General features: G+C 41.5%; 4 protein-coding genes across 4 annotated transcripts; 1 reads left to right on the forward strand and 3 right to left on the reverse strand.

The window, feature by feature from the left end:
- Nucleotides 1-43,586: 43,586 nt before the first annotated feature.
- On the forward strand, nt 43,587-71,609 carry LOC124273186. The gene is made up of 6 exons (XM_046708403.1): nt 43,587-44,398; nt 65,579-65,666; nt 66,172-66,365; nt 66,882-66,961; nt 68,142-68,352; nt 70,828-71,609. Exons 1-6 carry the CDS (start codon nt 43,997-43,999, stop codon nt 70,951-70,953), a joined length of 1,101 nt encoding a protein of 366 aa, XP_046564359.1. The 5' UTR covers nt 43,587-43,996; the 3' UTR covers nt 70,954-71,609.
- A 596-nt stretch (nt 71,610-72,205) lies between these two features.
- Nucleotides 72,206-76,187, reverse strand: LOC124273183. Its single transcript, XM_046708400.1, has 3 exons — nt 76,169-76,187; nt 75,429-75,752; nt 72,206-72,773 (listed from the first exon to the last, which is right to left on the reverse strand). Exons 1-3 carry the CDS (start codon nt 76,185-76,187, stop codon nt 72,328-72,330), a joined length of 789 nt encoding a protein of 262 aa, XP_046564356.1. The 3' UTR covers nt 72,206-72,327.
- Nucleotides 76,188-87,373: 11,186 nt separating this feature from the next.
- On the reverse strand, nt 87,374-97,895 carry LOC124273184 (anti-sigma-I factor RsgI6-like). The gene is made up of 13 exons (XM_046708401.1): nt 97,704-97,895; nt 96,496-96,641; nt 96,150-96,242; nt 95,723-95,879; nt 95,031-95,073; nt 93,592-93,747; nt 93,074-93,129; nt 92,133-92,270; nt 91,425-91,599; nt 91,137-91,241; nt 90,271-90,486; nt 88,134-88,347; nt 87,374-87,577 (listed from the first exon to the last, which is right to left on the reverse strand). Exons 1-13 carry the CDS (start codon nt 97,883-97,885, stop codon nt 87,540-87,542), a joined length of 1,719 nt encoding a protein of 572 aa, XP_046564357.1. The 5' UTR covers nt 97,886-97,895; the 3' UTR covers nt 87,374-87,539.
- A 2,923-nt stretch (nt 97,896-100,818) lies between these two features.
- LOC124273185 (anti-sigma-I factor RsgI6-like) lies at nt 100,819-105,245 on the reverse strand. The gene is made up of 7 exons (XM_046708402.1): nt 105,185-105,245; nt 104,279-104,450; nt 103,468-103,571; nt 103,049-103,170; nt 101,866-101,959; nt 101,071-101,284; nt 100,819-100,930 (listed from the first exon to the last, which is right to left on the reverse strand). The coding sequence occupies exons 3-7, from the start codon at nt 103,498-103,500 to the stop codon at nt 100,893-100,895; spliced, it is 501 nt and encodes a 166-aa protein (XP_046564358.1). The 5' UTR covers nt 103,501-103,571; nt 104,279-104,450; nt 105,185-105,245; the 3' UTR covers nt 100,819-100,892.
- Nucleotides 105,246-113,138: the final 7,893 nt, after the last annotated feature.

Consider the following 113,138-nt stretch of genomic DNA (forward strand, 5'->3'; position numbering starts at 1 on the left):
CAATATTTACACGCACGGATAATATACATGAAGAAGGGAAAATAATCAACTTTAGGTTACATTGTGTTCTGAGATATATTCTGTCCTAAACAATATGGCATAGTAAACAAACATGGACAAGTTTTGAAGTATAGTATGGGTTTTGTTATTCAACAATGCTGAGAATTTATAAAGGTTTGGATGGGCACAATAATATTTTGTCATAGTAAACTCTAGAAGCTTTAGTCTAGAGCTCTAGTAAGATTGAAAGCTGTGAATTTATAGTAATTTCACTTCCAACAGACACTTTCTACTTTCCTTACTTCAGGGGCAGTTGGTTAGCCTAGTGGTTAAAGTGTTTGCTCATTGCACCAAGATGCCCAGTTTGAATCTCCATATAGGTACCATGTATGGGCCAGTTTCTGGTGTCAACTGCTACGATGTTGGAGGAATGTTGTTGAAAGTGGCATAAAACCACACTCACTAACTCACCCACTCACTCTTAGAGCAGTTAAAAAAAGCCCCCATAGTTTGAATTCCCATGTGGGGGAAGTTTCTGATGTCAGCTGCCATTATATGCAGGAATATTGTTGAAAGTGGTATAAAACCCCACTCACTCACTCACTCCCTCTTAGAGCAGTCAAATTCTTCCAACTGACACTTTCTACTTTCCTGACTCTAGGGGCAGTGGGTTAGCCTAGTGGTTGAAGAGTTGCTATTTACACCAAGATCCTAGTTCAGATCCCCATATGGGAACTTGGTGTTAAGCCGGTTTTTTGGTGTCCACTGCTATGATATTGCAGGAATGTGTTTTTGTTGTTGTTGTTGTTTTTCATCCTTTTATTGATGCCTTACCACATACATGTACAAACAGAGAATATGAATATAGTACATATTAATATATTGGTTATAGTTGTACATATTCAAATAGCCATAATACTAAGGTGTCTCAAGTATGTGCACTAAAACATCCATTTTCTGTTAAGGCAGAAAACTATTAAAGGTCTGGCATTTACATGCACAGAGAGTGTATGCTACTTGCTCATTACACGAAGATGCCCAGTTCAAATCCCCATATTGGTACTATGTGAGGTACCAGTTTCTGGTGTCAACTGCCATAATATCCAGGAATGTTGATGAAAACGGCCTTTTACTCCCTCACTCACTCCCTCTTAGAGCAGTCAACTTCTTCCAACAGACACTTTCTACGTTCCTCACTCTAGGGGCAGTTTGTTAGCCTAGTGGTTGAAGTGTTTGCTCATTGCACCAAGACTCCCATTTGGATCCCCACATGGGTACTTGGTGTTAAGCCGGTTTTTGGTGTCCATTGCTATGATATTGAAGGCATGTTGATGAAAACTGCATATAACCTCACTCACTCACTCACTCACTCACTCACTGACTCACTCACTCACTCACTCACTCACTCACTCACTCTTGGAGCAGTAAAATGCTTCCAGCTGACACTTTCAACACTTCAGGGGCAGTGGGTTAGGCTGGTGGTTAGAGTGTTTGCTGATTGCACCAAGACCCCCTGTTTGAATCTCCATATGGGTACTATGTCTTGGGTCTGGTACTTGGGTCTGGTGTCCACTGCTGTGATATTGCAGGCGTGTTGCTGCAAATGGCATAAAACCACACTCACTCACTCACTCACTCACTCACTCTTGGAGCAGTAAAATGCTTCCAGCTGACACTTTCCACACTTCAGGGGCAGTGGGTTAGGCTGGTGGTTAGAGTGTTTGCTGGTCACACCAAGACCCCCAGATCAGATACCCACATGGGTACTATGTGTCAAGCCAGTGTTTGGTGTCCAGTGCTATGGTATTGGAGGAATGTTGATGAAAACAGCATATTACCTCTCTCCTTTCCTCACTCACTCACTCCATGCCTCCCTTCCTCCCTAACTCACTCACTCTTAGACCATTGACAAAAGCCCCCCAGTTTGAATCCCCATTTGGATACCATATGTGGTGCCAGTTTCTGATGTCAACTGCCATTATATGCAGGAATATTGTTCAAAGTGGTATAAAACCTCACTCACTCACTCACTCACTCACTCACTCACTCACTCACTCACTCACTCACTCACTCACTCACTCACTCACTCACTCACTCACTCACTCACTCACTCACTCACTCACTCACTCACTCACTCACTCACTCACTCACTCACTCACTCACTCACTCTTAGAACAGTCAAATGCTTGAAACATAGCTGTATGTATTTAGTACATAGGTTTTGTTAATGTCACTTGCAAATGTCACTTTGTACTTTCCTGACTTCAGGTGCAGTGGGTTAGGCTGGTGGTTAGAGTGTTTGCTCATTGCACCGAGACCCCAGTTCGGATCCCCATATGAGTACTATGTGTTGGGTGTGGTACTATGTCTGGAGTCCACTGCTAATACTAAGGTGTGACAAGTATGTGCACTAAAACATCCATTTTCTGTAGAAGCAGTTGAAGGTCTGGCATATACATGTACAAACAATTAATTTAGAATACATGAATACATTGGTAATAGTTGTACATATTCAGATAGCAATAATACCAAGATGTGCCAAGCACAGGGGTTCGAATCACTGTTTGGACAGTATTTTGCATGCAATGAGTGTAGATATGAATTTTCTAAAATGTTCATTTCTTCACCGATTTTGTTCAAAATTGAAACATATGTTAATCATAACATATATAAACAATATATGATTGTAAAAGTCTAGATTTGTATTTTTTAAAATTATTGTCCAAACAGTGATTTGAACCCTTTTGTGAGATTTTGTGTTCTTGGAAGGCCAAATAATATGGTTTGCTTTGTCAGTGAAATGCCTCTGAGTACAAGTCTTATTATCCACAAGGGTCATTCGAAGCAACTCATGCTTTGTGTACATAATTCTGTGAATAAATCTATACTGGAAATGCACAAGCTTTGTATCTTTTGTACTTTTTTGTAAAGTTAGTAGAAACCAATTTCCAGTCACTCACTCACTCTGGAGTATTTACCATTCACTCACTCACTCTGGAGTATTTTACAGTCACTCACTCACTCTGGAGTATTTTCCAGTCACTCACTCACTCTGGAGCATTTTCCAGTCACTCACTCACTCTGGAGCATTTTCCAGTCACTCACTCTGGAACATTTTCCAGCCACTCACTCACTCTGGAGCGTTTTTTAGTCACTCACTCACTCTGGGGTGTTTTCCAGTCAGTCACTCACTCACTCTGGACATTTTCCAGTCACTCACTCACTCTGGAGCGTTTTCCAGTCACTCACTAGCTCTGGAGCGTTTTCCAGTCACTCACTCACTCTGGAGCATTTTTCCAGTCAATATCAGAAGGTAATGTGCTCTGCCATTTTAAACAAAGTGGCAAATTGTTTTTCTGTAGTAATTGGTATGTCAAAGTAACTCTAGAACCTTTAGTCTAGAGCACTAGTAAGATTGAAAGCTGTGAAAGCTTCATAGTAATTTCACTTCCCACTGACACTTTCTACTTTCCTTACTTCAGGGGCAGTGGGTTAGTCTAGTGGTTAAAGTGTTTGGTCATTGCACAGAGACCCCAAGTTTGAATCCCCATATCGGTACTATGTAAGGTGCCAGTTTGTGGTGTCAACTGCCATAATATGCCGGAATGTTGTTGAAAGTGGCATAAAATCACTCACTCACTCATTCACTCTTAGAGTAGTCAAATACTTCCAACTGCCATTTTCTATTTTCTTCACTCTGGGGGCAGTGGGTTAGCCTAGTGGATACAGTATTTGCTCATTACACCAAGTACCCCAGGTTCAATCCCTACATGGGTAGTTGATGTTAAGCCAGTTTTTGTTGTCTACTGCTATGAGTTTCCAGGAATGTTGATGAAATATATACATATACATATAACCTCACTCACTCATTCACTCTTGGAGCAGTCATATACTTCAAACGTAGCTGAATGTATTCAGTACATAGGTTATGTTAATGTCACTTGCAAATGGCACTTTTTACTTTCTTCACTTCAGGTGCAGTGGGTTAGGCTGCTGGTTAGAAGGTTTGCTCATTGCCAAAATGCCCCTAGTTTGAATCCCCATGTGGGTACTATGTCTTGGGTGTGGTACTATGTCTGGTGTCCAATGCTATTATATTGCAAGAATGTTACTGTGAGTGGCATAAAACTCACTCACTCACTCACTCACTCACTCATTCACTCTTAGAGCAATGAAGCGCTTCAAACGTTCAAAAGTTCAAAATGTACAGAGAGTGATTATGGTATATGTTCATTACACGAAGACCCCTAGTTCAAGCAGCCAAATACTTCCAACTGACACTTTCTACTTTGCTTACTTCATGAACAATTGGTTAGCCTAGTGGTTGAAGTGTTTGCTCATTACACCAAGTCCCCCAGTTCGGATCCCCACATTGGTACTTGGTGTTAAGCCCTGTATCACATCCTACTTTCCTCACTCTAGGGGCAGTGGGTTAGCCTAGTGGTTGAAGTGTTTGCTCATTACACCAAGTCCCCCAGTTCGGATCCCGACATTGGTACTTGGTGTTAAGCCCTGTATCACATCCTACTTTCCTCACTCTAGGGGCAGTGGGTTAGCCTAGTGGTTGAAGTGTTTGCTCATTACACCAAGTCCCCCAGTTCAGATCCCTACATTGGTACTTGGTGTTAAGCCGTGTATTTTAATGTCCACTGCTATGATATTTTAGGAATGTTGATGAAAACGTCATATAGACTCACTCACTCACTCACTCACTCACTCACTCACTCACTCACTCACTCACTCACTCACTCACTCACTCACTCACTCACTCACTCACTCACTCACTCACTCACTCTTGGAGCAGTAAAATGCTTCCAGCTGACACTTTCCACACTTCAGGGGCAGTGGGTTAGGCTGGTGGTTACAGTGTTTGCTGGTCACACAAAGACCCCCAGATCAGATACCCACATTGGTACTATGTGTCAAGCCAGTGTTTGGTGTCCAGTGCTATGGTATTGGAGGAATGTTGATGAAAACAGCATATTACCTCTCTCCCTTCCTCACTCACTCACTCACTCACTCCATGCCTCCCTTCCTCCATAACTCACTCACTCTTAGAGCATTGACAAAAGCCCCCCAGTTTGAATCCCCATTTGGATACCATATGTGGTGCCAGTTTCTGATGTCAACTGCCATTATATGCAGGAATATTGTTCAAAGTGGTATAAAACCTCACTCACTCACTATCTCGGTCACTCACTCACTCACTCACTCACTCACTCACTCACCCACCCACCCACCCACCCACTCCACCCACCCACTCCTCACTCACTCACTCACTCACTCACTCACTCACTCACTCACTCACTCACTCAACTCACTCACTCACTCACTCTTAGAACAGTCAAATGCTTGAAACATAGCTGTATGTATTTAGTACATAGGTTTTGTTAATGTCACTTGCAAATGTCACTTTGTACTTTCCTGACTTCAGGTGCAGTGGGTTAGGCTGGTGGTTAGAGTGTTTGCTCATTGCACCGAGACCCCAGTTCGGATCCCCATATGAGTACTATGTGTTGGGTGTGGTACTATGTCTGGAGTCCACTGCTAATACTAAGGTGTGACAAGTATGTGCACTAAAGGCATCCATTTTCTGTAGAAGCAGTTGAAGGTCTGGCATATACATGTACAAACAATTAATTTAGAATACATGAATACATTGGTAATAGTTGTACATATTCAGATAGCAATAATACCAAGATGTGCCAAGCACAGGGGTTCGAATCACTGTTTGGACAGTATTTTGCATGCAATGAGTGTAGATATGAATTTTCTAAAATGTTCATTTCTTCACCGATTTTGTTCAAAATTGAAACATATGTTAATCATAACATATATAAACAATATATGATTGTAAAAGTCTAGATTTGTATTTTTTAAAATTATTGTCCAAACAGTGATTTGAACCCTTGTCTGAGAATGTGTGTTCTTGGAAGGCCAAATAATATGGTTTGCTTTGTCAGTGAAATGCCTCTGAGTACAAGTCTTATTATCCACAAGGGTCATTCGAAGCAACTCATGCTTTGTGTACATAATTCTGTGGATAAATCTATACTGGAAATGCACAAGCTTTGTATCTTTTGTACTTTTTTGTAAAGTTAGTAGAAACCAATTTCCAGTCACTCACTCACTCTGGAGTATTTACCATTCACTCACTCACTCTGGAGTATTTTACAGTCACTCACTCACTCTGGAGTATTTTCCAGTCACTCACTCACTCTGGAGCATTTTCCAGTCACTCACTCACTCTGGAGCATTTTCCAGTCACTCACTCACTCTGGAACATTTTCCAGCCACTCACTCACTCTGGAGCGTTTTTCAGTCACTCACTCACTCTTGGCTGTTTTCCAGTCAGTCACTCACTCACTCTGGACATTTTCCAGTCACCCACTCACTCTGGAGCGTTTTCCAGTCACTCACTAACTCTGGAGCGTTTTCCAGTCACTCACTCACTCTGGAGCATTTTTCCAGTCAATATCAGAAGGTAATGTGCTCTGCCATTTTAAACAAAGTGGCAAATTGTTTTTCTGTAGTAATTGGTATGTCAAAGTAACTCTAGAACCTTTAGTCTAGAGCACTAGTAAGATTGAAAGCTGTGAAAGCTTCATAGTAATTTCACTTCCCACTGACACTTTCTACTTTCCTTACTTCAGGGGCAGTGGGTTAGTCTAGTGGTTAAAGTGTTTGGTCATTGCACAGAGACCCCAAGTTTGAATCCCCATATCGGTACTATGTAAGGTGCCAGTTTGTGGTGACAACTGCCATAATATGCCAGAATGTTGTTGAAAGTGGCATAAAATCACTCACTCACTCATTCACTCACTCACTCACTCACTCACTCACTCACTCACTCACTCACTCACTCACTCACTCACTCACTCACTCACTCACTCACTCACTCACTCACTCACTCTTAGAGTAGTCAAATACTTCCAACTGACATTTTCTATTTTCTTCACTCTGGGGGCAGTGGGTTAGCCTAGTGGATACAGTATTTGCTCATTACACCAAGTACCCCAGGTTCAATCCCCACATGGGTACTTGATGTTAAGCCAGTTTTTGTTGTCTACTGCTATGAGTTTCCAGGAATGTTGATGAAATATATACATATACATATAACCTCACTCACTCATTCACTCTTGGAGCAGTCAAATACTTCAAACGTAGCTGTATGTATTCAGTACATAGGTTATGTTAATGTCACTTGCAAACGGCACTTTTTACTTTCTTCACTTCAGGTGCAGTGGGTTAGGCTGCTGGTTAGAGTGTTTACTTATTGCCAAAATGCCGCTAGTTTGAATCCCCATGTGGGTACTATGTCTTGGGTGTGTTACTATGTCTGGTGTCCAATGCTATTATATTGCAAGAATGTTACTGTGAGTGTCATAAAACTCACTCACTCACTCACTCACTCATTCACTCTTAGAGCAATGAAGCGTTTCAAACGTTCAAAAGTTCAAAATGTACAGAGAGTGATTATGGTATATGGTCATTACACGAAGACCCCTAATTCAAGCAGTCAAATACTTCCAACTGACACTTTCTACTTTGCTTACTTCATGAACAGTTGGTTAGCCTAGTGGTTGAAGTGTTTGCTTGTTACACCAAGTCCCCCAGTTCGGATCCCACATTGGTACTTGGTGTTAAGCCGTGTATTTTTATGTCCACTGCTATGATATTTTAGGAATGTTGATGAAAACGTCATATAGCCTCACTCACTCACTCACTCACTCACTCACTCACTCACTCACTCACTCACTCACTCACTCACTCACCACTCACTCACTCACTCACTCACTCACTCACTCACTCACTCACTCAATGTTGAGTTCAGTGACAGGATCTTCCAATGGATGTTGAGTTCAGTGAGAGGATCTTCCAATGGATGTTGAGTTCAGTTAGAGGATCTTCATGTATATTCTTCATTGTGATATGTTTCCAAATCCATCTGTATGACAGATTAGCACAACTTTGACCACACTTGTTCAAGTGCTTGTAAATCCTGGTGAGGACTGAAAGTCAGACTTGAATTTGTCTGAGACTAGATTCCAAAAATTAATGGGACATTCATGGTATACTGTGATCATTCATAATAACAATGCTTGCACAAGACAACTAAATTTGCATGTAAATTTTAATTGTAGTATCTTGACAGATAAGTAACAGTAATGTATGTATGTTGAAAATTTGGTACTAAATCAAACCAGGTGATGCTGAACAAATTTGTCAGTTTGTAGCATGTATATGTTGTATTCAACTGACTATGTTGGGAATTTAACCAGATAGCAATTAATAGCAACACATCGAGGAGTGAGTTTATTTAACATCACTTTTAGCAATATTCCAGCAATATTCACCACATATTGGGACACCAGAAATGGGCTTCACACATTGTACCCATGTAGGGGAATCGAACCTGGGTTTTCAGCATGACGAGTAAACGCTTAGAACACTAGGCTACCCCACCATACCATCAATTACAGGAAGTAATGTATGAAACACAATCAGAATCTCCTTCCTCACATGTTGCACAGTACCTGCAGCAAAAGTGCAGTAAATGTTCAAATACACAATATCACTGATATTAATTTTATAACACATTCAGCAATTGGATGGAACATTGCATGAAACATTTGTTCTAACCACCTTGTTTATGAGTTCATTGTTTAACAGTTTATTGTCTAGATGGGTGAGCTAATTTTAAATATGAAATGTTAAACATGTTATTTTTATTCTCATATGGCGAATATATCTATTGTATTGATTCCCTACTACAAACTCAGTATTATTATCCAAGTGAAATAATTGAAAGGGAAAACTGTCCGTTATTGATGTATTTATTTATTGTTCAATGTGATCATGCGTTAAATGTTGTTCAGTTGTCTCCCTTTTACACACTAGAACTGCCAATGAATCTGTGATACGGCTGTGATACAAAATATACTGTGATTTATATTTATAATGAAATGTTTACAGGGTATTTTTCTTCTGCTAATCCGCTCGATTCACACACACCCAGCAGGTCGTGTTTTTCTGGGCGTGAGCTGTTACAGACGGACGGATGGATGGATGGATGGACACATTCTTTATAAAAACCACACCTGTTAGGAGACTGGATCTGTTGACAATGACATTTTTTTACCATTGATGACATACATACTTAACCTATTGTTTTTATGAAAACTAAAATAACACTTATATTTTTTGGTCCTTCAGAGCTGCCACAGCTTATGACATGTATGCTGGGGTAGTGTTAGTAACTGCACCGATAGGTCACTCATGTTGATAATAAACAAGCTGTATAACCATAGAACTCTCCCCGCTGTTCACCAACCTTACTGCAATGCCAAAGCCCTAAATGTAGCAAGTCTAGATCTCCCGTCTCACTGGGGCTTCTTTTCATGTTAAAGAGGATTATTTGTTTCAATCAAAATTCAGAGCCTAAATGTCAATATAAAGCAAGCAACGCGTACGAGAAACGTCTCGAAACTGAAATCTGGTCAGACTGTAGCTATTTATATCCATGAAATATATGTGTTCCGCTTGGCGATGTTGTTTGTGCTAAGACCATATGATGACATATTTAGTCAGATAAACTACAGTGAGAACATCAAGCCAGCATGGTGACGTTCAGGGAGTTTATATTAATGACATTGTATTTTTTTGTGACGTTTATCCTGCATGTTGATAAAGGTCAGAAACCATACAGAATCCAAGGAGCTATGAAGCCTGTAGAATATGCTAAGTGAGTTTAGAGATACATTTTTTCTGAAATATGGGTTCAAATTTGCACCAGAACAGCCAGCCCTATGCATCTGCAAATGGTGTAATAATGGAAAGTTTGTTACATTCTTATCACCTGCTTTTGACCCTTAAAATAAACTTCTTCTTTTAACTGGAAATCTCTACAGTTCTATCGTGCATATTGTTATCTGTACAATTAACTTAAATACATGAATATATCTGCACACAAGGGAGTTATTTTAAAAGCTACCCGGCCGTTTATGTTTCTTTTGATATTAAACAAATTCCGAACAGGTCATATGCGCATACACCCGCATACACCCGCATACACATCTCATTTGTGGTAAATCATGTGTCCGCTTATTCCTCGTGAAACAGAGATGAATTTTTTACACCAGAACAGCCAGCCGTATGCATCTGCAAATGGAGCGAAAATGGAAATTTTGTGAACAATAATTAATTTGACTCTTAAATTAAACTTCTGCTCATTAAAAGCCTATTTAGTTGATGTGTTTGAAGACCTCCTCGGCGGTTGATGTTATTACACCCTTAACAACAGACGTGTAAAGCAATCTCTTAACATGTCATGTGTCATAAACACTTAATTGAGAAATTGTTCCAAGATTTTGTTGATAAGTGTATTTTTTTTTAGAAAGTAAGGTTACAAGTTGTATATTGATGTGATACCGATACCGCATGAAATTTGAAATTTGTTTAAAGATAAAAGCCATATTTGTTCAATAAAGGAAATGTTTTTCTCTTGCTTACTTCCTTTGGGGTAAAATTCATTTGATGATACAATTGAAAATGTAAAATATACGGAAATACAAGAATCCGTGGTATATAGAACTAAAACACACCTGCCAGCCACTTTGGAATATAGACACAAGGAATGACTAATTGATTTGGTAAGGTCTCAATTTAAATTGATGTACGGATTAACTTCGAGTTGCCATGAAAAGGCATGGTGAAGGTCACCTGACCTCATAGATATATTATTTATCTTTGTATTTTAACTTAACGAGATCTGTACTCAGCAGATCGCCATACAGTTGTTCTGTGTAATCATAATATGAACATTGCAGTTATAGCACTGCTCATGGAAGCATATTTCATAAACATAGTCTCTTGAATTCTACAACCCCCATACCTGAACCTAGATGACGTTTGTAAACATGTCACTTTGGTGCTGTCAACAACAACTGGGTGCACCTACAGAGGTCACACTTGAGTACAGAAATATGACGTCAGCAACGCCTGATATGACGTCACGCCTCCAAGACAGCCTTTCTTCAGCTTAGGCTCGTTTGTTCCAGTTTGTTCCCATTTAGATGGCCGAGCTTCACCAGCGCAATTACAACGAGGGGAGACGGTCTATAGATCCGGGAACCAGTCTAAAGAGACCTTCAAGGGGAGGGGCGTGACATGTGTTTATGGGCTTGATGTTTTCTTGTCTCTTTTCCAGGGGACCTTTTATTACATAAGTTTCAAACCTTACACCTGTTTTGTATAGAATGACAGGAGAGTTTAGATTTAGTGACATTCGTCTACACGTGAGATAGTGAGTGAGTGAGTGAGTTAATGTCAAACTTCAGTTTACAATATTTCAGCCATATCAGTACGAGAAGGAATAAGTTCAATCTAATTAGCCACAAACCATTTGTGTTTTTTATATTCATTCCTTGTTTTACATCTGATGAGTGATTCTTGCTGACACTGATAGCATTAATCAACTCGTTTATTGTCAGCGTCTTGTAATATAAACAATAACAACAACAACAAGAACACAGTTCAAGAAAAATACTATTTTACTATTTATCCAGAATCCAGACATCAGGGCAGTAAGGGAAAAGGTTCACACATTGTTGTTTCGCCACCTGAGTGTGCGGCAAGTGGCACTGATCCAGGGAGCCCAGAGAACGACTTGTTGTTTGTACTTTGGTAGAAGCGAGGGTTTTCCCTCAAAGGATGTGAACAGTCTGAATATTTCACCTAATAGAAGGAGCTACCTGGTGACCCAATAATCTCTCTATAAAGCATGCATGCCATCAAATCATCGTTGTCATGGTTTCGACTTTGCAAAACCAGAACATTAGGAATGAAGATCTTATATAGCTAATTCTGCATGTACCATTAACCAAACTGTTGTATTTTATTTTGCTTGTAAATAGTAATCAAAACCAAGTCAACTCTCTCGCATGCAGGCAAATGCGTTCGCGAGTTCGTGGGTTCGTTACTATGTTACTTTACTGTTTGCACAACTTCACTCAGGAATATGACGTTTATATAACATGATTAGGACCAGACAATCCAGTGACTGATATTACTAACAACGTACCACAGGGATAAAATGATACCATACTCAAGGTACAGAGTCCCTATCTTTCTCATCAGTATCATCGTACCACAGGCATGTATTACGTACTGTGGACCTCTTGGAATCCCCACACTGCGACAAAACATGAATGAGTTAGTCCAGGACATCAGGTTTTGGAAGATGACAATGGTGTGTTCTCATAAGTCTGCCCGAAGCCAGGTGATACACTGACCGGTATTTACCTCCTCCCTCTTCCGGATCAACATATAGTTCTTAGTTACAAGAAAATCAGTAAATACCCGGTGTGACCACATTTTTTATCCATCACCTCATTGTAAGGTTTGTATACATGTTCCTAGGCTGTCATACAGACCCTGTAGAAACTATATCAAATGCAGCTCATACAAATCTCTAGCTGTCATCAATGTTTAGTACCAGCACGAGTTCCCCAACCCCCAGGTTCATGGCTGACCCAAGACTTAATGTCCCCTGCGCTAGCACTAGAACTCAGGCAACTTGTGTGAAATATTTGACGTATTGTTGTTTTGTTTTTTTGTTTTTTTAGAATACACTCGTTTTATTTAAAACACTTGTCTCAAAATAGGTTGAATTACAGTGATAAATGTTATCTGGTGGTGCGCATTGACACAATTTTGTCAGTCCACACAGAACACGGTTGAACGGGTAGACTAACAACTAGTCTCTGAAATGAACATATTTGTACAGAATAACTGACTGACTGAGTTTAGTTTTACGCCGCTTTTAGCAATATTCCAGCAATATCACGGCGGGGGACACCAGAAATGGGCTTAACACATTGTGCCCATGTGGGGAATCGAACCCGGGTCTTCGGCGTGACGAGCCAACGCTTTAACCACTAGGCTACCCCACCGCCCCTGTACAGAATAAAAAGGTTTATAATAAAAATGATAAAATGAAAAGGAGCCCAGGGACTTTCTTCATTTTCAGAAACCGAAACTGTGGAAATCTAGACTTGCCACATATTCTAGACTTACATGGGCTTTTTGGATATATTTGTTTCAGGGTCTGTATAACAGACTACTGAACAGATTATTCAACCCCTAATATTTGTCATTGCTGTGATTGGATAATGTATATTTTACGTACGTTTCATAAGCTCCCGAAAAGTCGTTTGTTTTCCCGTTCCTTACACAGCCGTAACTAGCGACAGTTTTCGATAGTAATGATCTGATGAAAGTTCATGGTTTTAACTACAGGACCCCAGACTAACACTTGGTCTTTGAATATATATATATATTTGATAGGTTATAGGTATATATATCACTTTGATGGAAACAAACAATTTATGAATTCATAAATGGAGCCCCAGATGATGAAATCTACACTTGCTTCATTTAGAGCTTTCCTATTGCAGAAAGGGTTGGGCAATAGGGGAAATAATGCAGCTCAGGAACTGTGAGACTGTAGGACCCCAACGTGGCCCAGCGTAGTTTTCAAATGTTATTGAAGGTAGTATAATAATCATTGCAAAAGGACATTATCAGCCATTGAAGCTTGACATGTTAACTAAAGTCCCTGAAACATCAAGGCCGTTGACATCACCTATACCATCGGTCAATGAAGAAGTTAGAAATAGCACATTATCCTGTGTAGTGCTGTGACTAATGCATGTCCCTTGATGTTAGCTCATGTGCATGACCTTGCTATGGTACCGAGGCAGTCCCTGATGCAACTTAGGACACACTTGGCACTGTACCTCAACAGGTTCTAGCTATCCATGTAAACTGTGCCGAGATAGAAAGAAAAGTGTTCAAATTGTTATTCTTCAGACACAAACAGGGCTGTGTTGTCAGCGTCGTAGCGTTCAACATACTATGTGTATATATCTACAAGTTTTACCATACGCTATACTATTGTAAAGGCACATACCTGCCAAGTTTGAAGGCTATGCATTAATATTTTCTCAACATGCGCTGGTCTACTTTTAGGCCATTTTGGCCTACTTGTCGCCATGTAGTTAAGTCTAATTAGAGCCTTTAAACCGTGCCCATGTTGTGGGCGTCGTAGCGTTCAACATACTATGTGTATTGATTTACAATTGTTACCATATGTTGAAGTATCGTATAAGCACGTACCTGCCAAGTTGGAAAGCTATGAGATAATATTATCGCGACATGCGCGGGATGTACTTTGAAGGCCATAGTTTGGCTATTTGTCGCTATATTGCGATTCCTCCTTGCAGCCCCAAACGGTACCTGTGTTGTGGGCGTCGTAGCGTTCAACATACGATGTGTATATATCTAGACCTTTCACCATATGCTGAACAATGGCATTGGTACATACCTGCCAAGTTTGAAGGCTATGCATTAATATTTTCTCAACATGCGCTCGGTCTACTTTGAGGCCATTTTGGCCTACTTGTCGCAATGTAGTTAAGTCTAATTGGAGCCTTTAAACCGTGCCCATGTTGTGGGCGTCGTAGCGTTCAACATACTATGTGTATTGATTTACAATTGTTACCATATGTTGAAGTATCGTATAAGCACGTACCTGCCAAGTTGGAAAGCTATGCGATAATATTATCGCGACATGCGCGGGATGTACTTGAAGGCCATAGTTTGGCTATTTGTTGCTATATTGCGATTCCTCCTTGCAGCCCCAAACGGTACCTGTGTTGTGGGCGTCGTAGCGTTCAACATACGATGTGTATATATCTAGACCTTTCACCATATGCTGAACAATGGCATTGGTACATACCTGCCAAGTTTGAAGGCTATGCATTAATATTTTCTCAACATGCGCTGGGTCTACTTTGAGGCCATTTTGGCCTACTTGTCGCCATGTAGTTAAGTCTAATTGGAGCCTTAAACCGTGCCCATGTTGTAGGCGTCGTAGCGTTCAACACACTATGTGTATTGATTTACAATTGTTACCATATGTTGAAGTATGTTATATGCACGTACCTGCCAAGTTGGAAAGCTATGCGATAATATTATCGCGACATGCGCGGGATGTACTTGAAGGCCATAGTTTGGCTATTTGTCGCTATATTGCGATTCCTCCTTGCAGCCCCAAACGGTACCTGTGTTGTGGGCGTCGTAGCGTTCAACATACTATGTGTATATATCTAGACCTTTCACCATATGCTTAACAATGGCACTGGTACATACCTGCCAAGTTTGAAGGCTTTGCATTAATATTTTCTCAACATGCGCTGGGTCTACTTTGAAGCAATTTTGGCCTACTTGTCGCCATGTAGTTAAGTCTAATTGGAGCCTTAAACCGTGCCTATGTTGTGGGCGTCGTAGCGTTCAACATACTATGTGTATTGATTTACAATTGTTACCATATTTTGAAGTATCGTATAAGCATGTACCTGCCAAGTTGGAAAGCTATGAGATAATATTATCGCGACATGCGCGGGATGTACTTGAAGGCCATAGTTTGGCTATTTGTCGCTATATTGCGATTCCTCCTTGCAGCCCCAAACGGTACCTGTGTTGTGGGCGTCGTAGCGTTCAACATACGATGTGTATATATCTAGACCTTTCACCATATGCTGAACAATGGCATTGGTACATACCTGCCAAGTTTGAAGGCTATGCATTAATATTTTCTCAACATGCGCTGGGTCTACTTTGAAGCCATTTTGGCCTACTTGTCGCAATGTAGTTAAGTCTAATTGGAGCCTTAAACCGTGCCCATGTTGTGGGCGTCGTAGCGTTCAACATACTATGTGTATTGATTTACAATTGTTACCATATGTTGAAGTATCGTATAAGCACGTACCTGCCAAGTTGGAAAGCTATGCGATAATATTTTCGCGACATGCGCGGGATGTACTTGAAGGCCATAGTTTGGCTATTTGTCGCTATATTGCGATTCCTCCTTGCAGCCCCAAACGGTACCTGTGTTGTGGGCGTCGTAGCGTTCAACATACGATGTGTATATATCTAGACCTTTCACCATATGCTGAACAATGGCATTGGTACATACCTGCCAAGTTTGAAGGCTATGCATTAATATTTTCTCAACATGCGCTGGGTCTACTTTGAGGCCATTTTGGCCTACTTGTCGCAATGTAGTTAAGTCTAATTGGAGCCTTAAACCGTGCCCATGTTGTGGGCGTCGTAGCGTTCAACACACTATGTGTATTGATTTACAATTGTTACCATATGTTGAAGTATGGTATATGCACGTACCTGCCAAGTTGGAAAGCTATGCGATAATATTATCGCGACATGCGCGGGATGTACTTGAAGGCCATAGTTTGGCTATTTGTCGCTATATTGCGATTCCTCCTTGCAGCCCCAAACGGTACCTGTGTTGTGGGCGTCGTAGCGTTCAACATACTATGTGTATATATCTAGACCTTTCACCATATGCTTAACAATGGCACTGGTACATACCTGCCAAGTTTGAAGGCTATGCATTAATATTTTCTCAACATGCGCTGGGTCTACTTTGAGGCCATTTTGGCCTACTTGTCGCCATGTAGTTAAGTCTAATTGGAGCCTTAAACCGTGCCTATGTTGTGGGCGTCGTAGCGTTCAACATACTATGTGTATTGATTTACAATTGTTACCATATGTTGAAGTATCGTATAAGCATGTACCTGCCAAGTTGGAAAGCTATGAGATAATATTATCGCGACATGCGCGGGATGTAATTTGAAGGCCATAGTTTGGCTATTTGTCGCTATATTGCGATTCCTCCTTGCAGCCCCAAACGGTACCTGTGTTGTGGGCGTCGTAGCGTTCAACATACGATGTGTATATATCTAGACCTTTCACCATATGCTGAACAATGGCATTGGTACATACCTGCCAAGTTTGAAGGCTATGCATTAATATTTTCTCAACATGCGCTGGGTCTACTTTGAAGCCATTTTGGCCTACTTGTCGCAATGTAGTTAAGTCTAATTGGAGCCTTAAACCGTGCCCATGTTGTGGGCGTCGTAGCGTTCAACATACTATGTGTATTGATTTACAATTGTTACCATATGTTGAAGTATCGTATAAGCACGTACCTGCCAAGTTGGAAAGCTATGCGATAATATTATCGCGACATGCGCGGGATGTACTTGAAGGCCATAGTTTGGCTATTTGTCGCTATATTGCGATTCCTCCTTGCAGCCCCAAACGGTACCTGTGTTGTGGGCGTCGTAGCGTTCAACATACTATGTGTATATATCTAGACCTTTCACCATATGCTGAACAATGGCATTGGTACATACCTGCCAAGTTTGAAGGCTATGCATTAATATTTTCTCAACATGCGCTGGGTCTACTTTGAGGCCATTTTGGCCTACTTGTCGCCATGTAGTTAAGTCTAATTGAGCCTTAAACCATGCCCATGTTGTGGGCGTCGTAGCGTTCAACACACTATGTGTATTGATTTACAATTGTTACCATATGTTGAAGTATGGTATATGCACGTACCTGCCAAGTTGGAAAGCTATGCGATAATATTTTCGCGACATGCGCGGGATGTACTTGAAGGCCATAGTTTGGCTATTTGTCGCTATATTGCGATTCCTCCTTGCAGCCCCAAACGGTACCTGTGTTGTGGGCGTCGTAGCGTTCAACATACTATGTGTATATATCTAGACCTTTCACCATATGCTTAACAATGGCACTGGTACATACCTGCCAAGTTTGAAGGCTATGCATTAATATTTTCTCAACATGCGCTGGGTCTACTTTGAGGCCATTTTGGCCTACTTGTCGCAATGTCGTTAAGTCTAATTGGAGCCTTAAACCGTGCCTATGTTGTGGGCGTCGTAGCGTTCAACATACTATGTGTATTGATTTACAATTGTTACCATATGTTGAAGTATCGTATAAGCACGTACCTGCCAAGTTGGAAAGCTATGCGATAATATTATCGCGACATGCGCGGGATGTACTTGAAGGCCATAGTTTGGCTATTTGTCGCTATATTGCGATTCCTCCTTGCAGCCCCAAACGGTACCTGTGTTGTGGGCGTCGTAGCGTTCAACATACGATGTGTATATATCTAGACCTTTCACCATATGCTGAACAATGGCATTGGTACATACCTGCCAAGTTTGAAGGCTATACATTAATATTTTCTCAACATGCGCTCGGTCTACTTTGAGGCCATTTTGGCCTACTTGTCGCCATGTAGTTAAGTCTAATTGGAGCCTTAAACCGTGCCCATGTTGTGGGCGTCGTAGCGTTCAACATACTATGTGTATTGATTTACAATTGTTACCATATGTTGAAGTATGTTATATGCACGTACCTGCCAAGTTGGAAAGCTATGCGATAATATTATCGCGACATGCGCGGGATGTACTTGAAGGCCATAGTTTGGCTATTTGTCGCTATATTGCGATTCCTCCTTGCAGCCCCAAACGGTACCTGTGTTGTGGGCGTCGTAGCGTTCAACATACTATGTGTATATATCTAGACCTTTCACCATATGCTGAACAATGGCATTGGTACATACCTGCCAAGTTTGAAGGCTATGCATTAATATTTTCTCAACATGCGCTGGGTCTACTTTGAGGCCATTTTGGCCTACTTGTCGCCATGTAGTTAAGTCTAATTGGAGCCTTAAACCGTGCCTATGTTGTGGGCGTCGTAGCGTTCAACATACTATGTGTATTGATTTACAATTGTTACCATATGTTGAAGTATGGTATAAGCACGTACCTGCCAAGTTGGAAAGCTATGAGATAATATTATCGCGACATGCGCGGGATGTACTTGAAGGCCATAGTTTGGCTATTTGTCGCTATATTGCGATTCCTCCTTGCAGCCCCAAACGGTACCTGTGTTGTGGGCGTCGTAGCGTTCAACATACTATGTGTATATATCTAGACCTTTCACCATATGCTGAACAATGGCATTGGTACATACCTGCCAAGTTTGAAGGCTATGCATTAATATTTTCTCAACATGCGCTCGGTCTACTTTGAGGCCATTTTGGCCTACTTGTCGCCATGTAGTTAAGTCTAATTGGAGCCTTAAACCGTGCCCATGTTGTGGGCGTCGTAGCGTTCAACACACTATGTGTATTGATTTACAATTGTTACCATATGTTGAAGTATGGTATATGCACGTACCTGCCAAGTTGGAAAGCTATGCGATAATATTATCGCGACATGCGCGGGATGTACTTGAAGGCCATAGTTTGGCTATTTGTCGCTATATTGCGATTCCTCCTTGCAGCCCCAAACGGTACCTGTGTTGTGGGCGTCGTAGCGTTCAACATACGATGTGTATATATCTAGACCTTTCACCATATGCTGAACAATGGCATTGGTACATACCTGCCAAGTTTGAAGGCTATGCATTAATATTTTCTCAACATGCGCTGGGTCTACTTTGAGGCCATTTTGGCCTACTTGTCGCCATGTAGTTAAGTCTAATTGAGCCTTAAACCGTGCCCATGTTGTGGGCGTCGTAGCGTTCAACATACTATGTGTATTGATTTACAATTGTTACCATATGTTGAAGTATGGTATATGCACGTACCTGCCAAGTTGGAAAGCTATGCGATAATATTATCGCGACATGCGCGGGATGTACTTGAAGGCCATAGTTTGGCTATTTGTCGCTATATTGCGATTCCTCCTTGCAGCCCCAAACGGTACCTGTGTTGTGGGCGTCGTAGCGTTCAACATACGATGTGTATATATCTAGACCTTTCACCATATGCTGAACAATGGCATTGGTACATACCTGCCAAGTTTGAAGGCTATGCATTAATATTTTCTCAACATGCGCTGGGTCTACTTTGAGGCCATTTTGGCCTACTTGTCGCCATGTAGTTAAGTCTAATTGGAGCCTTTAAACCGTGCCCATGTTGTGGGCGTCGTAGCGTTCAACATACTATGTGTATTGATTTACAATTGTTACCATATGTTGAAGTATGGTATAAGCATGTACCTGCCAAGTTGGAAAGCTATGCGATAATATTATCGCGACATGCGCGGGATGTACTTGAAGGCCATAGTTTGGCTATTTGTCGCTATATTGCGATTCCTCCTTGCAGCCCCAAACGGTACCTGTGTTGTGGGCGTCGTAGCGTTCAACATACTATGTGTATATATCTAGACCTTTCACCATATGCTGAACAATGGCATTGGTACATACCTGCCAAGTTTGAAGGCTATGCATTAATATTTTCTCAACATGCGCTGGGTCTACTTTGAGGCCATTTTGGCCTACTTGTCGCCATGTAGTTAAGTCTAATTGGAGCCTTAAACCGTGCCCATGTTGTGGGCGTCGTAGCGTTCAACACACTATGTGTATTGATTTACAATTGTTACCATATGTTGAAGTATGTTATATGCACGTACCTGCCAAGTTGGAAAGCTATGCGATAATATTATCGCGACATGCGCGGGATGTACTTGAAGGCCATAGTTTGGCTATTTGTCGCTATATTGCGATTCCTCCTTGCAGCCCCAAACGGTACCTGTGTTGTGGGCGTCGTAGCGTTCAACATACTATGTGTATATATCTAGACCTTTCACCATATGCTGAACAATGGCATTGGTACATACCTGCCAAGTTTGAAGGCTATGCATTAATATTTTCTCAACATGCGCTGGGTCTACTTTGAGGCCATTTTGGCCTACTTGTCGCCATGTAGTTAAGTCTAATTGGAGCTTTAAACCATGCCCATGTTGTGGGCGTCGTAGCGTTCAACATACTATGTGTATTGATTTACAATTGTTACCATATGTTGAAGTATGGTATATGCACGTACCTGCCAAGTTGGAAAGCTATGCGATAATATTATCGCGACATGCGCGGGATGTACTTGAAGGCCATAGTTTGGCTATTTGTCGGTAAATTGCGATTGCTCCTATTGCGGTTGGACACTGTGTGGAGTATGCTCGGCTGTTTCCTTGGACTGGTGCTCACACTATTGACTATATAAGAAGCATGAATACCAGATGTAGGACATTGTGTGGAGTATGCGTGGCTCTTGACCGGAAGAGGCACTCACACTATCGACCTCTGGTAGTAAGATAAGAAGCATGAATACCAGATGTAGGGCATTGTGTGGAATATGCTTGACTCTTTACCGGAAGAGGCGCTCTATCGACCTCTGGTAGTACGATAAGAAGCATGAATACCAGATGTAGGACACCTGCGGAATATGCTTGGCTCTTTACCCGAAGAGGCGCTCACACTATCGACCTCTGGTAGTACGATAAGAAGCATGAATACCAGATGTAGGGCATTGTGTGGAATATGCTTGGCTCTTTACCGGAAGAGGCGCTCACACTCTCGACCTCTGGTAGTACGATAAGAAGCATGAATACCAGATGTAGGGCATTGTGTGGAGTATGCTTGACTCTTTACCCGAAGAGGCGCTCACACTATCGACCTCTGGTAGTAAGAGAAGAAGCATGAATACCAGATGTAGGACATTGTGTGGAGTATGCTTGGCTCTTTACCGGAAGAGGCGCTGATCTGATGTCCTTGTTATAATACACTAAAATCAACTTCCTCTTCTCTAAATTATCCATACTGAGGATCACTGAAAATGTCGTCTGCTAGCAAGTAAACAAAGGGGCATAACTCTTCACAAACTAATGAAAAAGGATTAATGGATTTGTCTCTCTTGAATGAAACCAAGCACTTGATAGCTGGTCAAGGTTGTTTACATTCGTCACCACTCGCCCCTTTCCGTAACCTCCAAGAAGACTCGTCCCACACTCGATACTTGTTATGTGCGAAAATACGACAAACCAATAAGAACGCGCGTAAATGAGCTTTGGTAAAATAATCCCGAGTACTTAAATCGTTTATGGCATTTTGTCATTGTTTAAAGAATCATGAAAAATATATATCGCCATATTGAAAGTACAAAGAACATAGCTAAAAGGATTTTGCTGCCTATTATGAAGTTTTTAATAAGAATCATGCCATTGACGATGAGAGATTCAAATACACGCACGTGCGTTTGTTGACATCACTGCTATTATGGGTCCAACAGAGTGTATTTCTGACGATCTTGCGGGCTTGTTATGGAGATTGTACGTGCGCTTCGACCAATAATGTAATTATAATCGCTATGCGTTTCAAAACAATAATATCGTATTTGTATGTAACTAATCAACTTAATCTTTAACATTGGGCTTATATTTCATAGCTCTGGGGATATTTTAGTCTGAGTGTTTTTTGGTCATTCATATTGTTTTCAGCGAATTCATTTGAAATTCCACCAGGGGTGTGACAGCAAGGTTACACGAATATTCAGTTTGAGAAATATTTAAAGTCATTTTTTTGAGTATCTGCTTTGGGATTTAATGTAGCTGATTTTGATTTTGATTTTGTATATTCAATAAAACAATTCCCATTCGTGATAATTAAACCCTATTAAGAAAATTAACAAAATGGGAAATGAACGCCTGTATCAAAGAGATTTAATTATTTAAAATAAATAAGTAAAAAAACCCACCAAAACCAACAACCTAGCAATACAATGTACATGTGCTTCGGTGATATTAAGAAACTTGGAATCAAACAGTGATAGGGTTATCATTCTTTTTTAAAGTAGTTCTGATGTTCATGCGCCAATATGAAATCCTTCCAGAGGGGCACGAGTCGCTATTCGGCTTGTCCCGGAATAACACGAGTTGGTCACGAATGGGTTGTTTATACTAGAAATCCAATTAAACATATTCCTAAAATTCTTAATAATTTCTGGTCATACTATATATATAGCACAGCATGGTGTTGTGTGTATAGCACAGCATCGTGTTGTATATATAGCTGTAACATCTATATATTTTACTTAGTATTTTTATTTCTGCCTTCCCTGTTGGTGAAACACTCCAGGTACCACAGAGTCAGGAACTGCTTTTAAATCGAATACTTTAGATGACAGATAAAATAAAAGCTGAAAACAAGGAACAAACTTGCAGACTTCTGAACAAAACGATTTAGTAACAGGAAATACAGATTTCTATGCCACAAAACAAACTCATATTCACCATTCACACATATATTATGACAAGATATTTAAAGCACTGAAGACGGAGACAGATAAACAGTTAATAACTTATACATTTGAAACCAACATTAAGAATCTTATTCTCATCAAACAGAGGGTGATACATCTTCTACTTGGTATTACACTTATTCATGGAAGGGGTAGTATCCTATAGTGGTTACCGCGTTCGTTCGTGACGCCGAGGACCTGGGTTCGATTCCCAACATGGACACAATGTGTGAAGCCCATCTCTGGTGTTCCCCGTAAAACTAAACTCAATCACTCACTCACTATTCATGGAATTGCTACTATGATGAATAGTATTTTCAATACAACTAATCGTTCAATAAACTAATAAAACATAACTGAGAGTCAGAAACCTTACATCTGTATCTTAAGCTGTACGTATTATTTTCTGTTTCCCATTCCACCGCCCGTCATGAATTTTCATTCCAACGTGAAATAACAAAATGTTTCCAATCTCTGCAGTCCCGGGAATGCATACCCTGGTGCAATACAAAACACTCTACCCTTACACACTCATTAAAATCCAAGATAACTGGATATTTCATTATTTATGTTTAAAAATTGTTTCACCAAGTGATTTAAAGTAAATAATATCACTTAATAAGTTATACAATTGGTTTTTTATTTATTTTTTAATATTTATGTTTAATATCACACCAGAAATGGGCGTCACAAATTGTACCCATGCAGGGGATCGAACAGGGTCTTCCCCGTGTGGAGCAAAATAGAATCTACCAGCACACTTACTTGATTCATAGTTTGCCACGTGGCGTTCTTGTCTGGATAAGACTTTATTATTTACATCTGGAACAGCTGGAGGTATTAAGGTATTAAGAAACCCAAACACTTACACTGTCACCAACAACTGAATACAAGTAGGTGCATACAAACTGTGTGCTGTATACTTAATACCACATCTTTGGTAAGCTGGTTTCAAACTGATATCCTTCCTGACACGTTTATTATGCTACAATGAAGTGGTGGTATGTGACCTTGAGCACAGGCTGGTCAACATTACCTCCGTTCACCCAGCAGTGGATGGGTACCCGGTGGGATAAGACTAAGTCATGTGACTGCAAACCTTCTAGCGCCTTACAGGCAGCTTGGGTAACCAGGGTAATAATGCCTTCTTAGTTCTTTGGGCATACACAAGTGCGTGGATACATTTATAAATGTCCATCATTATTATCATGTTGTTTTTGTATTAAGCAAAACAATTCATACTCTAAAAACAAGGAAGTGTTTCATTTTAAATTAGACAGTAAACTTACAAAGATCACAATTGTAAGTTTCATTTTAAATTAGTGATTGAAATTCTTTGAATAATGCTATTTAAATCATCCTAACTTAGCATCCTGTGTACTAGAAAACGTTTTGGAGAATACTGGAGTCCAGCCAGTCTCTTGTAAGAAACTGTTTCTGCCTCTTCAGAAAACGTTGGAGGCCTAACTGTATGAATTAAGTACATACTTATAGACATTTAAACTAAAACTTATATTTTCCAGCTGGAGACCTGTCATCACACACTCAATGTTCTGTGTATGCAAAGTTAGATGATTCAAATACCCTTTGAGAGGCGGAATAATCCCTAAATAGTCCATAAAAAATAGATACAATTTATAAATATTGCTGAACTCAGCAATGATAAGACAGTATGCAGAAATATGAATTGTGTCATAAACTCACATTATCAACCATTGGTTTGTGTGCAATAAAGTGTGTTACACAACACCGCCAGTAGACACGACACTCACTCACTCACAATATCAACCACTACCTGGTGTACACCAGATTGTATTACACCAGATTGTATTATCAACCACTGATTTGTGTGCATTAAATTGTATTACACAGCATCGCCATTAGATACAACACTCACTCACAATATCAACCACTGGTTGGTGTGCAGGAGATTGTATTACACAGAACCTCCAGTAGAAACAACTCTCACTCATTCACTCACTCACTCACAATATCAACCACTGGTTGGTGTGCAGGAGATTGTATTACACAGCACCTCCAGTAGAAACAACTCTCACTCTTTCACTCACTCACTCACAATATCAACCACTGGTTGGTGTGCAGGAGATTGTATTACACAGCATCTCCAGTAGAAACAACTCTCACTCATTCACTCACTCACTCACAATATCAACCACTGGTTGGCGTACACGAGATTGTATTACACAGCAACTCCAGTAGAAACAACACTCACTCACTCACTCACTCACTCACAATATCAACCACTGGTTGGCGTACACGAGATTGTATTACACAGCACCGCTAGTAGTTACAACACTCACTCACTCACTCAGACTATCAACCACTGGTTTATGTGCATTAAATTGTATTACACAGCATCGCCATTAGATACAACACTCACTCACAATATCAACCACTGGTTGGTGTGCAGGAGTTTGTATTACACAGCATCTCCAGTACATACACCACTCACTCACTCACTCACAATATCAACCACTGGTTGGTGTGCAGGAGTTTGTATTACACAGCATCTCCAGTACATACACCACTCACTCACTCAATCACTCACAATATCAACCACTGGTTGGTGTGCACGAGTTTGTATTACTCAGCATCTCCAGTACATACCCCACTCACTCACTCAATCACTCACAATATCAACCACTGGTTGGTGTGCACGAGTTTGTATTACTCAGCATCTCCAGTACATACACCACTCACTCACTCAATCACTCACAATATCAACCACTGGTTGGTGTGCAGGAGTTTGTATTACACAGCATCTCCAGTACATACACCACTCACTCACTCAATCACTCACAATATCAACCACTGGTTGGTGTGCACGAGTTTGTATTACTCAGCATCTCCAGTACATACACCACTCACTCACTCAATCACTCACAATATCAACCACTGGTTGGTGTGCACGAGTTTGTATTACACAGCATCTCCAGTACATACCCCACTCACAATATCAACCACTGGTTGGTGTGCAGGAGTTTGTATTACACAGCATCTCCAGTACATACACCACTCACAATATCAACCACTGGTTGGTGTGCACGAGTTTGTATTACACAGCATCTCCAGTACATACATCACTCACTCATTCACTCACTCACTCACAATATCAACTACTGGTTGACGTGCACGAGATTTTATTACACAGCATCTCCAGTACATACACCACTCACTCACTCAATCACTCACACTATCAACCACTGGTTAGTGTGCACGAGATTGTATTACACAGCATCTCCAGTACATACACCACTCACTCACTCACTCAATCACAATATCAACTACTGGTTGGTGTCCACGAGATTTTATTACACAGCATCTCCAGTACATACACCACTCACTCACTCACTCACTCACTCACACTATCAACCACTGGTTGGTGTGCACGAGATTGTATTACACAGCATCTCCAGTACATACACCACTCACTCACTCACTCACTCACTCACACTATCAACCACTGGTTGGTGTGCACGAGATTGTATTACACAGCATCTCCAGTACATACACCACTCACTCACTCACTCACTCACTCACACTATCAACCACTGGTTGGTGTGCACGAGATTTTATTACACAGCATCTCCAGTACATACACCACTCACTCACTCACTCACTCACTCACACTATCAACCACTGGTTGGTGTGCACGAGATTTTATTACACAGCATCTCCAGTACATACACCACTCACTCACTCACTCACTCACACTATCAACCACTGGTTGGTGTGCACGAGATTGTATTACACAGCATCTCCAGTACATACACCACTCACTCACTCACTCACTCACTCACACTATCAACCACTGGTTGGTGTGCAGGAGATTATTACACAGCATCTCCAGTACATACACCACTCACTCATTCACTCACTCACTCACACTATCAACCACTGGTTGGTGTGCACGAGATTTTATTACACAGCATCTCCAGTACATACACATCACTCACTCACTCACTCACTCACTCACTCACACTATCAACCACTGGTTGGTGTGCACGAGATTGTATTACACAGCATCTCCAGTACATACACCACTCACTCAATCACTCACACTATCAACCACTGGTTGGTGTGCAGGAGATTGTATTACACAGCATCTCCAGTACATACACCACTCACTCACTCACTCACTCACTCACACTATCAACCACTGGTTGGTGTGCACGAGATTTTATTACACAGCATCTCCAGTATATACACCACTCACTCACTCACTCACTCACTCACTCACACTATCAACCACTGGTTGGTGTGCAGGAGATTGTATTACACAGCATCTCCAGTACATACACCACTCACTCAATCACTCACACTATCAACCACTGGTTGGTGTGCAGGAGATTGTATTACACAGCATCTCCAGTACATACACCACTCACTCACTCACTCACTCACTCACACTATCAACCACTGGTTGGTGTGCACGAGATTTTATTACACAGCATCTCCAGTACATACACCACTCACTCACTCACTCACTCACTCACACTATCAACCACTGGTTGGTGTGCACGAGATTTTATTACACAGCATCTCCAGTACATACACCACTCACTCACTCAATCACTCACAATATCAACTACTGGTTGGCGTACACGAAATTTTATTACACAGCATCTCCAGTACATACACCACTCACTCACTCAATCACTCACAATATCAACTACTGGTTGGCGTACACGAGATTTTATTACACAGCATCTCCAGTACATACACCACTCATTACACAGCATCTCCACTCACCACTCACTCACAATATCAATCTACTGGTTGGCGTACACGAGATTTTATTACACAGCATCTCCAGTACATACACCACTCACACTCATTCAATCACTCACTCACAATATCAACTACTGGTTATGTACACGAGATTTTATTACACAGCATCTCCAGTACATACACCACTCACTCATTCACTCACTCACTCACAATATCAACTACTGGTTATGTACACGAGATTTCATTACACAGCATCTCCAGTACATACACCACTCACTCACTCACTCCAATCACTCACAATATCAACTACTGGTTGGCGTACACGAGATTTTATTACACAGCATCTCCAGTACATACACCACTCACTCACTCACTCACTCACAATATCAACTACTGGTTAGTGTGCACGAGATTTTATTACACCGCATCTCCAGTACATACACCACTCACTCACTCACTCACTCACTCACAATATCAACTACTGGTTATGTACACGAGATTTTATTACACAGCATCTCCAGTACATACACCACTCACTCACTCAATCACTCACAATATCAACTACTGGTTTGTGTGCACCAGATTGTATTACACAGCATCTCCAGTACATACACCACACACTCATTCACTCACTCACTCACAATATCAACTACTGGTTGGCGTACACGAGATTTTATTACACAGCATCTCCAGTACATACACCACTCACTCAATCACTCACTCACAATGTCAACTACTGGTTTGTGTGCACCAGATTGGATTACACAGCATCTCCAGTACATACACCACTCACTCATTCACTCACTCACTCACAATATCAACTACTAGTTGGCGTACACGAGATTTTATTACACAGCATCTCCAGTACATACACCACTCACTCACTCACTCACTCACCATATCAACTACTGGTTGGTGTGCAGGAGTTTGTATTACACAGCATCTCCAGTACATACACCACTCACTCACTCAATCACTCACAATATCAACTACTGGTTGGCGTACACGAAATTTTATTACACAGCATCTCCAGTACATACACCACTCACTCACTCAATCACTCACAATATCAACTACTGGTTGACGTACACGAGATTTTATTACAAAGCATCTCCAGTACATACACCACTCACTCATTCACTCACTCACTCACAATATCAACTACTGGTTGGCGTACACGAGATTTTATTACACAGCATCTCCAGTACATACACCACTCACTCACTCAATCACTCACTCACAATATCAACTACTGGTTGGCGTACACGAGATTTTATTACACAGCATCTCCAGTACATACACCACTCACTCATTCACTCACTCACTCACAATATCAACTACTGGTTGGCGTACACGAGATTTTATTACACAGCATCTCCAGTACATACACCACTCACTCACTCAATCACTCACTCACAATATCAACTACTGGTTGGCGTACACGATATTTCATTACACCGCATCTCCAGTACATACACCACTCACTCACTCAATCACTCACAATATCAACTACTGGTTGGCGTACACGAGATTTTATTACACAGCATCTCCAGTACATACACCACTCACTCACTCACTCAATCACAATATCAACTACTGGTTAGTGTGCACGAGATTTTATTACACCGCATCTCCAGTACATACACCACTCACTCACTCAATCACTCACTCACAATATCAACTACTGGTTGGCGTACACGAGATTTTATTACACAGCATCTCCAGTACATACACCACTCACTCACTCAATCACTCACAATATCAACTACTGGTTTGTGTGCACCAGATTGTATTACACAGCATCTCCAGTACATACACCACACACTCATTCACTCACTCACTCACAATATCAACTACTAGTTGGCGTACACGAGGTTTTATTACACAGCATCTCCAGTACATACACCACTCACTCAATCACTCACTCACAATGTCAACTACTGGTTTGTGTGCACCAGATTGGATTACACAGCATCTCCAGTACATACACCACTCACTCATTCACTCAATCACTCACAATATCAACTACTGGTTGGCGTACACGAGATTTTATTACACATCATCTCCAGTACATACACCACTCACTCACTCACTCACTCACTCACAATATCAACTACTGGTTGGCGTACACGAGATTTTATTACACAGCATCTCCAGTATATACACCACTCACTCACTCAATCTCAATATCAACCAGTGGTTGGCGTACACAAGATTTTATTACACAGCATCTCCAGTACATACACCACTCACTCACTCAATCACTCACTCACAATATCAACTACTGGTTGGCGTACACGAGATTTTATTACACAGCATCTCCAGTATATACACCACTCACTGACTCAATCTCAATATCAACCACTGGTTGGTGTGCACCAGATTGTATTACACAGCATCTCCAGTACATACACCACTCACTCACTCAATCACTCACTCACACTATCAACTACTGGTTGGTGTGCACGAGATTTATTACACAGCATCTCCAGTACATACACCACTCACTCATTCACTCACTCACTCACAATATCAACTACTGGTTGGCGTACACGAGATTTTATTACACAGCATCTCCAGTACATACACCACTCACTCACTCAATCACTCACTCACAATATCAACTACTGGTTGGCGTACACGATATTTCATTACACCGCATCTCCAGTACATACACCACTCACTCACTCAATCACTCACAATATCAATTACTGGTTGGCGTACACGAGATTTTATTACACAGCATCTCCAGTACATACACCACTCACTCACTCACTCAATCACAATATCAACTACTGGTTAGTGTGCACGAGATTTTATTACACCGCATCTCCAGTACATACACCACTCACTCACTCAATCACTCACTCACAATATCAACTACTGGTTGGCGTACACGAGATTTTATTACACAGCATCTCCAGTACATACACCACTCACTCACTCAATCACTCACAATATCAACTACTGGTTTGTGTGCACCAGATTGTATTACACAGCATCTCCAGTACATACACCACTCACTCATTCACTCACTCACTCACAATATCAACTACTGGTTGGCGTACACGAGATTTTATTACACAGCATCTCCAGTACATACATCACTCACTCACTCACTCACTCACACTATCAACCACTGGTTGGTGTGCACCAGATTGTATTACACAGCATCTCCAGTACATACACCACTCACTCAATCACTCACACTATCAACTACTGGTTGGTGTGCAGGAGTTTGTATTACACAGCATCTCCAGTACATACACCACTCACTCACTCAATCACTCACACTATCAACCACTGGCTGGTGTGGACCTGACTGTGTTGCACAGCACGCAAGTAGATGCAACACTCTCTCACTCACAATATCAACCACTACCTGGTGTACACCAGATTGCATTACACAGGACCTCCAGTAGATACAACACTCACTCACTCACAATATCAACCACTGGTTTCTGTGCATAAAATTGTATTACACAGCATCGCCAGTACATACGAGGGACAGTCAAAAAGTAGTGAGCCTGACCTAGTAAATGATACAAATGCAGCTGTTTTTATGTTCTATTTTTCTACATGTTATCTGTCAACCTCAAGCAAATTGGTTTTGCTACGTTCCAGCCTTACGATCCCCATTTTGTTTGAAATATTATCTTGGTACCCCCCAAAAGCGCAAAATCTGCAATAAATGCACCACAAACTTCAGGTTACAAAATATGCAAGAAACATTTTGTGTGTTTGAGATAGGTAGACGTCCGCTAGAAGCAAACTTAGATATTGAAGTGGATAAAAAAGCAATTTGAAAGTACAATCGCTTGTTAAAGTGATTCCCCTTTCATGTTTACTGAAACAGCTTGTTTGGGAGGCACTACCCACCCCCGTTCAGTCGACGAATTCATAAGGACATAACATATTCTAATGTTTTCACTTTTTCACACATGATGCTAACGGTTCAAAGTACATACTGAATGGTAACACAAGTGTCAACTCTCAGTATATTGTAAACAGGGCCAGCTTGAATATCTGGACACAATGTTTTTGAAAGACTAAAATGGGTGTGTCCTTAAAAAAACCCATCCCTGTCTAAACATAAATCAAGCAATCCAAATCTTTGAATGTTGATTATGACAGGAAGTAATCCAATACTATACTAACATATTTTATATGACATTATCTGAGGGCATACCATTATCCAAGAGGTACTAAATGACGGATCGTTTTTCATTTTCTGCATTTTTTCTCAAATATTATACCCCAATGTGTTGTGATGACTAATATCTCGTTTATCACATTACCCACATATGTGAACTGTTTTATACGACTTTGCTAATGATTCCTACAAACTAAAATGGAAGCTTTTCAAACATTGGACATCGAGAATATAGTTAGGATCACTACTTTTTGACAGAGGCTCGTACACCACTCACTCACACAATCACTCACACTATCAACCACTGGTTAGTGTGCACGAGATTGCATTACACAGCACCTCCAGTAGATACAACACTCACTCACTCACAATATCAACCACTGATTCGTGTGTACGAGATTGTATTACACAGCACGGCCAGTAGTTACAACACTCATTCACTCACTCACTCACTCACTCACTCACTCACTCAGACTATCAACCACTGGTTTCTGTGCATAAAATTTTATTACACAGCATTGCCACTACATACACCACTCACTCACACAATCACTCACACTATCAACCACTGGTTGGTGTACACGAGATTGTATTACACAGCACGGCCAGTAGTTACAACACTCACTCACTCACTCAGACTATCAACCACTGGTTGGTGTGCATAAAATTGTATTACACAGCACCGCCAGTAGATACAACGCTCACTCATTCACTCACTCACTCACAATATCAACCACTTGTTGGCGTGCACCAGATTGTGTTACACAGCACCCCCGGTAGATACAACGCTCACTCATTCACTCACTCACTCACAATATCAACCAGACCTTGAAACAAATATACCCTTTAGAGCCCATGCAAGTCTAGATTATATGGCGAGTACATTACCACAGGTTCAGGTATACAGACCTTGAAACAAATATACCCTTTAGAGCCCATGCAAGTCTAGATTATATGGCGAGTACATTACCACAGGTTCAGGCATATAGACCTTCAAACAAATATACCCTTTAGAGCCCATGCAAGTCTAGACTATATGGCGAGTACATTACCACAGGTTCAGGCATATAGACCTTGAAACAAATATACCCTTTAGAGCCCATGCAAGTCTAGATTATATGGCGAGTACATTACCACAGGTTGAAGCATACAGACCTTGAAACTAATATACCCTTTAGAGCTCATGCAAGTCTAGACTATATGGCGAGTACATTACCACAGGTTCAGGCATATAGACCTTGAAACAAATATACCCTTTAGAGCCCATGCAAGTCTAGATTATATGGCGAGTACATTACCACAGGTTGAAGCATATAGACCTTCTAACAAATATACCCTTTAGAGCCCATGCAAGTCTAGACTATATGGCGAGTACATTACCACAGGTTCAGGCATATAGACCTTCAAACAAATATACCCTTTAGAGCCCATGCAAGTCTAGATTATATGGCGAGTACATTACCACAGGTTGAAGCATACAGACCTTGAAACTAATATACCCTTTAGAGCCACTGCAAGTCTAGACTATATGGCGAGTACATTACCACAGGTTCAGGCATATAGACCTTGAAACAAATATACCCTTTAGAGCCCATGCAAGTCTAGATTATATGGCGAGTACATTACCACAGGTTCAGGCATACAGACCTTGAAACAAATATACCCTTTAGAGCACATGCAAGTCTAGACTATATGGCGAGTACATTACCACAGGTTCAGGCATACAGACCTTGAAACAAATATACCCTTTAGAGCACATGCAAGTCTAGATTATATGGCGAGTACATTACCACAGGTTCAGGCATACAGACCTTGAAACAAATATACCCTTTAGAGCCCATGCAAGTCTAGATCTATATGGCGAGTACATTACCACAGGTTCAGGCATACAGACCTTCAAACAAATATACCATTAAGAGCCCATGCAAGTCTAGACTATATGGCGAGTACATTACCACAGGTTCAGGCATATAGACCTTGAAACAAATATACCCTTTAGAGCCCATGCAAGTCTAGACTATATGGCAAGAAGTCGACGACCCAATCAAAAACACGTTTTTTCGGGTTATGGGGGTATAGTTTCAAACTGGCGACTCTATTCCGGACTCAGTTTTGAAAAGCGTTCTGAGATACATCTGAATTCAACATTTCAGCCCTGTACAAAAGAATATCCTTGATTGTTTAAGAGAAGATCGACATGGTATGGCAGTACGTTCCGCTGGTTATGACTCGTGAAGATCCGGGTTAGGATTGATCTTCAACAATCCATGCTTGTCTACCCGTGAAGATCCCGGTTCGAACTGGTCTTCAGAAACCCATGCTTGTCGTAAGAGGCAACTAACGAGATCAGGTTTACACATGTCATCGTATTCCAATTGCGTGAATCGATGCTCATGCTGTTGATCACTGGATTGTCTGGTCTAAACTCGATTATTTACAGACATCTGTCATTTAGCTGGTGAGTGCGGCGTTAAACAACGACCAGACCAACTCACTAACCCACTGGTTATGCAGTGTATCTTCAGAGTTTTGTCCCATGTGTTATAGGGACTAATTCAGGACAGCCATCGTCCAAATATTTAAAAAAGTAAAAACTATGTACTCATGACATGTGAGACTTTATTGTAATCATTTACATGGTGCTAATCTGTATTCTATGCAATCCTTATCACTTCTGCAGTGAAACATTGACTTGTCAGGCAATTAATTACTGTATATGACATTTATAACCTAAATTGGTCATCCCCCTTGGCCGTGTCTGCCATCACATGAACTGGTCAAGGAAGTGCTATTGTTTTTCTATCTGTCCATTGTTGAGTCGTCACCTGTTCATTGTTGTCAAAAAACTGTACAATATATATGCTCACATATACATTGTCAAAGAAAACACAGAGTACGAGTCCGGTACTCCGACAGCCTGTGTAGGACGACCACGAGCAGGATAATGCCGTTCGTAGGAAACGCTCGCCTCATTTATGTCTTGTGTATTTGTTTGTCATGTAACTAAAGAAGTTTGAACTCAACGGATTCCTTCGTCTTGTCAACGTATTGTACGTACACTTCATCTTAAACATGAGCTAATTCCCCAGTCGACGGATATCCACGCGTTGACTCATGGAAGCGACAGATGGCGATCATTTTGACGTATTTGACCGTGCATCCGGTCGTCCTGAATAACCCGTGTGGTGCCATGATGAGGAAACACATTCGCGCTCCTGGCCTGATGAATGACGCTCTGATTGGTCAGATACAAGGTCAGTCTGACGTGACTCGCTATGGGATCTCCTGAGATCTTAATATGAGTACAGTGAAGCCTCGTTAATCCGGACGGTTGCGTTTCTCGGCAAATTCGTCCGGATTGCGAATAGTCCGGACTACTGAATCAAGACCCAAGTTGCTTCCCTTACTATTAAAAAAACGACACGAAACTGGATAAAACAAATAAGCATTTAATGTAAAGCTTATTGAATTCATCACATCAATAATTTTACCGAGTGACATCCGCATGTTGATCCGACATGTCTGATCACGTCCTTCCTCAGCACAGGTGAGGTAATGTCTAACAAGCGATCTATTGTAGTATGCCATGAATGTCCCAATTATTCCTGCATCCATCGGTTGAATATGAGACGTGGTATTTGGTCACATTTCGCAAAGTTAGCGAAGCACACTTGTGACTTGCAGCGTTGTCGTAAAGCAAAATCACTTCAAGTCCACGTGACCGCATCTGTCTGTCAAAGTACATTAACCAATCACAAAACAGCTCACTTGTCATCCACGCCTTTGTATTGTGGTGAACACGACTTACAGCGTCCGGACTGTGAAGCAGTTTACTGTTTATTTTACTGATTGGTGACAGCTCCATGACAGTCGTTAGTAGTGTCTACCCTATGTCAGCTAATTCAGTCTCCAGATATTAGTAAAATATTTAACACGTTTCTTTATGTATTTGTTCCTAAACGAGTCTGTAAATAGAGCAGGACTATTGCCACAGCTCTCCATCCCCTTATTGGTTTAGTAATTACTTGAGTATTTATGATACACAGTAATGTAACCAAGGTTGGACACGGTCCACTGCCATGCTCAGATCGTTATATGTACTCCCGCTGGACGACATTGTTTCCTCGTTTCGAGAAGACATGCCTGATTCCACATCTTCAACGATCAAACGCATAGCAAATACTTCCCGTTTCTAAGTACCCTAGGACGTTTCCCGTTGATTTAGGCATTAATGTATGTGCAATTATCTCAAGGAAAGACTAGAACACCAGGATTAGTAAATACCGACATTAGGGAAAGACTAGAACACCAGTATTAGTGAATACCGACATTAGGGAAAGACTGGAACACCAGTATTAGTGAATACCGACATTAGGGAAAGACTGGAACACAAGGATTAGTGAATACCAACCTTAAGGAAAGACTGGAACACAAGGATAAGTGAATACCGACCTTAGGAAAAGACTGGAACACCAGGATTAGTGAATACCGACCTTACGGAAAGACTGGAACACCAGGATTAGTGAATACCGACCTTAGGGAAAGACTAGAACACAAGGATTAGTGAATGGCGACATTAGGGAAAGACTGGAACACCACGATTTGTGAATACCGACATTAGGGAAAGACTAGAACACCAGGATTAGTGAATACCGACCTTAGGGAAAGACTAGGACACCACGATTAGTGAATACCGACATTAGGGAAAACTGTAACACCACGATTAGTGAATACCGACCTTAGGGAAAGACTAGAACACAAGGATTAGTGAATACCGATTTTAGGGAAAGACTGGAACACCAGGATTAGTGAATACCGACCTTAGGGAAAGACTGGAACACAAGGATTAGTGAATACCGACCTCAGGGAAAGACTGGAACACAAGGATTAGTGAATACCGACATTAGGGAAAGACTGGAACACCAGGATTAGTGAATACTGACATTAGGGAAAGACTGGAACACCAGGATTAGTGAATACCGACATTAGGGAAAGACTAGAACACCAGGATTAGTGAATACCGACATCAGGGAAAGACTAGAACACCAGGATTAGTGAATACCGACATTAGGGAAAACTGTAACACCACGATTAGTGAATACCGACATTAGGGAAAGACTGGAACACAAGGATTAGTGAATACCGATTTTAGGGAAAGACTGGAACACCAGGATTAGTGAATACCGACCTTAGGGAAAGACTGGAACACAAGGATTAGTGAATACCGACCCGACACAACGAAAGAGGACTCTCAACCGCAGAGTGTATTTCAGTTACAATGAAATCACAATAACCGTTGGCATCAGACAACCATTTTGGAGATAACCTCGTCAAAGAGATATGACCTCACTCTGCAAGGTTTTAAAGAGGTGTACACCAAGGCCTAACATAATGTTGCGCGGGGGCTGGTAGACGGACATTCATAGTCAGGGAGAGGTATGTGGATCCTGGTGTCAAGAAGGGAAACTACTCTACATAATGTGCTACAGCGCCTTATGCCACTCCTCCCATGCAGCCGATACGGAGACTACTAAAATGTTCTTCAATAATGGCGATAGTGGAGAAACATAATTCATCAATTCGTTTCGAACAACCAAACAATGATCTGTATAGGATCATTCTTTCACAGCCAGGCACGGTCAGCTTATAAACAAACTTCCTTGATGAGTGAGGTACTTCATTAATTACAATATTCAAAACATTAGTCCGACATAATTACAATTTTCAGGTGAACATTTGACTGTCACCTTGAGCATTCGTTGACGCCTTCCAACATCAGTCATACTGGCACACTAGGGAAACATAATGTCTCACTGTATTTCCAATACTAAATATACTGGCACACTGGGAAAACGCGATATATTTCACTGTATGTACAATATTAATCATACTGGCACACTAGGGAAACACGATATGTTTCACTGTATTTACAATATTAATCATACTGTCACTCTAGGGAAACACGATATGTTTCGCTGTATTTACAATATTAATCATACTGGCACACTAGGGAAACACGATATGTTTCACTGTATTTACAATATTAATCATACTGGTTCTAGGGAAACAATATGTTTCACTGTATTTACAATATTAATCATACTGTCACTCTAGGGAAACACGATATGTTTCGCTGTATTTACAATATTAATCATACTGGCACACTAGGGAAACACAATATATTTCACTGTATTTACAATATTAATCATACTGTCACTCTAGGGAAACACGATATGTTTCGCTGTATTTACAATATTAATCATACTGGCACACTAGGGAAACATATTTCCTGTATTTACAATATTAATCGCTGATATGTTTCGCTTTACAATATTAATCATACTGGCACACAAGGGAAACACAATATATTTCACTGTATTTACAATATTAATCATACTGGCACGCTAGGGAAACACAATATGTTTCGCTGTATTTACAATATTAATCATACTGGCACACTAGGGAAACACAATATATTTCACTGTATTTACAATATTAATCATACTGGCACACTAGGGAAACACAATATATTTCACTGTAATTACAATATTAATCATACTGGCACACAAGGGAAACACAATATATTTCACTGTATTTACAATATTAATCATACTGGCACACTAGGGAAACACAATATGTTTCGCTGTATTTACAATATTAATCATACTGGCACACTAGGGAAACACAATATATTTCACTGTATTTACAATATTAATCATACTGGCACACTAGGGAAACACAATACATTTCACTGTATTTACAATATTAATCATACTGGCACACAAGGGAAACACAATACATTTCACTGTATTTACAATACTAATCATACTGGCACACTAGGGAAACACAATATGTTTCGCTGTATTTACAATATTAATCATACTGGCACACTAGGGAAACACAATATATTTCACTGTATTTACAATATTAATCATACTGGCACACTAGGGAAACAGAATATATTTCACTGTATTTACAATATTAATCATACTGGCACACTAGGGAAACACAATATATTTCACTGTATTTACAATATTAATCATACTGGCACACAAGGGAAACACAATATATTTCACTGTATTTACAATATTAATCATACTGGCACACTAGGGAAACACAATATGTTTCGCTGTATTTACAATATTAATCATACTGGCACACTAGGGAAACACAATATATTTCACTGTATTTACAATATTAATCATACTGTCACTCTAGGGAAAAACAATATATTTCACTGTATTTACAATATCAATCATACTGGCACACAAGGGAAACACAATATATTTCACTGTATTTACAATATTAATCATACTGTCACTCTAGGGAAACACAATATATTTCACTGTATTTACAATATTAATCATACTGGCACACAAGGGAAACACAATATATTTCACTGTATTTACAATATTAATCATACTGTCACTCTAGGGAAACACAATATATTTCACTGTATTTACAATATTAATCATACTGTCACTCTAGGGAAACACAATATATTTCACTGTATTTACAATATTAATCATACTGTCACTCTAGGGAAACACAATATATTTCACTGTATTTACAATATTAATCATACTGGCACACACGGGAAACACGATATGTTTCACTGTATTTACAATATTAATCATACTGTCACACAAGGGAAACACGATATATTTCACTGTATTTACAATATTAATCATACTGTCACTCTAGGGAAACACAATATATTTCACTGTATTTACAATATTAATCATACTGTCACTCTAGGGAAACACAATATATTTCACTGTATTTACAATATCAATCATACTGGCACACAAGGGAAACACAATATATTTCACTGTATTTACAATATTAATCACACTGTCACTCTAGGGAAACACAATATATTTCACTGTATTTACAATATTAATCATACTGGCACACAAGGGAAACACAATATATTTCACTGTATTTACAATATTAATCATACTGTCACTCTAGGGAAACACAATATATTTCACTGTATTTACAATATTAATCATACTGGCACACACGGGAAACACAATATATTTCACTGTATTTACAATATTAATCATACTGTCACTCTAGGGAAACACAATATATTTCACTGTATTTACAATATTAATCATACTGGCACACACGGGAAACACGATATGTTTCACTGTATTTACAATATTAATCATACTGGCACGCTAGGGAAGCACAATATATTATCTTGCCTCACACATAAATGTTGTTTTCTGATTGGCTGTGTGTTCTTCTATTATTTTCAATGTACCTGCTTACAAGCTTAAGCGAGTAACATTTTCTATGTACCCCTTTGGGAATACCGAACTCATTTCGTACTTCGTAGTAGTAATTCTTTCTCTCGAATAACAATAAATCACGCATGATGTACAGAAATTACCGATGTTATGCGAATGCAAATTGATGGAAGGGAGATAACTCTAAGTTTGTTTTTCTTGTCGTCTTGTCGTCTGGTACTCCATACTATGATCCAATACCCGTTCTTCAAACAGTTCAAAATTACCAAAAATTGAGGTGTTCGGTAAGATAAATACGTTGTTCACTGGTCCCTCGGGGCCCATGGGTTGATGTACCCTTGATGTTTGTTCATGTTCCTTGAGCCCGAATGCACATCGAGGGTACCTCATCCCATGGGCCCCGAGGGACCAGTGAACAACTTACATTGCTCTGTATTTACAATATTAATCATACTGGCACACAAGGGAAACACAATATATTTCACTGTATTTACAATATTAATCATACTGGCACACAAGGGAAACACAATATATTTCACCGTATTTACAATATTAATCATACTGGCACACAAGGGAAACACAATATATTTCACTGTATTTACAATATTAATGATGCTGGCGCACAAGGGAAACACAATATGTTTCACTGTATATACAATATAAATCATACTGGCACACAAGGGAAACACAATATATTTCACTGTATATACAATATAAATCATACTGGCACACAAGGGAAACATAATATATTTCACTGCATATACAATATTAATCATACTGGCACACAAGGGAAACACAATATATTTCACTGTATTTACAATATTAATGATGCTGGCACACAAGGGAAACACAATATATTTCACTGTATATACAATATAAATCATACTGGCACACAAGGGAAACACAATATATTTCACTGTATATATATAAATCATACTGGCACACAAGGAAACATAATATATTTCACTGCATATACAATATTAATCATACTGGCACACAAAGGAATATTTCACTGTATTTACAATATTAATGATGCTGGCACACAAGGGAAACACAATATATTTACACTGTATTTACAATATCAATCATACTGGCACACAAGGGAAACACAATATATTTCACTGTATTTACAATATCAATCATACTGGCACAATAAGGCAATATCAATCATATTTTCACTGTATTTACAATATCAATCATACTGGCACACAAGGGAAACACAATATATTTCACTGTATTTACAATATCAATCATACTGGCACACAAGGGAAACATAATATATTTCACTGTATTTACAATATTAATCATACTGGCACACAAGGGAAACAGAATGTATTTCACTGTATGTACAATATTAATGATACTGGCACACAAGGGAAACACAATATATTTCACTGTATTTACAATATTAATCATACTGGCACACAAGGAAAACACAATATATTTCATCATATTCTGACACTAAAGAAACACAACATATTTAACAGTACAAGTAAGAATTATATTGGCAAGAAAAGGAATATAAATATTCACAGATAATTGATTATAGTGGCACAATGAGGAAAGACGAATTACAATATGAACAGAACAAAAGCGCTGTCATCTCTCTTGGTGATCCATTCATATATACTGAGTCAAAAAAGAAACTTCATTCTTTCCTCAGGGCACTATAAAGTAACAAGATATGGTAAGATGGTTAAATTGGTATTATTTCATTGCTGAGATCTGTGTGATGTACACGATACACTGACAGTGCCATAATCAGTTCCATTAGGCTACACCGCCGTTCCAAAACATGGGTATACAGAATGTCAAGTCACAATATGGACGTCGAGAATGGAGATTGGAAGCCTGCAACCGATTTCGAATGGTCTGTGAGGACAGTCGACCTCTAAACATCTCAGCCCTGGTTCGTGTAGCCGGCAGAAATCTGTCACATAGGTGACGTAGGACGATTTGACGGTCTTCTGCTCGTAACGTCACACGTGGACGACCCGACCTTGGGCGATCAGAAGTGGTGCCAGTTTGTTGTAGGCGACCTCGCAAGTCATACCTAGTACGACGGCTGCATCCCATTGCTCTTGCGACGTCAATAACTGATCTTCCCGCTTGCAACATGCCAACGGCACGTTCACGTTGCACATTTGACAATCGTGGCATTTCAAGTACCGTTAGAACTGTGGTTTAAAAGTGTTGTTTCAATTGATGAGGCCAATGCAAACACGTGCATATGAAGAAAACTTCGATGCGAAGATCACGTGATCGACTGCACGTGCAAAACCTAGCTGATTTGGCACTAACGTCATTTGCACGACGAATGGATGGGTTTGAGTGGGTTTTGCTAACGTTTTTCTAGAGTCGAAGATAGGGATCCCGTTTCGGATACATAGATGTATCATCAGAGAAAAATTATTCATTATTTTTCAAATTACATTTTGTGAAGTTTCTTTTTTGGCTCAGTATATGTGACGATGATAAATACATAAGAATACACAGTTATACCGGTAATGATATATATATTTAGAGTGTACATTCCACAATAGGACTCAACACATAGGAAACAACAAATGATTGCTGGGATTTAGAGCCAATATATGGACAATCGTTATCATAATTACAATATGTAAGGAAGATGGTCAAAAGACAATAGTTTAAATATCTATCTGGGTGTGGAACTGAGTGCAGTCTAAACTCTTTCACTTCTTGAATCGCGTCAGACACCGATTTACAAGTTCTGCCATTGGGGGACAGGGTCTCTTTGCAATTGTTGACGACATACGCCTGGGATCGTCATCGGCCATTGGTGTTTTCCTTTTCAGGCCTCCAGTCTGCTCATTTTGTCTTTGCTGGAAGGCCAGCATCTGTAGGTCCCATCTGTATGAGTAGATCTTCTCGACTTTAGCAGTCATTGGTCTCCAGCGCTGGGTTCTTTTACTGAACACACCAGAGTATCTACAATGTAATAATAATAAACGTAAGGTAATATGTTAGCAACATTGGTCAATGTATAATACATTTCATGGCAAAAACCTGGTACCCTCTATTTCTGTAACAGGGAGAAAAGAAATTCCCCTGCCATATACATGTATGAATATATAAGTTTGTTTGATAAGTAGTCTCTCTTAGTAGCATATACTTACACTGTTTCACCGTCACTGGTTCTCTGGTTCTGGTCGATGGTGGTTATGATCAATTGCAACGAATGGATGGGTTTGAGTGCGTTTTGCTAACGTTTTTCTAGAGCCGAAAGATAGGGATCGATCCCATTTCGGATACATAGATGTATCATCAGAGAAAAATTCTTCATTATTTTTCAAATTACATTTTGTGAAGTTTCTTTTTTGACTCCGTACATTTTCAGTGCTATGTTGCGTTTGTCATCGGGGAATATGTTCCCTGGATCCGACTGGAAGCTCACAGTCACTCCTCCCCCCGTGAGTCTGGTGTGTCACGAGTACCGCAGTAGCAATACAGACAGGCACTGGTACCACAGCCTAACTGGTCGCTCTTTGAAATCGGTATAAAAAGAGCACGCTCGATTGTATCTCAAAAGTTGTGACATGTAAACACAAAAGGCTGGATCTGTTGGAATATTGCTTGACATGAAGGGAAAGATGACCATTGGAAAGTTGAAATCATCCCTTTTGTTTTACAGCCTTGTAGAGAGTTTTGTGTGACTCTGAATCTATTTGCATCAATTTGAATATGAAACCGTTGAGGCTGTCTCACTTGTCTCCTTAGAGTTAGGTGGGTACGACAAGCCTGACCCGTCATTCAAAGGTCGGTTGTCCCTACAGCATGAATAGCTCATGCACGTCATTACAACACAGTAATCGATGCAAATGTTTCAAATACCATCTCTCTGAGAGTGTGCCGTCAGCCAGTTGCAGGAAAATGGATCTATTGGTGGTCGCCTGTGTGCTGTTGTCTCCTGTACTGCGCGTGTACCCTGTTTGTCTCAATATACCCGCCCTTGTTCAGAACCACACCAGTTTACGTAACCATGGATACCGGCGTCTACAACCCTCGAACCTTCTTCAATGTGCCTCAGAGTGTTTGCGGTCAACCCATTGTAAATCCTTCAACTTTCACTCGGAGAATTTTGAATGTTTCCTCAACACAGAGGACGGCACCGGTGCTCCCAACGACGTCATCGCCATCGACAACATCGTGTATGCTGATAAGTCCGACTGGCCACTGGTAAGTGGATATTCAAAACTTGGGTTGGCCTGTGACTGTTCACTGCCTTTAGTTTTACAGTTTATTTCATTAGCCATACCTGGATCCGCTGATTCCCAAGTTCGAGCATTCGTTTCTTCAGAACTATGAGCGAGCTGATCTGTTCCGGCAACGCGGTTCCCGCTCCAAGCACTTACGTATCATAATATTGCCAAATTGCGATCCAACACCCAACACGGTCTCTGTAATTGTCTCATTAATTACAGCGGTTTGTCCAAACTTCCTGTCATGAAACCGGAATGATAAAATTAGTTGCTGTCCATCCTTTAGATCATTTCGTACTTAAACTACATGGTGACGTACTTGGTGGTAAAATATAATATTATCAATTTAATTAAAGTTACGATATATTTAGTTGACAGGGAACGTTTCTAAATGAGAAATAGAGGTTGAATAGAAGCTACAGTAGATTTGGTCTAATGGTAGGTAGAAGCGGCAAAACCCTTTCCACATTAAGAAGTCTGTGCTAAAAGCCGATTCGATTGTACAATTGTGACCATATCATGAGCAGGTATTTGTTTCAGCAGTATTACAGCTGTATGATGTTGTTTGTAAACAAATCGAGTCTGGACCCGACAATCCAGTGATTGTCACCATGCGATACGATGCCAGAGCATGTGTTCATGAATCGCTATGAAGTAGTCATGAAACCAGGTGTTCTCGAAATAATGACAATCCTAAAATATCAGTTTTGTATGTCTTACACATTTCAATTCAGTAGTTCAATGTATTGTTTATTTTGCAGTACATTTCATCTTTTTGTTTTGCAGTATATTTATTTTGCATTTTATTCTGTAGTTTATTCTGTTGTTTATTCAGCAGTTTATGCTGTATTTTATTATTTTGTGTATTTACCACCATATCCAGTAGTTTATCCTGTTGTTAATGGTGTTGTTTATTAAGCAGCTTGTTCAGCGGTTTATCCTGTAGTTTATATTGTTGTTTATTTAACAACTTATTCAGCAGTCTATTTAGCAGTATATTCCAAATGTATTTTGTTTCGCACGATTTTTATTTTGTATTTCATTAGCGGTTCTATACTTTATTCAGCAGTTTGAAATTTGGTTTATAATGTTGTGTATTTAGCAGTTTATCCTGTTGTTTGTTTAGCAGTTTATCCAGTAGTTTATTCTTTTGTATTTTCTAGCTCTTTATTCAGCAGTTTATTCTGTATTTTATTATGTTGTGTATTTAGCAGCTTATTCAGCGGATTATTCTTATGTGTATTTAGCAGTATATTTTACCTGTAATTTGTATTGCAGTATATGCAGCATAGATTATTCTGTTGTGTAGTCAGCACTTTATACTGTAGATTATTCTGTTGTGTAGTCAGCACTGTATGCAGTATAGATTATTCTGTTGTGTAGTCAGCACTTTATACTGTAGATTATTCTGTTGTGTAGTCAGCACTTTATACTGTAGATTATTCTGTTGTGTAGTCAGCACTTTATACTGTAGATTATTCTGTTGTGTAGTCAGCACTTTATACTGTAGATTATTCTGTTGTGTAGTCAGCACTTTATACTGTAGATTATTCTGTTGTGTATTGAGCAGCGTATTTGGTGGGTTTTTCTAGTCAATGAATGCAATAAATTATTGCTTCTCAGCTGAAATCCGGGTTTAATTCCACACATGATGTTCCTAGAGTGACATCGTTGGAGCAGTGCTGAAAGCGCTGTGACAACATTCAAGGCTAAACTTATCTGTGGACAGAAGCAACACAACATTATGTTTGTTTTACTCGAAACAGTGAACATCAACCTTATTAGTGAACGATTAATGTGTAAAAGACGTAATATGGATTAGATCAGAGTTACAAACATAAAACTCTCAGTAAACCTATTAGCAGACATCTGGAGGCTATTTGAGAGGCATTCTAGAAGTTGCATATAATTGGAAAGACAAGTCTTCATGGATGATCAACTTCTTTGGAGTTGATGGTGCGGATTCCCACGTTTGGTGATATGTAATCTATAATCCTATGGAATAATCACCGGGAGAGCTATACGATATTTGTTAAATATTTATCACTGAATTAATCATAGAATTTTGTAAAGAAACCAATACAAAGCATGTTATACTTAGATTGTGGCTAGTACCCATGCGGTCCCGTTCCACTATTCCCTATAATACTATAGTTCATTAGCAGCGCAACAACTGCATTAATCCTCCAGACAGCGGATTAGGCAAGACAACATTTATCATATTGATTTAGAACGCTTTGTTGTCATTGGAAACTGTCAGTCTGGTCCAATACGCCGGTTTATCACGCATAACTCGTTGTACGTCTAGATTGCCCAAGTGCATCATTAAAGAACCATGAAGATGCTGCGGTGAATATTTTCGTATTCGTTCGTACCATATAGTTTGCCCATTGTAAGAATTAGTTCCATCACCGAACTGTGGTTAGTATACAGTGATCAAAGATACGTATGTCACTGAACACACGCTGTTCACAGCTGATATTTTCTTATCTCCGTTGGATTCGGAAGCCCATTTCTGGTGTCAGGAGCAGTGATGTTGCTGGAATATTGCTAAAAGCGGCGTGAAACCATACACTCACTCACTTTATTGGAATAATGTGTGAATATACATACTGAGGTAGTTCAATAACAAATAAATCATACGTCACATGGAATAATGTAGTTGTTTCGGTTTATGAACAAACTGTCACTTGTTCGGCAGACAGCTTTAAGGCTTAAGAAAACCTTGCTTACAGTCAGGATCAATTACAGTTAATGAAGTTGTGTATCCATGTTTTTTACTTTGCTTGATTATCCAACTTCGAAATCAATATGAAAAATGTTGTCTTGCCTAATCCGCTGTCTGGAGGATTAATGCAGTTGTTGCGCTGCTAATGAACTATAGTATTATAGGGAATAGTGGAACGGGACCGCATGGGTACACCATGCCTTGGAGCTCCATACTAGCCAAATCGGTTTCCACAGCCACAAACAAATTAGTGTTTTTCACAAAACTATATCGGACCACTTTTCGTGCACTTGAACTAGAGATATGCAGGTGTATGGATATAGAAAAAAAAATATGCCAGGAACCAAGCTATCGAGCGAAGCTTATGCAAAGATCCGATCAGATCGTTTGTCCCTTCAGGAAGCGAAAAAAAGTACCACATATCGCAAGCCAGATATACACGAATCTGAGGTGATATAGACTACGGGCCACAGACAACAACTTCCGATATGGCAGAAGTCTTCCAGACCCTGCTGGAGAAGTGTCCCCACGTGTTGCTTTCCGACCAAGAGAAGCAAATCCTGGAGAAATCGGGACACACCTTCTACGAGCAATACCAGATCCCTCGCTAGTTTCTCGAACTATATTTGCTGTGCGTTCGTCAATTCGTAGAAGACGGCAAAATAGTCAATTTCGTCTACATCTACCCACCCAACCAATTTCGACCCGCAACAGGCAAACTCCCGAATCGTTTTCGCTGATGGCTACTGCCCAGAACCCAAGGACAGACACAACCGATGCACTGACTGCCTCGCCACTACATCGGAACTCCCCACTCTCTTCGGACCAGACAACTCTACATGCGAGTGTGACGCCATCGACCACTGCGTCGGCATCAAGTATGCATTCTCTGGAAAAACAAAGCGATAGTGTACACACTGCAGGAGCGACTCCCACTCGAGGTTCTTGAAGAAATTGTGATCCCCTTCTGTCTCTCGAATATAGAGAACCTGTACGACAACAACTGCCTCTTCTGGTGCCTGCGATACCAACACCTCGGCAAATTGGCAGACAATTGTCCATGCGAGAAAGATTCCTGTATCTTGCGGCAGCTATAGGGAAAAGCAGAGTCGCCAAGGGGACGGACCAATATTTGGCATACCCCCCTTGGCCAACTACGGAGGATCCAAGGATTTGGAAGTGGCAGCCCCTCCGTGCAACGAACACCGGAAAGCCGCAGAGGTTCCAGAAGGAATGTGTACGTGCAAAAAGTTTGCCGTAGCGAAATACGAAGGGAAGAACCGACTGTTGCTGCTACTCAATTCGCCCACTGGAGAAACGATTCGGGTCTACGGCTACAAGATATGAGAAAAGGTTCGAGATGCCGGCGGAATAAAAAAATCTACGGTTGGTGGGTGGACCGTTTCTGTGCAGGCTTGGCAAAATCTGCCACTCGCCCATATCGAACAGGAAAGACGATCCAGAAGTCGAGTTGATGCTCCCAGAGACTGAGCGGGTACCTTCTTAATATCCAAATGGGTCTCTTTTTGTTCCTCCTTGACGCTTTCTATTTCCTACTGGTGTTCTTCGTCATCGTCCTTGTCCAGCCTAGACAAATGTCGACCAACAAATTCGTTGTTTGCTCCACACGAGCAGACAACATTGTCGCGGTTTGCTCCACACGAGCCGACAACATAGTCGTATTTTGCTCAACACGAGCCTCAATCTTCCTCAGATGATCGTAGAAGTCCTAGACTGTCGGATTTGGATCTGCCTCGCTAGTGGGCAAGATGATCGACGGTTCTGCAGCAGGCAATACGGCTGTGCTTGAGGGCGACGTCAGATTTGGAGCTATCACGCCGGCAGGCAATAAGGTCGAAGATTCTGCAGCAGGTTCTAGCCATAGCTCGTACAACCTTGTAGACCCAATACCGAAGCTCTTTTTCACCTCGGTTTGCTGGGAACACACCACGAAGGGAGCGTATTTCTTTGATGTGGTCCAAAGACAAATCTTCTTAGTGGCAAAAATGGGAGAGGATTGGGAGAGGATGGGATTTCCCAGGAAAAAATGGGAGAGGATTTAGGATAGGATTGGGCTTTCCATATAGACATATGGGAAGTATGGGATATATATACCCAGGAAAAAACAACCATGCCATCAAGAAGAGATTTGTCTTCGGACAATAGCTTGGTTCCTGGCAAAAAAAAAAATTTCTATATCCATACACCCGCATATCTCTAATTCGAGTGCACTTGTGAAGGGAGACGAAAAGCGGTCCGATATAGTTTTGTGAAAAGCACTCATTTGTTTTGGTGGCTGTGGGAGCGGAATTGGCTAGTATGAAGCTCCTAGGCACTGTGTCCCTATGCGGTCCCATTCCACTATCCCCTATACTACCACTACTGAAAGTTCCGTTGTAATGTTGTTGTCTCGTGCCTTATGCCAGACTTCATTCATCACAAGTCAATGGTCACGAATCCAATCCGACCCTAAATGGAATACTGGGCTCATGATACAATACAATATTCTACAATGTGCACCCATCGCATAAGAATGGGCTGTAGCTGTCTGTAAGGAGATCAAAGCTATTGGCATCTAAATAGCCAATAAGTCCCGAATTATCTATGTCCCGTATGTAGCTGTGTCTGGTGTATATGTGCTGTGTTATCTATGTCCCGTATGTAGCTATGGCTGGTGTATATAGCCTGTGTTATCTATGTCCCGTATGTAGCTATGTCTGCTGTATATGTCCCGTGTTATCTATGTCCCGTATGTATCTATGTCTAGTGTATTTGTCCTGTGTTATCTATGTCCCGTATGTATCTATGTCTGGCGTATTTGTCCTGTCTTATCTATGTCCCGTAACTACCTGTGTCTGGTGTATTTGTCCTGTGTTATTTATGTCCCGTATGTAGCTGTGTCTGGTGTATATGTCCTCTGTTATCTTTGTCCCGTATGTAGCTGTGTCTGGTGTATATGTCCTGTGTTATCCATGTCCCGTATGTAGCTATTTCTGGTGTATATGTCCTGTGTTATCTATGTCCCGTAACTACCTGTGTCTGCTGTATTTGTCCTGTGTTACCTATGTCCCGTATGTAGCTATGTCTGGTGTATATGGCCTGTCTTATCTATGTCCCGTATGTAGCTATGTCTGGTGTATTTGTCCTGTGTTATCTTTGTCACGTATGGAGCTATGTCTGGTGTATTTGTCCTGTGTTATCTATGTCCCGTATGTAGCTATGTCTGGTGTATATGTGTTGTGTTATCTATGTCCCGTATGCCGCTATATCTGGTGTATTTGTCCTGTGTTATCTATGTCCCGTATGGAGCTGTGTCTGATGGATATGTCCTGTGTTATCTATGTCCCGTATGTAGCTATGTCTGGTGTATTTGTCCTGTGTTATCTATGTCACGTATGTAGCTGAGTCTGGTTTAATTGTCCTTGTTACCTATGTCCCGTGTATAGCTATGTCTGATGTATATGGCCTGTGTTATCTATGTCCCGTATGTAGCTATGTCTGGTGTATATGTCCTGTGTTATCTATGTCCCGTATGGAGCTATGTCTGGTGTATATGTCCTGTGTTATCTATGTCCCGTGTGTAGCTATGCCTGATGTATATGTCCTCTGTTATCTTCGTCCCGAATGTAACTATGTCTGGTGTATATGTTCTATGTTATCTGTGTCCCCTATAAAAGTATCTCTGGTGTTATTGTCCTTGTTATCTATGTCCCGTGTATAGATATGTCTGATGTATATGTCCTGTGTTATCTATGTCCCGTATGTAGCTATGTCTGGTGTATTTGTCCTGTGTTATCTATGTCCCGTATGTAACTGTGTCTGGTGTATATGTCCTCTGTTATCTATGTCCCGTGTGTAGCTATGCCTGATGTATATGTCCTCTGTTATCTTCGTCCCGAATGTAACTATGTCTGGTGTATTTGTCCTGTGTTATCTATGTCCCGTATGTAACTGTGTCTGGTGTATATGTCCTCTGTTATCTATGTCCCGTGTGTAGCTATGCCTGATGTATATGTCCTCTGTTATCTTCGTCCCGAATGTAACTATGTCTGGTGTATATGTCCTATGTTATCTGTGTCCCCTATAAAAGTATCTCTGGTGTTATTGTCCTTGTTATCTATGTCCCGTGTATAGATATGTCTGGTGTATATGTCCTGTGTTATCTATGTCCTGTATGGAGCTATGTCTGGTGTATATGTCCTGTGTTATCTATGTCCTGTATGGAGCTATGTCTGGTGTATATGTCCTGTGTTATCTATGTCCCGTATGGAGCTATGTCTGGTGTATATGTCCTGTGTTATCTATGTCCCGTATGTAGCTATGTCTGGTGTATTTGTCCTGTGTTATCTATGTCCCGTATGGAGCTGTGTCTGATGTTTAGGTCCTGTGTTATCTATGTCCCGTATGTAGCTATGTCTGGTGTATATGTCCTGTGTTATGTATGTCCCGTATGTAGCTATGTCTGATGTATTTGTCCTGTGTTATCTATGTCACGTATGTAGCTATGTCTGGTGTATATGTCCTGTGTTATCTATGTCCCGTATGTAGCTATCTCTGGTGTATATGTCCTGTGTTATCTATGTCACGTATGTAGCTATGTCTGGTGTATATGTCCTGTGTTATCTATGTACTGTATGTGTGCTATGTCTGTGCTGTATTTGTCCTGTGTTATCTATGTCCCGTATGTAGCTGTGTCTGGTGTATATGTCCTGTGTTATCTATGTCCCGTATGGAGCTATGTCTGGTGTATATGTCCTGTGTTATCTATGTCCCGTGTGTAGCTATGCCTGATGTATATGTCCTGTGTTATCTTTGTCCCGTATGTAGCTATGTCTGGTGTATATGTTCTATGTTATCTGTGTCCCCTATAAAAGTATCTCTGGTGTTATTGTCCTGTGTTATCTATGTCCCGTGTATAGATATGTCTGGTGTATATGTCCTGTGTTATCTATGTCCCGTATGTAGCTATGTTTGGTGTATTTGTCCTGTGTTATCTATGTCCCATATGTAGCTATGTCTGGTGTATTTGTCCTGTGTTATCTACGTCCCGTATGTAGCTATGTCTGGTGTATATGTGCTGTGTTATCTATGTCCCGTATGCAGCTATGTCTGGTGTATTTGTCCTGTGTTATCTATGTCCCGTATGTAGCTGTGTCTGGTGTATATGTCCTGTGTTATCTATGTCCCGTATGGAGCTATGTCTGGTGTATATGTCGTGTGTTATCTATGTCCCGTGTATAGCTATGTCTGGTGTTTATGTCCTGTGTTATCTATGTCCCGTATGGAGCTATGTCTGATGTATATGTCCTGTGTTATCTTTGTCCCGTATGTAGCTATGTCTGGTGTATATGTCCTGTGTAATCTATGTCCCGTATGTAGCTATGTCTGGTGTATATGTCCTGTGTTATCTATGTCCCGTATGTAGTATGTCTGGTGTTGTCCTGTGTTATCTATGTGTGCAGCTGTCTGGTGTATTTGTCCTGTGTTATCTATGTCCCGTATGGAGCTGCTATGTCTGGTGTATATGTCCTGTGTTATCTATGTCCCGTATGGAGTATGTCTGATGTATATGTCGTGTGTTATCTATGTCCCGTGTATAGCGCTATGTCTGGTGTTTATGTCCTGTGTTATCTATGTCCCGTATGGAGCTATGTCTGATGTATATGTCCTGTGTTATCTTTGTCCCGTATGTAGCTATGTCTGGTGTATATGTCCTGTGTAATCTATGTCCCGTGTGTAGCTATGTCTGGTGTATATGTCCTGTGTTATCTATGTCCCGTATGTAGCTATGTCTTGTTTATATGTCCTGTGTTATCTTTTTCCCGTATGTATCTATGTCTGGTTTATATGTCCTGTTTTATCTATGTCCCGTATGGAGGTATGTCTGATGTATATGTCCTGTGTTATCTTTGTCCCGTATGTAGCTATATGTCTGGTGTATATGTCCTGTGTTATCTATGTCCCGTATGTAGCTATGTCTGATGTATATGTCCTGTGTTATCTATGTCCCCGTGTAGCTATGTCTGATGTATATGTCCTGTGTTATCTATGTAGCTATGTATGGTGTATAGCTATGTCTGGTGTATATGTCCTGTGTTATCTATGTCCCGTATGTAGCTATGTCTGGTGTATATGTCCTGTGTTATCTATGTCCCGTATGTAGCTATGTCTGGTGTATATGTCCTGTGTTATCTTTGTCCCGTATGTAGCTATGTCTGGTGTATATGTCCTATGTTATCTATGTCCCGTATAAAAGTATCTCTGGTGTTATTGTCCTTGTTATCTATGTCCCGTGTATAGATATGTCTGATGTATATGTCCTGTGTTATCTATGTCCCGTATGTAGCTATGTCTGCTGTATATGTCCCGTGTTATCTATGTCCCGTATGTATCTATGTCTAGTGTATTTGTCCTGTGTTATCTATGTCCCGTATGTATCTATGTCTGGCGTATTTGTCCTGTCTTATCTATGTCCCGTAACTACCTGTGTCTGGTGTATTTGTCCTGGGTTATTTATGTCCCGTATGTAGCTGTGTCTGGTGTATATGTCCTCTGTTATCTTTGTCCCGTATGTAGCTATGTCTGGTGTATATGTCCTGTGTTATCCATGTCCCGTATGTAGCTATTTCTGGTGTATATGTCCTGTGTTATCTATGTCCCGTAACTACCTGTGTCTGCTGTATTTGTCCTGTGTTATCTATGTCCCGTATGTAGCTATGTCTGGTGTATATGTCCTGTCTTATCTATGTCCCGTATGTAGCTATGTCTGGTGTATTTGTCCTGTGTTATCTATGTCACGTATGTAGCTATGTCTGATGTATTTGTCCTGTGTTATCTATGTCCCGTATGTAGCTATGTCTGGTGTATATGTGCTGTGTTACCTATGTCCGTATGTAGCTATGTCTGGTGTATAAGTCCTGTGTTACCTATGTCCCGTATGTAGCTGTGTCTGGTGTATATGTCCTGTGTTACCTATGTCCCGTATGTAGCTATGTCTGGTGTATATGGCCTGTGTTATCTATGTCCCGTATGTAGCTATGTCTGGTGTATTTGTCCTGTGTTATCTTTGTCACGTATGGAGCTATGTCTGGTGTATTTGTCCTGTGTTATCTATGTCCCGTATGTAGCTATGTCTGGTGTATATGTCCTGTGTTATCTATGTCCAGTATGTAGCTATGTCTGGTGTATTTGTCCTGTGTTATCTATGTCACGTATGTAGCTGTGTCTGGTTTAATTGTCCTTGTTACCTATGTCCCGTGTATAGCTATGTCTGATGTATATGGCCTGTGTTATCTATGTCCCGTATGTAGCTATGTCTGGTGTATATGTCCTGTGTTATCTATGTCCCGTATGGAGCTATGTCTGGTGTATATGTCCTCTGTTATCTATGTCCCGTGTGTAGCTATGCCTGATGTATATGTCCTCTGTTATCTTCGTCCCGAATGTAACTATGTCTGGTGTATATGTCCTATGTTATCTGTGTCCCCTATAAAAGTATCTCTCGTGTTATTGTCCTTGTTATCTATGTCCCGTGTATAGATATGTCTGGTGTATATGTCCTGTGTTATCTATGTCCTGTATGGAGCTATGTCTGATGTATATGTCCTGTGTTATCTTTGTTCCGTATGTAGCTATGTCTGATGTATATGTCCTGTGTTATCTATGTCCCGTATGTAGCTATGTCCTGATGTATATGTCCTCTGTTATCTCCTGTCCCGAATGTATCTATGTCTGATGTATATGTCCTATGTTATCTGTGTCCCTATAAAAGTATCTCTCGTGTTATTGTCCTTGTTATCTATGTCCCGTGTATAGATATGTCTGGTGTATATGTCCTGTGTTATGTTCCGTATGTAGCTATGTCTGATGTATATGTCCTGTGTTATCTATGTCCCGTATGTAGCTATGTCTGATGTATATATGTCCTGTGTTATATGTCCTGTGTTAGCTATGTCCTGGTGTATATGTATATGTCCTGTGTTATCTATGTCCCGTATGTAGCTATGTCTGGTGTATTTGTCCTGTGTTATCTATGTCCCGTATGTAGCTATACCTGGTGTATATGTGCTGTGTTATCTTTGTCCCGTATGTAGCTATGTCTGATGTATATGTCCTGTGTTATCTTTGTCCAGTAGGTAGCTATGTCTGGTGTATATGTCCTGTGTTATCTATGTCCCGTATGTAACTGTGTCTGGTGTATATGTCCTCTGTTATCTATGTCCCGTGTGTAGCTATGCCTGATGTATATGTCCTCTGTTATCTTCGTCCCGAATGTAACTATGTCTGGTGTATATGTCCTATGTTATCTGTGTCCCTATAAAAGTATCTCTGGTGTTATTGTCCTTGTTATCTATGTCCCGTGTATAGATATGTCTGGTGTATATGTCCTGTGTTATCTATGTCCTGTATGGAGCTATGTCTGGTGTATATGTCCTGTGTTATCTATGTCCTGTATGGAGCCTATGTCTGGTGTATATGTCCTGTGTTATCTATGTCCCGTATGGAGCTATGTCTGGTGTATATGTCCTGTGTTATCTATGTCCCGTATGTAGCTATGTCTGGTGTATATGTCCTGTGTTATCTATGTCCCGTATCTGGGGAGCTGTGTCTGATGTATATGTCCTGTGTTATCTATGTCCCGTATGTAGCTATGTCTGTCTGTATATGTCCTGTGTTATGTATGTCCTGTATGTCCCGTATGTAGCTATGTCTGATGTATTTGTCCTGTGTTATCTATGTCACGTATGTAGCTATGTCTGGTGTATATGTCCTGTGTTATCTATGTCCCGTATGTAGCTATCTCTGGTGTATATGTCCTGTGTTATCTATGTCACGTATGTAGCTATGTCTGGTGTATATGTCCTGTGTTATCTATGTCCTGTATGTAGCTATGTCTGGTGTATTTGTCCTGTGTTATCTATGTCCCGTATGTAGCTGTGTCTGGTGTATATGTCCTGTGTTATCTATGTCCCGTAAGGAGCTATGTCTGGTGTATATGTCCTGTGTTATCTATGTCCCGTGTGTAGCTATGCCTGATGTATATGTCCTGTGTTATCTTTGTCCCGTATGTAGCTATGTCTGGTGTATATGTTCTATGTTATCTGTGTCCCCTATAAAAGTATCTCTGGTGTTATTGTCCTGTGTTATCTATGTCCCGTGTATAGATATGTCTGGTGTATATGTCCTGTGTTATCTATGTCCCGTATGTAGCTATGTTTGGTGTATTTGTCCTGTGTTATCTATGTCCCGTATGTAGCTATGTCTGGTGTATTTGTCCTGTGTTATCTACGTCCCGTATGTAGCTATGTCTGGTGTATATGTGCTGTGTTATCTATGTCCCGTATGCAGCTATGTCTGGTGTATTTGTCCTGTGTTATCTATGTCCCGTATGGAGCTGTGTCTGGTGTATATGTCCTGTGTTATCTATGTCCCGTATGGAGCTATGTCTGATGTATATGTCGTGTGTTATCTATGTCCCGTGTATAGCTATGTCTGGTGTTTATGTCCTGTGTTATCTATGTCCCGTATGGAGCTATGTCTGATGTATATGTCCTGTGTTATCTTTGTCCCGTATGTAGCTATGTCTGGTGTATATGTCCTGTGTAATCTATGTCCCGTGTGTAGCTATGTCTGGTGTATATGTCCTGTGTTATCTATGTCCCGTATGTAGCTATGTCTTGTTTATATGTCCTGTGTTATCTTTTTCCCGTATGTATCTATGTCTGGTTTATATGTCCTGTTTTATCTATGTCCCGTATGGAGGTATGTCTGATGTATATGTCCTGTGTTATCTTTGTCCCGTATGTAGCTATATCTGGTGTATATGTCCTGTGTTATCTATGTCCCGTATGTAGCTATGTCTGATGTATATGTCGTGTTTTATCTATGTCCCGTGTATAGCTATGTCTGGTGTATATGTCCTGTGTTATCTATGTCCCGTATGGAGCTATGTCTGGTTTATATGTCCTGTGTTATCTATGTCCCGTATGTAGCTATATCTGGTGTATTTGTCCTGTGTTATCTATGTCCCGTATGGAGCTAGGTCTGGTTTATATGTCCTGTGTTATCTTTGTCCCGTATGGAGCTATGTCTGGTTTATATGTCCTGTGTTATCTATGTCCCGTATGGAGCTATGTCTGATGTATATGTCCTGTGTTATCTTTGTCCCGTATGTAGCTATATCTGGTGTATATGTCCTGTGTTATCTATGTCCCGTATGTAGCTATATCTGGTGTATTTGTCCTGTGTTATCTATGTCCCGTATGGAGCTAGGTCTGGTTTATATGTCCTGTGTTATCTATGTCCAGTATGTAGCTATGTCTGGTGTATTTGTCCTGTGTTATCTATGTCACGTATGTAGCTGTGTCTGGTTTAATTGTCCTTGTTACCTATGTCCCGTGTATAGCTATGTCTGATGTATATGGCCTGTGTTATCTATGTCCCGTATGTAGCTATGTCTGGTGTATATGTCCTGTGTTATCTATGTCCCGTATGGAGCTATGTCTGGTGTATATGTCCTCTGTTATCTATGTCCCGTGTGTAGCTATGCCTGATGTATATGTCCTCTGTTATCTTCGTCCCGAATGTAACTATGTCTGGTGTATATGTCCTATGTTATCTGTGTCCCCTATAAAAGTATCTCTCGTGTTATTGTCCTTGTTATCTATGTCCCGTGTATAGATATGTCTGGTGTATATGTCCTGTGTTATCTATGTCCTGTATGGAGCTATGTCTGATGTATATGTCCTGTGTTATCTATGTTCCGTATGTAGCTATGTCTGATGTATATGTCCTGTGTTATCTATGTCCCGTATGTAGCTATGTCTGATGTATATCTCCTGTGTTATCCATGTCCCGTATGGAGCTATGTCTGATGTATATGTCCTGTGTTATCTTTGTCCCGTATGTAGCTATGTCTGGTGTATATGTCCTGTGTTATCTATGTCCCGTATGTAGCTATGTCTGGTGTATTTGTCCTGTGTTATCTATGTCCCGTATGTAGCTATACCTGGTGTATATGTGCTGTGTTATCTTTGTCCCGTATGTAGCTATGTCTGATGTATATGTCCTGTGTTATCTTTGTCCAGTAGGTAGCTATGTCTGGTGTATATGTCCTGTGTTATCTATGTCCCGTATGTAACTGTGTCTGGTGTATATGTCCTCTGTTATCTATGTCCCGTGTGTAGCTATGCCTGATGTATATGTCCTCTGTTATCTTCGTCCCGAATGTAACTATGTCTGGTGTATATGTCCTATGTTATCTGTGTCCCCTATAAAAGTATCTCTGGTGTTATTGTCCTTGTTATCTATGTCCCGTGTATAGATATGTCTGGTGTATATGTCCTGTGTTATCTATGTCCTGTATGGAGCTATGTCTGGTGTATATGTCCTGTGTTATCTATGTCCTGTATGGAGCTATGTCTGGTGTATATGTCCTGTGTTATCTATGTCCCGTATGGAGCTATGTCTGGTGTATATGTCCTGTGTTATCTATGTCCCGTATGTAGCTATGTCTGGTGTATTTGTCCTGTGTTATCTATGTCCCGTATGGAGCTGTGTCTGATGTTTAGGTCCTGTGTTATCTATGTCCCGTATGTAGCTATGTCTGGTGTATATGTCCTGTGTTATGTATGTCCCGTATGTAGCTATGTCTGATGTATTTGTCCTGTGTTATCTATGTCACGTATGTAGCTATGTCTGGTGTATATGTCCTGTGTTATCTATGTCCCGTATGTAGCTATCTCTGGTGTATATGTCCTGTGTTATCTATGTCACGTATGTAGCTATGTCTGGTGTATATGTCCTGTGTTATCTATGTCCCGTATGTAGCTATGTCTGGTGTATTTGTCCTGTGTTATCTATGTCCCGTATGTAGCTATGTCTGGTGTATATGTCCTGTGTTATCTATGTCCCGTATGGAGCTATGTCTGATGTATATGTCGTGTGTTATCTATGTCCCGTGTATAGCTATGTCTGGTGTTTATGTCCTGTGTTATCTATGTCCCGTATGGAGCTATGTCTGATGTATATGTCCTGTGTTATCTTTGTCCCGTATGTAGCTATGTCTGGTGTATATGTCCTGTGTAATCTATGTCCCGTGTGTATAGCTATGTCTGGTGTATATGTCCTGTGTTATCTATGTCCCGTATGTAGCTATGTCTTGTTTATATGTCCTGTGTTATCTTTTCCTGTATGTATCTATGTCTGGTTTATATGTCCTGTTTTATCTATGTCCCGTATGTAGGTATGTCTGATGTATATGTCCTGTGTTATCTTTGTCCCGTATGTAGCTATATCTGGTGTATATGTCCTGTGTTATCTATGTCCCGTATGTAGCTATGTCTGATGTATATGTCGTGTTTTATCTATGTCCCGTGTATAGCTATGTCTGGTGTATATGTCCTGTGTTATCTATGTCCCGTATGGAGCTATGTCTGGTTTATATGTCCTGTGTTATCTATGTCCCGTATGTAGCTATATCTGGTGTATTTGTCCTGTGTTATCTATGTCCCGTATGGAGCTAGGTCTGGTTTATATGTCCTGTGTTATCTTTGTCCCGTATGGAGCTATGTCTGGTTTATATGTCCTGTGTTATCTATGTCCCGTATGGAGCTATGTCTGATGTATATGTCCTGTGTTATCTTTGTCCCGTATGTAGCTATATCTGGTGTATATGTCCTGTGTTATCTATGTCCCGTATGTAGCTATATCTGGTGTATTTGTCCTGTGTTATCTATGTCCCGTATGGAGCTAGGTCTGGTTTATATGTCCTGTGTTATCTATGTCCCGTATGTGAGTGAGTGAGTGAGTTTAGTTTTACGCCGCACTCAGCAATATTCCAGCTATATGGCGGCGGTCTGTAAATAATCGAGTCTGGACCAGACAATCCAGTGATCAACAGCATGAGCATCGATCTGCGCAATTGGGAACCGATGACATTTGTCAACCAAGTCAGCGAAACTGACCACCCGATCCCGTTAGTCGCCTCTACGACACGACAAGATAGTCGCCTTGTTATGGCAAGCACATGGGTTGCTGAAGACCTATTCTACCCCGGATCTTCACGGGTCTGTCCCGTATGTAGCTATGTCTGGTGTATATGGCCTGTGTTATCTATGTCCCGTATGTAGCTATGTCTGGTGTATATGTCCTGTGTTATCTATGTCCCGTATGTAGCTATGTCTGGTGTATATGTCCTGTGTTATCTATGTCCCGTATGTAGCTATGTCTGGTGTATATGTCCTGTGTTATCTATGTCCCGTATGTAGCTATGTCTGGTGTATATGTCCTGTGTTATCTATGTCCCGTATGTAGCTATGTCTGGTGTATATGTCCTGTGTTATCTATGTCCCGTATGTAGCTATGTCTGGTGTATATGTCCTGTGTTATCTATGTCCCGTATGTAGCTATGTCTGGTGTATATGGCCTGTGTTATCTATGTCCAGTCGTATGTAGCTGTGTCTGGTCTATATGTCCTGTGTTATCTATGTGTCCTGTGTTATGTCCTGTGTTATCTGTCCCGTATGTAGCTATGTCTGGTGTATATGTCCTGTGTTATCTATGTCCCGTATGTAGCTATGTCTGGTGTATATGTCCCTATGTTATCTATGTCCATGTATGTAGCTATGTCTGGTGTATATATGTCCTGTGTTATCTATGTTATCTATGTAGCTGTGTCTGGTGTATATGTCCTGTGTTATCTATGTCCCGTATGTAGCTATGTCTGGTGTATATGTCCTGTGTTATCTATGTCCCGTATGTAGCTATGTCTGGTGTATATGTCCTGTGTTATCTATGTCCCGTATGTAGCTATGTCTGGTGTATGTTATGTCCTGCTGTTATCTATATGTCTGTGTGTGTTATCCGTATGTAGCTATGTCTGGTGTATATGTCCTGTGTTATCTATGTCCCGTATGTAGCTATGTCTGGTGTATATGTCCTGTGTTATCTATGTCCCGTATGGAGCTATGTCTGGTGTATATGTCCTGTGTTATCTATGTCCCGTATGGAGCTATGTCTGGTTTATATGTCCTGTGTTATCTATGTCCCGTATGGAGCTATGTCTGGTGTATATGTCCTGTGTTATCTATGTCCCGTATGGAGCTATGTCTGGTGTATATGTCCTGTGGAGCTTATGGTTTATATGTCCTGTGTTATCTATGCTATGTGGAGTGTATGGTGTCCTGTGTTATCTATGTCCCGTATGGAGCTATGTCTGGTTTATATGTCCTGTGTTATCTATGTCCCGTATGGAGCTATGTCTGGTTTATATGTCCTGTGTTATCTATGTCACGTATGGAGCTATGTCTGGTGTATATGTCCTGTGTTATCTATGTCCCGTATGGAGCTATGTCTGGTGTATATGTCCTGTGTTATCTATGTCCCGTATGTAGCTATGTCTGGTGTATATGTCCTGTGTTATCTATGTCCCGTATGTAGCTATGTCTGGTGTATATGTCCTGTGTTATCTATGTCCCGTATAGCTATGTCTGGTGTATATGTCCTGTGTTATCTATGTCCCGTATGTAGCTATGTCTGGTGTATATGTCCTGTGTTATCTATGTCCCGTATGCTAGCTGTATATGTCTGGTGTATATGTCCTGTGTTATCTATGTCCCGTATGTAGTCCCTATGTCTGGTGTATATGTCCTGTGTTATCTATGTCCCGTATGTAGCTATGTCTGGTGTATATGTCCTGTGTTATCTATGTCCCGTATGTAGCTATGTCTGGTGTATATGTCCTATGTCTGTGTCCCGTATGTATATGTCCTGTATATGTTATCTGTGTCCCCTATAAAGGTATCTCTGGTGTAATTGTCCTTGTTATCTTTGTCCCGTGTATAGCTGTGTCTGGTGTGTTTGTCCCACAATGACGTCGTAAGATTACGAACTCTGCATGGTCCCAAGAATGTACTTGTGGATCGAACAGACTCCTTTGAAGCTTCTCAGTGTACGTCCCGTTTATAATTTTAATAACACAAATTTCGATCTGTTGCCAATTCATTACCAGTTTCAAATGATAAATTGAATAATCCTTCTCACGCTTCTGTCATTATGAATTCCACTTTGTGTCTTTTCTTGCGTGTCTATGAAATGAGCGCACCATTTCAATCACATAACTTACACGCTTCATTGATTGATTGATTGGTGCAAGGAATGCAGCGCCCCGCTGATGGTGAAATGTGTATCGATAGTCGATGATCAGAATAAGAACTGATCAATGTTGATATTGTAACGCAATGTTCACGGATGGGTGATGGTGCCATTCTCCGAGACCTGGCAATGAGGGCTGGGGAGATCACTGAGCGATACCAGCAGAGGCAGTAATCACAATTCCATGTATAATTTATAAAAGGCAGGCCATGAAATCACTGTTCTGAACAGATGATGATGTCATCGACTAATTGTCACTGGGACTCGTATGAACAGCAAAGACACGTCTACCTAAGCATGCCTTATTTACACGCAAACCTTGGGAGTTGACAGTGCCTGGCGTGTTTGTTGTGGCTGACGGTGTGTTTGCGGTGAAAGCCCGTTGCTAGATGTCAGCCCAATACACGCACGCACACACGCACGCACACACGCACGCACGCATACACAAGCACTCTCTCACGTGATTGATATAGATGAATCTCATTTGAAAATAATTGTTCGTTTTCAAATAATACATTCCTCAATTAACCACGAACTAACTTCTTTGAGTGGCATTTCAGAAGCTGGGAAGTACAAAATAGACAACCTGTAAGGATATGTACTACTTTATTACGAGAGTGAGACGTTTCGATACAAACTCTTGTACCGTTGTCAAGCAGGAATGACAACTGTACAGGACAACTTACTTCACAACTGTACAATAATCTGTATCGTTACGTCGCACTCTCGTAATAAAGAAGTTGTTATCCATAATGTATGTCCATTCTAACGAAGGACCGTATTGAAATTCAAGCCCTAGCCATTAATATTTCAAAAATGTGATTACAAACGAAAATCGACATGAGTTCGCGAAGGTGGAACGCTATCTGGAAGCCAATGTTGTTTCTCACGTACCTTTGGGTGGGAAAGCTGTGGTCCTATGTGATTGGCGTTACTATGGGGATGACCTGAGGTCAGGTTATGACGCACTTCAGTCAAGTCTCGTATATTTTCATGACTGTAATTAAGTGAGTGAGTGAGTTTAGTTTTACGCCGCACTGAGCAATATTCCAGCTATATGGCGGCGCTCTGTAAATAATCATGTCTGGTCCAGACAATCCTGTGATCGACAGCATGAGCATCGATCTACGCAACTGGGAACCGATGACATGTGTCAACCAAGTCAGCGAGCCTGACCACCCGATCCCGTTTGTCGCCTCTTCCGACAAGCATGGGTTACTGAAGATCAATATTCTAACCCGGACCTTCAAGGGTCAGTAATTTAGTGACAAGCTAGTCCTGCTTCAATAGGACTAACTTCTATCTGTGTCGAAACTTTATGGTTTTCGAGTGTTAATATATGTCCTTAGGTCTATTGTAGTTTCCATCATCATTTTCGCCTTGATAATCCAGGGGTCTAACATCAAGGTCTAAGTTGAGGCCACACTGGGTGTTTGGAAGAAAGCAGTAGGCCGCATGTTGAGAAATATATACAATTAACATGCATGTACGTACACATGCGTTACTGCCATTCCAAAAGGAAAGGTATGTACAGAAACTGTCAATAGATACTATCGCAGTTTATGACGTGACTTACATTTTCATCATTTGTATCAACTCTTATGAGTACTGGGCTTGTATGATATCTCCGTTGACACTGGAATGCATTACATGTCTGTCACGATAGTGATACATCGATCTGTTCGCTTGCCCTGTCACTCACCTCTACTTTCTTGTTAGTTTTGGGGTGGTAGGGTAGCCAAGTGGTTAAATTAAAGCGTTCACTCGTCACGCCGAAGACCCGGGTTCGATTCCCCACATGGGTACAATTGCTGTGTCCCCCACCGTGATATTACTGGAACATTGCTAAAAGCGTCGTAAATCCATACTCACTCACTCTCTCTCTCTTGTTAGTTTTCCATATGAGCTGACATGTCACCTCAAATATCGTGTAAAATTAGTCGTACAGACGATAGGGGTTCGACACGCCTTGAACTATACCACCCGATTAGCATCTACGATGAGAAGACACAAGACTCTCGAGTAAGTTCTGATAAACGATGCAGCATAATGTGCAAAGGTAAATACAACCAAGATGTTTGAAAGTATGGGCCAGCCTGACCTTACTGTTGACGTAAGGTGACATTTGTTTGCCCATTTCGCGAAACTGTTGTTGAATGTTGAAAACGAGGAAAGTCTGTTGAGATGTTCTGTTGAAAGTTTCAGTACCAAAGAACCATACATTTGACATGTTCTGTTGAAAGTGTTTGCCGTCTGCTTTGATATATCCCAGAACATACAGTTTGTATTATGAACACTGTAGAGTTCTAGTTTTCTTTTTGAAAATCCAATTGAAAACAAATGTCAATTCCTCAAATTTTATTCCTCATGATAATATGTTGAATATTACGATATGGAAGTGTGAAGATGTTCAATTTTGAAGATTAACTGAAATAACAAAAATAAAGGATCATAAGTTTCAGTCCACAGTGAAAATGCAGAAAATGGCTGACATTCATTCACTGACAAAGTAACCTTCAAAAGCAAAATATAGACATTCAAAATTACCAAATTAACATAATGCTACCCAAATAAATACATATAAGAATAAGTTGGAGTACATACCATTTTGTTTGACCTTCTACATCATCAAATCTAATGTGTGAGACACTCTCACTGCACAGCTGTCTCTCACCCATGTGCCTCTCAGTCACCCATGTGCTTCTCAGGCCCCAACTAGAGTTACCCGACTTGCTTTAGCCTCAGGTAACTGAATCATCTCATAAATCTCTCTCTCTCTCTTTCTGATATTTTAACATTGTCATAACCAAAATTCTTTCTTACTTTTAAACTCATACATGCACATTTTTATACATACATTAACTCACACATTCACAATTTGATACAAAATACTCAAAACCTGACACTTTGCATACAAACTTAGTACACATATCTTTTGCACTTAATATTTATACACTCACTCTTGCTACTTAAATGCAAACACTCTATCCATTCATACCAATTTATATACAAACAAAAAATAACCTATTACCTGAACGCTACCTCGACTTATGGCATAAACTACTTTTTCTTTACAGAAGTTGAAATATATTTGAAGCATGTCTCCACTGGTTTTTACAACTTCTAAACTGTCACTTAAAGTGGCACACTGCCGTGAATACGAGCCTTTTAACCAATGTCATTGGACTATTTAGCCTGTTAGATGTGTGTATTAAACTCGGGTATTGGTTACATTAGATATGTGGATGGGTTAGTTATTGTGTGTTTACTCATCAGTCTCTGAGCGGCCCCTGCAGAAATGTGACTTTCCCTGCCATGGAAAGGTGTGACATCGACCGCTCCCAACTCGCCATCTGTGTGCAAGGTCAGTGAAAGAGGATATCTAGTCTGTCTCACAGTCACCCAACCGTGTCATTTTCCCTTCCGCCCAGCCCTTTCTGCAATGCTAGAGCCCCAAATCTAAATAGAGTTCTGAATCTCCCATCTTACTGGGACTCATTTTCAAATTAAAATGATGTATGTGTTTCTATCAAAATCATAAATATTCAGACACTAGGCGTTAGGCCAGAGAATATCTGAAAAGCTTAATTCCGACACCAGATGTCTTTTTTCAACTCCATGTTATATCTTCGTCAGTCTGCAATTACAAGACTATATTAATCTTTCGTCATATCATATCATGCATTTGTCATTCCTATGTAGAGAGGTGAGTTTGTCTTCTGCAGCCGCTCAAATCAATGATAATAGTTCCACTGCAAAGTCAGAATCATAGTTGACGAGGTGACAGGTCTCATGGAGATATTTTCTTCGACATTTGTCATATGTTTGTATGTAAACTTTCCCCTGCATCAAAATTTTCAACCTGACAGATGATGTAAGTTGCGGAGCGCCACCTACCGTCACGAATGCCACATTAGAGTACGACGGCCGCTACCCCGGAGCAATAGCCTCGTATTCGTGTCCTGTCAACTTCCGGTTGTGTGGGAGCAATGTCAGCACATGTTCTGCCGGAAGTTGGGTAGGGCACAGCACAGCCTGTAAGCAGTATCGATGGATAAACCCGGTATGTTGACTGGCTGTAATGTCCACTGAAATAATTATTGCCAAATTGAAGTGATAGATCCCATTTCTTATTTTTTGTTATATATTTTTGCGTTAGAAACACTTTTGAAGTGACTTTAACAAAATCACATAGCGAGGAACAATTGGTGAAATCAAGACAGGGATCTCAATTTCTCCTCTAATCACGGGTTCGTATCCCGCATTCGCCCTCATAATGACTATTTTACTATAGTTTCCTTCCCATTACCCCCCAAGTGGTACAGGATTTGGACCTGTTCCAGTAATTCATATGAGCTGACACAGATCCATTTTCACGGAAACCTAAATTCTTTGAAATTATTCATGAAGTAAAGAATATAGCCATCACATTAATACCACTATTGTTGCTTCCACAAAAATAGTACTAAATATGTTATTACTGTTACAATGGCACTCATCACAGAATGTATCCAGGAATACGTAAATACCTTAATCATACCGGCAACATTCCGGAAACCTGTCTCGTCTGTCATTCCAGAGTTCTGAAACTGACTATCCTGTTCCTTGCGAATTTAACATCGGATGGTCTGTCTTGCTGAGAGGAAACGTCATTCCGAGGTAACGTCCTACTGACACAACGTTCAACGCAGGTAACGTCCTACCCACACAACATCCCGCCCCGGTAACGTCCTACTGACACAACGTTCAACGCAGGTAACGTCCTACCCACACAACATTCCGCCCAGGTAACGTCCTACTGACACAACGTTCAACGCAGGTAACGTCCTACCCACACAACATCCCGCCCAGGTAACGTCCTACTGACACAATGTTCAACGCAGGTAACGTCCTACCCACACAACATTCCGCCCAGGTAACGTCCTACTGACACAACGTTCAACGCAGGTAACGTCCTACCCACACAACATCCCTCCCAGGTAACGTCCTACTGACACAACGTTCAGCGCAGGTAACGTCCTACCCACACAACATCCCGCCTAGGTAACGTCCTACTCACACAATGTTCAACGCAGGTAACGTCCTACCCAACACAACATCCCGCCCAGGTAACGTCCTACTGACACAACGTTCAACGCAGGTAACGTCCTACCCACACAACATCCCGCCCAGGTAACGTCCTACTGACACAACGTTCAACGCAGGTAACGTCCTACCCACACAACATCCCGCCTAGGTAACGTCCTACTGACACAACGTTCAACGCAGGTAACGTCCTACCCACACAACATCCCGCCCAAGTAACGTCCTACTCACACAACGTCCCACCCAGGTAATGTCATACTCACACAACGTCCCTCTCCGGTAACGTCCTCCTCACACAATGTTTAACGCAGGTAACGTCCTACTCACACAACGTCCCACCTAGGTAACGTCCTACTCACACAACGTCCTAGCCAGGTAACGTCCTACTCACACAACGTCACGCCCATGTAACGTACTACTCACACAACGGCCCTCTCAAGTAACGTCCTACTCACACAGCGTCCCACCCAAGTAACGTCCTACTCACACAACGTCACTCCCAAGTAACGTCCTACTCACACAACGTCATTCCAAGGTAACGTCCTACTCACACAACGTCCCGCCCAGTTAACGTCCTACTCACACCACAACTCATGTTATTATCTTTTTGCATTATAAAATGGCATAACATTAAATCATGCACAGTTACATTATTCCAGAAGTATACATGCAATACACTCGATAGCACAAACCTCCTGCGTCTGCTTAGTTTGGTACAGCTGCACCTGATATTGACTTCTTCTCTGTCTCCCAGTGAAACCCGCTTCAAGATCAACCTAAAACCCAAGCCTACCTGGTTTCTAATGCATGTCGTCATCAACATGGACTACAGGACTCTATCTATCAACGTTGCAGCTCCCAACTGGCAAGCCGAGGAGACGATTGACACCTCCAGTTACTTCCCCTTTGAGAGGGGTCATGACTTCGAGGTCACTATTCTGCGCGACAGTGCAACGTCACACCAGGTGAGGGACAAATGACGGTGTTTCATTTTTGACCCAGTTGATAATAATGACCACGTTTCTGAGTGGGATTGCCACGTGGTTTAACCAGCGACTCGCTTATTGGTCATAACAAGATGCCTAAATGAGGTTGCCTCATGATTTAACAGATAATCATTTGATGATTATGACAAAATGTCGGAATGGGTTTGTCGAATGTTTCAACCAGGGATTCAGTTTTGCCAAAAATAGAGGCAAATGTCCTCTGAAGTATACTGAGAATACGATATGTCGGACTTAAACGTCGTCCATGTAAAATTTGGGAATATCACATTTTGGCGAAATAGGTACTTTAGGTACTTTTCCTGCTTGGATTGAAAAAGGAAACAGTGGAATTTGGTCAACTGGAAATTAAGATTTGGGTATATCGATTTCCTGATGTCGTTACATAATGATCAAATACCCCATACTTGTTACCTGATGCACCCACTTGGACCAGTCACAATGAGCCAGTCCTATCTGGTTCATGTTTAATGGCAATTCGTTCTCTGAAAGTCTGTGTGACAGAAGGTATGATTTCAATTCTCCGAAGGTCAACTTTCGCGCAGATTGTACCTCAAACCAGATACCACATGTTGGAGTAGCCAACATGTGGTATCTGGTTTGAGGTAGAGTCAGCGCATGTTTTCTAAAAACTTCAGTCGACTTTTGCTCACGTGTTGTTTACTCTAGGTTACAACATTCTAAGCCTCAGTTAATTCTTTGAAAACGTTTTTGAAGAATCATCTATACACATCACTAGATTGTTTCAATTCTCAGTGAATACACACGTTATTCCTTCGGTCTGGAAAACATCAGAAATTGTACCAGTTCCTAAAAAGACACAACCTAAAGAACTCAACGACTACAGGCCAGTTGCTCTCACATCTATAGCAATGAAGTCGCTGGAACGCATTTTGTTGAGACATCTCTGTCAGGAAGTTGCCGACATACTGGACCTACAGGTTCGCCTACAGGCCAAGGAGAGGAGTTGTTGATGCCACACTGTCATTCCTGAATAATGTCTATAAACATCTAGAGACACCTAAGTCATACATCAGGATCCTCTTCGTTGACTTTTCATCTGCGTTCAACACTATCCAGCCACATATCATGATACAGAAACTGTTAGACATGGACGTTAACTCATACCTCATCAAGTGGATCGAAAACTTTCTTGTGGACAGACAGCAGTACGTGAAAGTTAACGGGGCTGTATTGAGTAAACGGACCACCAACACTGGTGCACCACAAGGCTGTGTAATATCTCCTGTTCTTTTCACCCTCTACACTAATGATTGTGCAAGCTCGAATTCAACCTGTTCAACTGTAAAGTTCGCAGATGATGCAGCAAACTGAACGACACTCATTCTGAAGAACTGTATAAAGAGGACATTAATCATTTTACGACTTGGTGTGCAGAAAACCACTTACTCTTAAATGTCACAAAACAAAGGAACTGATAATTGACTTTCGGAGCAAACCCACAGAACTGCTTCCAGTGATAATCAACGGTGAATGTGTTGAGACAGTGCCGGAGTATAAGTAACTGGGAACCTTCATTGACTCTAAGCTGAACTAGAGCTCTAACACTGAAGCCCTATACAAAAAGTGTCAACAACGTCTTCCTCTCATGCGTAAACTGAGATCTGTTAATGTTAACCCATCTGTGATGTCATCTTTTTATGTAGCATCTATTCAGAGTATTTTAACATTTTGCTTCCATTGTTGGTACGGGTCTCTCTCAGTTCATCTCAAATCTAAAATAGACAAAATTGTTAACACTGCAAGTAAAATCGCTGGAGTCAGATTTGAATGTTTATCATCAATATATGAGCGGCAAATCGTGAATCAAGCTGTCAAAATCATATCTGACCGTACTCACTACTTAAATTCGGAATACAACCTTCTCCCTTCAGGCCGCCGATACAAAGTTCCAATTGTGAAAACTAAGAGAGCCTGTACATTCTTTATTCGAAGTACCATATCTCTCTTAAACAAATGTGAAGATACCTAAATCAAAGAATTTCTGTAAATATGTTTAGTATATCTCTAATGTGTCAGTAGCTCTGCTGATGTAGCACAAATTCCTGAAAAGGCATTAAAGTATTATTCTATTCTATTCTATTCTATTCTATTCCATTTCTGGTGTCCCCCGCCGTGATGTTGCTGGAATTTTGCTAAAAGCGGCGTAAAACCAAACTCAGTCAGTCTATTCTATTCTATCCGTGACTTTTTGCCTTATTTGGTCAGGTGAAAAAATTACTTGCACTTGCTTGTGTTTGACACATATAGTGGCATGATGTATTCATAGATATACTTGTGATGAGGTCGGAATCATACTGTGGACGTTTTGTTAGGATCATGTAGTCGCTTGCACCCATCAGGGAGTTCTTCATTAACTGTAACAAAGTGCACGGACAAGATGATATCATATTATGCTGTTTTGGTATGTTTCAGATAACATTTAACAACACACTGACGTATACCTTCAACGACAGATTACCAGGGGAGGTAACTGCCTGGGTGCACTGTGAAAGCACAAATAATGTCTTCAGTGAAATAGTCGTTATTCCTCCAAATTGACAGTCATCTCCACTGCAGTGTGCGACATTCCCGCTGACGACGTGATCACTGACACTGCCTGACGTCACGACGTGGAACTGTGTTGATGGTGGATGCAGATATATCCAACGTTGGGTCTAAAGCTGCGGCGGTATATGTCGACGCCAGCAGTGATCAATAAGCCTCAGTGTGTCATGTGTCAGTGGAATGTGTTGGGAGGACATGGCCCCTGTGAAATGAATGTCGATACGTCTATGACAGTATATATTTGCCGTAGTGTGCCTCAATGCGTGTACGTTGTTCTTTTGTACCCTATAATCATACTGAACATATCTTCAAACATTTGCCTGCAATTATCTAGTTATAACGCCAATATCTACCCACATCTTACACATAATCCCCCCTCTCTTCACACTGAATATATACCAACACCTTACACATACCTCCACCTTCTCTTCGCACTCAATATATACCCAGACCTTACACATACCTTCCCCCTCTCTTCACACTGAATATATACCCAGACCTTACACATACCTCCACCTTCTCTTCACACTGAATATATACCCAGACCTTACACATACCTCCACCTTCTCTTCACACTGAATATATACCAACACCTTACACATACCTCCACCTTCTCTTCACACTGAATATATACCCAGACCTTACACATACCTCCACCTTCTCTTCACACTCAATATATACCCACACCTTACACATACATCACCTTGTGAAGCACCTGTACAATACCTGCCTTACACTAGGCATTTAACATCACCTTGTGAAGCACCTGTACAATACCTGCCTTACACTAGGCATTTAACATCACCTTGTGAAGCACCTGTATAATACCTGCCTTACACTAGGCATTTAGCATCACCTTGTGAAGCACCTGTACAATACCTGCCTTACACTAGGCATTTAGAATCACCTTGTGACGCACCTGTACAATACCTGCCTTACACTAGGCATTTAACATCACCTTGTGAAGCACTTGTACAATACCTGCCTTACACTAGGCATTTAACATCACCTTGTGAAGCATCTGTACAATACCTGCCTTACACTAGGCATTTAACATCACCTGTACAATACCTGCCTTACACTAGGCATTTAACATCACCTTGTGAAGCATCTGTACAAACGTTTTTCTCCTGGTATACATACAGTCACGCTACTTGTTGTACATCCCTTTGCAGTGATACCCTACTGGAGATTTGCACTAATCAGGTGCCACAATTAGGAAACATTGATAAGAAAGAGTATATATGTGATATTTGTTTATTCTTGCCGATCAACATGCACACAAAGTCCTAATTAGATGTACATACGCTGCCTTTACATTTAGAATCCCCTAGTAATTATATACATGCATACTGCTGACAGCCGCTCTCAACGCCTCTTTTTAAATAACCAAGCTCCAGGATTATTAATGAAGGTCGATATACCAATTTTTCTAAAACGTTGATATTTCATGAGGTAGCACCTCATGAACTCTCCTCGTCCAACCTGTGTCCCCTTGCCAACGGCGACAAGTCGACCCTTCCAGGAGATCCAGAAAGGCCGGAAGTGGGAACAGGTCAAGATGGCTGTTTCGAGATGGTGGCGACTGTCACACAATCGGATCACAGACGTGGTGTTGTTGAAACCACCGACGATGACGTTAGGGTTGTACTTGTAACGCCGAACATTGCTGTCTAAGGTTAAGTCGGCGTCGTTACAGGTCTTCACTAGGAACACCATGGTGTCGGCAAACGTGACTTGACGGAGGATGCGTCGATTCAGCCACTTTGTTTTTGGTTTTTTCCTTGACGGTGTCGATTCCCTGATCCAGGGCCCTTGACCGAAATAACACAAGCAGGATTTAATTCAAGACAGTTTGTGGAGCGAACATTTCATAAATGATCATGCATGGAGATTCCTATCAATAGTTCTTTGGTCACTGCTTTCAAACAAGCAGGAGCCAAACTGTTTTCTCCCCAACAATTTATTTCCAGAGTACGTTTATTTCAGGGTAAACCAGTAAGACATATTTATATATTTTTCGGGAACAGATTTGTTTGCTTCACAAATACAACCACACTGGCCAGACTCATGTACATAGACATGAGCAATAATTAAGCACCACCTGGATCCAAGACAAATCTGTAATATTTTTGTCCACACATGTGACAATACGCTAGTATAGAGGAATGCACATGTAAAGCACATGTTTCACATAATATCTCAAAAGCTATGGGTCGGATGTTCACGTGATGCGAAGACGCCAAGCACATTGGAATGTAAACTTCACATTTACAGTATGTGCACAACAGCTTACTGAATTGATTTATGAGACAATACCAACAAAATGCACTCCTGGCTCATACTCGTTTACGATATCATGTAAGTGAACTGAATTACGAATTATGTAATGTTGGCATTAGGTCAGACTCAAAATGTGAATGTGGGAGTGTTCCCTATAACGAACACAGAACGAAAATGTTTAACCTTTGAAAATTACAAGTGCATGATGATGCTTTAAATTTAGATTTATTATTTAAAGGCAGCAAGAACTTATTATATACTCAAAATCATGCAATATTTAAAGCAGTTCAGGGCCCTGTTCCTCAAAGCGATCGTAGCGCTACGACTGTCGTAAGTCTATGTTAAAGTATGGGAGTTACGATCATCTTAGCGCTACGATCGCTTTGAGGAACGGGGCCCAGCATTACATATGAAATAGCAAGCGATTTTCTTGAATGCTGTAAAAAGTTTCATATGTGCAAATAACTATCTCTATACATAGGTCTCTACCATTTCTGTACTAAATTTCTTTCTATATTACATGTATCTTGTTGTATATTTATCATGTTGTAAATACTCGGGAGATGTTACCTAAGTCGGATAGCTTGTTCCTAATCCCTAATATGTTTAAATCAAATCAATGTGCTGATGAGAAAGAACATCTTCTTTAACAGTTGTCCGGTCTGTGACAGCCATGTGTCGCCGGTACCTCGACATATCGGGCCAGTGCAGTGCGGAGATTGCATGAGGAATCATGTGAAAAGGAAATTGATACCATGTCTGCCTAGGTGCCCCTTTCTCTACATTTATATCTGTCTGTCATCTCTGCCCTTCTTTACCCGTCTCTGTTTCGTCGGGTTGTGGGGTGGCCTATTGGTTGGGGCGTTCGCTCGTTGCGTCGGGGACCCAGGTTCGATTCCCTGCCCTGTACTTTGCGACTATCCCTCTAACTATCCATCTGGTTACCTGCCCTGTACAATGCGACTCTCCCTCTAACTATCCATCTGGTTACCTGCCCTGTACTATGCGACTATCCCTCTAACTATCCATCTGGTTACCTGCCCTGTACAATGCAACTGTCCCTCTAACTATCCGTCTGGTTACCTGCCCTGTACTATGCGACTATCCCTCTAACTATCCATCTGGTTACCTGCCCTGTACTATGCGACTGTCCCTCTAACTATCCATCTGGTTACCTGCCCTGTACAATGCGACTATCCCTCTAACTATCCGTCCAACTCCTTTTTAAATGTTTGTGTTTGTTGTACATAATCCATATTCATTCTTTGTTGTAAATCTTCATTACTGGAGGAAATAAAGAAGTATATATATCTTACTTCTCATGAAAGAATACTAATCTAAACTGTCTGGCTGTACAGTGATTGGCTGTTCAGTGATTGGCTGTACAGTGATTGGCTGTTCAGTGATTGGCTGTACAGTGATTGGCTGTTCAGTGATTGGGTTTTCAATGATTGGCTGTTCAGTGATTGTTGGCTGCACAGTGATTGGCTGTTCAGTGATTGGCTTTTCAATTATTGGCTGTTCAGTGATTGTTGGCTGCACAGTGATAGGCTGTTCAGTGATTGGCTCTACAGTGATTGGCTGTTCAGTGATTGGCTGTACAGTGATTGGCTGTTCAGTGATTGGGTTTTCAATGATTGGCTGTTCAGTGATTGTTGGCTGCACAGTGATAAGCTGTTCAGTGATTGGCCCACGAAGGTGTGGGGGATTGCTCATAATCAACCGCTAGTTTACCCTGCCCTCCATGACGATACCACCACTGGACTTCACCAACATATGCTTGTAGTAAGCGAGTAACAGAATCGGGTGGTCCGGCTCGCTGATTTGGTTGACACATGTGATCGCACCCCTAATGCGTAGACAGATGTTCATGCTGTCAACGACTACATTGTTTGGTCCAGGTTCGATTACTTACAGACCGCCATCTTTGAGCGGGGACATTGCTGAAGGAAAAGCCCTGATACAGGCGCTATCACTGATAATTCACAGTATAGTAAATGGATAAAATCGACGTAAAACAACAAACTCCTGCGACACAGGACCAGCTAGGACATGGCTGGCTCGAAACAATCACAATCATTCGACCTACAAGGACAGGAAATACAAACTGAGCGAATGGTTAGCTCAGTATTTACGACTCGGCAATCCTTTAAGGTAGGCTGCATCGAGATGAACCTCAACCTCACCAGAACATTTCAGTGACGTGAAACTCCAGCTTGAGTTGTGAAGGCATGTTGTCTGGGCCGAGGTCAGTTCCGCTGACGTGTCCAGGTGTCCACGGTGACACGTGTACGTTCTAACACTTCCTAAAACCCGGCTGCCATTTGTTACGTCAGCTTTACGCACACGTGGGGGCGCAGCCGGACACACTGGGGTCACGTGATGAGTGTTCCCTGCAAAACAAGTTACATCATGTGACCTGATTTCAAGTAAACTAAACTCACGTCTGCCAGTGCGTGTTAAGTCATCTAATGACGAGCACCACGCAGAGAAACAACAAGAAAGTCTTTCTCATGACAAGGTTCGGGGCCTTGTCAGACCAGGTTTAGGTATTATTCTCCGATTTCGTCGCTCTAGGATATTACTATACATACAGTAAAGATTGTCCTGTGCTACTAGAAATACAGTAAGGCTTGTTCTGTATTACTGAACATGCAGTAAGGCATGTCCTGTACTACTAGAAATACAGTAAGGCTTGTCCTTTGCTACTAGACATACAGTAAGGCTTGTTCTGTATTACTGAACATGCAGTAAGGCTTGTCCTGTGCTACTAGACATACAGTAAGGCTTGTCCTTTGCTACTAGACATACAGTAAGGCTTGTTCTGTATTACTGAACATACAGTAAGGCTTGTCCTGTGCTACTAGACATACAGTAAGGCTTGTCCTTTGCTACTAGACATACAGTAAGGCTTGTTCTGTATTACTGAACGTGCAGTAAGGCATGTCCTGTACTACTAGAAATACAGTAAGGCTTGTCCTTTGCTACTAGACATACAGTAAGGCTTGTTCTGTATTACTGAACATGCAGTAAGGCTTGTCCTGTGCTACTAGACATACAGTAAGGCTTGTCCTTTGCTACTAGACATACAGTAAGGCTTGTTCTGTATTACTGAACATACAGTAAGGCTTGTCCTGTGCTACTAGACATACAGTAAGGCTTGTCCTTTGCTACTAGACATACAGGAAGGCTTGTTCTGTATTACTGAACATGCAGTAAGGCTTGTCCTGTGCTACTAGACATACAGTAAGGCTTGTCCTTTGCTACTAGACATACAGTAAGGCTTGTTCTGTATTACTGAACATACAGTAAGGCTTGTCCTGTGCTACTACACATACAGTAAGGCTTGTCCTTTGCTACTAGACATACAGTAAGGCTTGTCCTTTGCTACTAGACATACAGTAAGGCTTGTCCTGTACTACTAGACATACAGTAAGGCTTGTTCTGTATTACTAGACATACAGTAAGGCTTGTCCTGTGCTACTAGACATACAGTAAGGCTTGTCCTGTACTACTAGACATTCAGTAAGGCTTGTCCTGTGCTACTAGACATACAGTAAGGCTTGTCCTTTGCTACTAGACATACAGTAAGGCTTGTCCTTTGCTACTAGACATACAGTAAGGCTTGTTCTGTATTAGTGAACATGCAGTAAGGCTTGTCCTGTGCTACTAGACATACAGTAAGGCTTGTCCTTTGCACTACTAGACATACAGTAAGGCTTGTTCTGTATTAGTGAAGATGCAGTATGGCTTGTCTTGTACTAGTAGACATTCAGTAAGGCTTGTCTTGTACTACTAGACATACAGTAAGGCTTGTCCTGTGGTACTAGACATACAGTAAGGCTTGTTCTGTATTACTGAACATACAGTAAGGCATGTCCTGTACTACTAGACATACAGTAAGGCTTGTTCTGTGGTACTAGACATACAGTAAGGCTTGTTCTGTGGTACTAGACATACAGTAAGGCTTTTCTTGTGCTAGTAGACATACAGTAAGGCGTGTCTTGTACCACTAGACATACAGTAAGGCTTGTCTTGTACTAGTAGACATACAGTAAGGCTTGTTCTGTATTAGTGAAGATGCAGTATGGCTTGTCTTATACTAGTAGACATTCAGTAAGGCTTGTCTTGTACTACTAGACATTCAGTAAGGCTTGTCCTGTGGTATTAGACATACAGTAAGGCTTGTTCTGTATTACTGAACATACAGTAAGGCTTGTCTTGTACTACTAGACATACAGTAAGGCTTGTTCTGTGGTACTAGACATACAGTAAGGCTTTTCTTGTGCTAGTAGACATACAGTAAGGCGTGTCTTGTACTACTAGACATACAGTAAGGCTTGTCTTGTACTAGTAGACATACAGTAAGGCTTGTTTTGTACTACTAGACATACAGTAAGGCTTGTCTTGTACTACTAGACATACAGTAAGGCTTGTTCTGTGGTACCAAACATACAGTAAGGCTTGTTCTGTGGTACTAAACATTCAGTAAGGCTTGTCTTGTACTAGTAGACATACAGTAAGGCTTGTCTTGTACTAGTAGACATACAGTAAGGCTTGTCTTGTACTAGTAGACATACAGTAAGGCTTGTCTTGCACTAGTAGACATACAGTAAGGCTTTTTTGTACTAGTAGACATACAGTAAGGCTTGTCTTGCACTACTAGACATACAGTAAGGCTTGTCTTGTACTACTAGACATACAGTAAGGCTTGTTCTGTGGTACTGAACATACAGTAAGGCTTGTTCTGTATTACTGAACATGCAGTAAGGCTTGTCTTGTACTAGTAGACATTCAGTAAGGCTTGACTTGTACTAGTAGACATACAGTAAGGCTTGACTTGTACTACTAGACATACAGCAAGGCTTGTTCTGTGGTACTGAACATACAGTAAGGCTTGTTCTGTATTACTGAACATGCAGTAAGGCTTGTCTTGTACTAGTACACATACAGTAAGGCTTGTTCTGTATTACTGAACATGCAGTAAGGCTTGTCTTGTACTACTAGACATTCAGTAAGGCTTGTCTTGTACTAGTAGACATACAGTAAGGCTTGTTCTGTATTACTGAACATGCAGTAAGGCTTGTCTTGTACTACTAGACATTCAGTAAGGCTTGTCTTGTACTAGTAGACATACAGTAAGACTTGTCTTGTACTACTAGACACACAGTAAGGCTTGTCTTGTACTAGTAGACATACAGTAAGGCTTGTCTTGTACTACTAGACACACAGTAAGGCTTGTCTTGTACTAGTAGACATACAGTAAGGCTTGACTTGTACTAGTAGACATTCAGTAAGGCTTGACTTGTACTACTAGACACACAATAAGGCTTGTCTTGTACTAGTAGACATACAGTAAGGCTTGTCTTGTACTAGTAGACATTCAGTAAGGCTTGTCTTGTACTAGTAGACATACAGTAAGGCTTGACTTGTACTAGTAGACATACAGTAAGGCTTGACTTGTACTAGTAGACACACAATAAGGCTTGTCTTGTACTACTAGACACACAGTAAGGCTTGTCTTGTACTAGTAGACATACAGTAAGGCTTGACTTGCACTAGTAGACATTCAGTAAGGCTTGACTTGTACGACTAGACACACAATAAGGCTTGTCTTGTACTAGTAGACATTCAGCAAGGCTTGTCTTGTACTAGTAGACATACAGTAAGGCTTGACTTGTACTACTAGACACACAATAAGGCTTGTCTTGTACTAGTAGACATTCAGTAAGGCTTGTCTTGTACTAGTAGACATACAGTAAGGCTTGTCTTGTACTAGTAGACATACAGTAAGGCTTGACTTGTACTAGTAGACATTCAGTAAGGCTTGTCTTGTACTACTAGACACACAATAAGGCTTGTCTTGTACTAGTAGACACACAGTAAGGCTTGTCTTGTACTAGTAGACATACAGTAAGGCTTGTCTTGTACTACTAGACACACAGTAAGGCTTGTCTTGTACTAGTAGACATACAGTAAGGCTTGACTTGTACTAGTAGACATTCAGTAAGGCTTGACTTGTACTACTAGACACACAGTAAGGCTTGTCTTGTACTAGTAGACATACAGTAAGGCTTGTCTTGTACTAGTAGACATTCAGTAAGGCTTGTCTTGTACTAGTAGACATACAGTAAGGCTTGACTTGTACTAGTAGACATACAGTAAGGCTTGACTTGTACTAGTAGACATTCAGTAAGTCTTGTCTTGTACTACTAGACACACAATAAGGCTTGTCTTGTACTAGTAGACACACAGTAAGGCTTGTCTTGTACTACTAGACATACAGTAAGGCTTGTCTTGTACTAGTAGACATTCAGTAAGGCTTGTCTTGTACTACTAGACACACAATAAGGCTTGTCTTGTACTAGTAGACACACAGTAAGGCTTGTCTTGTACTAGTAGACATACAGTAAGGCTTGTCTTGTACTACTAGACATACAGTAAGGCTTGTCTTGTACTAGTAGACATACAGTAAGGCTTGTCTTGTACTACTAGACATACAGTAAGGCTTGTCTTGTACTAGTAGACATACAGTAAGGCTTGTCTTGTACTAGTAGACATACAGTAAGGCTTGTCTTGTACTACTAGACATACAGTAAGGCTTGACTTGTACTACTAGACATACAGTAAGGCTTGTTCTGTGGTACTAGACATACAGTAAGGCTTGTCTTGTACTAGTAGACATTCAGTAAGGCTTGACTTGTACTACTAGACATACAGTAAGGCTTGTCTTGTACTACTAGACATACAGTAAGGCTTGACTTGTACTTCTAGACATACAGTAAGGCTTGACTTGTACTACTAGACATACAGTAAGGCTTGTCTTGTACTACTAGACATACAGTAAGGCTTGACTTGTACTACTAGACATACAGTAAGGCTTGTCTTGCACTAGTAGACATACAGTAAGGCTTGTCTTGTACTAGTAGACATTCAGTAAGGCTTGACTTGTACTACTAGACATACAGTAAGGCTTGTCTTGTACTACTAGACATACAGTAAGGCTTGACTTGTACTAGTAGACATACAGTAAGGCTTGTCTTGCACTAGTAGACATACGGTAAGGCTTTTTTGTACTAGTAGACATACAGTAAGGCTTGTCTTGCACTACTAGACATACAGTAAGGCTTGTCTTGTACTACTAGACATACAGTAAGGCTTGTTCTGTGGTACTGAACATACAGTAAGGCTTGTCTTGTACTACTAGACACACAATAAGGCTTGTCTTGCACTACTAGACACACAGTAAGGCTTGTCTTGCACTACTAGACATACAGTAAGGTTTGTTCTGTATTACTGAACATGCAGTAAGGCTTGTCTTGTACTGGTAGACAGACAGTAAGGCTTGTCTTGTACTACTAGACATACCGTAAGGCTTGTCTTGCACTAGTAGACATACAGTTAGGCTTGTCTTGTAGTAGTAGCATGCAGTAAGGCTTGTCTTGTACTAGTAGACATACAGTAAGGCTTGTCTTGTACTACTAGACACACAATAAGGCTTGTCTTGCACTACTAGACACACAGTAAGGCTTGTCTTGCACTACTAGACATACAGTAAGGCTTGTCTTGCACTACTAGACATACAGTAAGGCTTGTTCTGTATTACTGAACATGCAGTAAGGCTTGACTTGTACTACTAGACATACAGTAAGGCTTGTTCTGTATTACTGAACATACAGTAAGGCTTGTCTTGTACTACTAGACACACAATAAGGCTTGTCTTGCACTACTAGACACACAGTAAGGCTTGTCTTGCACTACTAGACATACAGTAAGGCTTGTTCTGTATTACTGAACATGCAGTAACTCTTGACTTGTACTACTAGACATACCGTAAGGCTTGTCTTGCACTAGTAGACATACAGTTAGGCTTGTCTTGTAGTAGTAGCATGCAGTAAGGCTTGTCTTGTACTAGTAGACATACAGTAAGGCGTGTCTTGTACTACTAGACATACAGTAAGGCTTGTCTTGTACTAGTAGACATACAGTAAGGCTTGGCCTGTGCTACTAGACATACAGTAAGGCTTGGCTTGTGCTACTAGACATACAGTAAGGCTCGTCCTGTGCTTCTAGACATACAGTAAGGCTTGTCCTGTGCTACTAGACATACAGTAAGGCTTGTCTTGTAATAGTAAACCTTCGGTAAGGCTTGTCTTGTACTACTAGACATACAGTAAGGCTTGTCTTGTACTAGTAGACATACGGTAAGGCTTGTCTTGTACTAGTAGACATACAGTAAGGCTTGTCTTGTACTACTAGACATACAGTAAGGCTTGTCTTGTACTACTAGACATACAGTAAGGCTTGTCTTGTACTAGTAGACATACGGTAAGGCTTGTCTTGTACTAGTAGACACACAGTAAGGCTTGTCTTGTACAAGTAGACATACAGTAAGGCTTGTCTTGTACTACTAGACATACAGTAAGGCTTGTCTTGTACTAGTAGACATACAGTAAGGCTTGTCTTGTACTACTAGACATTCAGTAAGGCTTGTCTAGTACTACTAGACACTGACTCACTGACTCACACTGACGGCTATCTTGTACTAGTAGACATACAGTAAGGCTTGTCTTGTACTAGTACATATACAGTAAGGCTTGTCCTGTGCTACAAGACATACAGTAAGGCTTGTCCTGTGCTACTAGACATACAGTAAGGCTTGTCTTGTACTACTAGACACACAGTAAGGCTTGTCCTGTGCTACTACACATACAGTAAAGCTTCTCCTGTTCTGCTAAAAGAGACATAAAGGGGTACGGTAACACAAGGGTTGTCTAGTATTGCCATACCGGGTGTATAATCCAGAGTCTCATCCATGTCACATGTTTCGTTGCGGGTGCTGTGCCCTGGAGTGGCCCGTCTTCCAGGCCCCACCTCAAACAGGCTCTGAAAATGTAATATACATATTTATCAGTAGAAGCTGTGATCAGATGTCACTTATCTGTATACCCACTATGGTACATGTTGAATTTGGTAGATATACACTACATATAGCTTCACAAAGTAGATGCCTTAAATTCTGCTTAAAAAGTTTAGACTCGTATGAAAACGTGTACCGAAAATAGCATAATATATGCTCCTACACTTAGACAATGTAGGTTAGATAACATGGGCTTCACACATTCGGAACCTTATATTCTCCTACGGTTGTGGCATTGTCTGGTTGGGCTTGATACAAATGAAAGGGTTTGTATGTTATGTAAATGAGGTATAGGGACTGAAATCTACTTTGTCTTTACACGCCCTACTCTTGATAACTTTAGATTCTGTATATACCAAAAAAAGTACTTAAGTAAACCTCCAGAAATTGCATTCTCTTCTGTTTTGGACCTCTAGAAATGATACCGATATGTTATACCTGTCATTCTACCATATGACTTCAGTAAATACTGGATTGTGATTTGTTAATTTAAGTCATTCAGATTTTCTTCTCCACCTCCTCTTCCTCCTCCTCCTCCTCCTGCATACCCACGTTATTACAGCGCCTTAAACGATCGGTCATCCCTTGACCCAAATTGAGCTCGTTGTCAAGATGAGCCAAAAACATGAAAGTTCACCCAGTTTCTACTGTAGTGACTACAAGAACAAGTGGCAGTCTGTAGCCAAGTTAGTCTTTCGTTCGCCAAAGTGAAAACGAGGTTGGGAACAGCGCAAGGGGTGTTATTGTATTTGATGCAGGTTAATCCAGATACTGATAATGTGCTCCATTATTATTCTTGAGGAATGTTTGTCAGGATCTTGAAAATGAGTCTTAACGTCATACGACAATAGCTAAAATGAGTCTTAACGTCATACGACAATAGCTATGGGCACTAGAAAACGAGTCATGTTTTGCTACATTTGCTTCTCTGAATAAACTACTGTGGTTCATTCTTTTTGGCGTTTAGATCTGCCATTTAACTATTCCTTGATGTTCAGTTTATGCAGATAGGGAGTTAAATTGAGGTTGGGATAAGTACCTTTGCTCTGGTCATGTTTAGGGCTGCGCAATATAACCGGTTTACTGGTATTTACCGGTTCAGACATGAAAACGATACGTATTGCGATACGCTGATCAAAAACCGGTATTTTGACTTGCATTCGGAAAACTTCGTAACACTCGGAAATCTTCGGAAATGTCCTTGTTTCATTTGTGCCAAATATTATTTACATTTCTATTTTGTCATGATTAAAGATTGTTGTTATAGCTTAATCATGCATAGTTTTTTTGTTGTGTTTTTGCTCTAAAAGTCCAGCTTTAACGCGATTATAAGTCGTTTTTCGATTAAAAATTCTTCTTGCAATATATTGCAATACAATTTGTAATATCACATTGATTAAGTGATAGTTTTTATGGGTCACAATGTTTAAAGTTTTGAGTTTGGGTTTTGGTTCGCATCTCGCATCATATATGTTCAATGGCAATGGTAGTTTTAGCGGTACGCCTTTTTATAGCACTTCAGAGTTGCCTCCCTTGACTGCTTTTTTTTGTTTTGACTTCCGGTCGTATGTTCGAGAAAATCCTGCATCGTTTTGAGGGGAAAATGCATTATAAAATGACCTTTATAGTACCCATACAAATAATCTTTTGTGAAATAAAGACATCACTAAAAACACAATTATTTCGTAAATTTCTAACGTTTCTTCACCCAATCTGATTTTCCGTTGGTGTCAAACAAACACATCATGTTATAACATTTCTTGGGAAATCTTGATGCAGGCATATTCAAGAGCTTTACCCAGTATTTGATAACTTTTATCTGTGCTTCTAGATAAAGAGGGAAGCGACAGCATTCACCACAGATCATCACATTTGGGGTATTTGATTTAACTCCTAAACGTTTTTACATGCATACAAGTAAAACTTGTCCAATACTTTCAAACGAGAAAAACAACAAATTTATGCCTCATATAACAGAATTGGTTTGTTTCAAATATTTTGAAAAATGTTTTGAAATTTACATTACCCAATTTCTTTATATTCCTGTAAATGCCCATAAAAACCTTTCGTCCCTGGCAACACTATTTGCCTGCTGATATCATGATAAGGCATCGGCAAAATGGACACCTAGATGTGTATACCCTTCAACAACATCTAAGTATTCTCAGTTGTACAAACTCTTTTCTGATTTGGACAATTTACCGCCATTCTTAAAGACTTAAGAACTTTTGTTTTATTTGTATTTATATTAAGCTTAAATCCAAGGAAATGGCTTCCCAACACGGTAATGTGTGTTTGCAGACCCTTCACGGTACTGATGGCATCATCAGCAAACAATAACAAAAATACCGTAACAATATCCGGATGCTCACGATAAGCATCTCTACAATTCATTTGTATACAGCCTTGGGGCACGCCGATATTGCAATCAAATGTTGATGACATGACACCATTATTACGCAAACATGCTTTCACTTTGTTAGATAGATTGCATAATAGTTGTCCAATTTTGCTACTCAAGCCGTCCTCACTCACTCACCCCCACCCACCCACCCCATCTCTCACTCACTCACTCACTCACTCACCTGGGACCAGCTGGACATGTCGCTGTGTAACCAACGGGGGCTAAAGACAAGACCCCTGGAGGAGGAGACGTGACCATGGTGGGAATACCTGCTGGTGTGTATGTGGAGATGACAATCCTGAGACTGGGGTTCGAACCCGACCGAACGACAACAAGAATGCATGTAGCAGGCGCCCATACAATCCATGAGCGAAGGCGACTCCGTCACCCCGAGGACATCGTGGGGAAGATAGACGTTTTTGAAGGTGACCTCACTTATATCGAAACACAGGGATACGTCGTCGGTGTATACGTGAGAGAAGTCCAACATCAACAACAGCAGCAGCAGCAGTAACGGCATAAACACCATGATAGTGCCAGTTAGTGCACGACTGGAAAAAACGCCTGACACACTTACTACCTCACGCCGAGCTGTCTCCCGGTCTCAGGAGCACACGTTGGGGATGTCTAGTTGTTTTATGGTGTCAATACTTCAGGTTCATAGGCATTCTCATCGTAATGGAAAGATAAATAATTGTTTTAATGAGGACGAATGAAACGTTATCCTACGTAAAAAATCAATTAAGATTACAAAATGTTACAGTATCATGAATGTTTAAAAGATGGGCATTCTTCAGGCATCAGTCAACGATGATGCATACAGTGTAAAACCAAACGGAGTACACTGTCCTCAAAGATGGGTGTGACGCCCAACATGCCAATCATTGCATATCCCGCCCTCGAAGATAGGTGTAACGTCTCAGATAGGTGTGACGTCTCATCAGATAGGTGTAACGTCCCAGATAGGTGTGACGTCTCATCAGCTAGGTGTAACGTCTCAGATAGGTGTGACGTCTCATCAGCTAGGTGTAACGTCTCAGATAGGTGTGACGTCTCTTCAGATAGGTGTAACGTCTCAGATAGGTGTGACGTCCAACATGTGAGTTATTCCGCGGCCGCGACCGTTGGAGTAAGTAAGTTTAGTTTTACGCCGCCGTTAGCAATATTCCAACAATATCAACTCGGGGGGACACCACAAATGGGCTTCACACATTGTACTGATGTTGGAATCGAACCCGGGTCTTCGGCGTGAGGAGCAAACGCTTTAACCACTAGGCTATCCCACCATCCCAATGCAGTTGAAAAACGGAGGTAAAAGTCCGGCGTTGTAAAGAATGTGCAGCGCAAAAATAACGACATCTCAGCTTATCAACTTATCAATGTTTCATCACAACAACATTACGGTCAAAACCCGTTCCTGTCAAGAGGGGTGGGGTTACCTCACTTGCAATGAGAGACCCGGATGGGACCACCATTTTGTGCTGATACACACAGAGGACGTGCATTGAAAACGCCAGATGACTGAAAACATGCTGCAGGATGTTTTTCCCCAAAATCAACCGAAGAGGGGTTCAACTGAGTTCAACTCAGGCTGCTTCTGGCCTTGTCCGATGCGGCGGTTTTTGTCAACAACGGCCATGACAGTCCAGTAATGTCATGTCGTCTCACGAAGACTGTTACAAGACGTGCAACGTGTGGGCAGCCATTATTCTGCGACAACGTTTCGTCTTTGCATTTTAATAAAAGAGTAGTGAATGAGTGAGTTTAGTTTTACGCCGCACTCAGCAATATTCCAGCTATATGGCGGCGGTCTGTAAATAACCATGTCTGGACCGGACAATCCAGTGATCAACAGCGTGAGCATCGATCTGCGCAATTGGGAACCGATGACATGTGTCAACCAAGTCAGCGAGAGTCTGACCACCCGATCCCGTTAGTCGCCTCTTCCGACAAGCATGGGTTACTGAAGATCAATATTCTAACCCGGACCTTCACGGCTTTAAGAGTAGGATATGATATCGAGCAATGTCGAATCGGTAGCACACACACTCCAAACAGCCATTAATAATAAGTTGTGTTGTGTTGTCCCATACCATTACACTTCCATCCTCAAACTCACGACGTTCTCCTGGACGCCTGTGTCAACCCTTGAATGGCCATCAGCTGCCCGGATGTAACCTGGACTCACATGAAACAGAATACATGAAGCGTTTGTCCGTGACATCCGGCCCTGCCACTAAATACCCCCAACCCAGGACTTGTCGAAGCTATCAGTGTGGCCCTTTGGTATCGATTCCAAAGATACAACAATAAAACATGGTTGTCTCATTGGCACATGGATGGCTGATGCGTGGCAAAGAATGAGTGTTTCCGCGCCTGGAAAACGTCTCCAAGATGTTTCTGACATCACTATGTCTGTGACTGTGCTTCCATGGCCTTTTAAATCTCCAGACCTCAACCCCATCCAGCATTTGTGGAATGACCTCTACCGACGCGTCCCAAACGGTAAGTTAATTGTCGCAGGCATTGCAAGAGGAATGGTTCAGAATTCAATGACCTATTCAGTTATAGGGGCTCATGGCGGCCACAACAGGTATTGAAAACAACAAGCAACTAGAAACGCCATCTCTTATTGATCTTTTTAAAGCTGTTCATGTTCACAGACATTTGATCTTTTATACTGAGAAATGTGGTTGCAACGTATCCTGAATTACATGTGTTATCTCACTTAGGACATAGCAGATTAAATGTTTGAAAATATACCGATGCGTTTTGGGCGAGTATATATCGAAGGACACATTATTCAGTTTCTGATTGAATATATTTTTATTAAACAGTATACAAAGCACAGCTATTATTTTCCGTCAGTAGAGGCAAACGATCGGGACATCAGACCACGTTCCGACACAACTTGTTTAATCCAGTAGTTGACGTCACTGACGTTGCTCTGTGGGTGGTGAGGCGACTGTAACGTCACCCCACCAGGACGTGGTCCACCACGAGTTGAGAACCTGTTGCAAACATTCATGTATTGAGAATAGAACCTCAGTATGTGCATCCTGATCATATTAGGGATATCTAATGGTTCACAACAAGCAAGTTCATATTCCAAACAAAGCACGTGTACTGTACAACACATATTTCCTGCTCGCTGTTGGACACGAGCTGTAGGACAGTGTCAATATTGCGTTTCATCAAACATTACGTGAACAATGTCAATATTGGGCTTTATCACAAATTACGTAAACAATCTGTATGACGTCATCAGGGACATTGCGCTGTCAGTTACACAAAGTATGTCTGGTCATTGTTACACGTGTGTTGATAAAGGATTTATATCTTGGCTTTCTAGATTTGCAACACGCCATTCTTTACGTTACGGTTAAAACATCAAACAAACCGATACGTCCACACAAGACGGTGTAGTGTGAGTATTATATAGATGTACGCCGCTTTGGCCATTAGTTTATCCGACACCAGATGGATCAACAGAATATACCCGTGGAACCTAACCAGGAACCGCATGCGAAGTGAACTCTAACTTTAGTGACCCTCGTGAGCACGCACCTGTTCCGCTGAGAGATACAGTGAGGTCCACCCCCGCCTGTCCCAGAGTGAAGTCCTCCTCCCGGATAACCTTCCCATGATGCTTCACTCTCAGTTTGTACTCTCCCTTGAAGGCCCGTATGTTCACGTCCTGGTCACGTGATATCGGGAGGGTCTGGTTGGTTCTCCAGTCTCCCCACACTAACTGGCGAACTATCTTGCCCGCAGCGTTCGGCTGTAGATATATGTTATATCTTAAGGCAACGATGACAACTTCTAGTATGTTGCACTAGCGACCTATCGATAACTTCTTTGAGTGGCATTTTAGAAGTTGGGAAATACAATATAGAACAAACTTTATGGATAACAACTTCTTTTTATTCGTGAGTGCTACGTTTCGATACAGATTCTTGTACCGTTGTCAAGCATAAAGGCAAGGGGGAAGTATATATATATACTGAATGTAACAATGTAACAAAGAAAACAACATATTTAACATAATTGGCTAGGCAGTAAACTGTTGAAGCCAGAGAGTAGACAAAGGACAGGCGTGGAAGCCAATGATGTACAAATAATAATGAGATGTTTATACAGCAGAGTTTATACAGTAAATTGGGCTTGGTGGATGAGTGCATCATGGGCGGATGGAATGAAGTATCCTTGGTCTCGGTTGATGGTGGGCTTTTGGCGTTTGATGTGGATGGCTCCGGTGAGCTTGCGTTTAGTGAAGTCTGTTTGTTTGTTAGCGAGAATGGTGATGTCAGACCACTCTATTTGATGATTGGGGCTTGCTTTGATGTGGTCGGAAATGGCTGATTTGCTGTCGGAATTGGTAACAGAGGTCTGATGTTCTTTCACTTGGGTGTTGATGGGTCGGGACGTTTCACCTATGTAGTAGCTCTGCCCACAATCACAGTTTATTTTGTAGATGTCACAAGTAGCACCCGGTGGGAAGGTTGACTACCTCCGGCACCAGATCTGCAATATTCTTTACAAGGCCCACCACAGAAGTCCAATATCACACCATCAGAGAAACAAGCCATCAAACAATTGAGACAAGACCCGGACATCGTCATCGCCCCAGCTGACAAGGGTAAGGCCACCGTTGTTCTAGACAAGGACCATTTCCACACCATGGTACACAACCTGCTAGATGACACCGCCACGTACAAGAAAATCAAGAAGGATCCTACTGCCATGCTGAATCGTCAGCACACGTCCATCCTAAAAGTCCTGCCCGATAAATTTGAACTCTCTACAGACCTGTATCACAAACTATCAGTATCCCATCCTCAGCCGACCTATGCTCGAGCAACTGTCAAGATCCATAAGAATCCTGTGAAAACCCGTCTACTAGTCTGCTCCCGTGATACGGTGTTTTACAATACTGACCAGCACCTTACCCAAGTACTCTCTCCTTCAGGTAAATATGCCACCTCCTTCATCAACGATTCAACAGACTTCTGTTATGTTGTTTTCTTTGTTACATTGTCACCTTCAGTATATATATACTTCCCCCTTCTTCATGTTCCCTTTATGCTTGACAACGGTACAAGAATCTGTATCGAAACGTCGCACTCACAAATAAAAAGAAGTTGTTATCCATAAGTTTTGTTCTATATTGTACGACCTATCGATGTTCAATCGTAATACATCTTATCGATGTAGAAACGTCGCTAAATGTTCCAAACCAGAAATTAATATCTATTAAGTTGGACGTTTTTTGTTTGATTTTCCCACCACTGTCCAACTTGTAGAATGTCAAGAGAGTGTACTATCATTTCTTCTGTAATAATTGTATGAAGTGTAACCGTTTCCTAAGTATGGAAAATGTTTACATATGACCTTCACCTTCAGATAATAAAACACTTCATGGTTTGTCCAGTTTAGGTCTTATGATCAAAACGTCTGGGAATAGTGCGGGTAATGATATCAAGCTATCAAGAGGCTGGTTTGAAATATTAATCTGGTAAAGCAATTAAAATAGCGAAGTATCCATAACTCTGTTTTAAAAATGTCGTTATATCTAATGACCTCCTGGGAGGACACTTGAGGAAACCCATCTGGAAGTTATCAGCTCTTCTTACTGCCCTCATAGACAGTCCCGAGATCCATCGTTCTCGTGTTACAGATAAGGGTTCTCCTAGATCGACGTTACCGTGACGTCTGGCCCCGAGGTGAGACTGGCGTTGGGCTTCTTGATTCCTCTGTCCCAGAAGTGCCACTGTGTGATCCCTTCCACTGCGGGGTGACTGAAGTACAGGCGGTACAGGGACTCATACATCCGGGCCTTCTTCACCACATCCGGCTGGTTGACGTTCAGGGCGGCGATCATGATTGGCAGACCCACCTTGGCCACTTGATCCAGCCGGAACTGTAGAAAAGACCTTCAACACTTTGCAAGCCACAATGATAATTTAGCCAGTGACACTCTCCCAGTAGATAGTCTTCACTGAATGGCAAAAGTTGGGGATCCTGAATGCTCTGGGGTATATGCTATGATATGAGTGTGTGCTGGGTCCTCCCTATAACCATATCCCCGGAAATATTCACGTTCCCTAACTTTGTTCGTTCATGAAAGAAGAATTCACAAACTGTAACTGTCGCCACTGTCACATCACAACTACGACGACATGTTGAGACACCATTTGACACAACGGTTACATCACGACTATCACATTACGCCATCAGTGACAGAGCGGCACATACTCACATATTTACGCAGACTCACATGTTTACACTGATACATATCATCACTTTCACTCACATCCTTACACTGGTTCACATTCGTATACAGGCTCTTCATATGAACGCACATACGTATAGACTCACGTACCTACACTGACACCCCATGGTACCTACTAATCTACCTTCAGTTGGTGGCGATGTTTTGCCCATTTTTATGTTGGAATGCCATAAATGACTCACACTGACTCACACAGACACACACAGACTCACACTGATTCACACCGACACACACTGACACAATGACACACACTGACTCACACTGACTCACTGACTCACACTGACGGCTGCCAAGTCCATGTCCTCCTCGAAGTGACTCTGTATCCCCACGCCATACACTGGCACGCCAGCGGCCAGGAAGGTCTTGGCTTGGTCGACGTAGGACTGGAACATGAGACGTCACTGTAGCTGCAGCAAGTCTACGTGTCACGTGACTTCAGGATTGCCATGGCCGTATAAACAATATATGACAGTATCTTAGTTTCAAACATAAGTCGGTAACAATTCTTGCTATGAAAACACGGTTCAGACACACCCAGTAGCAGAGGACATGGAGATTATTCCTACCAGTGTGTAGTGGTGGGTCTTGCTCACGATGCCGAAGTCGTTGAGGAAAAGTTTTGTGTTGGGGTCGGCAGCGTGAGCCTTTTGGAACATCCACATGGTGATGTTTGGATCCTGCAGATGCTGCTCGTAGAAGTCGTTGTGTTGGTTTTCGTTGTTCACGTCCCAGTGCAGGACTCTGAAAAACACATGTGAAGCTGACACGAGTCGCGCCACAACCTAACCCAAACAGTTAGGTCAACTGGTGCTTTAGCCGGGGTATATCGGTCATAACATTAGGCTGTATAGTTGGAGGTAATCTGAATCGTGTCCCGCCACATACACCTGAAAGATAACATTGGTCTTAGCATCGACTTCGTTTGGAAAACCTTTTTCAGGGTAAGTGTAGAGGTGGACGTATGCCGATCGATAATGAGATACCAATACAGACACAAGCTGTTCCCCTGCAGACAGTGCCACTGGAAGAAAATATAATCTTTAAAATAATTGAAAGGGTGTACATTTTAACATTATAAAGGTCATATGTACAGCAAGTGTTGGTCCAAGTAAAGGCCAAACATTTTCAGGTTAGTAGGGGTACACGTGTTTCTCACTATTTGTAGTGATGTTGCATGTATGTTACGTACATAACGTCAAATCTTTCAGGTTCTTACATACAAAGAAAGTGTGGATGTTCTTCAATGTCATTGGCTCAAGTACGACCTCGTTTACCTCCCCTTGAATCCTCCAATCACTTCCTGGGTTCGCCTCTCCATGATAGCCCGGATGTCGGCGGCTGACTTGTCTTTCAACCAGGTGGGAATATGTTTGGGGTTGTCCCAGAACAGATTATGCCCCTCTATCTTCTTCCTAGCAACATCCAGCATTTTGTCAACAGCCAACCATATCCCAGCTTCGTTGTTCTTAATGCATGGGAAGTCAAAACGTGCACCTGCGTGGATCATGTGATCTGTCGTGGACAGTCACTGAGAAACTGAACTGATACTATGGATACGGCTCTAACAGGTACTAATACTACACCTATGGCTCTAACAGGTACTTATACTACACCTATGGCTCTAACAGGTATTGATACTACACCTATGGCTGTAACAGGTACTCATACTACACCTATGACTCTAACAGGTACTCATACTACACCTATGGCTCTAACGGGTATTGATACTACAGCTATGGCTCTAGCAGGTACTGATACCACAGCTTTGGCTCTAACAGGTACTGATACTACAGCTATGACTCCTAAATGTACTGATACCACAGCTATGGCTCTAACAGGTACTGATGCAAAAGATATGGCTCTAGCAGGTACTGATACTACTCCTATGGCTCTAACAGGTACTGATACTACAGCTATTACTCTAACAGGTACTGATACCACAGCTATTACTCTAACAGGTACTGAAACTATAGCTATCGCTTTTACGGATGCTGATACTACATCTATGGCTTCTAAATGTGCTGTTACTACAGCTATGGCTCTAATAGGTACTGATACTACAGATATAGATCCTGCAGGTACTGATACTACAGCTATGGCTCTAACGGATGCTGATACTACAACTATGGCTCCTAAATGTACTGATATTACCCCTATGGCTCCTAAACCTTCTGACTCTACAGCTATATATGGCTCTTACAGGTATTCATACTACCCATGTGCTAGAAGAATGTCCACCGTCTTGTTCACTTTGCTGTAATCAGGCTGACCCTTAAAAAAACAAGATCATTTTGAAAAAAGTATCTGACCACACCAACAGTAAGTGGGATCTCAGGGTGACTGAATACATTCACTAGTGAGACCTAAACAACCTGGTAGCGTTATACAGTGGTCAGAGACACGATCAGTGAGCCCATCTTACAGTGTGGGAGTTACGACATCATAATACAGCCACACCGTTTGGGAGCATAGGTCAGGTGAGTGAAGTTCAAAGGGGGCGGATATGCAAGGTACATATTCGGTTAGGGTGGAGAGGAAAACAATGCACCGGGAACGAATCCCCATCCTGACACCGGCAAATATCCACCCGTTTCCCGTCGAACTAGTATCGTCGTTATTTCAGCGACACCTGATGTCGGTATTGTAACAACAAACAGAACCTTCGAGTATTCGAGTCTAACCATGAGACTTGTTCTGTTCAGGAGTGTGTAAGTGGAGGAAGAAACATCTCACCTCCCGCTTCTCGGACTGATGCCACTGGAAGCCGTCGGGGACCGCCCACTCGAAGTTGTTGTAGAAGTAGTCGCGGTAGGCAGTCAGATTCGGGTCCAGGAACAGATTGGAATCCACAGCTGATCCGGTTATAAACTCACTGTATGTCTGAACCAGCTGGTGGAGAAGCAGACAGTCATCACTTGACGCATACAAACGGGCGTCTACCTTCATCTTTTCACCAACTAGTCAATCGGTCACCAATCACCAATATTGTCACACCTTGCCCGTTCGCTCGTCACGCCGAAGACTCGGGTTCGATTCCCCACATGGGTACAATGTGTGAAGCCAATTAACAGGGGTGGAAATAACTATAAAATTGCTAGTGTACTCCTGTACAGTGGCACATGTAAAGTCACTTGCCCTGATAATGTTTCCACTATACCGACTGTTTTCTTGTTGATTTTTTAAATAAACAACATAATTAACATTGGAAAGTCAACTGGACACCGGTACAGTGTGATATACAAATTTGCTTGCCCGACAGAAAAAACCACTTGACTCGGACGTCGGGCAATGGGTTATGTCCACCCCTGTCAGTTTCTGGTGTTCCCCGCCGTGATATTGCTAGAAAATGGCTAAAAGGGGCGTAAAACTACACTAAACTCACTCACTCACACATAGCCTCCTTCCTAACCACCCTCACTCTTGTCCTTCTCTCAAGCTGTTCTCAAAATGATGTAAGTCCCTACAAAACTTTAAAATGTCTTTACTGTCCTATCAAATCGTTCCTACTTCTGTAATATGTTCCACGGAAACACCCAACGTGTGTCCCATCTGCCAGGGCTGAGTCCTTACCACAGAAATGAATTTCACTTTATTTCCTTAACCTCATCAAATATTCCCCTCTTTCTTATAAAAGTGCCCATCCCCTATTTATCATCCAAACCATCTCTGTCTGTTCATTCCCACCCGTGCCTGTACCCATGCCGCCATCTTTGAAAAGCCTACGTGGTCGAGTAGATAGAGCACCATGGTGCGGAAAGTCGGAGGTTCAATCCCGACCGTGTGATACCAGTGACAGACCATCGTTGGGATTGTGTACTGGGGTTTGGCATCACGGTACTACAACGTGACTGGTTGGCTGGGATCAAAATGGGATATCAGTCTTAAACTGGTGTGATCCCCAGGGAGCTGAGATTGATACGATGTGCCATTTGAGATTAACATCCAATGATATTGGGAAAGACAAAGCGCCTTTGAGCAGCTGAGCTGGATATTGGCGCTGTACAAATATTAGCATAACAGCATACTAATAAACTGTGGCATTAAATTACTAGTCTAACGCAGTTAATCCACATCCACCCACACTAGCACAAGTAACCACAATAAAACGGAAGTCTCATGTGTAAAACTGAAACAGGACTCTCGGAGCAACTGAAGAACTGTAAAAAGGTTACCTCCACTTCGAGCTGATCAGCAGACAGCCCATGTTTGTCCAACCTTGTAAGGAAAGAATGGATTTGTAATATTGTTGTAAGGCATTGCATTGCGTACTGCAAAGTGTATAGCTCTGTTTGGTAGAGTGTGTATAGCATTGTTTGGTAAAGTTTGGCATACTGTGTGTAGCAACTATTTGGTTTACTGTATATGGCATTGTTTGGTATAGTTGAGCATAGTACTGTTTTAGTACAATGTAGGGGTGGGTATTGCAGAGAATTTTCATATTCCGATATATTGCGGTGCGGAAGCATATATTGCGATATGTATTGAAATATATTGCAAGGATTATTTTCTTTAGCAAAAACTACTTATAATCGAGTTAATGCTTGATTATAAAGCAAAACCACAACAAAATATCACTATGATTGATTAACCTTCTATAAAAACTTTCAATCATGACAAAATAAAAATGTAAGTAACATTTGGCACTAATGAAACAGATAAAAGAACAATTAAAAAAACGGAAATATCCGAAGATTTTCCAGTGTTACGAAGTTTTCCGAATGCATGTCAAAATACCGGTTTTCTATCAGCGTATCGCAATACGTATCGTTTTCATGTCTGAACCGGTAAATACCGGTAAACCGGTTATATTGCGCAGCCCTAGTACACTGCGTATAACACATAAGCAATTCAATCACTCACTCACCTGACTGTGACATTTGCTTTCCTGATCTTCTCAATCCTGTCGTCTGCTTCCGACCGGAAGTTAGTGAGTTGTGGAACTTCCGTCAAGATGGCTGTATCCATGAGAAAGTCCACCTGAGGTGGTTCCACGTCGATTGTTATCTCTGCACTCTTTGTATCTACAAGAACATGGTTGTTTCTACAGACCTGGGGTATGATGACCAATAATTGGCCATCAACCTCGGTAATGAACACAACATACCTTTCACTTCACAACCTGGCTTTTTTGTCATCACTCTCAGTCACACACCACCTGAATCACTCACTCACTCACTCACACCCCGCCTCCATCACTCACTCACACCCCACCTCCATCACTCACTCACTCAATTACACCCAACTTCCATCACTCACTCACTCAGTCGCCAATCAAGGGTTGTGCCACTCACCTGTAGGTACCAGGTAATCCCCACCTATGGCGTGCCATCCCGTGTGCAGCTGAACGTACGGGGACCTACTCACGATGTCATTTGTACGGTGACCTGGATATAAAATGCAGAAAGAAACAGAGTAAGTGATGGTTGAAGACATGACGAGATTAGCTCAGGAAGCTCAGCCAATCAGCTTTTCAACCAGAACTCACACTTTAGAAAAATAACAATTACGTTTTTGACCCAAGGAAGATATTCCATGGTCTTAATATACGCGTACATACATTCCCATCCTGTGTGAACAATATGTAATCAAATATATAATATATTATATGCATGTCATATGGTGGTCATGTGGCCTTACCTTGTGCGTCAGTGCGTGAGACCTTGATATCCATACCATGGTAAAGGTACCCCGGGTGGGTGTTGAGCAGCTTCACATACACCCTGAAGAAGTAGCGCTTCCCAGGCGTCACAGGCGCCAGCAGGTAGGGGCCTTTGGACTTGGACCTGACAAATACGGACCTTGTTATAAACCACGCTACACAGTGGTATTCACACTTACATATCTCCATCCTATTCTATCTTACATATCTGTGTGGTAGTTATAGTCTGTTTGCGGTGAAAACATACCGATGAATATCACTTTTAGCAAAAACGGAAATCAAATAAAGTGAAATTAAGATTGCGAATCCTCATAATTTTACCTTGCCAATTGAGCATTTAATTTTAGAATTTTATTCCACTTAGGATAAAAGTTGTTTAACAAACGATCATAGATTCAAATCGATATTACTGGTTTGTATTACAATGGGGTAAGCGCAGTAGTTGGAACAGTGAAACAAATGCACGTGTTGTACCTGAAGAGCGTTAACTTAGAACAACCCTTGTCGTTCTCGGTGTTTCATTTGATATGCATACCCCCTTGTAATACAAACCAATAATAGCGATGTGAAACTATAATCGTTTGTTCAACAACTTTTTAAAGTGGAATGAAATTCTGAGATTCAAATGTTCAATTGGCAAGGTAAAATCATGAGAATTCGCAGTCTTAATTTCATTTTATTTGTTTTACTTTTTGATTTAAAGTGAAATTCATCAGGTGACCTGTGAGATATCATGACGCCATGTTGACCTTTGAGATACCATGAGGCTATGCTGACCTGTGAGATACCATGACGCTATGTTGACATGTGAGATACTAAACCTCTTTCATACCTGTGTGATACTAAACCTCTTCATACCTGTGAGATATCATGACGATATGTTGACCTGTGAGATACCATGACGCTATACTGACCTCTGTGATACTAAACCTCTTTCATACCTGTGTGATACTAAACCTCTTCATACCTGTGAGATATCATGACGCTATGTTGACCTGTGAGATACCATGACGCTATGCTGACCTCTGTGATACTAAACCTCTTTCATACCTGTGTGATACTAAACCTCTTCATACCTGTGAGATACCATGACGCTATGTTGACCTGTGAGATGCCATGGCGCTATGTTGACCTGTGAGATACCATGACACTATGTTGACATGTGTGATACTAAACCCCTTCATACCTGTGAGATACCATGACGCTATGTTGACCTGTGTGGCTGTCCGACGACGCTGTAAGTTGACACTGGTGACATTTCCAAATATGGGAAAAGGAAGAGCTCTCAAAATCTGCATTCTGCAACAAATTAGTTTCGCAATGTGCCCCGCACATGAACAGCAGTAAAACACACGCGAACTGCAGCATGTCTCTCTACCACCATGTAAAGCAAGATAACATACTTGTGTGAGTCTGTCAATACATGACCCCATGTCGCACCTGTCTGACTTCCCATCTCCCGATATCGGGATATATGAAACTAGGTTGCCCAACCCACACACTAGCAATCTTTCATTACAAAAACTGGTCTTTCAGGTGACAACTTAGTCTGTCTCACAGTCCCTGAACCACATTAATTTCCCTACTGCCAAGCCCTCTCTGCTGTGCTAAAGCCCTAAATAAAGCAAGTCTAGATTTCCTCAGAATCTCTGGTCTCCCTAGGGCTCCTTTTCAATATAAATGGGCTTGTTTGTTACTATCAAAATTAAATATATTCAGAGACTAAGCCTTAGTCTAGTGACAACTTATACGGCCAGTGCGCTGCTGTCACCAACCATCCAACATATCAAACATACATATTTGATGAATGAACTATTACAAAAGTATCACATTCAATACAAAAGTGTCACAACTATGGATGTTCTATATCTTTAGTTATATAACAGTGTAACGGGGACATCTTACTGAGATTTGCATTAGTCGTTGAACGTCAGGTGACCATAGATTCTGTTAGATGATTGGCCAAAGCGCCTTCCTGTCCATCACGCCATTTACCGTGAAAATTCAAATTCATGAATTTTCGCTTGAATCCGCCTCCATTTCAAGACAATCCAGGATACGACGAGCCATACTCCTATGCAAACGTCCAAGGTCAGCTCGCTGAATTCCATCACATTCTTCCTGCAGCGAATCGCCAAGTTCGTTCAGAGTGGTCCGTGGTTGTTGACGGTGACATACCCGCCGTTCAAGGATACCCAGACATGTTGGCTAGGTGACAAGTTTAAACTAAGTGCTGGCGATGGTAAGGTGGTTATGCTCTCCTATAGGAGGTACTCAGTAAACTACTACGAGCCCTGTGTGTGCCCTTCCGTTGTCAGTCGGAAAAACACAAAATGATCACGTGTGACTCCAGGATACTGTCGCGGTAGTACTGCCCCTTGACACTTCCGTCAATAACATGTACAGGTGTACTACCCGTCACATTGTTCCCATTTCACACCATTAGTGAGATCCTATAAACCAGCGTTCTGGAGACACGTCAACACAAGTCTACAAACTGAAGACACAGTCAGTATCTTGTATAACCACCGCCCACCTGGATGACGTTTTGAACTCTCGTCCTCATTGAGTGCACAAGATGCTGAATCCGATGTTGGGGCAACCTGTTTGCAAAGTTTGCTCAAATTCATAAATATTCTTGAATGGCGGATCTCTCTGACGAACCTTGTGCCCCAGAATGTCCCAAACATGCTCGATAGGATTCAAACCTGGGCTTCTGGCTGGCCTTAGACGGGTGGTAATGGTTTCTTGACTGCGCAAGGTGGCCATGAAGATTGGGCTTGTTGATAGGGGATGATTGTCGAAATGAGCCACTACATGCCTCCTCAAGACTTCCTCTTGGTATCATTGTCCATTCAGATTTCCTCTTACTGTGACCAGCTGAAGTCTGCAGTCATACGACACACAGTCCCATCCCATCAAGGATCTTCTTGCAGGATGTTCCTCTGCCCATATGTCATGTTCCTCTGCGCATGTCATGTTTCTCTGTGACCACACGCGCGTCCTTCCGTCAGTCACAAACAGCAACAACCAGCTCTCGTCTGAAAAATGGATCTTCCTCCAAGAAGTCAGGTTCCACTGATGCGGGTCATGGCACCACCGTAATCTTGCATCCATGTAGGCACGTGTCAACAAAGGTTGTCGGACAGGTCTCCTGGCCTTATACCCTGCTGTTTTCAGTCGATTTCTAACAGGTTTCTGACAGAGTTGCTGATGTGGAAGTCATTAAAGTTTTAACATTGGACTTGGTTCAAAGGGAAAGAATCGCTGAACAAATCTAACTGGGGCTGCGTCTTGTCTAGCTGATCTTGTGTGGTCTGCCTGAACGATGCAGATCCTTTACATCCTTTGTTTTGGTGATATTTCCTCATTAATCGACTGATTATTGAAGGGGTGGTGACCTAAATGCCTGGCAATTTGTTTCATGGAAAACCCGGCATTAACCATACCTATAACTTGCCACCGTTTTGTTTTAACACAAAGTGGTTTAAGACAATAAGTATGCGTTTTAGCTCAGTTTTCTAACAAGGGTAAATGAAACTGTATTTTCACGACACGAGGGGTGCAAGTGTTTCATATGCTCCAAACTTGTTACCTGCACCACGTGTTTCATGATATATTATTACGAATTTCTATTTCATTGTATTTGACTATTTCTGTTCTGTGTAAACTCTTTTTGATTTGTTGTGATTGCTTCATCACAGATCAGGTGTGTGTCAGAGTCGTCTCATGTGAACACAAGTCAACCCGACAAAAGGAACAGGCAGCAGCACACGATATCCGAAAGCGTCATACAAATTCACCATGACAAAAAACAACACACCAAAACACCACACTCACTCCAAACACCACACACACCCCAAACACCACACACACCACACATACACCAAACACCTCACACCCCAAACAACACACACCCCAAACAACACACCCCAAACAACACATACGCCCCAAACACACACCCCAAACAACACACACACCCCAAACAGCACACACACCCAAAACAACACACACACCACGCACACACCACACATACCCCAAACACCAAACACACCAAAACCCCAAATACCACACACACACAAACTCCACACACACACACACCAAGCAACACACACACACACACACACACACACACACACCATACACACACACATACCAAACACCACACACACCAAACACCACACACACAACACCACACACTCCAAACACACACAGCAGCAGCATGAGTGGAGGAGGTGTGCAGTCCACCAAGCAATATGCTCTCTGTGGAGTTTACGTTTCTTTGTGTTAAAAGATACAACTTCTGTAGATGTATTTATTCAGGGAATTCGAGTCAGTAGAGCGTGTGATGATAAAAGGACACCCGTGTCGGTGTTCACCCGATTATAACCTGGGACACCTGGGGTTGTGTTCCTGAAACACACAAAACGGTGGTGCGTGGATAAACGTTTCTGTTAACATAAATCGCAAAAAAAGAAAGTTACTGTCACTACATGGATGCGTTGGAAAAGCATTAACACAAATCGAAGATAGAGAGTGACGAGGTAGCTTACCTGTTCCGCTGAGAGACACAGTGAGGTCCACCCCCGCCTGTCCCAGAGTGAAGTCCTCCTCCCGGATAACCGTCCCATGATGCTTCACTCTCAGCTTGTACACTCCCTTGAAGGCCCGTGCGTTAATGTCTTGGTCACGTGATATCGGGAGGGTCTGGTTGGTCCTCCAGTCACCCCACACCAGCTGGCGAACTATCTTGCCCGCAGCGTTCGGCTGTGAACGTGAAAATGACCATCTGTTTTCGATGAACACATACGAAGCCGATACTTATTTCTTAATTATTTAATATTCAAGGTGATCAAGGGAAGCGATATGTCTTGTTCCGACTTACATGGAATGTTCCTTTCTATATACTCATGAAGTATATATGTTTACTTACTGATGTTTTATGCCGTTTGATAATGTTTGATTGTGTGAGCACAGTCATTTTCCTTTCGATCGGGTCACTGTAAGTTGGTGTTCATACGTCAACATAAGTCAAACACTTACTCTTACAATACACGCAATGTAACATTCTCCTTTCACATAAACCATTCCTTGAGTTTGGAGGACTCGGACTCAGCTGACCACTTAATGATCCACCCTATCCCACGCCTTGGCCTACACAGCGAGGTGATCTACTAAACTCTGACCTTGGCCTACACCGCCAGGTGACATACTAAGCTCTGACCATGACCTATACCGCCAGGTGACCTACTATGTTCTGACCTTGACCTACACCGCCAGGTGACCTTCTAAGCTCCGACCTTGACTTACACAGCCAAGTGACCTACTAAGCTCCGACCTTGACCTACAGTGATATTTGGTCCGTCCGCCAGCACTGCCTGTGGCCTCCAGGTCCTTCCGCTCCAGAAATGCCACTGCACGACTCCTTCGACGGCGGGATGACTGCAGAAGAGTATTATGTGGTTGGCAAACAGCTATAACAAACTGTCAACAGCGTTCTGTATCCATGTCACAAATGGTCCACGTTTCCACAGAATCTGATCAAACAATATGGTGTAATGTCGGAATTCAACATTCTTCCACCCAAATTGAAATAATTCCCTAACGAAACATTATTTACACTACCAGGTGAAATGCATGATATGAAACATGTCGAGGTCCTATATGGGAGACCACACATGTCAGTATACAGGTCCCACCTGTAGTACAGACGGTAGAGATCCCTACATGGGAAGATCACACATGTCGGTATACATCCCACCTGTAGGATGGTAGAGACGGTAGAGATCCTACATGTAGGGAAGATCACATATGTCAGTATATACACGTCCCACCTGTAGTACAGACGGTAGAGATCCTACATGGGAGACCACACATGTCAGTATACACGTCCCACCTGTAGTACAGACGGTAGAGATCCTACATGGGAGATCACACATGTCAGTATACACGTCCCACCTGTAGTACAGACGGTAGAGATCCTACATGGGAAGATCACACATGTCAGTATACACGTCCCACCTGTTGTACAGACGGTAGAGATCCTACATGGGAAGATCACACATGTCTGTATACACGTCCCACCTGTAGTACAGACGGTAGAGATCCTACATGGGAGATCACACATGTCAGTATACACGTCCCACCTGTAGTACAGACGGTAGAGATCCTATATGGGAGACCACACATGTCAGTATACACGTCCCACCTGTAGTACAGACGGTAGAGATCCTACATGGGAGACCACACATGTCAGTATACAGGTCCCACCTGTAGTACAGACGGTAGAGATCCTACATGGGAAGATCACACCTGTCGGTATACACGTCCCACCTGTAGTCCCACCTGTACAGACGGTAGAGATCCTACATGGGAAGACCACACATGTCAGTATACACGTCCCACCTGTAGTACAGACGGTAGAGATCTTACATGGGAAGACCACACATGTCAGTATACACGTCCCACCTGTAGTACAGACGGTAGAGATCCTACATGGGAAGATCACACATGTCAGTATACACGTCCCACCTGTAGTACAGACGGTAGAGATCCTCGTAGATGCGTGCCTTCTCCTGCTCGTCCGCTGTGTCCACATCCAGCTCTGTGATCATGATGGGTAGGCCTGCTTTGGCAACTTGGTCCAGACGGAACTGTAGACATACAGACACAGGTATACTAAGACATAAACTGATTGAACAAACTCAGCCTTGCTTGTAACGTTTCTTTCAATACCTCCCGTGTTGGTGATAATACATTTTCCAGTAGGCTAGAAATTGACAGGGTCATATTCACCAGCAAGTTCCTGTGCCTGTTGCGTGTCCCAAACTACAGTTAGTGCCACGTCGTGGACATCCCCTACCTTTACCAAGTCTCATGGCCAGTTGTTGTTGAGAAGGACTGACCTTGACGAAATATATTATTGTTTGTGAATATATTGAAATATTGACCTTGACGGCAGCGATGTCGACTGGGGGCCTCATGTGACTCTGTATCCCAACACCACCAACAGGTACTCGGACTTCCGAAACGTCGTGGCCTGATCCAGATATGCCTGCATACACAGATTAGCGAGGATTTTACGCAAATTCCACGTTGACGAGTCTACATACATGCAAATGGTTTGTTCCTAAATCTCCATACAGCGTCGCAATCCAGACGTTTGCTAGAGCTTTGATTGAGATATTTCAAGAATATAATAATTGCAAGATATTACACAGACATACCCAACAAGTTTGAAATACCACATAAATAGATAGGACTATTCCGGAATTTAACAAGTTTTCCGTAGTGACATGTGCTTCACACAAAACACAATAATTGTCATAAAGATTATTTAATCTTACGCAAAGTAATTCGGAACTATTCTTAACCTATTTTGAAGGGAAAATATTACTTACGAAATTGTGGGGGGCCTTTTTACTACATAATTCGTCAACGCCAACGCCGGAGCTGAAGTTGGCCATACCTTCCGACTGGTCAGTTACTACTTCTAGTTCTCCCGCTTTGTTGCGCTGTCCTACACTACACTTACGCGGCAGAGCCCAATCTACACACTTTTGAAACCCGGATCAATCAGGACGGACAACAACAAAATTAAACCTGAGCTGAGAAGCTTGCTTAAAATTGAAAGTTATCTTACAATGGGTAGTCTCATACATGCTTGTCCCGAGTAAAGATGCCAACACACATTTGACTGGTACAGAAAGCTCGTACATCAAACACGGAAAAAAACTTTCACTGTCCATCCTCAATACTAACGAATGTGTCATAATGGCTGTTGACGATGTTGTAGTCGTTGAGGAAGAGTTTAACAGCTGGGTCTGCTTTATGTGTCTCTCTGAACATCCACATGGTGATGTTGGGGTCTTTGAGTTTCTGTTCGTAGAAGTCGCCATGAAGATTCTCGTTGTTCACGTCCCAGTGTTGGAGTCTAGGGACACAGACATCCATGCATACAATTACGAAAATGTACGAATTGGTATGTAAGAATATGCGTGTGTGTGTGCGTGTGCGTTTGTTAGTCCGAGTTACAGTTGCTTCAGTGCTTGTCCATTCCTAACGTCATACACATGTAACTCTATAAGGCTAACGTCACACGTGCACCTATACATGGCTAACGTTACACACATTTAGCATTTCTATATGGCTAACGTTATATACATGTAGCTATACGGATAACGTTACACACATGTCGCTCTATATGGCTAATGTCATACACACATGTAGCTCTATATGGCTAACTTTACACACATGTAGCTCTATATGGCTAACGTCAGACACATGTAGCTCTATATGGATAACTTTACACACATGTAGCTCTATAGGGCTAACGTAACACATGTAGCTCTATATGACTAACGTCATACACATGTAGGTCTATATGGCTAACGTCATACACATGTAGGTCTATATGGCTAACTTTACACACATGTAGCTCTATATGACTAACGTTAAACACATGTAGCTGTACATGGCTAACATCGTATATATGTAGCATTAAATGGCAAACGTTTCAGGCATGTAGCTATGTTCTGAGCAGTGGTGAGTTGTCACACAAAGAACAACTGAGTGACACAGAGAACACAGATATAGGAGTACAGAAAGCGGACAAACTGACAACAATGAACACACACAAGAGGTACGGGATACAGCCAAACAACTTACTTCCCCTTCAGTCCCCTACAACCCCCTGGATTCATTGTGTCGCCATGAGAGACTTGAGCTCCGCTGCAGGTTTATTGTACTCGCCATTTGGGAACAGCTTTCTTTACGTCCCAAAATATGTTGTGACCTTTCACCTTCTTTCTGAAACACGGTCCCAATGTACAATGACGTATAAATGTTTAACATGGATAAAAATGGTGTGTTTTGAAGGTTCATAGCAGCCAAAAGTACCACTTTTCTTCACACAATGTCCCGTAAACCATATACCCGCAGCTTCACACATATCCCTGTGTGATGGTATGTTGTCCTGCTCCTGTGAAACAAGAACACAAGGAACAACATTGTACAGTATAAAACGTCATTGGAGAGATGATACTGATACCAGGTGATTGGCAACGTCACAAGCTGTAGAAGAATAGAAGCATAATCCTTCTCATGATCGTAAAGAGTCTTCACTAGAAGAAGATTCGTTTTACAATACCGCCTGTACTATAAAAGACTGTTTGGGGAATCCCTATCCAAGCAGTCATTGCACAACAACAGATGGTAATCCAAATGGTGTAAAGAATCTGAACATCTGGCATCCTACGACCATTACGACAACGTCTCTAGACGTACCCGTGCTGAAGGAGGGCGTCCACGGCGGCGAATGGGACTGAGTAGTTGGCATGTCCTGTGAACAGACACATTTCCTTCAGATATATATGTGTGACAATAGCATCCCTCTTGGTGTCGCTCGCTTGGTATTGTCCCAAACCGCAAGCAGTATAACATGTTATCAAGCTATATGCAAATACTAGTACATGATGTCATGTTACATGCAAACAATATTACATGCTATCATGTTATATGCAAACAGTATTACATGCTATAATGTTACATCCAGCACACGTCATACTAGTGCATTTTGATGTTTTGTATTGAACGAGAAGATGTCATGTGAGCAGAGAAACAACAAGTTCGAATACGGAATTCGTATTGCACCCCTGAATTACTATCCTAAGTTTACATGGGTATATAATAATACAGGTTATCAAACTACATTCCAAGAGTATTACATCAGATAGTGATATCACGACAGACTCACCTGTATGGTGTTTTTTAACCAGCGATTATGTAGCTGGGTTTTTCAAAGAGTACGATACTGGGGAATAATCTATGTACAGGTAGCAACATCCACATGTGAGGAACACGTCTGTTGTTTTATGTTCTTTTCCAAAGCCAACATATACACATGACCCAAGACTGAAGTAGGTACAGGTACATGTGTTCTAATCCAATGACTTCAAGCGTTCTGTGGCAGCGGGTATGCATCCATGAACAGAGTCGTAATTGTATTACACAATGATTGTTTCTGTTAAGATTCAATGGCGCTGGTACTGTATTAGGATGGAGGCCAAGGCTACTGAGAAACCTTCTAGAGCAGCCGGAATAATCCAGCACAGGCTAACCTGGCATGTTACATACTAACCGCAGCATGTTACACTAACTAACCTAGCATGTTACACACTAACCTAGCATGTTACACACTAACCTAGCATGTTACATACTAACTCCAGCATGTTACACTTAACCTAGCATGTTACACACTAACCTAGCATGTTACACTAACCTAGCATGTTACATACAAACCTAGCATGTTACACACTAACCTAGCATGTTACACACTAACCTAGCATGTTACACACTAACCTAGCATGTTACACACTAACCTAGCATGTTACACACTAACCTGGCATGTTACACACTAACCTGGCATGTTACATACTAACAGCAGCATGTTACATACCAACCTGGTATGTTACATACTAACCTGGCATGTTACATATAACCTGGCATGTTACATACTAACCCAGCATGTTACATACTAACCTGGCATGTTACATACTAACCTGGCATGTTACATACTAACCTGGCATGTTACATACTAACCTAGCATGTTACATACTAACCTGGCATGTTACATACTAACCTGGCATGTTACATACTAACCTAGCATGTTACATACTAACCTGGCATGTTACATACTAACCTGGCATGTTACATACTAACCTAGCATGTTACATACTAACCTGGCATGTTACATACTAACCTGGCATGTTACATACTAACCTAGCATGTTACACACTAACCTAGCATGTTACACTAACCTAGCATGTTACACACTAACCTGGCATGTTACATACTAACCTGGCATGTTACATACTAACCTAGCATGTTACATACTAACCTAGCATGTTACACTAACCTAGCATGTTACACACTAACCTAGCATGTTACACACTAACCTGGCATGTTACATACTAACCTGGCATGTTACATACTAACCTGGCATGTTACATACCAACCTAGCATGTTACATACTAACCAGAAACAAAACATAGGCAGGTTCGCAGGGGTGGAAATAACCACCGCCCGACGCCCGAGTCCAGTGGTTTTTTTCTGTCGGGCAAGCAAATTTGTACCGGTGTCTAGTTGACGTTCCAATTTAATTTATGTTGCATTTATTTCAACAAAAAATCGGCCGGTATAGTGGAAGAATTATCAGGGCAAGTGACTTTACATATGCCACTGTACCGGAGTACACTCAGCAATTTAAAGTTGTTTCCACCCCTGAGGTTCGCCTTTCTATTTGGACATTACATGAAGACCAGCAGTTGCGGGAAGATCACTTTTCACCTTGGACACCCAGCCTAACCTATTTTGTTGCTGGTCAGTGGATATCTTCACCACTGACTTTATTGCTGTAACCGCTGCTGTTGTGTTATATTGTCGCTGTAATTGTTCTGCCACCCTGTTGTACTGCCACCCTGTTGCATGCCACCCTGCTGTACTGCCACCATGTTGTATGCCACCCTGTTGTACTGTCAGCCTGTTGTACTGTAACCCTGTTGTACTGCCAGCCTGTTGTGCTGCCACCCTGTTGTACTGTCAGCCTGTTGTACTGCCAATCTCTGTTGTACTGCCACCATGTTGTATGCAACCCTTTGCAGTGATTTGTATGGATTTGTAAACCTAGTTCATACTGTTCTGTAGTAGCTCTCGATGGTGTCTAGGAAGGACTCTATTTGGGGCGAGTACTCCACGTGTTCGGTGCCAGTCCACTTGAGTGCATTAGAGGGCAGACCCCACTCAAAAGTTCTTGTAAAAGAAGTCCTGGTACTTCTTATAGTTGGGGTCAACGATCATCTTGGCGTCTATAGCGGAGGCGATGATGAACTCGCTGTAGGTCTGCTCCAACTGACAATCAAAACACAACTTAATGAATTCAGTATATGCACTCAAATATGAAATCTGCTATGTTTTCAACCGCATTGTTTAACCTACGACTTCGATTCATCATTAATTATTTCAATGTTATTTCAAGGGGGAGGTTATCCGTGAGATGTTTAGTGTGTTATTTTCAACATAGTGAGTGAGGTTAGTTTTACGCCGCTATTAACAACATTCCAGCAATATACGGCGAAGGACACCAGAAATGGGCTTCACACATTGTACCCATGTGTTAAATCGATCCCGGGTGTTCAGCGTGACGAGCGTAACACGATGTGGAATTATACCGATCAAGTTATGACATTAATCTCTATGGATTGTGGGATGGTTTTGCAGAATGTTTCTTCAATTATACAAGTTACGATCTGGCAGTCTGGAATACGAAGTGTGGTAAGGGTTCATTATGGGGTCATGAAAAAGCGAAAAGGTTCCTTAATTAAACATAAACAGGAAAAAGAACAATTCTTTCTGTTCAATATCATTAAATTCCTAAAATTCATAAACACAAAATAACAATAGTTTACAAAGACTATGGATGCCTGTAAAGTGATAAACCGTATCTCTAATATAACATCTTGCTTTTGCAGACTCAAGGAAAGTGAATTTTCCTTTCGATTGTTCTTTGTAAGCCATCGCTCATATCAATAAACAAATTAAAATGGTTTTAAAAATGTTCCCTTATCATACTCCACTTCTTTACTTACATCAACGGTTAATCCAGTCGGGTCGATATCTGTGCCAGCTAATCTATAAGTGGAAGAGACATTGCATTAAAAGTATGTGCAATATCCATGTTAAAAAAAAAGACGTGAAATTATCATGTAAAACTATTTCTTTGGAACCACAATCAAGTATTACACATACATATGTTTAATATAATCATAATGTTCGTTCTGAACATGTGCGCCAATCAAATGAACTTGTATTTACATGCTCCGTGGGAAATGTAAATCTTGTCACTGATCTGTTGTCAATGCTTCAATCATTTGCAGTGTACGATGGCAAATATGTACACGTGTGCCGCGTTATTACAAAGCATTCCATACATACAGACATCTGTCACCATGGTTACCTACTTGATAGTGACGTTTGCTTTCCCTCAGTGTCTCTATCCTGTCGTCTGCTGCAGACCGGAAGTTGTGTAGAGGAGTACTTCCTCAAATATGGCCGAGTCCAAGGAGGTAGCTTCATTTGTGGTTGATCGATTTCAATGTACACCTTAAACGTTTTGGTGTCTGAAATTGATGTTAATTCTTTCTGGTAAGATGTCTTCTGAAATTGTTTTTCGGGCAATCAACCCAATAAACTTCCTGTCTGGCCAGTCTGGGCCTGTATTCCAGTGACCACATTAAAGAGCAGACGAGTCTTTAATATATGGGCGACTGTATAATCTCCATCTCCGTGTTTTTATGATATACCTTTCCACGAACAACTGGGTTGCAAAGATTTGCTTCATATAATTTCCATGGCAACGTAGACTTGTTACCACCTTTACTGTTAGGTATGAGATAGTCCCTCCTATCAGATGCCACCCCTGTACCTGCTGTATGTAGGGAGACTTGTTACCACACTTACTGTTAGGGTATGAGATAGTCCCTCCCTATCAGAGAGCCACCCCTGCACCCAAGCTGCATGTAGGAGACTTTGTCACACACTTACTGTTGGGTATGAGATAGTCCCTCCTATCAGATTTCACACTGTACCAAGCTGTATGTAGTGAGACTTGTCACCACACTCCTTACTATTAGGGTAATATGAGATAGTCCCTCCTATCAGATTGCCACTCTGCACCAAGCTGTATGTAGGACTCTGTCACCACACTCCCATTGTTAGGGTATGAGGATAGTCCCCTCCTATCAGACGCCACCCTGTACCAAGCTGTATGTAGGGAGACTTGTCACCATACTACCAGGGTATGAGATAGTCCCCTCCTATCAGATGCCATCCTGTACCTAAGATGTATGTAGGGACTTGTTACCATTAATCTCTATCATGGGTATGGGATAGTCCCTCTCATCAGATGCCACCCTGCACTGCTGTATGTAGGGAGACTGGTCGCCAATTCTACTGTTAGGTATGAGATAGTCCCTCTCCTATCAGATGCCACCCCTGTACCAAGCTGTATGTAGTGAGACTTGTTACCACACTTACTGTTAGGGTATGAGATAGTCCCTCCTATCAGATGCCACCCTTCACCTCAAGCTGTATGTAGAGAGACTTGTTACCACACTTACTGTTAGGGTATGAGATAGTCCCTCCCTATCAGATGCCACCCTGTACCAAGCTGTATGTAGGGAGACTTGTCACCACACTTACTGTTAGGTATATGAGATAGTCCCCTCCTATCAGATGCCACCCTGTAATTAGCTGCATGTAGGGAGACTTGTCACCACACTTACTGTTAGGTATGAGATAGTCCCTCCTATCAGATGCCACCCCTGTACCAAGCTGTATGTAGGGAGACTTGTCACCACACTTACTGTTAGGTATGAGATAGTCCCTCCTATCAGATGCCACCCTGTACCAAGATGTATGTAGGGAGACTTGTTACCACACTTACTGTTAGGTATGAGATAGTCCCCTCCTATCAGATGCCACCCCTGTACTCAAGCTGCATGTAGGGAGACTTGTCACCCACTTACTGTTAGGTATGAGATAGTCCCCTATCAGATGCCACCCTGTACCAAGCTGTATTGTAGGGGAGACTTGCTCACCACACTTACTGTTAGGTATGATATAGTCCCTCCCTATCAGATGCCACCCTGTACCAAGCTGTATGTAGGAGACTTTGTCACCACACCTCTTACTGTTAGGCCAGATAGTCCCCTCTCTCCCATCAGATGCCACCCCTGTACCAAGCTGTATGTAGGGAGACTTGTTACCACACTACTACTGTTAGGTATGAGATAGTCCCTCCTATCAGATGCCACCCCTGTACCAAGCTGTATGTAGGGAGACTTGTCACCACACTTACTGTTAGGTATATGAGATAGTCCCCTCCCATCAGATGCCACCCCAAATTAATGCTGTATGTAGGGAGACTTGTCACCACACTTACTGTTAGGTATGATATAGTCCCCTCCTATCAGATGCCACCCTGTACCAAGCTGTATGTAGGGAGAGACTTGTCACCGGCTACTTACTGTTAGGTATGAGATAGTCCCCTCCTATCAGATGCCACCCCTGTACCAAGATGTAAGGGGAGACTCAGTTACCACACTTACTGTTAGGTATGTGAGATAGTCCCCTCTCCTATCAGATGCCACCCTGTACCAAGATGTATGTAGGAGACTTGTTACCACACTTACTGTTAGGTATGAGATAGTCCCTCCTCATCAGATGCCACCCTGTACCAAGCTGTATGTAGGGAGACTTGTTACCACACTTACTGTTAGGTATGAGATAGTCCCTCCTATCAGATGCCACCCTCTGTACCAAGCTGTATGTAGGGAGACTTGCTCCATGGCGTTGTCATAATGATGGTTCCTGCACACAGAAGGGAGATTTGTGTGTGATACACTTCACATAAAGCACGGATATATACCAGGATACTGGTTTTACTCGAAAATCGTCAGTAGAAGGCAAATACAAAGATACAACATGACGTCAGTAAAGGTCCATTCTGATTTCCAAACTGTTTTAATTTTAACTGATGTGCTAAGTAAGTGAACCCTAAAAGCGTTATTAAGCCCTGAACAAATACCGTGTTGAAGTGGGACCTTCGCCGATCATGAGCGTTGACGCCATGGTACAAGTGGCAGGAGATGACAAGTCCTACCATGTTCGCATGGTTGTGTTACTTGGAGTAGCCCCGCAACTCCTACCCCTGTGTTGTCACTCTATATACACGTTGATGCTGACGCCATGGTACAAGTGGCAGGAGAAGACAACAAGTCCTACCACATGTTCTATGGGTTGTGTTACTTGGAGAATGCAATTCCTACCCTGTGTTGTCACTATGTCTACGTTGATGCTGACGCCATGGTACAAGTGGGCTGGTAACTGGTTCAATACAGTTTGATCGGTGGCATCTTAAGGTGTATCTGTGACTCCGCTTGACCCGGAACCACCTGGGCAGGACCTGAGTATTTGAACTTCCTGCAACAATACCCTGTTGCGTTATAGCGTGATATCACTTTTAATGCGAGGGAAGACCTCAAGATTAAACTTCGACGGTTGACCCCAAAAAGCACGAATATAGTTCTCCGACAACATCGGGACGGACGGGGATTTAAAAGACAATTCCCAGGGGAAGCAACTCTTGGACAGCGAATAGGCGACCGAGCCTCCCGGGAGAAAAACGTCACCTGTAACAGGCAGTATTTTATAGTTCCAGAAACCTGTTGATGCTTGGAAGATACTGCATCCTTGTTATAACGTTCATTTGAGTCTTGTTTATGACGGTTATTTCACATGGTTTCTGACGTAATTGAATCCCATTCCAACTGGGAGTCAAATAAGACTGTAAGTTAGATGACAACAGGTCACGCTCCATGTCCACGGCTTCTTACGTGTCGATGACAACACAAAGACAGAGTTTGTGAGGTTCCTAGTTTGAACATATGACACCTAACTAAGAACCGTATGGCTGTTGGGGAGATCGGCACAGTTCCCTCAGCCTTGAAGCCCTTTTCTCGCTAATGGTGATTACATGTTAAATGTAACTGGAACGGGGCAACAA

Source organism: Haliotis rubra, unplaced genomic scaffold (genome assembly GCF_003918875.1).
Source record: "Haliotis rubra isolate DU_JTF1 unplaced genomic scaffold, ASM391887v1 Scf1778, whole genome shotgun sequence".
NCBI lineage: Eukaryota > Metazoa > Mollusca > Gastropoda > Lepetellida > Haliotidae > Haliotis > Haliotis rubra.

Bases quoted from the DNA above. Each gene is read 5' to 3' on its own strand.
- LOC124273186 (XM_046708403.1), top strand. From the start codon at position 43,997: ATGAATAGCTCATGCACGTCATTACAACACAGTAATCGATGCAAATGT. The intron at 66,366-66,881 runs GTATGTTGACTG...CTGTCATTCCAG, and splicing joins AGTATCGATGGATAAACCCG to AGTTCTGAAACTGACTATCC. The intron at 68,353-70,827 runs GTGAGGGACAAA...GGTATGTTTCAG, and splicing joins ACAGTGCAACGTCACACCAG to ATAACATTTAACAACACACT.
- LOC124273184 (XM_046708401.1), bottom strand. From the start codon at position 97,885: ATGCTGCAGTTCGCGTGTGTTTTACTGCTGTTCATGTGCGGGGCACAT. The intron at 96,243-96,495 runs GTAAGGCCACAT...TTTTATATCCAG, and splicing joins CTCACGCACTGACGCACAAG to GTCACCGTACAAATGACATC. The intron at 92,271-93,073 runs GTAGTATGAATA...GGATGTTGCTAG, and splicing joins GACATTCTTCTAGCACATGG to GAAGAAGATAGAGGGGCATA.
- LOC124273185 (XM_046708402.1), bottom strand. From the start codon at position 103,500: ATGAGGCCCCCAGTCGACATCGCTGCCGTCAAG. The intron at 101,285-101,865 runs GTAGGTCAAGGT...TCACGTTCACAG, and splicing joins CGGACGGACCAAATATCACT to CCGAACGCTGCGGGCAAGAT. The intron at 100,931-101,070 runs GTAAGCTACCTC...TGTGTGTTTCAG, and splicing joins TGTGTCTCTCAGCGGAACAG to GAACACAACCCCAGGTGTCC.
- LOC124273183 (XM_046708400.1), bottom strand. The intron at 72,774-75,428 runs GTGAGGTTGAGG...ATTTCGGTCAAG, and splicing joins CACGTCACTGAAATGTTCTG to GGCCCTGGATCAGGGAATCG.